The sequence below is a fragment of the Zonotrichia leucophrys genome, chromosome 1A, assembly GCF_028769735.1.
Source record: "Zonotrichia leucophrys gambelii isolate GWCS_2022_RI chromosome 1A, RI_Zleu_2.0, whole genome shotgun sequence".
Lineage (NCBI taxonomy): Eukaryota > Metazoa > Chordata > Aves > Passeriformes > Passerellidae > Zonotrichia > Zonotrichia leucophrys.
The window spans coordinates 6,107,055-6,223,679 of NC_088170.1; the positions used below are offsets into that span (position 1 = coordinate 6,107,055).

General features: G+C 44.5%; 1 protein-coding gene and 1 long non-coding RNA gene across 9 annotated transcripts; one reads left to right on the plus strand and one right to left on the minus strand.

Moving 5' to 3' along the window:
- Window positions 1-2,252: 2,252 nt before the first annotated feature.
- IQSEC3 (IQ motif and Sec7 domain ArfGEF 3) lies at window positions 2,253-99,064 on the minus strand. Of its 5 annotated transcripts, none has more exons than XM_064736444.1 (15): window positions 98,514-99,063; window positions 58,140-58,220; window positions 40,362-40,644; window positions 32,933-34,011; window positions 28,605-28,766; window positions 18,528-18,650; window positions 17,737-17,903; window positions 15,507-15,646; window positions 14,579-14,704; window positions 13,389-13,488; window positions 10,830-10,991; window positions 9,982-10,074; window positions 9,533-9,576; window positions 9,370-9,449; window positions 7,167-7,303 (listed from the first exon to the last, which is right to left on the minus strand). In XM_064736444.1, exons 1-14 carry the CDS (start codon window positions 99,011-99,013, stop codon window positions 9,375-9,377), a joined length of 3,135 nt encoding a protein of 1,044 aa, XP_064592514.1. In that variant the 5' UTR covers window positions 99,014-99,063; the 3' UTR covers window positions 7,167-7,303; window positions 9,370-9,374. The 5 variants fall into 5 exon arrangements, with proteins under 5 accessions (XP_064592498.1, XP_064592530.1, XP_064592522.1 ...); XM_064736436.1 differs by having other exon boundaries at window positions 7,187-7,320; XM_064736428.1 differs by lacking the exon at window positions 9,370-9,449 and having other exon boundaries at window positions 2,253-7,320; window positions 98,514-99,064.
- LOC135459962 (uncharacterized) lies at window positions 50,660-73,870 on the plus strand. 4 transcript variants are annotated; one of them, XR_010443130.1, is made up of 4 exons: window positions 50,660-50,716; window positions 58,659-58,816; window positions 59,644-59,763; window positions 73,308-73,870. It is a non-coding gene; the product is annotated as an uncharacterized LOC135459962 (long non-coding RNA). The 4 variants fall into 4 exon arrangements; XR_010443128.1 differs by having other exon boundaries at window positions 50,671-50,716; window positions 58,656-58,816; XR_010443131.1 differs by lacking the exon at window positions 73,308-73,870 and adding an exon at window positions 62,038-62,484 and having other exon boundaries at window positions 50,671-50,716; window positions 58,656-58,816.
- Window positions 99,065-116,625: the final 17,561 nt, after the last annotated feature.

Sequence of the window (116,625 nt, forward strand, 5' to 3'; positions counted from 1 at the left end):
TCCCAAGGCTGGAGTATGGGTGCTGTATAAAATATGATCTTGCCCTACGTACCTAAGAACATTCCCAGCTCATGGATTGTATGGTTTAAGATAGAAAACAACTCCTCATCCAGCTTTTAACCTCTGCTGCACTCATTAGCTCTTTAACCTCTTTTAACCTCTGTTGCAGAAAAGTTGCTTCAAGACCCACCAAGTGTGGCAGAGCTCCTAAACTGGTAAAATCCCAGAGCCCTGCTAACCATGCCTGATCATCCTTGAGACACCTGCTTATTTCCAGGCACCTTTCCCAGGCAGGCAGGTACATGTGCATGACTCCAGGCTGCTGAATTAAGGATCTGGGCAGTGACTTTAGAGGGGCACCTCTTCCCCAGCAGCTGGTGATGACAACAAACCCCAGTCTGACTCTGATCAGCTGTGGAGGAGACAGCAGGCTGTGAAGAGCTGAGTTCAGAGGTGAGTCTGCATTTTGCTTGGCAGGGGTGGATTGAGCCCACCTACAGCCAAGCATTTGAGGGATGTGCTTTGTAAAAGCCCATCTGAAAAGTTTCAGAGAAAAATTGCATCTCAAGATTCTCTGTGGAAAAGAGCAGTGTATTTTGATCCATTCCAACCACAGTATGTACCAGTTATTGCACATAATGGATGCTGTATAGATATAACAGGGTACAGATGCACTGTGACAATTGTGGTATTTGCTTTTTGGGTTGTAATCCTCTATACCAGCACTACCTATATATGTCTACAGAGTATCCTCCCCAGAGACACTTGCCATCTTCTGATCAATAACAGTATCTGTACATTGGAGCAAGTGAGGAGTGTTTCACATATAGACAATCTGTTTTTATTGCTTTCATCTTCACTTTACAGCCAGGTGTGTGATCTGAACATCAGCCAGGAACTTTAATAATCTTCTGTTTAAAAACATCTTAGAAAATGCCTGTTTGGGATGGGCTGATTTTTAATATATCCATGGCACACAAAAACATAAATGGAAGCCTCTGAATCCCTGGGAAATATTCTGTTTCTGGGAGGGATTTCTGTCCTCCCAAGTATTTCATGGTGGGCCTGGGGATCCAAGGGATTCTTTGAAGCCAGCAAAGAATTTGCAACCCATGGGCAGGGTTTTTTTAGCAGGTGCAATGTGAATCCAGCATCACTGGATCCAGCTGCAGAGATGGAGTTGCCTTCCCCCACTCCTTGCAGAGGAGAGCTCGCTTTGTGTGCACGTGCTTGATTCTCCCTCACAGGTCAGCTTCATTAACCTTGGGGTTATGCTTTGTGTAAATATGCACTTAGATCTGATCTGCACAGGAAATGTGATTTTCCTTACGTCTCTCCCATCCAAATGTTCCCCAAGCCTGCGTGGCTGGTGAGATGTGCTGCAATGGTGATGCTCAGCAAAGCAGTCCTGCTCAGGCAGTTCATGCTGCCTGTGCCCCCACAGTGTTGTCCAGCACGTACTGTGGATGTACCTCCATGCTCTCTGAGGTGCATTCCTGTGTGCTGTGAGCACTGCCCCACGGTGTGTGCTGCTCTCTGGGGCACAGGTTCCTGTGTGCTGTGAGCACTGCCCCAGGTGTGTGCTGCTCTCTGAGGTGCATTCCTGAGTGCTGTGAGCACTGCCCCAGGTGTGTGCTGCTCTCTGCGGTGCATTCCTGTGTGCTGTGAGCACTGCCCCAGGTGTGTGCTGCTCTCTGAGGTGCATTCCTGTGTGCTGTGAGCACTGCCCCACGGTGTGTGCTGCTCTCTGAGGTGCATTCCTGTGTGCTGTGAGCACTGCCCCACGGTGTGTGCTGCTCTCCGGGGCACAGGTTCCTGTGTGCCCACACGTCCCACAGCACACAGGCAGCAGCAAGTGCTCTGCAAGGCTGTGTGAGCCTCCCTCCCCAGAGGTGCAGCCTGCACAGCCAAGAGCATCCAGCACTGAGCTGTGGCACAGAAGGGCTCTGCCTTCCCCCTCACCGTTTTCCTCTCCACCTCCCGGCAGGGGTGAATTTCACAGTTAAGTTGCCACCTCCTGAACAAGTTTATTGCTTCCTGTTTTCCTCTGGATCTGATCCTCAGAGAGCCTGAGCACTGAGCTGGCTCCTGCTGCTTTTGACAAGAAAACAGCAGTAGCTGGGGCAGGCTGCCCCCGGGGCCAGCAGGAGGCCAGGATGCTCAGCACTCCATGGAGCACCCTTGGTGTGTGCTTGTGTGCCTGGAGCCCAGGGACACCAGGGGCTGAGGCAAAGAAGACATTGGAGCACAAGTGACATTATCTCAATATAATTTCTAAAACTCTATTGATCGAACAGATAAAATACCTCTGATCTATTTTTTGTTATTTTTGTTACAAAATATTAGCCATTTGGACTCTTTTGCTAGGTGTGACCACACCACTTTTCCCAAAGGAAGCTTTTGTTGGTGATATTTACAGCAGGAGACAGGTACAGATAGACAGGTGCTTTCAAGAGCCTACGCATAGGTAACACTTCTGTTGTTAGATTTTAAAAAGACACATTCAGATGGGGTTGTGACTAGTGTTGAAGAGCTGGGTGACTTCAAAGCTGCTGTCCCAGGCGTGGCTGCGAACGAGAGGGCAGGACAAGGACAGCTCTAGCTCACAAAACACTGCCAGCAGTCCCTGGAGCCTACACTAGCACAGTGAGGCAGCTGGTGGAGTGGGAGACGGGGGGAGTTTGCTCAGCAACTTGCGTTTCAAAGCAGAGGCTCTGGCAAGCAGCAGCATCCTTGGTTTAGGGCTCAGATTGGTTTTGGAAACCTCAGAAATATGTGCACATAGTTGCAGGTTGAGCCTTCTGAGAAACAGGTAACAAAACTCAAAGCCTTATGGCTTGGAGGCCCTCAAATGCATCCAAATCTGGTGGTACCTTTCAATATGAGTGTTGATGAAATTTGAGTTGTGGACCATACCCTCACCTTTCATTTACAGGAAAGAGAGAAAATGTGAACAGTGGGATGCTTTGAAAGCCTTGTGAAAGCACTGAGTGTTGCTAACCCAGCAGCCAAGACTGGCATTAAAAATTACTGTGGCAGCAGAAAAGCACTGCATAAAACCCAAATTGTTTGCAAGGCTCAACTCTCCTGTCACATTTTCCCATCCCTTTGCTACTGGTGCAAAGAGATTCATTTCACTGGGCCTGCACCAGCATGAGCAAGCATCAGGATGGAGCCTGATGTAACCCAGCTCAGTCTCTCCTGCTGCCCAGCAAAGACTTCTCATTTGGCCACTGACTACCCAACACTCACTGCAGAACACTTTTCACAAGGTTTCTCTTTTCTCTCTCCCCCCCACTCCTTTTTAATGCAGAAGGGCATGAATTTGGCAGCAAAAAGACACTGGTTCATTTGGGTAGAGCTAATCTCTGCAGCAGCTCCCTGCCTGACTCCTCCACCTGAAAGATTGTGCTAGGTTCATGATCAGAATCCCTGCTGTCAAGAGCTGGTGATTTTTCTTTGGGCTGGTCCCTCCAGGTGGGCTGTGGTGCACGTTTTGTCCTTCATTGGGCTGTCACTGAGGTGTCCCTGTCAGTCTGTGTGTCTGTGTGCAAGGGTGGCTGCTCACAGCTGCAGGGCTACACCGAGCCTGTGTGTCTGGCTGGCATGTGGGAGGACTGCAGGAGCAGACAAAACAATAGATCAGACGAGGTGCAGATATGTTTTAAAGTGCTTGTCATCCTTTGAACCAACCTTCAAAAAAAAAGAAACAAATCTGTATTTTGGAGTGAAGTCCGAAGGGCTCAGCTCCATGGTGGAATTTTGACCAACCTGTTCCATGACAACCTGGAACAGAGCAGTTTTGTGCCTCTCCAGCCAAACCCAACAGAAGATGTGGTAGCCAGCAGGCCAGAAGACAGCAAGAGTTATCTACATTTGCTTCTCTGTCCAAAGCTCAAGGCCAGCAGCAGCCTTTGCTAGGTCAGGGAAACAGAACCAGCTTGCCCTGAGAGAACACTTTGCCTCAGGTACCTCAGCACTTCAGTTCACTCATTTCTACCCTGCATCCAGCATGGAGAAGGGAGTCTCAAGCAGCTTCCTTCTTTCTTCTTTAGATCCTTGTAGCTCTCCCAATCAATTATTAAAGCAGCAAACATCTTGTGTAGGAACTTCGTAGGCATTATTATAAATATTTTATCTAAAAAAATTATTTCCTCAAGTATCTTAAGGTTTTTTGCTGTTGTCACTTTGTGTTAAATGTCAAGTAAAATCTAATTTATTTATTTTAACACACACACAGAGCTTCATTGGCACACTGCACTCTGGAAAAAAACCTGAACTAGTACTGCCATTCCTCTCAGACAGTGAAATAACTACTGGGAAAGGGGGACAGTGCCACTGCCTCCTGCACACCCATTCCACTGCAGCAGTGAGCAAAACCAGCAGCAGCCACACACTGCATGACCAGAAATGGCAGATGGCACACATGCTTTCTTGGGAAGTATGGGCAGCTCAGATGAGGCTGTGGCTGCTGTGAGGCAGCAGGCTGTCACCCCGGAGGGAGTCAGCAGCAGCCCAGGCCAGCTGTGCCTCACAGCTGGCTGGGGATGAGGGGCTGAGCCCTGGCCAGGGGTGAGGACCTCTCCCAGCACCCAGTTCAGGATGCAGAGCATCCCAACTGCCCTGGGGGGATGGCTAGGAGAAAGCTTCTCTGCTCTGGAGGGACACTGGGCTTCTAGTCAGGATTTTCTTACAATCTTTTCTGTCATCTGCTTCTGCAGTATTCCCTGGGGCTCTGCTTGTGGGCTCCCAGTTGGTACATTTGCTATTGCAGATAGAAGTGCAGCCTGGTGCCCAGCTGAGCAAACAGGTCAGAGCTCTTGGCACAGCTGGGTCCATGGGTCATGCTCAGACTGAGGGGCCCTGGCAGTGAGCAGGCTCCTGCCCTGCAGGGCTGGCTAAGTGCAGGAGACCTGTCACCCCAGCCCCTGTCTGCTTCCCTAACTCCAGCTGGGCTTCTGCCCACGTCAGATGTGTGAGCCCTCTCCCTGAACATTCCAGCACAGCCAGGAAGCATCCAGGGAGCACTGAGGGAGCCAAGCCCATCCCTGATGCACTGCCAGTGGCTTCTTTCACTGGCAATGGCCCCAGAGATCAGCACACTGGCACAATCCCTAAGGAAATTGCTGTGTGGCTTTTACCCCACAAGGTTAAAAAAAGTTTTCTGCATCTGTCATTGCTGTCCCCCTTGTCCTGACATTTTGCACATCCCCACCACTGGCAACAGCTCCTGCCATTCCTCACCCTACCATTGCATCATCAGCACCCAGCGCTCATGTCTCAGCCTTGCATGGGGAGGAAGAGCATTTCTGTCTTTCCCTCATAACATAAAATAAAAATAAAGGCCCTAAAAGGCATTCTGTCCTATTTTAGAATCCTAAAGTTGATCTTCTTAAACCTCGAAGGGAGATAGAATGAGTGACTGAGACCAAAGCCTTTAAGCTAATTAATACCTTCCCCTCCCTACTGCACAGATTTTTTTTTCTAAAAATACATCCACAGCCCATTTTTAAAGCTGTCTTCCTTCACATCAATGTCCCCAATAAAGCAGAGGAACTGAGCTGTCATCTCTATCTCAGGATCTGCCCCTCCTCTCACTTTGAAGCTGGGATAGAGAGGGAGAGAGAAGAGGCCTTGGAGTCTGGTATCTGAGCAGCTTTCCTATAGGAAGGGCTGATGGAAGTTAGAATATAGGGGTAAGAGATAACAGGCAAGAGATACAGATGGGACCTCACATGAGTGGTCTCCAAAAAATCCCTTCCCTCTAACACAGGTGGAAGAGCCCAAGTGAATGGAACACCCACCCCAAAAGGTGAACAGAACACTCAGCTTTGCTTTCAGAGTACAAAAATGCAGGTGGGCAGGAAACACAAAACCAGCCAGAAGAAGGAAAGCAGAGGTGGGTCTGTTTTAGAGAAGACAATCTCCTGTGTGTGTGGGGGGGTGTGTGTGTGTGTGTTGAGGTGGGAGGGCACCTCTTGGTGCTGTCTCTTTGGAAAAGCACTCATCCATTCATTCCAGGAAGATCCCTGGACTGAAGCCCTCCCTCCTGCCCCCTCAGAACTGCTTGGTGTTTCCTTAGTAAGCATGCTCATACATATGCTACCATACAGGTGTATTTACACGTGGTCAGGTCTGCTAGGTCTCAGCAGAGGTCTCTGGTACAATGCTCCAACATAACAACAGAAAAAGTTTTGGTGTTCAGTGAGGCCATCTCTGTGTACTTGTACTGCAGCTCAGGACAGTCTCTCCTCCTCTCAAGCTCTCTTCCACTCGTGCACTCCTTCTTTTGGAGCCGGTTGCTGCAAGGAGATAAAACCTGGAGAGCGATGAGGAGGAAGCGTGGCAAGTGGTGCAAGTTCTCACTCCAGCTTAGCAGGTGGCAGTGATGGTGGCAGGGAGAACTCCACCCCCAGGAATGCCCCAAGGTATGGCACAGGTGAGTCCATTTCTCTGTGAGGTTGGCGAAATTTCAGGGTGGGTACGAACCTGTGGCCAGGTAAATGCAGGACAGGGAAGGAAGCTGAGGAGTAGGAAACGGAAGACACGGTGCCTAGAAAGCAGCAGGTCATCAAGCCTCTGAGGATCAGGGCAGCAAAGTGCTACATGGGGAGCACACGAGCACAGAGGCCAGCGGGGCTGGCAGGGTGTGAGGATGTGTGAGCATGTAGGCTGGCAGTTTCTACAGATGGCTCCTCACAAATAGCATCATCTTGAGGGGACACGGGGTAAGAGTTAGGTCAGTTGGCTTTTTTTTTTCTTTTGTTCTCATTTTACTAAAAAATAAATCACAAACTAGATCTCTGTAGGCAGAAAGGGTCCCTGGGAGGTGCTGGGGAAGGGGAGCCAGGAAGTCTGTGCTGTTTGGTGCTGGTGCTATGGCTACACGAGGCTGCGTGAGCCACTGGAATACCTGCGCCTCTGAAGCAGCGAGCTGGGGGGGCAGTACTGGTGGGGGTGGTTGTAGGGAGGGGGTGGGGGTGGCAGGGGGGGCTGATGGACCAGCTTCATGGGGGTCCCAGGGAGCCCACTGCCCACACCGCGCCACGGCGTGGAGGTGCACGAGTCGGAGGTGACGTAGCGCGTCAGAGTCTGGTTGAGGGCCGGCTCCATCCGAGCGAGGCACGGCTTGTCCAGGACAATGACTTTGACAATCTGCTGGCACTGTACAAGTGTCCCCGCCGAGGCGGGGTGCGCGGGCACCAGTGCTGTCTCCAGCTGCTCCCGTGGCATGTTAAGACGCATGCTGGGCTGCATTCCACTCTCGGGCCCCAGGGCGGAGTTGTGCTGGTACGTTTGAAGCCTGTTGTGAATTGACACCTAGTTTAGAAACAGCCAAAGAAGCATTAAATGTTACAAGACTTTTCCCATCCGCTGCTACTGGCTGCCCTGAACCCCCGCCACCGGACGGCCTCACATGCATTCAACCCTCCCTCCCCCAGAAATCCAGAATAGGTACGACCCTGGCTGCACAGCCCCCCTCAACAGCCCCATTGTCCCCATCCAGCCTAAGTGTCCCTGTCCTTTCCATCAGGTCAAAGGCAGCAGAGCCGGCGTTCCCAATGCAGTGCAGCTTTGATTAGCAAACAGCACAGGGAACACAAATCGATTCCAAGAGTGGAAGTGTCTGTGAATTCTCATGGAAATGAACAGCCCTCGAGGCCATGACTTTGCCCCCAGCAGCGAAAAGGAGAGGGGCACCAGGCCACAAGGTTTCAGATAATCGAGGCTGTACGTTTCAGCAATGACAGCAGCTGAGTCTGAGATAGAGAGTGACAGAGAAACTCAAGCCTTTCCCAGCTCCCTGCCTTTCTAAGTAGGAAGGTGCACCACATGACTGGCTAATCTGTTTACAAAGGAAAAAGCAGAAACCTGACATAGTCTAGCAAATGGCAGCTCCCTCTGCTCCATTTGGTGGTTTGCCAGTGAAAGGAAATGATTTTCAAAAGAAAAAAAGAAAAAAAATGCCCATCTAGCTCATACAATGATAAAAGAAATTCATGATGAAATGGCAGCAGATTAGATAATCTCAGAGAAATGGAAATGCTCCTCTGCTGGCAGAGTAATACTTGGTCAGCTGAAAGCAGGTAGGGAAGCAGGAGGTCATCAGGGTTTCCACATCGAGGTGCTGATAATGGAATCAAATAAGGGAGCTCACTGAGACCAGTCTGAAAAGGATGAGCTGGTCTGGATGGGAAGTCCCTAGCAGGAGAAGTGCAGCAGGGAACTAATGCTTCCCAAATGATGGATGAGGTTCTAGTTCTTCCTGGCAAGGCCATGGGCTGATGGAGACCCCAAGGCAGAGCTAAGTTGCTGGCTTAAAACAGAATGTCAGTCAAGTGACCAGCCCTGGGTGGGAAACAAGTGCTCTCAGGTTGGCACCTCCAGCCAGGCAGGGGTACAGGTGGGACAGTGGGGCTGCCCTGAGGCTCTGGCAGAGGCAGCAGCTGCACCAGCAACCTGGAAGGAGAAGCTGTGAAGTGACCAAGCTGCCCACCATGCTGGAGCAAGGATGAGCTCTCTGTCCCTATCCAGACATGGAGGTTGCTCAGACTCACAACACAGCAGGACACAATATTGTGTCAATATTTATTCAGGTGTTGGAACATCCCACATGAAAAACTGGTTGCTGGGCCATGAAGTGCCAATGACATTAGGATACATGGAAGCTGTTCTACACAGGGAGACACTTCTCCTAACAGGAATAGGAAACTGGCTGGCAGAGGCATCTTTCCCAGGAAGGAAAAGGTGTCTGCAGAGAAATATGGTGCTCTCCAGGGAAAAGAAGCAGCACCTACTCCCCACAGAGAAGCTGAATTCTTTAAGTGAATATATGTTGACAAGAGGGGAAAGAACTACCCTGGAAAAGGGAAGGTTCAGGACGATGGAGATATTTCAGACAGAGAGAGAGTAGGAAGGAGTTGATAAGATTTTCAGTGTGAAGATTGCATTTTCCTGTTTCCTCACAGGCAGTGAGAGTATGGGTATACGTGAAGAAACAGGCAACCCACTGGATGCTAGACATTCCTGCAAAGATAGATGTACACAGGACAGCCAAGCTCCCTGCCTAGGAAGGTGAAGCTCTAAGGAAGGTCTGGTGTACAAAGGCCATGCTTAATCCCCTTCAGGGGGATGGAGAGACAGAGCTGCAGAGATAGTGCAGGAAAGCTGGGCTGTGGGGAATTTGCATGTGATGCTGCATGGAGTTAGCATGTCAGGGAAGTCCTTAGTGGGGCTTTCAATCTCCCCAGAAGCAGTGGGGTGGGTTAGTCTACAGCGTTTGGGAGCTTGGTCCATGAAGGATGTTACAGTTATAGAAACGGATTGAAAATGCTTTGAAGTTTAGTTTGGATTTGAAAGTTGTATTACCCGTCCTAGCAGTAACTTTTAATTGTATCTCTGGAAATTGGTAAAATTGTCAGTCTGGCTGGGGAGGCATTGATTAAAACCTGAGAAAAGAAACAACAGAGAATGTGAGAAGTGCTGAAGTGAGAGAGAATTACTTACCTCAGCTGCTCTGCACTCTACTTACCTCCACTGTGCTGTCCGAGACCTTCTCCCCCAAATCCTTCTTGCCTTTGAAATAAAACAAAATATCTCACTCGTGAGATCTGCCCCTCTAGTCAAGAGCTGGCCCTCATACTGTGGGCTGGAGAGTTAAAGGGAGACGTGCAAGGCCAATCCAGACCCTCTTGCTTAGTGGGATAAGTTTTATCAGTTCAGGGAAGAAAATTGGGCCAGGTTCTTCAGAAGTTACCCATGATCTGTCAGTAACAGCTCTTTACCATGTATTACAGCTACAGACTGGGTAATGAGACTTCAGGGGTTTTTCTAGGGCATTTGAAGAAAGTATATGCTCTATATTTCCACTATTTGGCCAAGGCTAAAGGACACAAAAGTTCTCACAGGAACCAGTGAGAACACATTTGTAAAGGCAGCACTTCTAGACCAAAAAAAAGTTGGGTGCTGGTGCCCTCTTACCTGTTGGAGAGCCTTGCTTAGACTGCAGCTCCATCTGGGCTCCATTGGTCCTTAAGGAGAGAGTCTTTGTCCCTTGCTGTTTCTCCAGTTCCCCTGCAAAACAGACATTTGGAAATGAATGAGGGGTGGGATGGAAGGAAGGTCACCAGCATACTGAAGGAACAAAATGGGAAGTCAGCAAGGAGAATTAATGCAAGGAAATCACAAGTGAGTGTCAAAAAGAGAGAGAGGAACAGCCAAGAAAAAACAGAAACTGGAAAGGATATGATATATGAAGAAACTTATATATCTCTATAGGACCTTCTACAAATGACCTACATTTATACAGGATTGGTTGGTGCTGCAGAGAGGGGACCACTGCAGCTGAGCTACTGTGGCTCATCAGTCTGTACATGGAAAGGCCATCAAAGGCTACATGGGCATCTTGTCTGTGTAAGGCCATGGAGTGACCTTGCCCTCAGGACAGTGACTGCTTGCCCTCAGGACAACTCTGTTAAAGGTACAGATCTACCCCAGCTATTTACAGGTCATATTTGCATAGTCAAAGGAGTATGGGACAGAAAAGAATCTCCTGGGTGTGACAGTCTAAGCTTCCCTATTCCAGGCTGCTGTACCACACTCCCTGCCTCACAAGCATTTTAAGGAGTTAAGTCCTTCCATTTCTCCTGCTGGCCAGTGGTCACAGAGTGCTTTTTCATCCTGTCAGTGAACCCAGGAACAGCCTGTGCAGACTTGTGCTGCTCATCCTCTTTGTCCCTGTTCCTGAAGAACACTTCCTTTCCCCTTTTTGCTTGTAGTCCCATGCAGTGTGATGGCATTGGAGTGGGAATTGTATGAGAGACCCTTACATTCAATTCGTATCTGTTCCAGTTCTGTCACTTCTGCTATTGACTCTTTGAGGTCTTCCACAAACTTCTGCATTTCCTCAGCACCCAGAGCACAGAAGTGTAGTACCTGTTTTTTCTCTGAGCCTGAAACTGGAGTCACCAGTGTAATGCCATGGGGGTAATCTGAAAAAAGATGTGCCAACAAAATAAAGAGGTGTTAGGCATTCTTGATGGAGTAGTTGGTTGTTTTGGTACATCTGAAGGACAGAGAGTTTTCAATGGAATTGCACACCCAGAGTTTGTCACACTGCCAACTGTGGGGACCTGCAGCACTGCAGCCCTCCAAGAGAACAGAAGGACCAAGCTGCAGCAGCAAGGCAAGTGTCACCAGCACCACAGCGCTGCCAAAACCAGAGAACTCCAGCTCTTAGTCACTTTTAGTGCAGCACTGGGCCTAGGAACCTGGGCACAGAGGTAAGACTGTAAAGCCTTTCTCAATCTGTGGAAGAATAAACAGTGTTTGTGAGGCCAACAACACTTTTTCTCCTGTGGGAGATGCAGCAGGAGAGATTGTCTTCTGGGGTTAGAGCCACTGCATCCACAGTGGCAGAATTTGTCCCCAGTCTCTCCTGAGAACACTGGAGGGGTGTTGGCACAGTGCAGGGGGGAGCTCATTGCACTCTGCAGAGAGAATGGTAAAGGCGTGTATTTGAGGTCTCTGCTTAGTGCTCCTCACAGGCAAAACACAGAAATGTAAATAAGGGGCCATGCCCAGAGAGTGAAAATAAACAGCATAAAGTCTTATGCTTTAAAGATCAGGTTTGTGTGCAGGGAGATGATGACTGGAGATTCAGCCAACAGAATCAGGAGAACACAACAATGCAGAGAACTTGCCACACTTTTGACTAGACTTCCTCTATCATTTGCTCAATGGCTGGTAGTTTCAATCTCTTTCCTCCTTTCCTTTCACATTCCTCTAAATTTAATTTCTGTCTTCCCCTGTCACTTCTCCTCCAATGCTCCTACATCTGCCTGCCTTCCATGGGCAGCCTTTTTTTATTAGCCTTTCCCAAACAAGCCAAGGCCTAAGCTGTTATTTTTCAGCCAGCCCTCTGCTCCCCCTGTTTGCGTGCCAAGCTCTTTTCCCACTTTGTCTCTCTCATTTGTTCAGATCACAAGATCTTTGTGACATTTGCTTTACTGTCTCTGCAGGGGATACACAACAGGGCACTTTTGCCAGAAGATTTGGGCATTCCCAGGATGGTCATGCCACCCCGAAAGCTGATTCCAGCTGTGATGGTGCCTCCTGGTTTGCTCAGGTATGAATGGCCCTTAGCTCACAGGGATGTGGGAGCCTCTGCCTGCTGCAGAGAAGGGTGTTGGGAGAGTGACTCAGGCTGCCAGTAGAGTAGAGGAGAGATAGAAAAAGCTTAGTAAAGCCACAGTGCTGCTACATTTTGCCTTCCTTGCAGCATGTTCTCCAAAAATGGAGAGCACTGTGATCCCAGGGGATTGTGCCCCTGATCCCAGGGGCATCAGCCCTGCTAGCCTGGGAGTGCTGTGCTGCCCCTGTGCCTGTGCCAGCAGGAATCCTGCCTGTTTCTGCAACTCCTGCACAGCACAACCAGCCCCAATCATGACACATCATGGCTCCATTCCCAGACCATCAAGGTCAGGCTGACTAGGGCTGGCCTCCTGCCATGCTTTGGTGGGTACTGTTCCAAGGGCTCTGCCTCTGCCTTGGGAAGCTCTCAGCACAGCATGGCACAGTGCAGGGAGGTGGCAGCAGCACCTCTGCCTCTGCCAGCATCAAAGGCAGCAGTGGGGGCTGTGACTTTGGCCATGAGGGGAGAGGGGCTTAAGCTGGCAGCAGCAGTTTTGTAAATAAGATTCTGCACCAACAACTGGCTTCTGGGAGCTCAGTGGGATGGATATGGGGATTGTTTCCCCCAGTCTTCACCACTGGTGTTGCCACCATAACAGGCCAGATCCTTCAATGAGGCCCTTCTGCAGATGCTCAGACCTAGGAGAGATACCAGGAGCTTCTTCTCATCACAGTGTACCCAAAGAGTCATCTCCTTGGCACAAGCCTCGGTTTTCTCTCCTCCACTTTTAACACTGACAGAATCTCTCTCCTAATGCAAACTCACACAGCCCCCTCCCTGTTGGGAATTTAGCTGCTAGAAAATGGAAAAGTACAAAACCATGGCTAATTCCAAGTCCTGCACCTGCACAGATAGCAGTGTCCTTGGGCCTAGCTGTGGTAGGATAACAAACAGTGAAAGAGACATGAGAAAAGAGAGATGTAACCCCTAAGGAATGAGGAAGAGTTCATGGTATAGTTTAACCAATAGATTGCTTAGCTTACAGAATATTCATAAGCTTATTACTTGCTGTATAAGTGTCTGATGCTCTCTTCAATAAACGGAATTTGCTTATCACTCATATTGAGTGTCTGAGTCTCCCCTCTCCGACAAATGGCTCGACCCCGAAAAAGGCCCACATTTTCTCTGTGACACCTCCCTCCTTCTCCTTTTCCCTGCCAAACCCCTCCAGGAAACCCAGGAGCACTGGACTTACACTCATTCTCAAAGAGATGGAACTGCATCCCTAGCAGGCCGACTGACTTGCAGAATGTGTATGTTGAGGAGCTTTTCTTCTTGGGGCAGAGCTTGAGGATCTGTTGGAGGGAGAGAAGCATCATTGGTGCTGGGGAACAGTGAGGCAGGAACGATACAAACTGCTCAGGGCAAAAAAGCTCTGGAAAGTGTACATGGGAGCAGTGTTTGCTGAGTGACTGGATCTTTGCAGGAGAGCTGCCTGGAATGCTGCACTTGTAACAGCAATTCTGGAATCCTGCAGGCATCGCCCTGGGCCCACTCAGCTCTCTCCCAGAGTGCTTGATCACCACATTTTGACTTTGAAAGGGGAATTCTCTTCACCAAGGAACAGATCAAAAGGCAAAGGGAAGCCTGTCATGAATACCTTAGAGCTGGGAACAAGAATGTATGAGAATGCTGTGCTGCCCTTGTACCTCAGCACTTATGGACTTTGTGCCTCCAGTTCTTATGGATCTGGTTTATCCCACGGAGTGGAGGGATAGCAGGGATCAGACCCTCTCCCCAAGTTCATAACTGTGCAGAGGAATAGCTGGGTAAAACTCTTAACTTCTCCTTCTACAAAAGGGTTTGGGTTTAGCCTTGCATCTGCTGCCACCACAGTTTTACTTCACCATTAAATTCAGCAAGCTTCCATTTTGTTTGGCCTCCTTCCAGTCTCAATGTAGCTCTGCTCTCCTGTACCTGCATAATTCCATTGCTGGGGCAGGACACTCTGCACATTTGGGGGTCTGAGAAGTACTATCTAGTCTGCTACAGCCTTTTCCGTGTTAGAAGGCAGTGATTTTAACGTGTCTGGCAGGAAAGATTTAAAGGGCACGAGAGGGCTCTGTGTACTGCAGTAGAAATAGACAAAGAAATGAACCTCCCTTTCATGAAATGAACCTCCCTGCTGGCAAAGGCATGAGAGAGAGCAATAACATTGCTTGGATGGCTGTGGGATGTGACAGTTTTGGGTTTTTTCTACTGAAGTTCTAGATTTAGTAGGTTTTTAACGGTGAAGGGTCCAGAACTGCGTCTTACAATGTTGCTGAACTGGGAGCTGCTCTCAGAACAGAGGGAAAATGGATATTGTGGGCTGGTTTCAGACTTCCTTAGAGAAACCAGAGCAGGTTTTATTACTGCAGTGCCTAATTGCCAAGGCACACTCACCACCAGCAGGTCATTGAAGAGGAAGACTTCCCTTTGGTGAGCTGCCTGCTTCTGCACTTTGTTGACGTCGGTCACCTCGAAGAGGCGGCTGCAGCACACCAGCCGGCGGTGGGGCACCGACAGCACCTGCAGGGAGCACACAGGGCAGGCAGGGCCTCAAGGAGGGGCCACTGAGGGTGTCCCCCACCCTGAGGCTGCACAGCCCTGCCCAGTGGCACAATTCCACCCACTCTGCCCAGATAAATCACCTCCCACCACCGCTCCTTGCCATCAATTCTCCTGCCGCTGCAGTAACAGAGAAAGCCTTTCTGATCTGGGTCAATCAGAGGGCAGACTAAATGCAACTTTCTCACTCACACATCCTATCTCTGGCTTCCAATCCTTGGGTCACTGCTCATCCTCTCTCACCCCACAGGTTTCCTGGGCTTTGAGAAATCATTCTGCTTTATTTTGGATAACAGTATGTGTGTTCTTGCACTACAGACTGATAACTGCCAAAGAAGATGTCTGTACTTTGGGCATCTCTTAACCCCAGCAATTCTTAGGGAACTCATTAGAGGCAGACAGATAAAATTGTTTTCTATCACAATCTCTATCACATCCTTAAAAGGCCTGAAAGTTTGAAACACTGCAGAGCTATCAGCTGAGCCAGGCAGGACCTGCAGTAAAATTCATGGGCAAACAATTACAGCACTAGATACTGTAAATTCTGGCCAAGGAGATCCCTCAAAATTAGGAAAGAATGAGAGAGCAGGAAATAAAGAGTTTGGAAAAAAAGGAGTAGAGACCAAAAAAAGGGAGTAGAGACAACAAAAAAATTGTAGAGACAAGCAAGGGAAGTATTACATAAGAGAAGAAAGGCATAGAGGAAAAACACAGAAAAGAGGGCAGGGAGAGAGGTGGGGGCCAGAGGGTTCTGGGTGCTCACCGTTTTCATTCCAACTATGGACTTCTCCACTTTGGTGACATAAGTGACATGGTCCTCATTAGATTTTAGCTCTTTCTGCTGGATTCTCTCATAGATCCCCACCACCAGCTCCCGAGGGATGTCAGCACCGTCGTCCACCCCTGCCAAGCACAGAAAATGTTGGGCAGGCCAGCCAGAGAGAGAAGAAAAGGGAAAAACCAGTGGTCCCTGGCAGGTCACTGCTGCCTCTGCACTGTGCAGTGCTGGGAAGTGAAGGGGAATAGCAATACTTCACTTTAGGCTGTCTCCTTTGTTCCTCTAATGCATCTAATGCACCAGCAGGAGAGACTGACATCTCTAAGGCCAATGCAGTTGATTTCATTATTCCATTGCTCTGCATGGTGGCTGCTTTCCATGTGTTCCCTAAGGTTTTATAGCCACAATTTCACATTCATTTATCTTGGGCCACTCAGCAGTAACCCCTGCATTGATTTTGTATCATCAGAAGTGCTAGATGTGGGAAAGGCCTATGATGGGATTCAGCAGCTCTTGCTGCCAATGCAAGCATCATCTCTCCTTGTCTGCTTAGTGACCTGCACCATTTTCCTTCTGTGTTGTCTCCTAGGAATAATGCTTTCCTGCTATTCTGTTTGTGGTATCTCTGCCTTGACCCTGCCCCTTTCCTCTTTTACATCTCCTTAGATAATTCTCCAGATTTTGCTGTCTGACCCTTCAGAGCCTGGCAGAAAAGGTTTTTTTCACCCTTCCCTGAGGCAAACACTGAAAACCAAGTTTCCAGTCCTTCTCCAAACTGAATTCCTCCAGTCATTTAATATTGATTTTTCTCTTCATTCCCTGCAGCTCCCTGGTCTGAGCTGTACTATCCTGAGTGATGCAGGTGAGGACCTGCTGAGAAATGGAAAGGCATTGAGATTTGTCCTGCTCCCTTACCTCCATCCTTGCAAATGTATCCCAAATAACAATTCCAACACAGGCTGCTGAAGCTGCATTGGCCTGCAGGTGAGTCTGGATTGAAGTGTGTCTGCCTGGTTGTGATGGGGTCACATTCACTTGCTCTGATGAGTTGGGGTGTGTTGCACACTGGAGATGAGTGACCCTCATGCTGATTTAATTCCTTGTGGTGTGAACTGACAGTTTTTAAGGCAACTCTAAGTGTAAGTTAACATTAAAAAACCTCCCTCTTTTGTTAGTGCTATCAATTGTAATACTAAAGGGGGTGATGGCAGGTAGCAGACCCATTCAGTATCTGTGGAATTCACTTGAAAGAGGGCCTCAGTGTCACATTATACCAGTCTGAACCAGGTGACAAATTGTGGAAGGTGTGGGAGGCTCAGATGACACTTTCTGAACAGAAATCAGGACAAAGAAACAAGTCAAAGGAACCCAGAAAAATGCAAAATCTTTAGAAAAGACAGGAATTTATGCTGGAAAAACTTTGAGGGAGCTTTATATGAATTGCAGATGTGCAGTAAGAGAAACTTGGAAAATGGCTGACCTAGGATGACCTAGGAATGAATATGGCTGGGAAATTAGACAATAATTTGTCTAGACATGATGTCAAAAAGGCCAAACAATACTGAGCTGAGTTAGTAGATCTGAAAATAAGAACAAGGCAGTAGCTCTATATATGAGTATGTTGTGACCACATCTAAAAAAGTGCTTTTAACAATATATTACCAGGATGGAAAAGACTGACCTTGAAAATAGAAGAAAATTGATTTGGGGGACTGATGTATCAGAAATTGCAAAGAAAAAATGTATGCATGAACTCTGTCACGCCTACAGTTACTATAAGTAATTGCAGGCAATTAAGAAGGGAAAGATTTAGCCTGAATAAAAGGAAAATGTGTTCATATATTCAAAACAGCAAGTAGGGCTTGTTTAGCACAACCCAGCAGGATCTAAGAAGCATGGAGCTGAACAATAGCAAAATGTAATACAATGGACTGTTTCCAAGAAATGAGGTATCTTAAAAGATGAAGCCATCTCTCAAAGGAAAATGGTTGGTTTCTGAGAAGGCTGGACATCTTTCTGCAGAAAACAAAGTTAATTAGAATTTCCCTTCCCCAGCACCCTAGAAGGCATCTCAAAGGGCCTTCTATGTCTGGCTCACAGGCAAGCAGCAGAAGACCTGGGGACAGGCAGTTCCACTAGGTTTTTCCTGCCTTCATCTAGGCATAATTTAGAAAAGCAAGAGGGCAAAAAAGAAAAATCAATGCAGGACCCTCACCTCTCAGATTGCGAATGAAGTCCTCCAGCATCATCTTCCTGTCAGGCTTGATGTTGGGGCTGTACATGTCTGTGTTGAGGAGGATGATTGCAAAGGCCAAGATGAAGATGGTGTCCGGGTTGTGGAACTGCTGGACCACATCTGGGTTGCACATGCAGTACCTCTGGCTGCAGCAGGAGGGATGCACACACTCAGCATGGAACATGGGAGCCCTCTGCTCCAGCTGGGCAATGGTTTACCACAAGCAGATCACATTCCTTTCACCCCACCTCTCACACATAAGAGAAGAAATCCACTGCTCTCTGAAGGCAAATTTCCCCACCAATGGCTGAAGTAGGCCACTGAAACTTCAGCCTTCTTGTCCTCAGGACCAAAAAAGCAAGTGAGGCTGGAGTGGACTGCTCAGAGTGTGTCATACACAAGTGGTGTGTGCTCCAGCCTGCCTTGCTCAGCACTCCTCTGGATGCACCAAAGGAGTGCCAAGCAGCCCTGCAAGCTCCTCTGCTTCTCTTCCTGTGAGTCACCAGTGAACAGGGAATCCCTTGCTGGAAGCCACGTCAGGACTGGCCTCCCTCTGGCCCCTCGTGCCCTTCATGCCCCTGAAGCTCTGACAAGGCCACAGCCGTGACGCAGCACAGAGGACTCCATCCCTCAGGAGCCCCTCCATGATCTCCCTCTTTGGAAGGGAACTCTGTGGACATTTTCTCCATAATTGCTGGATTTTTTGCCTTGTGCTGTGTTCCCTACTTGCCCTGGTTGCAGCAGTGGAGCTGCAGGGCTCCTGCTCTTACCTGAAGGCCTCGATGAGCCGCTCCACCTTCTGCGCCTCCCCCTGCACGCGGATGTGGGCCTGGAATTTCCGCAGGGCCTCGTCCAGCTCCATGCCTGAGAAATCCATCTCGTCCACCACACAGCTGTGAGAGGGGGACACACAGCCTTCATCAGAACACCCTCCTGTGGATGACACCAGGCAGGCTCCTCCACTGTGGCACTGAGGCCTGGTCCCCAAGGGAAATCCCATGGGAGAGGCCCTGAGACATCGCTGTGGCGTCCTGGATCCTGCTTACCACAGGCAGTGATTTCACTGAAGGGATTCCTGCATTCTACAGCTGGTGAGCAATTGTGCTTTACTATATATTTTTATATATATATGTATATATGTGTGTGTATGTGTGTGTGTACACCAACATATATACATATCACACTGTCAAAACCCAGGAAATTCTTCTGGTTTCCCTGGAGGACTTGAGCCCCTGCCCAGGGAGCTCAGAGACCTTGGCACAGAGCCCAAGACCCCTGTGCCTTTGATCTTGACCCATGGAGCAAATTACCACCTTTATACAAAGAATTACAAGTCAAGAGAGTTTAAGTAGAATAATAGTTTGTCATGGGGTGAAAAATAGATTTTTGAGGTTTTTAGAATGGGGGCTTGGGGTCCAAAGATGGAGGAATTTGTGCATGCCTTGTCCTTTCTCCTTCTTCTTCCTAGCTTCCATGTTCCGGGTGATGTTGGCACTTTTGGATTGGTTTAAGGCAGAAACTCACTGTCTAGCATAGGTGATAGGTATTGGGAAGTTATTGAAGTTATTGTAGATAATGTACACATAGTTTTTAGTATAAAAAATAACATTGCCCAGGGGTGGTCAGTGTGCTTCTGTCTGACCTGCTGAACAGACCTCGGCAGGTCAGAGAAAGAATTTTATAGATAAGAAACAATAAACAACCTGAGAAAGAGACCAGAAGAATCCTTCTTCAACTGCTGGGCTGGGAAAAGAGATTTTCTAACTCATCTTGGGGTCACTCTGATCAGCAGAGATTCTGAGATCACACAGTAGACAGCATATACATTCACACGTGCATATACAGAGAATGTATGTGTACATATATATGTACTCATACTTACCTGCATTTATATAGATATATAGACATCTTTATTGACATAGATATTTAGACATCTGTATCAATATTAATAAGACCAGAATCAGCTCAGAGAAAATAGGAAATGGAAGCTGTTGTACAGAAATAACATGTAACATTACCTGCTCATCTGGTGTCATTTTGCATTTTGGCGTGATTCACTGCCCACTGGAAATTCATGGCCAATTTAGATACCCCAAGAAGGGCATGACACCTCTCTTATTTCCCACTAAAGCATTCTCATCTTATAAAGGCCCTGCTGTTAGTCTCCAAAACCTATCACTGCAGTACTTGATCTCTGTATTAGTCAAATCATCTACTTGTTCTTTTTCTTACTGCATGATATTTCAGTCACTTGTAATGACAACACCTTTCTCATGTGGCCTCAGCACATTCTGTTAGCATATTCCTACCTTTTGTGCTCAGGTCATTACTGCAGCATTAATCAAAAGAAACCCCTGTTCATAATGTCCCTCAGGCCCAACTTCCCATTTCAGCAGAGTATGTAGGCACTAATGTCTGTATCAGCCAATTTGCTCCCCTGTTTATTATTCCTCTGCTAATTTCTCTCTCTTCCACTCTCAACAAAAAATTTCTCATGTCCAAAGCTTTGCTGAAGTCTAGATTTATGTTCTGCATGTCCCCTCTCTAGAAAACTAGTTATTCTAACAAACACAGACATTAAATTACTCTATTTTCCACTGACTTTGGTATGTACAATTTACCTTCCTGCTTGTCATTATTCTTACCTAAAAATAAATTTTAAAACCTGAAATTCTATCTGACAGATGAAGAAAATCACAGGTGCCAAAATCCCATTTTCTTTAAACCTTCATTAAATACAAAGTCACTAATTTGCTAATGGGACCACTTTGACATTAGAAGTGCATTAAAAATTCAAGAACTTCATATTTTCTGCTGCTTTTTACCTTGGAGGCTATTTCTATTAGCCCCTTAACCCCTTAATTTTTTGCATTGTGTTTGGGGTAAAGGATATGTCATGTGGCAAAGGATAAACTAGTCCCACATTTAAGGTTATTAAGGAGGAAATTTTCCCCAAGACAGGTTGTCTGGGACTTTATGAGGAGTGGTATAGGGGAAAAAAGAGGGGGAAGGGATTACCTCTCTTCTGAGTCCTTCTGTTTCCTAGGATTATCTGGAAATTTGGCCAAAGAAACCTCTACTAATAAAGGGATATGCTGTTATCAGTTCTTCCTTTCTGAGATAAACGAGCTGTGTCTATTGGTCATTTCTAAGTGCTGCACTTTGCTGTGGGTTATTGGAAAGTGGTTTGTGATCTAAGCTGTTGAGTGCCACATGCAGCCTTGCTAGAATAAAAATCTGTTGCACAATCCCTCAAATGGGTGAGGGACAGAGATCTGAACTCAGAAATGTCTCTGCATTCCTCCACTGCCTTATTGATTCAGGAGTTATCATCATTTAGCTGGGGTGACACCTGCAGAATAACTTACCAGGAGCTCTGACTGAACATAAAGTGCTTTGTATCTCCTGGGGTTGGACTTGTTACAACCTCAGCTAGGAATTGTGGGCTCTTTCTCTGCACAAAGTCCATATAATCGAAATTCAGAAACAAATAGGGAGCAAGGAAAGAGAATCAAAGGGACTGCTCTCATAGGAAATCTTCTATGAAATATTTTTTTATCTCTCCAAGAGGTGGACTGCAGGAACACTTGGCAATAAGAAAAACTCCCTTCACTGCATCTTTCCTTTTTTATTTTTATTTTTCTCATACTTACACTCAGTCCCTTGGGTTAACATCAAGGCATTCTGCTTCTTGGAATTTATCGTTGATAGTAAAAACAGTTTTCCTCTTGTTAGTTGTTATTGTGTTCACAGCTGCAACCACCTCTGCACTTGAGCTTTTGTTATTATTTTTTAATCCTTTCCAGTGTGCAAGTGTTTCTCAGCACTGACCCTGGTGATTTTGTTGCTATTGTCTGCTTCCAGACATGTGAACACTGAGTGCTTGCATGCCCCAGGGACACCCACTGAGGTCACCCTAGTTGCCCCAATCCACCAACATTAAATCATCTATCTTTTGCTTACTCCTTCCCTCTTTGATCAGTCTTTCCCCCTCCACACAGGCTGCCCTAAAACATCCTCCTCTTTGTGTACAAATCTTGAGTAATAAAGTCAATACCCATAATACAGAAAGCATGGAGCCTTCGTTAGGACAAGTAGGACAAGGCAGCTGTTCACTGCTCTTTTCAAATTGCTACTTGAGTTATGCTCAGATTCTCCTAGGAGGTCTTCTCTCACAGACTGACTGATGCAGGTTTCCTTTGTAAATTCCAACTCCTGGGAGTCTCTTCCATTTGTCTCTCAGCCCAAAGAACAGTGTCCCCTGTCCTGCTTACTGAGAAAAGTTGACCAGGAAGAAAGGACAGGTTGGGAAGAATGTTTGATTCAAGCAAAGTCAGCCTGTGCTTGGATTTGATTTATCTGACAAATCCTGTGCCAAAGGTCTGAAGAACAGCTCCTAGAGGAGCCATCAGGTACCAAGCTGGTATTTCTGCTGTTAGACAGGCAGAAAAAAAGATGGGTCGGACTTGTCTGTTACTTTGTGTGCAAATTTGACACAGCAAAGTCCATTCAAAGAACCAAACAGCCTTGTGTTATGAGTCTGCCATGTTCCTCCTCCTCTTCCTCTAGACAGCTGGAAGTTTTGCAGCCTTCTCTGACTTCAGATTCCTGCACAGACTCACATTAACTTTCCAAATGCACTCTGTAACTGTGTCAGACATCCCCTGAAGTGCAGCACAACTTTTCTTTGTGAAACCAGACCAAGGAGATCTTTTCCTTCCAAGCTAGAGACCATGGAAGCTGACAAAGGAGATGAGAGTGGGTGGCTCTCTGCATCCAAGCAATAAACCAAAATCTTATGTGCACATGCCAAAACCAGTGCTGAGTTCATTTTCTCACAAACACCCTGACACCTGTGAGATGACTATTCCAGAACCTCCAGGAGGCTTGAGAGATGATGATACAGGGACACAGTAATCACCTTATAAAATCTCATGTTTCACCTCCTTCCTGCCCAGGAACTTGCAACAAGCCACACAAACTGAACTCACAGTGCATCCAGAGATTCATTTAGCCCACTATCTGCAAGGATATGACTTTGGATATTTGGATCATGCTGTTGAAGTGAGCAGGAAAAGCACTGACTCCCTGCCTCATGAACAAGGGGATGGGGGTTGAGGACTCTTGGGCCACCTGTGTACATGAAGAGTTTGGTCTGCCCTAATGCACCTCACAACAACAAGCAGAGAATTCCACACCAGGTTCCAGGACCAAAGAGTGGGCTCCTAGATGGATTATTCTGCTTAGCTGTTCTCTCTGTTGTAGCCTCCTAGGCTACAGGGAAAAGATCCCCCTAAAAGTGGGTGGGCACAATGGCAGAAGAGCTGTGAGGATTTAGCACAGGGCCAAGCATGGCAAAAGAGCCTGTGGCAAAAGGGTTCAGTGAAGACAGGAAGCAGCTGTACCATGTGGGGCTGGGATCTGCTCAGCCAAGTGTAATGACCTATTTTCCAGCTTTTCCGCTCAGGTGACAATGCAGCAGGGGCTGGGATGCAGCTAAAAGCATCTGTAATGAACCTGCAGCCTCCACTCAGGGAGGGAGCAAGGGGGGAGGCAGCCAGGTGGAAAGCTTAAAATCACAAGGCACAAAGATATTTAAAAAAAGCCATCCCTTTTCTCAGCCTCCCTAATTCTACAGGATTTCTGAAGGTGAGTCAGGATTTGGGTGAATTGTAGAAGAGCTCAGCCCCCTGGAAGGAGTCTGCCCTTCATGTGCAGGCAGAAGAGAGAGAAAAGTTAACAGGACTCCCTGATTCCATGCACCAGTGGGCACAGGAGTGTGCCCTGTGTGCACTGTGTGTCCCAGTCCTGCCCTCCCCACCCTCTTGGGAAGGACAGTCTCTACAATGGAGACCATGCCCACACTATTTTCCCTTTCTGGGGAATGCTACAGGATTGTTGTATTGCCTGGTTTTGCCCTGGGCTGCCATGCCTGCTCACCCTCCCATGGTTGTTGGTAGCTCACATGCCTACTTGCTTGGGAATCTTCACCTTCCTGAGTTTCTCAGGGAACTGGGCAGGCTCAAGCTGCACATTCAGCCTGCCCAGGCCTGGCATGGGAGGGCTGTTCTTACATTTGGTGTGTGCCACAGCCCTGCTTGCAGCTGGAGGTCAGAACTGCCTAACACAATCTTCCCTCTGTCCTGTTTCCATCACATCCTTGTCTATTGCTCCTGCTCAAACCCTCCTGTGATGAAAGTGCCCTACTGACCCTCTGTAGCATCCTCAGTAAGAAGGGGAAAGAAGGCTAGTTTGGGGCTAACCTGGCAAGTCCATCTGTCTGTCCAAGAGGAGCCTCATTCTTCTCAGAGAGGCAGTGCCTTTGCTGGGCTCCCAGCTCTGCATGTTCTGAGAGCAGCTTCTCTCTCCCTGACTTTCCGTGACAGAGAGACAAGACAACACAGGCTTGGCAGACAGGAGACCTCCTCAGTCCCAGGGAGAATGTCTCCAACAGCAACTTCCACTCTTAACACCAGCCAGACCCTGAGAATGTCTCCAACAGCAACTTCCACTCTTAACACCAGCCAGACCCCAACTCAGCACAATGCTTCCTCTGCTGGAATCTCTGCCCATTTCTTCTCTGGCAACAAGTGCACCAGGACAGCCACATCTGCACTTCCAAATCCCACAAGCTGAACACAAACCATCCAGTACCAGCACAGCTGACTCCATTCATGAAATCACTCACATTATCTTGTTCATGAATGAACTATGAATGGAAGTAATTCCTGAGTCAGGAACAGGTGGAGGGGAAGAATGGACTAAAGTGAAGGAAAGTATGAAGAAAGGAGAACAAAAGCAAAAAATAAACACAAAATGAAGAAAGGATGCAAGAATGATGACGTGTCTCATATTAAAACTATGTTTTAATGCCTTGGGCCTGACTTTTTCAAAGCAACAGAATTATTTTTCTGCAGTACTTGACAAATAGATTTGATTAAAACTGCTCAGTACCACATAGGTCCTTGAATGGGCCAGGCTACCTCTCTCCAGCTGTGTTCCCTGGACTGGTAGGCACTGAAACCCTGGGGCAGGTCTCCAGTGACTCCAGGAGATTCTTGGATCTTACTGGATCTTCTTAGATTCTTCTGGATGCTGATCACAGTGAGTAGTTACTTTGTGACTTAAAACAAGTGGGATTCATGCCCTGCAACACAAAATGCCTAAAAGCAGCACATCCAGACTAAACTAGCACACTGAGAAGAACAACACTCTTGAGGGCCCCATGTCTCTCCATTGACAAAAGGAATTCATACATTTCCAGAAGACACTCAACTTGGTGGTGGCCAACAACAAGTGAGATAAATCCTAGTTTTAAATACTGAAGTCTTTTCTATACAAGAAAATTACACACTGCATCTTCCTAAAGAGACAGACCTGAGTGGTTCAGTGTTATCAATGCGTGTGTGTCAATTATAGTCAGAAACTGTTGAAAATCTCCTGCTCATTCTGCTGTTCCTCTGGCTAGCATGTAGAACTACTTGTGAATTATCCAGACTCCTTTTTTTGAGTTCCAAGAAAATCAGCTTAAGGTTGAAAGATAAGAACAGGAAGATGGAAGGGAGATTAGAATTTCAGGGCATTTAGGCGCTGGGCATGAAGGTGTGGGAAGGCAAAATAGCACAGCAAAGTGCTCAATCCTCATCAAATGCTTTCCTCACCTAAACCCCTGCCCTTTTACATAAAAGGCTTTGCAACCAGCATAGCACTTCTCTGGACTTTTACATTCACTGGTGGCAGTAAAGTGGGATCATCTTCGCAGTGCCAAACAGCACTCTGCACTCCTGAGCTCTGCTGTCTGACAGCTGGAACAGCCTTCTCTGTCAGCCAGCACAGCTTCCAAATCTGCAGAAGCCAAGAGAACTCTGCAGAGTACAGACCTGAATCTGGACATTACAGCTGAGTCTGGAGTTTGTAACCTGGGCAGCTCTGCCCTGCCTCAGAATGCACCAAGGGAGCTTGACACTTTTGCAGATGTTTTAAAAGCTGTGCTATTATTTATTCATGCAGCTGAGTTAATTCAACCTGGATGCAATTGAAACATTGCTCACAATACACAATTGCAACATAAGTTTTCACATCAAGCAAAAGCTAAACTAACACAGCAAGCAGCATCAATAATTGAACTTGCTTTTGGGAGGTAGAGGAGGCTCCAGGGTCAGGTTTGGGATGTGAAAGAGCGCAGACATCTCTGCCTGCATACAGGCTCCCTCACTGCAGGTGATCACAGCCTGTCCAAGCACTACTGCCTGCTCATGGCTACCCTGCCTGGCCATTTGACCTCAGCAGGACTAAGTGCCTGTCCTTCTTCTGCCCATTTGGGCCACAAAAATGACTGTGGTGTTGGGAAAACATGCAGAAGCTGCTGTGTGAGCTCTCCTGTCTGCTGCATGCTCTCCAGGGAAAACCATGTACCTTTACTGAGCGTGGGTGGATGTGGGGACAGCAAGACAGCCCTTGCAGAGTCTATTCTCCCAGCCTGTGCCAGTTTGATGGGAGTTGGATGGGGAATGAGAACCAGACAAGGTCTTAGACAGTTCTGAAATGCCAAAAGGTCCCTGATCTGCCTCTTGCTCCCATAGAAACAGCTATTAAGTTGTGACCAGCCCTTGAGATACAGTGCACTGAAAATGCCAGTACACTACACTACACTGCCAGCCCTCTTCTTCCTGCAGCATGGACAGGAAAAATATCCAGGATTATAATTCTGGGCCATGATTTCTCCTTTCAATGCCTTATTTCCATGCATGGCACATTGCTGGGTGTGCAGCCATTGCCCATCCAGCTCTCATGAGCAGCTGATGAAAAATTTGCTTGCAAAACCCACCAACTATGCTCAAGCATACCCCCAAGCTCAGAACTGGCACAGGAAGAAAGTACCTTCAAATGGCACAGCTACAACCAGCTGAATGTGCATGTTTTTTCCTTCCTGTTTTAGAATATTCTACATGTATTTTAAGTCTACTTTTATCTTTGCCTTCATGGAAGACGAATCAGGCATTTATTGTGAAGAGGGGATGGCAGCACAGATTGTCAGTGCAAGAAATAATCTGTTGCCTGGCAAGATCAGATGCAGGTTTGGACCCTAAACTCAGACCCAGTTGTTTGATACCTGCTCAAATACACACTGTCCCTGCCCCAGATGTATCCATGCACACACAGCCTCAGTGTCTCAGTCCCCATCTTTGAGCCCTGTTTTCTACAGATGTTAACAGGATGGGCAAGGTCACTCCTTCACTGAATATTTGGAGTGTTACCATGAAAAGGGCTGTGGGTAATGAGCAAGATGGAGTAGGGCCACCTGCTCCAATGGCCCCCATGCCTCATGCAGGAACAGGAACAGGACAGGCAACCCCAGTGTAGCAGCTCCTGGGCACTGAGGCTGGGAGGCTGACACCAGGATCTGCAATAGGCACTGCTCCCAGGAGCTGCTGACACTGAGTTTGTGGTCCCATGTGAGGCAGAGGAACATGATGCCAAATTTACAATTACAGGGAAGTGTCAGCCTGTTGTTGTTGCAATATTCCCCTGTGTGTGCAGAGGCTAGGTTTGGACCTGAGCAGATTATCTGTGAGGGGAAGCAGCCCACACAATGCTTACTGGAGAAAAAGAGGCAATTACTTTTAATTGTAGTTCTCAGTGTGAAGAGACTGGACAGCACATGTGTATTGCTACTGGACAAATCAATAGTCCTACAGTATATTAAAAAAAGAGATGGCCCAAAGGTCAGGTGGGTACCTGTAGCAATAAGAAGTAGCAATTGCAGCTGGAATTAATTTTAAAATTTAAGCCTAGATTTGGCTCTTGAACTTTGGCATCCTCCAGTTTTTCTCTGAAGTAGAAGTGGTATGTGGATGGGATTTGGAGTTTCTTTATGGTTTGATTCAAGAGAAACCACTGCAAAATTCAAGGGAAATAGAGAACATATTGGAGAATGGAGAATTTAATAAAGGACCCAGTGCAAAGGACTTCCTGCCTAATGGAAAGGCAACTCTCACTAAGAGTTGTGCTTCTGCATAATAAAGAAAGACACAGCTGAGTGCTGGTTATGCCTTGAAATGGGTCTCTGAATGAACTAGACTTGAAAGAGGAGAGATGTGCAGGCTGAGAGATGCATGGCTTGTGACCAGGAGAGGGTCACGGTGTGAGAACTGAAGGAAACAATCCAGCAAAGACAGACACTGAACAGAAGGAGGAAGGGAACCTCAGATTTTGTTCTGAAAAGGGGCAGCTCAGCTAGCTGGAGATTTTGGAGTGGGGATGTTCCTCAGTTCTCCCTGGCTGCAGTGGCAATGACAAGCCAGGGAGAACAGGCCAGACAGGCCTCCTCATCACCACAAACAGTTCCTTGTAATTATCCTCATAATGCAGTTGGACAAACTCAAAGGGTCACCAATTTCTAACCTGGACAGAACGAGAGCTGAGTAGGTAGCCAGCATTCACGTCTCCCTGCTGGTCTCACAGCAAGAAGCAGATAGTTTTCCTCCTCTACCTCTCAGTACTTCCCAGAAGGCATCAGCTGTACTTCATATGGATGGGATGAGACCTCAGCCAAAGAGTTCCCCAGCCCCCAAACCTGCCAGCAGCACTTGTTCTACCACCTGACAGTGCTGAGCTCCTGCTAGGTGACCACAGGCCTGCTGAGGAAGGACTGAAATGAAAGAAGTGATGAATGATATGAAGGGTGACACACATAGCTGGGAAATGTGTCGAGGGACACCAGATAGGTACTGGCAATGGTGGAGTTCCTGCAGAGTGGGGACAAAGGGGCATAGAGTGCTTGCCAGGGGTAAAGCAGGCAACTCCTTCAGAGTGGAGGGAGGCGGGGAGGAGATTTCCACACTTACTCCAGAACATCCCTGTTGAACTGCTTCTTGCTGTTGCCCAGGAACTCTCCGATCATCTGGCGGCTGAGGCCCTTGCGCTGCAGCAGGAAGTGTGCCACCCCAATGGGGGTGTCCGGGATGAAGCCTCGCGAGATCAGGAACTGGATCCCTTTGTCTGGGTTTCTGCAAGGCAAGGACAGAGACATGGTGAGTCTGCATGAGCTCTTGGAGGCATTGTTGCCTCTGGCTCACCCCATGGATGCATCAGTGCAGCCCTTGTGGGCTCCTATGCATTCACAGTGTGTCAGGAATGGGACTGGTTGGGGTGAGGAAAAGTGACTTGCTGTGTGCCTCCCTAGCTGCTGCTGAGGACAAAAATATGTCATAGGACCTGCTGTGTCACTTGCAGCTCCTGCTGTCACCTGGTAATCACAAGTGGCATCCCACTGCCACAACAGATCCTACTGCATTGTACCACGCCTCATAAGTGACTCTTCTGCCATCCATCTGCTCCACAGTCAGAGGCTCTTCCCTCTGTGAAGAAACTCAGGAGACATTGCTGCCGTGGTCTATGGGCAAACGAGGCTCAAGGCTCCAAGGGGAATAACCAAAAGTGGGCACTTTTTCTGTTAAACAAATAATTTTGTTTTTCATAGATTTTCAACATTCATTGTAGAGTGATACTTTTTTACCTTCCTCACCTGAGCTTGATGTTGGCTGCCTGAACAGAAATCCCATACTCAGATCTGTTTATCCCTCCTCCACTCCCCCCACCCTTAGCTGTGATTTTCTTCCCTTCTCTATTGATTCACGCCCTCAGGCAGAAATCTTTGTGTGTGAGAGAAGGCACCCAGAGAATGCTTTGTCAGAGGAAGGGAGGGAGCAGTGAGCAGCTCCCAGACAGAGGGCTTTTCTCCCTCTGTGCCTGTGAGCATCTCTCTGAGAGCAGGTCTGGTGCTGAGTGGGCCTGATTGCCTGGCTGTGGGAGTGATTTTCTGCTTCTCAATGTGCCAGTGTCTGTGCCTGCACACACAGCTCTTACAGAAGCAGAGTGGTTTGGGTTGGGAGTGACCTTTAAAGGCCATCTACTCCAACCCTCCTGCAGTGAGTGGGGGCATTTTCAACTACATAAGAGGTTTCTCAGAGAACCCTCCTACCTGATATTGTTTATCTCCAAGGATGAGGCATCCACCACCTCTCTGGGCAACCTGTGCCAGTGTTTCACCACCTTCATTGTAAAAATCTTCTTCCTTACATCTAATCTAAACCAGCCCTCCTTCAGTTTAACAGCATTACCCCTGGTTCTATTGCCAGAGGCCCTGATAAAATATCTGTCCCCATCTTTCTGTCCTGGTTTATAAGCCCCTGTGTGTGTGGGAGTGCTGTGAGCTTCTGGGGTGCCTTGTCTTGCAGGCAAGAACAAACAGTACGTGTGTATTGTGCAGGAAGTTTTCCTCCCATATTTCAGTCTGCCCCACTGAAGGGTCTCTGTCATGGTGCTCTGTGCTGAGGTAAATCACTGCAATGGCAGGAGGATTGCCACATTTCTTTGGTTCTCTGAGAGAGGCAAGAGGGTGACTTCATTATATGATGTCATGCTTCCATCATTAACCCAAATTTAGGGTTCCTTGTCAAGGCTCAAGGAATGAGTTTGCTCAGGCAGTTTCCTGGGGTGAGGGAAGAATAGAATGAGATGTCAGAGCACGTGAATGCATGATATGCACAGGCACAGACTGTGACATTGTCAGGTGGTGAAGTATGTGGGTGAGCAACATATGTCTAGCTATAAGGGGAGCTGCATCCAGCAGAATGGCCTGCTCCTCACAGGGACCTCACGGACATGGAAAAAGATGGGCTTGAAATAGTTCTGCTTACTCTGTAAGGTCAAAAGAAAATATCCTGGGCAGTGTGGCACTGCTGGGGATGGGGCTGCAAGAACAATCAGCCCATTAAATTTATAAACAGGAGAGGTGCAAGGTGTGATACTGAAAACCCCCAGCTTTCTTCAGGGAAAAGCAACAATACACCTCCTTTATTATCATACAGACCTACTGGTTCACTGCTAGAGTACAGGCAGAGCTCCCTGCTAAGTGCAAAGGTGATATGGTTGGGACACAGGTCAAACTAAGCACCAGAGATACATAAAATGCACATCCACCTGCACACTGTGGTATTTGGCAAGGGACAGTATGGTGTTCACAACACAAGGATGAACTCAGTTACACCTGTGTGACTCCAAAGTCACTGGACTGACTTTGGATCCACTCCAGAAGAGCTGAGAGTTTAATATGGCCAGAAAAAATGCACACATTAGAATGGATGTGCAGGTTTCAGTAGAGATGGTACACACAATGCCATCAAAGGATGCAGGATAAAACAATCCAGCTGTGACAGCCCTCCTGCACTGCCTGGACTATAACTCAAAAATCCTTTCACTAACAGCAGCCTTTCATCAGTTTTTCCCAGGATTCAATTTGTTCTGCACAAAATCCTGATAGCAATACAGCCTCTCCGCCACTGAACACCTGCAGATGTATCCCACGTAGTGCAGCACGAAGCTTTTACCTAGAGGTGCAGCAGACAACTCTACTCCTCTCTCTCCTGAGCCTGGTCCCTGCTATTCATTTTTGGTGCTGCAGGGGTGTTAGGCAGAGCCAGCAAATGCTGCGGGATTCCTCAGTCCTGCTGTCTTTCCCTCTGCCCACGCAGCCAGCTGCCCACACACACTGAGCTATCACAGCAGTGCTGCATAATGAAGCACTCACCATTCCAGGGATTTCACCCCCTCACGGTGCAGCAGGGATGGGGAAAGTGCCACTGCATCCATGTGTTTCCAAGGGCCTGCTCCAAGCCAGAGCACTGCCTTCCAAAAATGCAGGGCAAGGCCACAGAGACTGGAAACTAGAAACTAGAAACTGCAGGCTTTCAGCTCCTGCTCCAGGGAAAGGCAGGAAAAAGGATGCGTGCACACACAGCCTCAGCTCCATGGCCTACGGATCAGTGCCCACATCCCAAACCTCACAAGAGTAAACTTGTGGGGTGAAATTATTTCCAGGTAAATTATTTCCAGGCTTCTTCCTGTAAATAGACAGGGAAAGCCACAACCAAATAACTGCAGAAAGCTTAATGGCCCTCCCAGCCCCTTGGATAAGAAGCCACAAGGGGAGCCACATGTCCCCTAGACACTGCTCAGAGATTGAAGAAAGACATCATTCCCCAGAGCTAACAAGTTATTTTCCTCACTCCTGTCCTCCAGCCTGTACTCAGAAGTGGAGATATGTCTCTCTCAGTTCTGTAAGAGTCCCAAATCTGTCTGACCTAACATCACTTCACTTCTGGGTGTGCTTTGAGACCAACCCTAAAAACCTCTCTTCCTGGTCCCTGCCTCCTGGAGCCTCCATGGTACACATACATAAATCCTGTGCATTGCCCCTTTGTCTGTGAGAAAATTCTGCCTGGGACTGCATAATGATCAGTCCTTGCTTTGACTAAAATGCCCACGCTAATGTGTGAGAAACGTTCTCCTAGTATGGGTACATTACATCTTCATTATTAGGGGACTCAAATGGAAACAAAGACAGAGATATGAGAGTGTGATGATAAAGCAAAACCCAGTACTTCTCGTGGCTTGCTTAGATGAGAAAAATCTCATCAAAAGGCAATGAGCAAATCTAAATCTTAAGAGAGCTCAGCTCCTTTCTGCCTAATCATGTGTGACCCTGTGAGTTAACCTCTTCTCATGGTGATCTCTGCTCTGCTTTTGCTTTCACACCTACAGCCTTCTCATAGGATATGAAACTCAGATATATGAGAGACAGGTGACTAAACCTGGTTTGTCAGGTGAAAATATACCCAAGTATCTGAAGGAAAATGACAGCCAGAGATACAATTTTACCATTATGACTCATACTGGGCTAGCTAAGCTCAGCTGTACCTCTGTCTCCCTCTCTCTTTACTTGGAATTGCCCCATGTTAAGTAACCAGGGCTGGGTTTACAGTCCTACCTATGTTTGTTCCCTTACAATATAGTGGAGCAGAGTGATCCCAGGTTCAGCTGGTGGATGCCAAATGGACAGCAGCTGGAACTAAAGGTTCAGTGAATTGTGAGAGCATGGGCACTGCTCATGGGCTTGTTCCTCTGTCAGACAGAAGAGAAAGACAGTACTTGGGAGAATTTAGGGAAAGAGCTGATGGGAAGCCAGCCTGTGTTGTGCACTGCATACCCAGATGGTCATGCCCTTGAATATCAATGAACTTCCCTGGAGATGGATCTAGACCAAGAGCCTGCCATCATCTGTTCCTGTGAGGCATGGGAATAGGGGCTGGGAAATGGAGGAAGAGTCACTTACATATTAAAGAGGTTCAGCCCAATGCGGTAGAGGCGTTTCCTCATGGTGTCTGTGGACAGTGTGGGTGACTTGCAGCTGGCTGGGTTCTCGCAGTGGTATCTTGGCAGACTGAGGATCATGGCCTGCAGGGCTTCTTTTGAGGACACCTCAGAGGCTGACTTAGCTGAGGTGGAGGTGCTGCTGCTGCTCAGCTGCTCTGAGTTGTCTGCATTCTCAGACTCCAAGCCTTTGCTTTGTCCTGCCTCATTGCTTGCATCAAACTGGAGCTTCTGCACTGCCATCTGATCGGGCTCAGCGCTGCTGTCCCCTGTGCCATTGGTACTGACCTCCACCTCGGTGGAAGTGAGGCTGTTCTCAGGTAAGCTCTCTGGGGCAGACAGTAGTTCACTGGCTTCTCCCTCCCCTTCTCCTGGGCTTTCCTCAGCCTTGGTAGCTGGAGAGAGCCCAGCCTGGTCGTTGCTGCTGAGACAGTTTGCCATGGACACCGAGGTAGATGATGAGACAGAGATGTTCTTGTTGTCGATCTGCACTGTGACATCTCGAAAAGCCATCATGAGAGTGCTGCTGCTCTTGGGTAGAGTATCTGGCAGGAGACCTTCCTCCTTCTCCTGATCCTGTAGCTCAGCCTCTAAGTCTTGGTTTGGCTGCATGGAGCTAGCGCTGAAGGTCTCCCTGATCTGGTAGGAGCCCCCATCTTGCAGGGAGCACATGGTCTTGAGGCTCCAGGTGCTGAGGGCGTCATCGATGGATTTTGCCAGGGACTGAACTTGTTCAGTGAAGGAGTCCTCCAGCTCAGTTAGCGCCCCGCTGATAGTGGCTGGCAGGGACGGGGACCTCACCAGCGGGATGCCCACGAAGTTGTACCCCTCCACCAGGGCCTTCTCCGCGGAGAAGCTCTCCGAGTTCTGCACGCGGACCTTCCTCAGGGAGATGCGGCGCGGCATGCGGCTCTCCAGCAGGGAGTTGCGGATCTTCTCAAAGTTCTTGCTGAGCTGGTACTGCCGGAACGCGGTCTGGATGGTACAGGCTGCCCGGCGGGACACCAGGTGGCCGCCGTATTTGTGTTCTAGCATTTCGATCTGAAAAACAGACAGCAGATACGTTAGTTCTTGCTGATTGCCTCCCGATGGCTTCTTATTGTCCAACTTTCTACACTGATTAGTCTTCAATGACTGTCAAAGGAACTTCTGACACTGAATTAACTTTTCCCTGCAATGCCATGCCCCTGATTTCAACAGAAGGTTCCCATTTGGGCATGACTGGCTAAATCATCAGCATCATGAGCTACCTCACAGTTGTAACGGGATCCTTCTTCCCAGAGTGCCAGCCATAAAAACTGGAGCCTGCAGGTGCCCTTCCCTTGCAGACTCACTTCTGAAGGCCTTGAGGGCAAGTTCATCACTGCAAATGCAAATGTCTTCCTGCACAGCGGTGCTCTGGTAATGCTAAGCATTATCTCTTGTTTCAGAGTGTTACTAATGCTTCTCCCCTCCTTAGCAACCTTAGGAAATACTCTCAGCAAAAGGAGAAATTATTCAGAAAAAGGGAAGAAAATTTGATTTTTAAATGCAGAGAATGCTGGCTTGATCTAGCAGTTAGTAAGAAACATAAAATTCCATATAAGTTAGTGAAGGCTGGGTTTGTTCTGAGTTGTGTCTTTTAAAAAGTATTCTGAATCCCAAAGTGTATTCCTTTTTGATATCTGAATTTTTCAGGTGTCAGCCAGCAATGAAAGGAAAAATACCTTGAAAAAGAAAGACTCTCCGTTTTGAAAGGAAAAAAGTCTGAATTTTAAATGTTGAGACAAGATAATAAAAAAAGCAGAAGGAGGATTTACCTGAGCTGGTAACGACAAACACATGTAAATACATCTACACACACCATCTCAACTGGCTTCAGCAAAGCAGGTATGTATGGCTGTTCCTGTAGTCTAGAATTTAAACTTCCTGGAAATCCCCCCACCCTTCCTCTGCAGCTGGGTTTTCACTAACAAATTCTAGGAGAATGACAGATGATTTGGTTCCAATGAGTGACTGACAGAGGACAAGAGGGACAGTGTGAAGATGAAGGTGGAAGATGGGGTTTAAAAAAAAAAAAGGAGAATGAACTAAAACTACCTTCACTGAGGTTTAGGCTATAAGGTATCATTGGCACTTCACAGGGCAGAGTGTAGGGGCAGACTGTAGCGTTAATATGTGTCTGCACACATGTTGAAAAACCAAAAAAAGGTGAAAGGCAGGACTGAGAGTGCTGGTGAAGTCAGTCCTGAATTAGCAGAGGATTCACTGCATCAGTCATGTGGTGAATATGAGCTCGTTAGCAAAATCAAAGGAGGAGTTTTTCTGACTGCATCCTCATCCCCAGACACAGCACTTGTCCCTCACCATGCCTTGTTGGCCCAGTACTCACAGTTTGAAAAGCTGAGTTCCACAAGATCTGAGTTTAAGTGCAAATTGCTTTCACAGTCCAAGTGAGACTGAGGCATGAGCCTCAGCTCACAGAGTCATGTCATGTCACCTGCTTCCTTCTTTTTCATAGCATGACGTAAGTTAGAGATAAAACCACCAGTGAGTGATGTAGGTACACGTAAAGACCTGGTCTGACAGCTATGAGAAGTGTAAATGACCTCTGAAATCTTTCCAATACTGACTCCTCTAGAAGTAGAGGAAGATAATGTGACCTTGGGAGATGAGAGGCAGAGAGGAACAAGCTAAGCCCAGCCATTTTGTGCCTGCACTGGTATCCTGGCTGTGGAGCAAGCACTGGGAGGCTGACATTTATGGAAGAGAGTGGGATGGGGAGCACATCCTTTCATATTTCCCTCTCTGGACATGAAGCAAGGACCCTTGCCTTGTGCTCAAACAGCAGATAGGCTTCTGTTTTCTGTCTGCCTGCCCTTGAGCTCATGGTCTGTCCAAGGTGAACATCAAAGCCCAGCATTAAAAAATACCAGCAATTTTCTTAGTGATGGGGTTGGCCACTGCAGCTGCAGAGGTAGCTGGCTCAGAGCTCTGTTTACCCCTGATTTAAAGAACATTTGCCTAATGCTTTCACTGCTGCTCTTCCAGAAATGGTCTGCATAAATGTTGCTAAAAATCACCCCACTCCCCCAATAATCATGGGTACAGTGTCATTTACCACAAGACCTGGCAGCAGGCCTTTTGGATAAACAAGGACATCTTAAATCCCACCATAAAACCAACACTCCTGACACATCTTTAAAGCTGGCCTGCCTGGAAAGAGACTGAACTATCCCTTGGCCCATTTCTTCAGGATGAAGGCTCATGCAAATAAATGTAAATTACATCAGTAACCTGCAAAGGCCCAACCCAGACAGTTATTACTGACAACTGACCATTGAAATAATGATCTGGTTAATGAAATAATAATGATCTGGTTAATGAAAATGTAGAGCTAATTGTGTTAGGAGAAAAAGAGGAACAAATGAGAGGGACAGAATAACAGTAAAATGCAAAATAAAGCAGAAGCAAGAGCCTTACAATTATCTGAGGTTTCCAAGGAGGTGACAGCCATTCTGAAAACAAGAAATTCATATGCTCTGATCTTATTAGAGGCCAAGACAAGATGTCATTTCTGATCTAAAGTAAAAGGCCAGTTTATCTCATGCAAGGACAGTGCCAAAATTGGCAGACTTTAATAGCTAGTGAGGAGAGATCCTTCTAAAAGTCCAAAGGAACAGAGCAAGCTGTCAGTACCTCGATAAAAAACATCACCAGCTTTTTGCAGTCCATAATCTCAGTCCTCCCAAAGGACTAAGGCATTAAAGAGCAGAACAAGATAGAAAGTGAGAGGACTCCTAGATCTGAAGTGAGAGGACTCCTCATCAACTAGTCTGTTTTCTAGTTCATACCAGGGGTGCAAGGCTGGGTTCTGCATATGATCCACTGCCCACTGGCACTGTCCAAAGCAAGGGGAATCCTACAGTATCTTTCAGCAGGCATAACAGGGACAGGGAGTGTTCCAAGGGATGCTTGAGAAGGCTGGCAGACCTATATGCAGAATCCCCATGGAGAGAAGTGCCCTCCCCACCCTTGTTTGCTAGCAGTGGGTCTCTGTCTCTTTTTCTTTGCTGTAGCCCAGATATTTGCTGCTTATGGATATCTGAGACATGCTCATTTGCTGTCAGATCGAGCCAACTGACAGTCCAAAGGAATTAAGGATCTCACACAGCTGTAGCCTGTGTTCCTCCCCTCCAGAGGAGGGAAGGGCGTCTGTTAGCACCACAGCAGTCATGGGTAATGGAGATATAAGTCTGGATGGCTGGAGGAACCTTCTGTTCTCATCTGAGAGCTGAGAAAGGCCAGACATGATTGGCCTTCTCTTGCTCCTAATAAACCCCATGAATTACAAGTAATTGCCTGCTTAAAGCTACTCCTCTCTGGGGAATGATCCGACAGCCGGCGCCAAAGGAGGGGAAGAGCAGGAGGGGGATCAGGGGGGGATTTCAAAGAATAATTAGCTTAATACATTTCTGGGCCTCAGTATGAACACTCATTCTGAGCAATTGTGGCTGAATTAGAAATGGCTGTGAAATATCCACTGCCGTGAGGGATTGCGTATGAAGGGAGATTTAACAAGGTCAAGGCAAGCCAAAAGGCAAGCCAAACTGCAGGCCTGGAGATGGCCAAACATTTGTGGTCCACACCCCATGGCTTTGGTGCCCATAGGCATAAGTTTATAAATCTGCCAGGAGAGACCATGGCCTGATCCTTTTCTTAGTTAGCACTGGTTTTCTACCCAGGTTACCACTGAGCACAGTGATGTGCCACCATATTATGACCAGAAAAGAGTCAGGCTCAGGGACAGAATCTGAGTCAATCAAGGCAAAATAATTAGAAAAAAAATACTTAAGAGCATACATGTCACTCATTCTTAATGCTTGTCCCTCCCTCCAGCCTCTCACAATGGAGGACATTGCTATAAGGGATATTTATTAATGGAGTGTTTCCCTTCATCCGTGGGACATGTGCTGCCCTTCAGCACAACCCAAGTGTTTGTATGACTGAAAGCATTTTCCCTACATTTACAATAGAGTCTAAGCACAGAGAAACTTTAGTACTTGAGTCTCTGTTCCAGCCTCCCAGCACAGAGTACTTCTGCTCTGTGCGCTGTCAGAATTCTCTGCTTCATGGGGTAGTGTAGGGGAATAGAATATAAGTAAATAAAGGTAGTATAGAATGTAATCTTATCCCCTAAAGAGTTGCAGCTGAGCCAATTACTAAAGATTAGAAGCAGGCCTGACTTAAACAGGCCACAGCTGTAGCCAATAAGAAGAATGTTATAAAAGAGTGGATTGGGTGGCTGAGGGGAGCTGGAGCCAGTTGGCTGCTGAGGAAGGAAGGGGACAAGGAAGAGTCAGTGCCTGGAGGAGCTGCCTACAAGAAACATCAAGGAGGTGTGAAACTCTGGCAATATGGAACCTTTGCAATGTAATGACAATAGAACTGTTGCACTATAATGACAACAGGGTAGGGAGCAAGGAGAGCCATGAAGCCACTCACCAACTCTCTAGGATGATGCTGAGGGGCTATGACTGGTCCAAGTCTTGCAGAGGAGGCTGCACTTTACCCTTCTTCCTTACTAGCACTCAGTCCTCTCTCTAAAGGTAAATGTGACTTCAATTGTGCAATGAAACTAAAAATGTCTCCTTGCACCTTTTTCTTTTACTGTGAGTTCTATTCCTGTATTACAAGTTCTGCTATGAGTAGTGTTCTACTGGGACAGCACTGTGTGGGTCCTATCATTGTTATTCCCATTTAAGAAAACTACCTGATGAGTAAATTGATAGGAATATCTATACAAGCACATTCTACAGTGGAAGAATTAGTACTCTTCACTGCCTGAAAATCCCCCCCATCCAGAGCTGCAGGCAATTCACTGAAGACACCCACGAGTCTGGAGAGGCACACAAATTGTAAGGCCCCTTTGGTGTGAGAAAAGTGGTTTCACCAAGGAGATAGGCTCAGTCCCTGCATGGTCAGTTCTGTGAGGCACCAGACATTCATGAACAATCAGCTGAATGTGTCTCTCTTGTTCACATTAATCCAGGGCAGATCTGGCCTCTGCTGCAAGAGCAATGATACGGCAACATGACCTTAAAGTTAAAATAACAGAGGACAGACCGTCCCCAGGACAAACCAGAGCAGCTGTAGGCTAAGAACAAGCAGTCAAGATGTGACCCACCCTGAACATATTCACATTAGCTTGTGAAGCCAGTTAATTAGTCTCTCTTATTTTTTCCCTGGTGTGAAGCAAGAATTCTGTCTGAGTATGCAGTATTTTGAGAAAGACAGAGCTAGAGAGCAAAGGTGTCTCTTTTGCTCAGAAACCTATTGGTCATTGATCTGACATGTATGTTTAGGGTCAGCATCTGTGCCTTGAGGGAAGTGGTAGAGAGATGTCCCAGAAGTAGCAGCTTCTTCTGTGGAAACCTCATTAGCTGAGACCCCCCAGCTGCAATAGCACAGCTTCCACTGAACTCTCCCCCTGTCACTTGTCCTCCTCACCTCACAGACTGCAGGGTCTGCCTATCCTACAGCCTCTGACTGAGCTGCCTTCACAGGGAAAAGGCACAAATTGTGCTTTAGGTTCTGTTTTGCACAACAGCTCTCCTGGACTGGAATCTGCAGAGGTGAGGAGGGAGGGGGTGCTTTCCACCTGTAAGGAGGAGGCCAGCTGCCATTAGCCCATGTCCCACTGTCTCCTGCTGGGAGTCCACTGGGACACAGAGCTGGAGATGGGCATGCTTGTGCTCTGGAGCTAGGCTGTAGCCCCAGGCACAGAATGCAACTCCTAGGACTGAATCATTTTCTCTTAGCCTGGTAAACTTGCCTATCTCTTCAGGATCCTTCTCTGGACTGAGGGCAGTGGTGGCAGCAGTGCACAAACATCGTGGTAGATGCTGTGCAGGACACTCAGTGAATAAAACCCACTTCCTCTTGAAAGCTCATGCTAAGTAGTGTGCTTGGGGCCTGCCCTGCATGATCCAAGATGGCAAGATGGTTCTTGGAGACTTATCCATGAGGGAGGTAATTTGGAACAACCAGTTTCTGGAAGCCCTATTGACACTCTACACTTGAGAGCCAGGCACTACCCTTGGATGCTGCTGCTCTTGGCTGCCTGCAACCCACCTCTAAGCCTACACTGACAGATGGGTTTCTAGGTCCATTTTGGACCACTGAATCCAGGCAACAAGAAGCAGATGCCAGCAGGTTTGGGTGAAAGAGTGTCTCAGTCACAGGTGGGGAATCTATTTTCTCCATCAGGCTCACATAGAGGCTAGGCAGGGCAGAAGCCCCAGGTGAACAAAAGGCTAATGTATTTGCTGAAAGTCATTCCACCACAGTGCAAATACAGTCCCACCCTCCCCGTCCCCTTCTCCCACAGCCTGAGGAGGAAGCCTTGGTACCTGTTTATTCTTTAGGTCAAGGGAGAGCTCATAATCGGAGGCAGCCGCATGGGAACACGAGGCCGTCCCTTTGCTGCGCTGCACTCTCACTGGGGAGCCCGTGTGGTGGAGGCTCGCCTTCTGCACCAGAGGGGAACACCCCGCTGCCTGCTCTTCTTGGAGCTCCTCATGCTGCGCTCTTAGCGGCTCGGACCTGCCTTCCTGGCCACTCTGTCTGCCGGCCTCCTTCGGATCCTCCGTTTCACACCCGGCTTTCTTGCTTGTGGAACCGCTGGGATCGTCACTGTGAACAAAACGCAATGTTTTGCTTTTTTATTTGTTTATATTATATTGGATTTATGACCATGTTTGTTGCTGTTCGCTATACTCGTTCCCTGAGCTGTTTTTTAAATGTCTAAGGAGCCTGGGCTGTCAGGGGTCTCCTCCAGTGATGGATCAGGATTGGAGATTGATCTGGCCAAAGCTCTGATCCCTCCTTCTCTAAGGGCAGGCATCCCTGTATGAACCAATCCTGTGACTCCTCAAACTGCCTGGTTGCTTCTGGTCCAGGTGCTGCAGTTGGAGGAGGCAGAGAGACAAGGAGGGTGTCATGGCCTGTGGGCACCTCTCCTCACCCCTGTGCACTTGCCACCAACTGCTCAGCACCTCTGCACATCTGAGTCCCATCTGGCATGGAGCCTGGATCCCAAGGAACCAGTTTCCCCTTGGAGCTCCTAAGGGCATGTGGGAAATGAATGTTGCTGAGTTTCCAGAGAAACTCTTGGAGAGCTGAGAATATAAAGGGGCAACAGAGCCAGCCAGCCCTGAGAATCCTGACCCTTTAAAGGGTGCCTCCAATACAGCCATAGCAGCCTGCAGAGCTTCCATGAAAGAAGCTGCCTCTTCCTCACCCACAAATTGCTGTGCCACTGAGATCTTGTGGGGAAAGGAAAGTTCTCTTTTCTCCTGTCAGCCACAGCAGCAGCTGTGTGAAACCAGGGCCTGACACAGTGCACCCTAAGAGATGGAGGCATCTTGCTCCAGGCAGGATGGGATTAGCACGTCTGATCCATTGAAGTGATGAGGAAGTCTGTACTTAACCCCTCTTGCAAAGTATGTTCCAAAATCATCCAATTTCAAACAAGATTTTGTTGTCCTGGGGTTCTGTTTGAACAATGAGAGTGTTTGTTCATTGTTACCTTAGCCTCCTTCTTGTAGCTACAGAGGAATAATTTATGATTTCCAAAAGTGTGCAAGCCTACATGGACTCTGGCTGCTACTGCACCAAGTCCATCAGACACTGTTCCAAGGGATGAGCATTCAGCTGAGAACAACATCCAGTTTGGATATAATTACTACAGAACCAATGCATTTAATTTCACTGAAACCAAGGATGTGTATTGCCTCCTGTACTTAAACGCTATTAAATGATTTAATTCTTCTGAAACATATCTCTTTCTCTTGGATTTGCTCCACAGAAAACCAGTTGTGCAATCAACTAGATAATAAATCATTTTATGATTGGTGTTGATGTCAGAGCAAAAAGAGGGAAATTAAATATGATTTTATGTAGTGCCCAAATTACTTAGAAGCATTTAAGTCTCATTTTCAAAAGTGCTGTATGCCCTTTAGAGTCCAAATCTTCTAGCTGTAAATAGACTTTGCCTCCTAAGCCTCTGAGCATTTTTGCACATTTACTAGTACTTTAAAAGGAAGTTTATTCTCTCCAATGGCAGCTTTTCTGTTTAATAGATTAACAATCAAATTTAGAAACATTCCCAAGTTTCTAAGAAGGCTCCAAATCTGATGAGCCAGACACTACCACAACTTCAGAATTAAGAAAGATGAAGGATATAAATTTAGAAAGTTTCTTCTTTTATACACATGCTTATAGTCACCAGTTAGACTTAAAAAATAAATTCACAGAAGAAATCAGTCTCTTACGTAAATGCTCATACATACATGCTATATAACCAACTTTGTCAAAGAGTATTAAAATGACATCTTTGCATAATCATCAGTCAGGAAATACATTAAAATGAAGCTTAAAACTGTTCTTTTAGGTTGAACACCTTATCAAAGTTTGCATTGTTCTATTCCTGATGCTACAATTTTTCCTACACCTAAAGATATTTTTAACTCTTTATTTTTAATTCTTTCTCTTATATGTCTATCTACATAGCAGAAGGTCTTACTAAAGGATTTTTCCTTTACATATCTCACTGTAACATTTTTATTGGCAGCCCCTGTACTGTCCAGTCTTATTTTAACCAGCAGAGCATCAGTTTTTATCCTCAGCCCAAGGGAAAATCAGGTGACATAGATTTGATCACATTTTCTTTGAAGTGCATGGCAAAAGCTTCCCGAGCATTTCAGTGGGATTTGGACTATGCCCTATAAAGCACTTTCAGCTAGGTGCATGAGCTCTCATTCAGCAAGACACACGCTCCAAATTGCTCAGCTGAGTCAAGGCCACAGCGCCCAGTGTGACCTTCTTTAGGGCAGGTCAGCCCTGAGGCAGTCAGATGGAGAGCTCCCCTTCCCCTGACTCCCCTTGGAGCCTCAATGGACTCTAAATGCCATCAAATATTCCCTGACACCATGGTCCTCTGAGCACTGGCACATGTGCTTAGCTCTGTTTTCCTGAGGACTCCACTGGCTGGTCTGGGTGGAACACGGAGTGTGTGTAAGAGTTTGCAGCACTCGGTCCTGCTGCTCTGTAAGGAGGATGTCACCTCTCATGGGTGCAACTCTGCTTGGTCTTCTGTCACACACAGTGCAGAGCCTGAGTGAGTAACATTGACAGGATATCCTGCATCCACTGGCAAGATAAGAGTAAAATCAGCAGGCTTTGTAGAATCAGACTAACCTAGACTGGGAGAGAAGGCTGGAGGTGTCTCCTCCAACTCCCTGCTCAAAGAAGGGCCATTTTCAGAGACAGATAAAGTTAATCTGGGCCTTTTCCAGGCAGCTCTCAAGTATTTCCAGACATTAAGGTTCCCCAGGCTCTCTTCCCAGCAGCACTGTAAGAGTGCTTGTCTCCATCCTGCCACAGCTTTCCCCTTTATATGGCCATGGACATACAAGATCTGGACCCCAAAGACTGACTCCTTAACTTGACCTTGGACTTGCCACAACACCACGGACTTGCTGATAATGGGCTCCGTCTGACCCTAGGTACCCTCTCCACACCCAATTCCGACCCTGGCCAATGAGGCACAAGGTGTTGGACCAACCCAAACTGCTCAAGAAGCCTCCTTTAACCTCATTAGGCATTTAGGTTATTCTTCAAGACACAGGAGGGCCCTAAGATTGGAAAGAGTATTCAGCCACAGATGTGTGAGAAGCACCATCCCCCAGGGCATTTCTGAGGTCCCTAAAGACTGTGCTGGGATAAGGACACCAGCTAAGCACACATACACATTAACCTTGCCTTCCTCCTCCGTGCACGCTCTGAGCCCAGTGGACACAGCCATACAGAAGGAATTGTGCTTATGCATGGAATTTCCTCAGGGTCAAAATCTGGTCAAGTCAAACTCAGATTCCATTGGAGCACTCAAAGGCATTTTTCAGCTAGATGTTTTTATGCTAAATATAAAATTTTAACCCCATGATGGTTTGGCTGTGGTGCTATCCAGGACACGATACCAAACACTCCTGCTAAAGTGGGAGTTTCTACATGTTCTGTTGTGGGGGAAAAAAATCGTAAAATGGCTGAACCATTGGACTATTTTTAAGTTCTTTTAGTGTGAAAAAAAATCTGTGAACAAACTAACAAACGAAAAAGCAGACTTATTTCACCTTTGAACAAACTTGGGAAATTTCAGCTTCAGCAGTAAACTTCAGTGACTATTAAGCAGTGGAAAAAAGGGATAAAGTCTGGCTTTGATTAGCAGTCTGAATATTACCATTACAGCCCTATGGTTCCACTTGCCAAACCGGTATTTCTCCCAGCTTTACTCTCATCTTGAACCTGTTTCTGAGGAAGTGTTTTGGGAAGACCTATTCTTGGTTTTCCAATAGCAATGACTGATGAAGCCACAAATAGGAAATAAAATACATTGCTAAAGAAATAAAATACATTGCTACAGTGAAATAAATAAAAACTTAACAAGCCTGACAGTTTTCCTCTGTCCTGAGTGACACAGTTGATTTGCATTGGTAGGACACAGGGTTTTTAACAAAAGAAGGTTCACGAGCTGTTATGGTCACAGTAACAAAAAAGCCAAACAGAGGGAAAAGTAAGGAGGGGAAGGATAGAAAGTATATGAAAGATCTCTGGGGAAAAAAATGTTATTAAGCAAATTAGGGGGATTCACTTGCTTTCCCTTGGCCAGTAAGCAATCAGACTCCCTGGCTGTGGGATGAAGGAGAATGGAGCTATTGCACGTTCTGTTTCTTGAATGAAAAAATTGCTCTAACCACCTGTAATAATTAAGAGTCCCATGCAAAGTCTAAGATGTGAATCCCAAAGTCCCAGCCAAACTCCAACTAGGTCAATTAGTTTGATTTCCAGCATCACCCCTGCAGTTTCAGCTGTAGTAAGTGTTCTTTACTTGTCCTCAAGTATCACATCCCACCATTATGCACAGCTTTTACAGTCATACAATCAGGTAGAGAATTGGAATTTCTTTAAATTCTGTTTGATTCAAAGTTGCAATATTAATGTAAATCACTTGCAATCAAAGGAAAACTACAAATTCAGCTGTTCTCTTCTTCCTAGATGTTCCCACATGACTTTTATGACCCACAACAAGCCTAGTCACTGTTACAAACAGATTCCATCTGCTGTGGAAAACATCTCTCATATTTCAGGTATGTCCTGCTCATTTGCACAGTTCACTTGTATATGCCTGCTGCAGACAGCTTTGTTAACAGAAATGGTTACTACAGACAATCTGACTCAGGGCTTATATAAAGTACTATCCCCAGTCCAGCATTTCAAAACAGGGATATCGGGGTTATGAGCTGAATCCCAGTGCTTGTTTCAAGAAGGCAGGATGGTGACAAAGCTCTCACTGAGACAATTCAGCTGGCACCCATAAATACTTTTATTTAGCACAAGTAAATCAGACTTCTGATACTTAGCTTTTATGTGCAGGTTTCTTGGGAAGGTTTTATATAAGGATTAGAGTAAGGGAAGGATGAAGGGAGAAGATGGAGGAGAAATGTTATAATAGTGAGGTTTTTTTATTACTCTCTTTTTTCTCCCTCCCTGCTCTTATGGAAGCATAAAGACCAAACCAGTGACACTAAATTACCAAGCCAGAGAAGCCATATACCCATTTCTAGCTGTATCAACTCTGCACAGAGCTGTTGTGTCACTGTCTGTCCTGGGAGAGATACGACTGCTTTGCACCTGCTGGAGCATCAGGATGTTGCACTTCCTTGCACTCTCCTCACCACCTCTTTGCTGCTGGAAATACATGTTTCCAGCTGGGAAAGGAGAAGTGCAATTCTAATTGACAACTGTGGAGATGAACCATGGTTATCTATTGGATCTTGACTGTCAGGCTTAGACATTCCCATACTTAATTACTTGAGAAACAACACGCAGCCCCTTCCCCTCAAACATCTCAAGGCCATTTCAAGGCAGGCCTGCTCCGCACATTCCATTGCACCACTGTCAAATACCAGAATCAGTTCACGGTCTGAGAGGAATTTTCAGAGCTCTCAGAAAAGTGTTTGCAGGGTGGCTGAGTGACTAAACAGGGCTCAAGGACCAGAAGAGCCACTCTTCTCAAGGACAATAATGTTAGTCCTGTAAGAAATTAAAACTGAGCTTTGTCACTGATCACTCCAGAGCTCCCATGTGGTCACCACACAAAACTTATCTCTTTGTGCCTTCTCTCCTTTTCCAAGAAGAACAAAATTTGCACATAAATAAGAGCAATAACAGAATAACAACAAATAGCAGTGTTTCCACTGGATTTGGTGGGTGGTTTAAGAAACCAGTCACTGAAGAAGAGAATGTTCTTGTTGCCAGGTACAATGGTTATGCAAAAAGGTCTAGCTAATCATACAGAAGGAAGCTAGGGCTGTGAGGTGTTACAAAAGTACTGCAGAGGCTGATTTTAGCTCTTCTTTGTATCTCTGTGTCACTCCAGAAGAAGACCATATTTCTGTTTCCCATATATAACTTACCCAATGCCTCCTTCATAGTATTCAAAGTCAGAGAGCAGGATTGTGACCTCTAACTGAGGCAAAGACTACCTGGACTAGTTGTGAAAGACCACAAATTTTATGCATCCATTTCTCAGTGCTCCTTATGAGGATTGGTTGGTTATAGTACATATACTGTTCTTAAATTGCTGTAAGTGATTAATAGCCTGATTCATTGCCTCTCATGGCCTTAGACTTATATGAGACTTCAAAGCTTCAGAGATGTCAGAATAAAAAAAAACCTACAAAACACCATACAGAGAATTAGAAAAAGAGTTCACTGCTAATGCCAGTAGAATGGAGTCCAGACCCCAAGTCTGTAAAAACCTCTTTCTCTGTCTTTCCTAAGCTTCCATGCTCAGGGAAAAAAAAAAAAAAAACCCACAAACCCTAAAAAATCCCAACAACAAAAAAACAACTGCTGACTTAGCAGGGTCCAAAGTGCCTTTTCAGTTTATTTCACTTCAGTGTTCCCTGAGGATACCCATGACATGTGGTGAATGGGTTCATCAGAATTCAATGGGAAAAAAAAATGGCTGAGACAGGCTTGGTAATATATTATGGGATCTTTTCAAGGTTCAGAGATTTCTGACATGCAGGGGGCCTGAGTGCAAAAGAATTGCTTCTGATTTGCTTAGAAGTTGAAGTTTTAGGGTGATTTGGAGGCAATGCTCTCTGGGAGCCTGCTGAAACTGATGGAAGGAAAAAGTCCTCCCTGCCAGAAAGGCAGGGAACTTGGAACTTGATCTTGGCAAATCATCCCCTGCCAGCCAAGCTGCAGCTTTCTCAGACAGTCTCCCCCAACAAAGACAAATGCAGGAACAAGATTCTGATTTTGTCTACATTCATTTAACACCTTGCAAAGCAGTGGCATCAAGCCATCTTCTCACACTAGTTTTACCCAGGAGGAATTAATGGTAATTAGCCAAGTTCATTACCCATCCCAGAATATATTACTTATTTCATAAAAGGTCTGGCACACACACACCTGTAAAATAGATTTGACAGTATGGTACAGTAAATATATTGGAAGTCAGTTAAATTTAACATCCTTTAGCATGGACTGAACCAGGCAACATCTTTTCAGCACCACTTGAAGTTTTTTTGGTGAGATGTGCATTAAGCAGAGAATGCAATAATACTAGCAAGACCCTCCTGTTCCACAAGGCCCAACATGCTAAAGTCAGTGCCTTCATTGCAGATTTAGTCTTTAAACTTGATGCCCATGTGCTGTGTAATTCCCACAGTGTTGTGTTGTGCCTTTTGCTACAGAGCAGCACTACAGGAACTGAAAGTTTCTGAAGCACCCCATGCCATCCTGGTGCAAAGATGATTGTCCAGGGGTCAGATGGGCTGGCCTCCAGTATGAGGGCCTGGGTCTGCATGACAAATTTCATTTACCAGAGGAGTAATGCTTTTCCAAGAGGACAGACAGGCTCCTCCAGAGGGTGGCTTGGAATAGCTAAGGCAGCTCTCACTCTGTGAGAAGTGGTGTTCATGGTGCAAGGCTGGGTGCTGTGGGTGGCTGTCAGAGTTTTTTCTTGTAGTTCTTACATATGTCTGGATGACATCTCAGAATGGTCCTTGGGCCACCTCTCTGGCACTCCCCTCTTTCCTCTTCCCATCCATGTTTCACCAGCTGCCAGCACAAGGCTCAGCTTAGGAAGTGGAGCCCCTTTCTGAGCTGCCTGTGACACCTTGGGGCTTGGCACCCCGGGCTGGCTGCTGTGCTGTCTCTGCAGGTTAGACACAAGTCCCACAGCCTGGCACTGCAGACAAGGTTACTTGTGACTGCTTTGAACAGGGCTCTTGCGCTTCACTGAGGTGTGAAGAGCACCAAGTGGACACTGAAGGCACAGGAGGTCCTCCTCTGCAGGGTTTAATTACTTTTATTTTAACCCCAGACCTCTCTTGCTTCTGCAATGTTTGGTAAACACGACCTTTTAGAGAAAGAAAGAACAGATGGCACCCTGCATTAGTGTTACTGCCTGCTCAGCACCCCGGGAAAGAGAAACTTGGCTTCTCAGCAGCAGTCTTTCTGCCACTTTGAGTCAGATCTCTTGGCTCCTCATCCCTGAGGCAGGTTTGAACATCACCAAATTCGCTGACAAAAGCCTGCCGGTGCAATCATGCAGAAGATAGAATTTCACTGCTAAAATGAGATGAATTCAGGGCTGGGAGGCAGCAGAGCCTCTACAAGGCAAGCAAAGCTTGCATATCCCTCAGCCCATTGCTCTCCCAGTCCAGCAATGAGCTGGGTGAGGGACATGGCTCTTGGCATTTATAGACCTGGGCAAGGGCTTCCCTAGTCTTCTTTTTCTACTTGCTGTGGTGGACTCTAGGTTGGGCTGCACCCCTGGGCTCCTTCCTAAGGGATCAGGGTAATGGATTTGTCAAGGCAGAGAGGAGCCACTTCACAGGTAGGTCTTGGTGTAACTCAGATAAATTTTGTTTCTATTCTCAAGTATCTCAGCTATTTCATCTCTTGTGTGTACTGCAGCCCAGTAGAAGGTCACTGCTTGTGTCAAACCAAACAGAAAGAAGCCTTCTTCTCCTCAACATAAAGAGGAACACAGCCATAAATCACCATCCCCCTCAATACAGACAATGCAAACAGCATTCACCAGCTTCATCCAGATTTTAGCTTTGCCACTGTGTTCAGATCTAGAGGCTTGCATTGCCCTTTGGCTGCAGACCAAGATAGAAACAGCATGGTTAGCATTCCCTCCTCCTTTCCCCAGTGCAGTGACCACCCCCACAGCCTTATGCAGTAGGCACAAAGCTCTACTTTTCCAGTTTTTAACCTATTTTTCCTCTGCTGCTTCCTTACACTCTGATCCACTTCATGTCACATTTCTTCCCTGAGGCCCCATTTCTTTTTCTGTCTTTTTAAAATTCCCATTTGGAAAACAGGATGACTTAGCAACTTACACATTTGGCCACACAAGCTCATGTTTCCCCATGGCACCTCAACTCTTCTTACCTATGAGGAATGGAAATTTTTTCCTACCCCTATTCTCTGTACTCAGACAGAACTTTTGGGGCAAAATCATAAAAAAACCATAAAGTTTTCCTAGACTCAACCAATCCTACTGTGTTGTTGAGCAGTATCCTGGCTGGTGCTAAAAATGCCTTTATTCCAGTGGAGGATCTAGCCCAATATGTTCTATTTTAGCACATTCTGTATAATCCTTATCAGATTCAGTTGTGCTGTAACAGCGCAGCAATATTTTTCACAACACCATTCTGAACCATTCTGGTTTGTGCATCTCCACTTACCCTCTCACATCAGTGCATTCTGGGAAATGACAAGAATTGGTTATATTTTGGTTATATATTGCTTATATTTTGCCAATGACCTCTGGAGGCACGTGGAAAAATGCACTAGCAGTGTATACACAGGGTTGCCTATCTCCATCTTCCCTCTTTCTGAAATAGAGGGAATTGAGAGAGATTGCAGTCAACCCAGACACACAGACAGCAATAACAGCATCATAACCTGCTTACAGGGAAGCAGCACCATACCAGTGTGGGACACAACAAAGGTGACACACAGCTCTAATCACCAGGCAGTTCATTTCCAGGGGGATGATGCTACAATCTAAAGGTGTGTGTCTAGAGAATCGATGTGCCAAGCAGAAGTTGTTAAAACTTAGTGGAACACACTTCCAAGTGATGTGGCCAGAATTAGGTTTCACAGTCTCACAAGAAAAATCTCACTGAACTCAGATCTTGTTTATGACGCTTTTATTTAGGATGATGTTTTCTCACAGAAAATGGAGTAGTCTCCAGCTGTTCTGCAGTTTTTGATCAGGTGAGATGGCAGTCCAAAATACCTCCCAACTTGTTTACAAGCACTCCCTCAGCTATCTACTTCTCCTTGCAGAACTACTCAAAGTGGCCTGAGCAGCTGTACAGTGTGCTCCTCTTCAGCATTTCAGACTCTTCAGTTCTTCCTGAAGTGTAGAGGGATACAATATAAGAAAATAAAGGTAGTACAGAAAGTAATCTTACTCTATCAAGGAGGTGCAGCTGAGCCAATTATTAGAGATTGGGAATGGGCCTGACTTCAACAGGCTGCAGCTGTAGCCAGTAAGAAGAGTGTTATAAAAGAATGGATTGGTTGGTTGAGAGGGAATTGGAGTCAGTTGGCTGCTGTGAGGACAAGGGAGAGTCAGTGCCTAGAGGAGCTGCCTACAAGAAACGTCAAGGAGGTATGGAACTCTAGCAATACAGAACTTTTGTAACATAATGACAACACTGAAGCATGTTAAAATCTGCCAGGGTCACATGCAGGAGAAGGAACTCTAGTGCACAGAGATGTTTTTCCAAAGGGAGAGCTTAGTGTATCCAAGCACAAAGCCTGTTCCATAGGGGTGATCAGGAGATGAACCTTCATAGGAGTGAGTTAGTGTTGCAGAGCACCAAAAAGATAAAGGCCTTTGGATTGGCATCACACTATAAGCAAATGTGTAATAAAAGGCCACAGTCTCATGGTGTCACAGCCAATGAATGCTGGCATGAACAGGATTATTCCAGACAAGGGCCCTGCTCATTTATCTTCTGCTCATATTTTCTTGTTCCCTGCAGTTCCTTCTTTCATTTACACTATTTTTTTATCTTCCTGCTTTTCCTACTCCTTTTCTCCCATTACTCTTCTCTGTATAATATGTTTGCCATCCATTTTTCTTACGGTAGCACTGTTACATTTGTTGGGATGAGTCTCTCTCCCCTTTTCCATCTCTTTCCTCTATGTGTCTCTGTCTTGAAAGCCACTAACAAGCATGTGGACAGAGGGTCCACAGAAAACACCTGTCAAGTTCAACAGAGCACACCTTGGTGTACAAAAGGTCTGGAATGGCTCCATTTTGGGGGTGGGTGCATCTTGACTGATGCAGATCAGGTCAGATGATATTAGCAGCAGATTAGGGTGAATGGTGTGAGCTCCACCATCGTCCATCTGCCGTCATTTTACAAAGCATCTGTGCCCATTTTCTAGTGTTAGATACAGGGTGATTTCCAAGGCTGGCACAGCTTCTTCCCATGCATGTCTGTAGCAGTATCACACAGAAAACACAGGACAGAGCAGGTGTTTATATTGCATTCCCCTGGTACCAAAAAGTTGCCATGGCACGGACAAGAAATTCTTTGCAGTATAGGAGAGAGAACGTGTGGATTATCTGCAAGCCAGAGTGAATTGCCTGGTGTTAATGCCACTACCTGATCTCAACAGCTGAGGAATGTGGCTCCCACAGATGTAAAATTGGCTATAATTTAACCCCTTGCACACATGTCACCATGGCCCAAAACCAGCAAGTACTGGCACATGTGGGAGAGAAGTACTTGAATCCAGGTTGGAATTCTTCAAGGGCAGGACCCACATAAGCAACAGGGGAAAATAATGAGCTAGAAGAACATGTGGCCAGGCAATAACTGGATACAGCTTCAAGTTCTCAGAAAATGTGTCTGATGGGCATCTTTGCAGTTTCAAAATAGGATACTTCAAGAGTGTTTTCTTCAGCCTGTCTCTCCTAGCATCTTCCACTTTCCTAAAGAAAGGTGTTGATAGCAGCAAGGAAAGCAACTACTGTGACAGGGAGACTCCTCCAGATTCCACCAGAAGTATTTTTTTTTCCTGTTGAAGAACCAGTCTATTCCTCACTTTACTTCTCCACACTTGCCTGAAAGTAGCTGCACCAGCTGTTGGAGAGGAGTAGGGAAATACCTGTGTGGGAGAGAGTGCCAAAATGTCCTGGTGGAGCTGCTTTACATGACTGGGACAATGCATCTGAAATTTGCCTCCTGTTTCTTTGGATGCTTCTAGAAAGAGCCATTCCTCCCAGGTCATAGTACCAGAAAATTTCCCAACTATACCTCCCTGCAAGAGATTCCCAAGGTTGTTGGTAACTATGATGTTAGGGATGTTTTCTAAAATATTTTTTTGCATATAATTCTAAGTGTTTCCATATTTGCCCTAAATCTACATTCACTAAACATCTTTGTGATTCTGGACTTAGGCTCCTGCAAAGCAACTGAACCTGCTAGTCTTCACTGTACAAAACACCCATAAAAAGTGAGGAGTCTGCTCACTCCCAAGCTTTTTCTGAGTTCAAATCTGGGTCTAGACATTACTCTTGGCTCACATCTTTGTGTCAGACTGAAATCAAAACTCTGAAAGCTGTGAGCTGGGGGAATATTTATGTGAACTTTGTCGACCCATGTCTGCCTGTTTGCAGCTTCCTGCAATCTCCAATGGTGCTATCTGGAACAGGGTTATTAAGTCTATGGGGATGGAAGAATAAGTGATGAGCTGTTAAGAAGCAATAAAAAAAATCTTCTCTTTGTGCCCATGACCTCAATAAGAAAAAGAAATGAGAAGCACAAACAGGATGTGCTAGCAAAGCAGAAATGTTGCTCCAACTTGTGTGTTTTCAAAAGCAGTGCTCTGGAGGACTTTGGGGGAGTGGAAGAAGCCAGACTGTGAGCTTTGTGTATGTCATTTGTCCTTAGAGTACACAAGACCTTGAATGTAGAGGCTTGCTTTGCTCTGGCATGTCCACATCCTGTTCAGATTGAATTGGAGTCTTCCTCATTGAGAATCAGAGAAGAATTCAGCCTCCATGGTGCACTAATTCTAGGAATATGCACTTGACACTGCCAGCTGGGGGCCAATTAGGCAGAGTTGTTAGGCTTATTTAAGTGGAAGATTATAGATCTGATTTGATACAGACTAAAATCATCATCATGCTTCACACCTGAGCCAAAGCCATGGAAGAGCTCTGAGCTGAGATGAAGCACTGACCTCCAGGTTCTATATACAATATCCTGCCAGCAATCCTAAATCAGAAATTATAATTTCCTATTTCATTAATTGGATTTGCATTTGTCCTCTCAGGCAAGGTCAATCTTTCACAAGTTCAGATAAAATGTTGAGTAGTTCAGTTGTTTAACTGCAATGCTTAAAGAGCCACCATCCATCCACCTGTTTATCAAGGTGCTTCAGTAATGTCCAGAGTAAGCATCCAGTTGGTGAGTGGTTCAGTTCTCAACAGCTTCATGGGCCTCAGCCTTAAGAGACATAGCCATGACAACCCAGACAAGGTCTTGGGAATTTCTCAGGAGGATCTAACTGTTAGAGAACCTAAAGTGACCCAAGGGCAAAGGGAGAGCTGTAGCAGAAGGAAGATGCTCCTGGGCTGCAACAGTGAGGAGTCAAAGAGGGATGTGATGCTGTGACTGTGCAGTGGATAAAATTCATGGCCCTTTGTGCCAGCATCTTCCAACATGACTTCACAGGACAAAGAACAAGTGCATGTTCAGTGGAAACAGAGTTCAGGTAAAGAGACATGAAGAGTCAGAGACAGAGTTGTCCAGAAGTAAATGAAATCAAATTTTGGGCTTAAGCATGTGCTGCTGAGGGTGCAGCGTACTCATGTAGCTCAGAGAGCTATCAAGAAAGATGTTTGAACAAACTGTCCAAAATCTGTCCATCTACTTATCAGCTTCCCACATATAAAAATGGATCAACCAACTTCCTCCAGCAAGAATGGTGGAATTCACATTTCCATTTCAGAACTTTGGCAAGTGACAAGTGGGGCAAGAAGGAATTTCTCCAGAAATACAAGGAAAGATGGCTTGGAGAAGTAGCCAATGGTTTACATGTCTCCTTACCACTAACTGGTGCCAGGAAGCAGCCAATGGTGACAAATCCAGCAGGCACTTCAGAAATTAGTCCACAGGGGTTAAAAGTTTAAACTAAATTAAATTATAATTTCATTGGTCCATGATCATGAAGTAAACATTTTGTAAATTAGTGGGAAGGAATCTTGTTTTAACCCTGATCTAAGCAGCATCTCCCTATTGGAAAGTGTGGAAAATATGAACAGAGCCAGCTTTTCCAAAGATGTTTCAGATCCTAGCCCTTCTTCCAAGTACACACCCAAGGCCTTCTGGAAGATTGCTCTTTCTTCCTGAGAGAACTGTCTTTGCCTTAAAAGCAGGTCAGGTCTCATCTGCAATTCTTCCACAATGCTTCAGCACTCTAGTGCTATTCCCAAGTCCATTGTCAAAGCAGACCTGCCCCTGATGCTTAAAGTTTTCTGCAGAACTTTTCCCATCACAGGAGGAGAGGTGATTTTCTGCTGATTTCCTATTCAGCACCACAGAGGCAGACTCCGAAAAGCGTATGAAAGGCAACTGAATGAATATACTGTTCCCTCCAATTGTGACTCCATAATTTCCTCTCATTACTCTAATAGAAACAAATCTTTCTAATCTCAGCCCTATTACCTCACACAAAGGAAAATGGCCTGTAATCCCGTTAGAACTGGGCTGCTGCTGGACACATTTTAAGGTCATTGTTCTGGGATGCCAGCCTTCACTCTATGTGACTGGGAGAAGTGGGAAATGCAATTACCAGGCTATTCAAGTCCCTAGAATGAAACCCTGCCATTAATAGGCAAAAGCCAGTGAGAAAAAGAGCCGTTGCTTTATGAAATTACAGGGTTTGGCTAAATTAGAGTCTAATCAGCACCTCAGTAAAGGAGCAGGGTTAGGTCCTGCTGCCATCCCTGGAGTTTCTTCATGTCACTCAACCAGATATTTGGCATCCCCTATGGAAACCCAACATGCAACATGGCTTATGGTCATGAAGCTGGTGGTGTACAAGTCCAGTGGAGACAATGGTGAAGGATTTATCCTGTCCTTTGCTATGGGAAAGCCCTTAGAGTTCAGGAAGAGAAATCTGCCTGCTGCTGCTGCCACCATCACCTCATCCAACACTTTGGCTTTGAGCTTTTTGGCAGAATCTGGGATCAAATCTGTCTCTTAATATTCATGGCCTACAGCACCAGTTTTGCTAATTGCTGGTGCAACCCAGCTAAGCAGCCAGGTGGGAAATTTGCATTGCTAAATTCATGGAGATGCAACTTCCCCACAAGGAATCCACACTTGGGAGGAGAGAAGGGGGCTCACTCTGCTTGTGGCAGTCAGTGAAGCAAAGCAGAACAAGATGAGTGGGAATAATCTGAACCACCTCATTGAGCTGGCTTCTGTTGAGTGGTTAGACACTGACATGTTCCTAATCACTCCCATCCATGTGAAGCCAAGGCAGTTTTATCTGGCAGTAAAGAAAGAGAGAGAAATCCTGCAGATAAATGTTAGGGAAGACTACACAAGAACAACAATGACCATCACAAACCACAAGCAGAGACAAACTTTTGTCCCAGATTGTTCCTGGCATTCAACCTCCAACTGTTATTCTCTGTGGAGGGATAGAATGTAAGAAAATATAGTGCAGAAGGTAATCTCACCTCTGAGGAGCTGCAGCTGTGCTAATTACCAAAGATTAGGAACAGGCCTGCCCTTAACAGGCCACAGCTGTGTCCAAAGAGTGGGTGAGTTGGAGTTTGTTGCTTGTGCTGTGAAGAGAGTTGCAGTTGTTGGCTGTGCAGAAGAAGGAGTCAGTGCTGTGAGGAGATGCCTATGAGAAATCACCGAGAAGGTATGGAACTTTTGAAATAAGATGACAACAATTCTCTGCATTTACTTCTCTTCCTGTCCCTCTCTTGAGCTGTATGGGTGCTGCTGCTGGTATCTCCTGCAGTCATGCAGCCACTCATGTCACTGTTTTGATGCCCCTTTATTCTCCTTCTCTGCTGTGTTTTTCCTCAGTCTCCCAAAGGACTCCTGTCCCACAAGATGAGTCTGGGCTTCTGCTGAAAACAGAACCATTCTTGCAGGTCCCAGACAGAAGGGATGTGGGCTGAGGTACAGCTCCTGCTAGGGGAGGAGGAGGCAGCTGATCACCACTGGAATCGCCAAGTCCCTTGAAGAGCTGAGAGTCACTTCCCTGTTTATGCTCTTTATTAGTCCCTATTCTCCTTAATCGGCTTAGACTGATGAGCCAAGGCAGCGGTAGGGATCAGCCAGGCTGTTTAATTAAAGGATTGCAGCTCAGCCTTGCAGTTTGGGGGTTTGTGTAAATGAGCTGCAAGTACATTATTTAATCTGCTGTGCTGAGAGGAGTTGGGGCATTAATGAAGCAAACTCTAATTAAAACTAGATGGCTGATGGTTATTAGTGGCATCAGTTCTGACAGGATTTATCTCATTTAGGGAAATCATCAGAAGGGGAAAAGAGAGAATAAACCCAAGCTGGTTTATCAGAATTCGCAGCAGCACCACTTGTGACTAGCTGTCCGTTCAGTGGGACACAGAAGAGCTGCACAGGGAGCCCCTGTGTACCAGGCTCTCCCACCAGGAGCCCTGATGAGCTTATTTAGGGATATGCTTGGCTTACCCAGGAAGTGATTGCCTATTCAGGCTGTCTGACCCACATATTTCAGTCTTGACTGACTTTTGTTCTGCCTTGGTTTAATGGGGAACCTGTTCATGATTTAAGCAGGGTGACAGACTCTGTAAATGATAGGATGTGCTTCTCCTAGAAGCCTACTGAGCCATTCCAGAACACCATATGGATATCAGCTCCATGCTGACTCTGTGTTTTTCCATCTCTAAAATTCTTTTGCCTTCCTCACTGCATTGTATGTGTAACTTTGGACATGAAGGAGGCCCATGGCTGACTGCAAGACCTGGCAGAGACTAGGAGGTGTTTTATGGCTATCATAAAGCTAAACAGTGAGTTTAATAACTCTCTGCCTGTTTCTCACCTTCAAATAGCCACAGTGGCTTCAACCATCTTTATCTCTGCATAGAGTACTGTGTCACACATTATAAAAATGCAGTAGCCTCACTACTGCAATTCAGCTACCCAGTTCTGTTCAGAGTAACTCAGGACCTTTACACAGGTGCCAAAGGTCAGAGGTAAAAGTCTAGCAGTGTAATGAGAGACATCTTTAAAGAGAAACCTCTTTGCTGTTGTCAGATGGGTGATGAGGCCTGGGAAAACAGGTCTGTAAGAGGTAAGGGTGGGAAGTCATGAGAGGGGAAGGAGATGGCAAGAACAGAGGGACAAGGCCAAGTGTGGAATCTAAATGCTGTATATGCATCTCAAGTACCTCTGAAGCTCTTTGGACCCCTGGTCTTGGCACTGACATCTTTCCCTGATGAGGAAGAGCTGAGAACTGCTGTGTCCCCACACCTGGCTGCACTGGATACAAGCTGGTGAAAGTTAATAGTACCTGTCTGTAGCTGTTCTTTGTGCCCAGCTCACACAAGTAAAAATGCTCCCCCCACCCCATCTCAGGGTGTGTGACAGAACCCTGAGGTTTTTGGGTGACTTTTGCTGTACTTAAAATGTTATAATGTGTGTGTCCAGGAACCTCATAGCATGAGATAAATAATTTGTAGGAGAAGAGAGAAGCATGTGTGTGTCAGTGTCACATACAGTACGAAGAGGTACAAGCATGAATGTGGGTCAACAGAAGTGGATGTTTGAAGAGAGGCTGAAAAAACATTTTGTGTGAGTGGGGATTGACAGAGTTTGCAGGCAATTACACCACAGTACAAACAAGAATCTCTGGGAGGGAAAAGACAGGGACAGCAATGCTGGGAACATGGGATGGAGGGGAGGATGGAGGAGGACTGGCATGTGTAATAGGTGAGTTTTGTCTGGGGCAGGAAGATCAGTGATGGATGATAAAGAGGTAGAAAAAATAAAGGTCTTGCAATTTCCCACCTTGGTGAGGAGTCTGGAGATGAAGGCTTCTGCTCTGTGTCAGCTGCTGGGCAACAGAACTGGTGTAAAACAGTTTCATTCCTGTAAGAGAAAACAAACCACAGTGGGTCAGGGCTCCCTTCACTCAGCAGAAGGCTCAAGGGACAATGCTATTTTTAGAGCTGTTCCAAGGGGACAGTGACTCCCAGTGATGCTGAAAGAGTAGTCTAATTATTATTACATGAACATTTTTTACTCCAAGGTGGAGGGGAGCAGAGAGAAGGGGGCTGACAGTTCTATTCCCTTACCTTACCTGCTCTGCTGCTGATGTCAACCTGTGGAGAATGGGGCAAAAGTGCACAAACCAAAAGTTTTCCTTCTCACAGCATTTGTTTCACAATCCCATACATGTCATGAAAAACAGTTTTGTCTGTCTACAATTCTATTTCTTTTGGGACAGAAACATGTCCTTAAATGTGTTTTCTTGTGCATGTTTCTTATTGCAAAGTAGTTGATTTTTTTTTTTAATTACCTCAGCAGATATCTTGTAAAGCTCCCTAGAGCACAGAAACGTCCTTAGCATGTCACTACTGGGGATTATCAGGAATAGCAGTTGAGAACTGACAGGATGACCACAAGTAGGAGAACTGAGACCATGACAAGAGAAAGACACCATAGAAGAGAAAAGCAAAAAAAAGGTAAAATCTACTTGAGCAAAACAGGAAAACAAAACACTAAAAATGTGTTTATTAGATAAGAAAGACAAAAGATTTCATCCAAAGTTAGAAATCCTAGTGTTACAGAAATTTCAGACACTGGGCTCTCACTTCCATTAGATCAGTTTATTGCAAGAAATCAGTTATGGCGCTTAGTGCCTCAAAAGAGGGACCCCAAAAAAAGAAATCCCTGGACAATTATATCCTATTGACCTAAGCTTCCCATACTTCATGTGACAGATCAACAGCATTATTGGGGTCTGGGGTCTCCTTGCTCTTCATTGGTTTGGTGCTTTGTTACCAAGTGGTTGCCACTTTTTATTCTCCATATCTATCACCAGCCGGGGGCTCTGTACAAATCATGAATGGGACAGGATGCTAGGAACGAGCCTTGAGCTGTTTTATTTTCCAGCATCAGTCTCATTCCATGGTTTTGTCAATGGGAAGATGCCAGCAGCTCACATCCCAGGCATCAGACCAAGAACTTAATGTTACAACTCACTTTAAAAGTTTTGTGACCAATCACACAAAGCAAAAGCACATTAGCAGTAGTTCTATCCAATTGCTATAAAAGCTTCTCTTTCTCTTTTGCAATCCCCAGGCATACACCACTGGGTTCCGCCTTGGAGACTACTTCTGTTCATTTTCCTCTTTCTTGCCATCTCTTGATCCTGCTCATATCTGACATTTTTCTAATCCAAGCCCTCACTTTTGCATCATAGCACCCAGACAGGAGCAGGGAGAGGGTTAACCTGTGGGAAAAGTTGACCCATTCCCACCTTAAGAGGTTGTGTGTTAATTGTTACCAGGAGAAAGCAGCTCTCATCTGGGTGGAAAAGGCAAGTGTCCTAGAGCCTCACTGCCACCTCTAAGCCCCAAGGAAGTGCTTCAGGAAAGCAACTGTGTTCCTAATGCTGTGAAGTCTTCAGGTAAGATGTTATTTTTGTTGCTGTGATTCAAGAGGCCCTGCCAGGGTTGTAGTGTCTGGTGGCTACCTGGATTTTATCACCCTGTGGTGTTGTCAGCTTTTGCACGTCTGATGTTTGAAGTGAGCCTTGAGATGTTTAGTGTCTGTCATAAGTCAAGGTAATACTTTTGATGATGGTTTGTTGTTTTGTTTTTTCTTTTCCTTTCTATGCTGTCTTTTTGTAGTGTTTTAAAACAAGTCTTACTTCATAAGCCAGGCTACATAACTTGAACATGTGGCCTCTGAGGAGATGAAACCTAGAAAGCATGAGTCTTGTTTTTGCCTTTGAAAAATAGAAAGAGGCAATGTAACTTCACTCACTACTTTGGAGTGTGGATCTGTAATTTTGTTTCTTTTTAAGTACTTCTGGTAGGTGGCAATGGTCAACCAATTAAGAGGGTGGGTTCAGCGGAGGATGTACTGAAAAATGTTGCCCACATCTTTCTGTACATTCTCTGCTTTGCCTTCCTCAAACCACTGCAAAGACTGAAATTAAACACACACTGTTGTAGGCTGATCAGGCAGGTGATTGTGGAGATAATTCCTCCCCATCAACCAGGATACTGTTGAACTGTTCTTTTCCAATTTATTGCTTTAAAAATAAACAAATTATTATCTCTTGGGCTGCATCCTGATGAAAGCTTAGAAGGGAAAACCAGAGAGAAGAAAATATGTTCTGGGTGAGTTGGGTGGCACAAAAGAGGAAAGGGCTCAGGAAGAGGAGAAGCAGGCATGCTGGGGTAATTGCTGCCAGCACTGAGGCCAGTGTGGAGGAGCAGCAGAGGATAAGGGTGAGCACAGATGCAAAGGGAGGACTGAGAACAGCCTGAGCCTGTCAGTGCCTTGCTCCATCTAGCTGGGATGCAAGCTCCGGAGGCAAGGATTTGACAGTCCAGACCTATCTCAAATGCAGAGATAGCTTGGCTAAGAAGTTACCCATGCTGTCAATTGAAACATTAGCCCTCTCTCCTCTGAGAGAAAACAGCTGACTGAATTTTATTCAGTTGTCTTTAACATTGCTCCTGACAAGAGGTGTCATGCAGCCAGCTGCCTGCAGCCTCGATAGGGGTATCTGTGAATGAACTGTCCAGCCACAGCAATTCCTGCTCTGTGATGAACTTTAGGGAGGCTTGTGCCAAACCTCCTGGCTAACACAAGCTGTCTAGTGAGCTCAGGAGTTAGCTCTACCTTTCTGGCTTCTCAGAAAGTTGGACTGTGCAGAAAAGGGGCTCCATGACTGATGCTGCCTTGGTCTTTCATCCGTGGATCCCAAGGAGATAAGCTTTTTTTCCTCTTTCTTAAAAACTGGCACTGTAGAGGGAACAACAACTGAGATCTAAAAATGTAAAGTTTCTGTAGCTTGCACATCACAGGGCTAAATGGAGAAAACTTTCCTAAAATTCCCTTAATCCTGTATCCTCCCTTTGGACATGTAAGTGCCTGGGGCTTTCTGCTCAGTCAGAATAGAGTCCTGAACAATCCTGAACTGTTGGTTTCTCAGCTTACTTTAGCCCATATAAGTTGCCCCCTAAACATCAGTGCCCACTAGTTTAGCTCTGATCAGAGCTGTCTTGAAATAGAGATGCCCATCTGCTGAGAGCTGTATTATGGTAAACAAACCTACCTAACTTATTTTTGTTCTCCTGCACCCCACAAGAGCAAACCTCCAGAGAGCATATGGAAAATGGTTGTGCTCCCTGCTCTCCAGCAGTCAGCTTGAATTAAACATATATCCTGTGTGGCCTGTTCCCAAAGATAAAGAGAAGCTCTGTGTTTTTCTGCATGAATGATTTTAGACTACAAGAAATGCCAAAACAAGACAGAATGAAAATTCTTCCCACTATGAGTACACAGAGTGTACTTCTCTCTACCATGGTGCAGCCCCCCTGCATCCATCCCACTGCTCTGGCAAGTTTTGTAGGACCTCTGGGTTACCCCACTGCCTGAACCTACCAGCCTCTGGATTCTGACCCTTGAGCCCTACTGCATATCCAGCAGCCTTGCCCTTGGCCCAAGCACACAGCAGTTCTTAGAAATCTGACAATGCTGAATCAAGCAATGCTCTGTCAGTAAATAACTCATCCAGCTCATGCAGCCTTTCTTATTTCTCTTTAAAACTCCACATTTTGAAGAAAAGCAAGAGACTTTGACCAAAAGTCACTGGTTTTAGTGCTGGAAATCTCAGCTTTCCTGGAGTCTTTTGCCACTTGTCTCTATCTTGCCTTTTTTGAGATAGCTGCCAAGAGAACAGATGGAGTCTCAGAAAATCATGGCCTAGGAGAGGAAGATTAAAGGCAGGAAGAGTCAAAGGAGAATTGAAGTCATCTCAGATAAGTTTTACTGGCTGTTATCTTAAGATGAGCGCTGGAAAACCATAAACAGCAACTGTTTAGCATTGGTAAGTTAATGACAGGCCAGTTGCAGTCCTCTGACTCTCCCAATGCTGCTTCTACCAATGGAGCTGTGACAAAACCTAGCTAAGGTTAGCTGCAGACCTTACTCCTTCTATCACCTGCCTCCTGTGACAGATCTATTTTTGACTCCAGTCAACCTAATACTGAGAGCTGAAATGAGATCTCAAAAGACACTGTTTCCAAAAGTACTGTCTAACAGCTAGCTGCTTCTTCCCATTTCTTCACTCTTCACTGCAGAATATCACAAAATTTTTTAGCTATCATCTCAGTTGTAGGGCATTAGACCAGCGTTTTGGAGGCAGCTGAGTATGGGCAGGGTTCGTACTGAAAGGAAACATACATGATTAAAAAGAAATTCAAAGTAATTTCTGGAATTTAAGTTCATTGCGTTCCTGTAAATCTGATGGCCTTCTCATTCTTATGGGATACTGTTGACAGCAAGAATTTGATAAGATTCAGACAGGAACTGGACACTTCAAAGATTATCCTATTAAAGTACTTAATGCAGATCCTTCCCAAAGCAAATGTGTAGGACTCAAACTTATCAGCATTAGAAAGCCCATAGCTCATTTTTATTCTTTCCTCTTGAACATTTGATGTTGGCTATCTCAGAAAAACAAACCAGAACCACAAAAGTGATTGACTGAGAAAATTCTGTGTTAAGGGGCATGGGCCTTAGTAACCAAGATATTGAAGTGTAGCAGTGCAACAAGCCTGAAGCTATTGTTGCCTGGAAATAGAACAAACCTTCCCAAACAATGTTAGAATGATAATATGAAAGCAAACCTTTACTTGAAAGCCTTCAGGTACACAATATGGCAAAACCTGCACGTGGTACAGTAATTCTACCATTTTTATAAGGTTAGTTTATTAGTATACCTATATATATTGTCCAATTAGGAGAGTAGTTGGTTAGGTAATATTTCCTTGGGTATTTCCCCTTTGGAATTGGTCCAGGGGCTTCTTTTCCCCACTTTGTTTTGTTTTTCCAGATTCTGGTTGGAAAACAGAACGTCCTTGTCGTTGGGCCTCTTCTTGGAATTAGGCTACATAGTATTTCAGGAATGTAGTTAGGTTAGCTTACTGTTCCAAAATGTAAAGGAAAAGGGAAAATGTAAGGTAAAAGTAATAGGAGCTACAACCATGTATTGTAAAGTAATAGGAGCTACAACAAAGCTACAAATATATGAAAAATATAAAAAGCTTTAGGCATCACTATAATTTTATTTTACGTTCCCAGCAACTACTACAATCCCAACCTGAGTGTCACTGGGATTCAGGGATCAACATTTTCATAACTTATTTCAGACCAATGCCTGTCTAGTTCTGCCTATAACCCTCCAGAGGCTTCCATATCTAGTTAATTGCATGGCAAAAATGAAGATGTGTCTTGAGGCTGTGTAAATTCCAGAACACAGTCCTGCCTAACAAAAGCAAACTGATGAAGGAACCTCACTGCAAAATGGCAGCACAATGGAAAAATGTACAACACACAGAGACATGCCCAGCCTAGCCAGGATGATCAGTAGCCCCTCTTTCAGTCCACCTGAGTGCCTGTCATTCTACAGCTCTTCAGAATTCTCAAAGCTGTTCTTCCTTCTCTTCACCACTCAAAGTCATGGTAGGAGGGAGGAAGAGTGGGGGGAACTTGCCAGGAGCATCTATTCTCTCTGCTTGCCTGCCAAAAATGAAAAATCAAATATGTTTTGTAGTCTGGAACTTGGCTTGCTTTGATCATCTCATGAGTGTTGGAGAAAATGTCTTCTTCCATTATGTTTCTCTATAAATTTGATTATTGAAAGATCAGCACTCATCCTCTAAAACTTACCTAGCACCTGCTTAATCATCTTCTTTTTTTGGTACAAAAATTGATTTTAAGTCATACATCCTTTGCACAGCATTACTATAAATTTCTTTTTTTAGTGCTTGGGGATGGGATGAAGATGGCATTCCCATTGCTAGAGTATTTACAGTTTCTCACTAGAATATGTCTATTTTAGAGACCCTATAGAATATCTTAAAAGAACTTGCCCTTGCCAGTATAAAACACCATATGCAGACAGTCCTGTTGGGAAAGTGACAATCCAGCGTGACACTGTGACGCAAATGTGTGTCTCTGAGCTATTGTGGGGCTTTCAGAACAGCACAGCTTGCAAGGATAAGCACAGAGCACCGTGCTGGGGACATGGAATTTCCTGTGTTGGAGGAAGAGGGGCTGAGCCAATGCTGCTGTGAACTGATCTCTTTTTGGTTAACTCATTGGGTGACTACAACTGATATGTCACATGTGCCATTCATTTATCACCATCTGCTTCTAGGGATGGGGAGATTAATGCCATATCTTCCTGAACAGTTGGTTTCTCAGCTTACTTTAGCCCATATAAGTGGCAGGGATTTCTCCTGTTCGTCTTCACTTTTACCTTGAAGATATTCTTAGGGAAAAATGTGGCATGACTGGCAGATGGGTGCATGGATTTCAGAGAGAAATTGTGGTGTTTTGCACCAGTTTCAGTGCAAAGAACATGACCAATAGACAGGTGGGTGTGTACAAAGAGGGTCTGAGCACAAAGTGATAGACCCTCTTTAATGTAAGGTTGCACTGTTGGGATCAAAGCCAGCAATGTGCCTGGTAAATGGTGAAAATGAACTCAGATTATGGCTCAGCAGGGTCTGCTCCTCTGCCATGGACCTAAACACACAGTTCTCTCTTTGTGACAGGCTACTTGACATAAAGATGCCACTTGTCACTGTATTCCATGAAAATTGCTGCTCCTAAGTCCATTTTGTTACCCAGAAACACTTGAAGGAAATCTCATCCATTTGCTAAGTCCACCAGGTCTGGTTGGGTTAACTGCCAGGTTTTCCTACATGCTGGAAATGGCCAAGAGTGTGAAAAGGAATGGGATGTGCTCAGGAATCAACTGCAGAGAGAGTCCAGACTGGCTTCTGGTTCCTCTCTGACTGATATCTCCTTGTGACAGCCAGAAGCAAAGTCTGGGGCCAGGTTTTGGGCCCACTTTCAGCATTTCTCATGCTAGTTAGGGCATTAATTTTGCAGTTTTGTGGCTCTTGATGCTTCAGCTATGATGGGATTAAATACCAAGGTGAACTAAGGAGGATCAACTCACTCTCAATTTATCTGTGGACCAATTCTGTTATAACCAGAGACAGATGAGAGAAATCATCCATAGGAGGAAACTTAAGATCAAATATCTACTGTATAAAGTTAGATCCCTAAAGTAATTAAATGTAATGTATTGCATGCACATGCAGTGCCTTCATAAAAGATAGCAGCTTGAAGGGATTTGGAAATAGTACTTAAATTGGGTGGGACAAAACATTCCAATATGTGACATTTGGATGGCCTGGGAAAAGCTAGAGGGGTACTCATATCTCTGATGCTGCTGTGTTGGTGTCTCTTACAGAATTACTTGTTGATGAAATACTCTTTGGGTTTATGGGGAATGCTTCTCAGGTTTCCTCTCCTATGTGCCCAGTGGAAGTGATTCACTCAGAAGTTTATTTTCTTGCTATTCTTTCCTGAGAGACAGTAGGAATAGGAATGAGGAAGATGATAGTACTTGATAATCAATTTTCGGGAAAAACCTTCCTGGGGAGAAGAGAGTTTGTCATTAGCTGCTAGAGGGATTGGGGGCCTGCATCTCCTGAAATATTGTTGAATCAGATGTCAATTGGGAGTCCATTCACTCCATTTAAATTGGCATGGCTGTCTGCTAATTGGATTGGTACCTGTAAGCACAAACAGGAAGAGGCCAAAGTGGCCATGGGAGGAGAAAGCACTGTATGTAGGGCTGTGCAGTGCAATGTGCACCTTCAGCCTCTTCAGATCCTCTCAGTGGTGGAAACCATTGATGGCTTTTGGTGCTAGACAAGCCACAACATCCTTTTCTTTGGCTTGCTCACAGGCTGAGGGGTGGCACTGAGGAAAAGCAGCTCCTGTATAAAGAGCAGTCTGATATTTTGTGTGTGTGTGCATCTGATCCTGTGCAGGATCCTCTGGTGACACACGCAGCACTCACTGCAGTGAGCAGGGGTTTCATAAGTTGTAGCCAAAACTATACTTCAGATATCACAACTAGGAAGCTGCTAAAAATCCAAAGCATGTGTGAGGGGGAGTTTGTGTAAGTTCCTGAAATAATTTCAGCTAAATAATTACCATAAACAGAAACTGTGTCAAATAATTCCTTAATCGAAAGCTATTTTTCCAAGATAACATGTAACCTTTTCCAAGAAAACATCCCTCACTTCCAACTACAATATCATCATTTTTAAAGGTTATATATGTAATGGAATAATTACATGTCAGCAAATGCATGCTGATAGAGATCTTCTGCAGTTTGAAACATCTTTTCATACCTCTTCTATTTTGTACTATGCAGAGGCCCTTTGTTCAAATAATAGATTTATAACTACATAAAATGGAAATAGCTGGCAAAAGCTCACTTTTAATTACACTGATAAGCATGCTCCAAATCCCCTCCAGTACTTCATATAATAATTATAGTTTGTCAGCCTCATACCAATGAGTTTGTGGTCCTTCTGAAGAGATCCAGAACCAGCACTCTGCCTGAATGCTCTGCTAGCAGAGCAAACACCTTTTTTCTTCTCTCCTATTTTGGGCCAATATGTATGAACACTAAAAAAAAAGCAAAAGGCTTGTGTTTGTGGAATTGGCAACCCCTTTCATAATTACTAGGACTGTGAGATATAAACGGAATTTAGGTCTCTTCCTCAGTAAGAGTAAATTATTTTTACTCTTTGAATGTGTCAGAATTGGACTCGGTAAAAGGATTTTTATTATAACTGAGTATTTGATCTGTTTTTAATCAAGCTTACACTTTTTACTGGCTCCTCACTCCTGCTTAACCCCTTAGTACGGGAAGAAAGCCCTGGAATTTTCCAGAGGCTCAAATCAAAGTGTCCCTAGCATGAGAGAATGACACAAAAGTAAATGAAGGAGTGCTGTTCAGTAATGCAGAATCTCATAAACATGCAAATTAGCTCCATGCACAGCTCACCTTTGAGCTCTCTGTCTGCTGCAGAGCTGTCCCCTGGCTGGCACTGCATGGCCAGGTGTGCTGCTGGCACCCCTGCAGCTCTGAGCCCCCTCAGGCAGCTCTGTGCTCCACCCTTGATACCAGCACAGCAGGACAGTGAATTGCAACTAACGACAAGCTGAAAAGCTCGTTCCTACCACGTTGGGCTGATGCACTAAATGTCAGTGGTGATATTATTCTGCTCACTCACCAAGGATTCTCAGGATTGTTCTATGCTGGCAAAGGCTGAGGTGCCCCAGCTCTGCTGTTGAGGCTTGACACAAAACTCTAACACAATCCTACAATTGATTGTAGAGAGGAAGGTCAGGGCTTGGCTTGCAGAGGGCTTTAGAGCTCTGGTTTGGGATCTTGGCTCTGGAAACCCAATTACTACCACACCTACAGGTAGCTGGGGCTGCTGCATCAGTGACCTCAAAACTGAAAGTGATTTCCTAATGGGGAACGACCACAAGGAGAATTCCTAATTCCTGAACTGGACACAGGTTGCCTGCTGGCATACCCAAGCTAAATGTTGCTGTTCCCTAATGATGGAGAGCTGAGTTGCTTGTGCTGTGGTAAAGAGAAGAACAGAGGAAAAGTGCAGGCCCACTTGCAGAGCTGACTCCAGTGCCTCAGGGGACAGATAGCAATAGTCACCAGTGCTTCAGAGGAAATTCAATTTGCCCATTTTCCTTCCACACACACCCACATGCTTCCACCAGGGCCTTGGCATATGGAAAGCAGGCAGGGTTTGAGGCTGGCTGTGGACACAGCAGCTGGCTGACACCAAGAGCAGCTGTATTTGCATAAGTAGCTGCCCTGGAAAGAAAGTACCATTTGGCACCAAGGCAAACAGGGAGAGGACACAACTTGAATGCTCAGCACATTGCCATCACAGATACTTGGGTTTTAGATAAGAGGAGATTTCACAGCTTTATAAAATCGTGACCTTGCTAGGGTTGCAGAAGAACAGATGGAATTAATGAGGTGTTCTAAGATTTGGAAAATGTATGAAAGTTGTTCCCTTTGCTCATCTTAACTGTTCAATAATTCCTGAGATTTATAACTAGTAGGACATACAGTGTTCTGTCAAGTCAATTTATCAAGACAATGACAGTTTAGGTTGGTCTTAGTTGTAGGAGTTGGATTATTTTATACTCTTTCTGGTGCAGCAAAAGTGGGGGAAAATTGCCACAAAAATGGAGAAGGCAGCTCTTCTTAGCCTTGTATACAGTAATTGTTCATCCATGCCCTGTCTCAGAGCAGGATACCAATGTTGGTTAAGACTCATTTATAGATATACATCTGGCCAAAGGAGCAGTGCTTCAGTCAGTGATGAGTATGGGAACCTGTACAGCTTGTACCTGCAACCACATGTACAGATCACCTGGAATTAAGTGGGCTACTGTACTGCACTGCACTCCTGGATATCTCTGTAGTGCCTTATTCCAGCTGACTTGTGCCTTGTGGGGACTCTGAACTTGCTCAGCATTTCACATCAAAACCCATGACTGTTCTCTACTTAATGAAGCTTGGAACTTCACACTGTGTGCTGAAGCCCTTTGTATTTGGAGGAAAAAAATACCTCTAAGGTGTGGTTCTGGAAACATAAACATAAGAGATTTTCCTCTATTGCAAGAGCCTGATTTCTGCAAAGATAGTTCAGGTAAGTTTCATAAACAATTACTAGAATTCAGAGTGAGAAGCTGTGGGATTAATTATGCTTCTGCTCCTGAAACAAGATGGCTGATGCAGACTTTTTGAACTTTGCAGTACTCACAGCTGGGCAATCTCCTCTAACAACTGAGATTTAACAAGTTTGCTTCAGTACCCTGGTGCCAGCAGGGCTGTAGCATAAGCTGACACCATGAGGCTCAGCAGAATCTGGCAGTGCTATTTGTGCTTTCACACTTCAGCTGTGAAGCCACATCAGTGATGGTTCCAGACCCTGCACGCTGGGATGTGATGGTATTTCCCATCTTGGGAAAAGGCAGCAGCAGTGGCTGTATCTGCATCTGTGGTTGCTTTGGCACTTGGAGCTGTTGAACTCTTGATTCTTGTGGTGAGCACATTCTGCCTAGACTCAGGTTTAGCCTTGGAACCTGTGTGATGGGGGAAATTCCAGTTTTGGCAGCAGCTGTGTGGTATAAAAGGTGTGTGGTGCATGAAGAGATCCCAGAGCTGGGCAAAAGAGACAGTGAAGCTTCTCCCATGAAAAAGAACATCATCGAAATAAGTTTTTAATAAAAAATAACTTCTTGGCCACCTGGGAGCACACTGGCTCACGTTCAACAGCTGGTGCAGCACCCCCAGGACCTTTTCCAATGGGCAGCTTTCCAGCCTCTCCTACCCTGGCTTGTAGCACTGCAGAGGTTGCTGTTACCCAAGGAGGGGACCCAGCCTTGTTGAACCTCACACCATTGGTCTTGGCCATTGATCCAGCCTGTCCAGATCCCTCTACAGAGCCCTCCTGCCCTCCAGAAGATCAACGCTCCCACCCAACCTGGGGTCATCTGGCTTTATGCTTTTGAGCAAAACAATTGAATTTTCTGACCCTTTTAGGCTTTTTGAAGACCACCATCTTTTTTTTTTTTTTTTCCCAAAGTAATTTGCCAGAATAACTGGAATACATAAGACATTTCAGACCCTGTTCCTATGCTCTCATAACTAGCTACTTTAATTCCTTTATCTCTAGGAACAACCACTGCCATAACAATTTTATTCTAGTGTCTCTACTCTAATACAGTACTAAGGCAGTGAAGATCATATTGCCACTTTTGATCCAGTACAGACAAGGCTCAGTGAAAGAGCACGTTGTGATGTTCTAGCAGGATGTTATTTTGGAACCTGCAAGATCTTAGAATAGCAATTATTTTTCCTTGCCAAAGTTATGCTCTTGAAATAACTTAAGTACAAGGCTCTATCTCATTAGGTCTTATGATAGCAGGACTTGGATTCTATTCCCATGCTCACTTCCAAACAGTGACCCACTCTCAGTTGGATGGAGACAGAATTTCCCATCTTGTTGAACAGGTTGCATTACAGATTGGATTCTTGTGGTTAGACCTCACTTGAATGGACCACACTGTTTTAGCATTTATTGAGATCACATAGTTATTATTGCCATAGGACAGCTCAACTCTCTCGGCAAAGCAGTGCTGAATTGTATAAAAGGCATCAGTAGAAGAAAAAACAGGGATTTTTTGCTGCATCAGCCATGGGGTGTATCTGTTGGCCATGACTCCACTGCATGTTTCAGTACCACTGTTAAGGTGCTGCACGGAGCTGTTGGCTTTTCACAGGATCAGAGATTCCAGCAAAGGTTAACCATATTAGATGTTATCCCATAAATAAAATATAAGGAGAACATATATGTACTGAGAGATTCCCCATTACCAAACAAATCTGTAAGGATTCCAGAGGATTGAAAATTTTCCCATGACACACAGCAAGACCTCAACGTCGAGTCCAAGGTACAGAATCCAAGGGAGGAGTTTAGAGGCCTCTGTGGAATTCTTACTCTTTCCAGAGGAAACATATAATAACTGCTGTCAATATGCCAGCTGAAGAAGGGTAAATAAAGCTTGCAGTGTCTTTGACCACCTACTTGCTTGTGTAGGCATCGATTCTACATCTAATCATCCTTTGTCCTTTAAGTTTTTCCAAGGCAGAGAGGGTTTGATTGAAACAGAATGTACCCTGGCTGCCTATACACAATCCTTTAACATCACACTCCTGAATGCCAAAGCTTGGCCTCACTAAACTGCCAGCACCTCTGTGCAGTGAGAAGGACAGAGAACGCCCCAGAACTGTGATGAGGCACCATATGGATACTGTTTCCAAACTTTTTAATCTTTCCCAGCACATACAAAAGAAGCAGCTGTCCAAGAGCAAGGGTTGAAAGGGAATCTGATTGTTATTCATCTGGGATCTCCTCCAGCTCCCACTAAAACAGTATTTCCACTGAGTTTGTATATAATCTGATTTCAAGTCTCATGCAGTGAATCCTAGCCAATTCAGCTCTTAAGGGTTGTCCTGACTCAAATGCTAACTATCTGCATGCAAATGAAGGCTCTTCTTACTTTTGAACAGATCTTATTCTTCTGACTGTAGCATGAGAAATGTCATTTATTGCCATTGCAAGTGGGAGAATCAATAAACAATATGGTTTCTCACACAGTAACCTCTCATAGCAGTGCCTATGTTGTCCTCCCTGTCTTCAATCTTTTTACATTTGTAACAAAACACTTTCAAATGGAAATATTTTACTCAGGCAGAGTTGACAGCCTGATCTTAAGTGCTGGTAATGATTTTATCCTGAATATTTCTAGAGCATGGGTTTAGAGACAGATTTTGTGTGAAAGGCATACAGTTCTGAAAAATGCATGGCTCACATACAATGCACAATACATAATATTTATTTCTAGATGATAGAACACTGAGTTGGAAGGGACCCACAAGGATCATCGAGTCCAACTCTTAAGTGAATGGCCCATGTGGGAGTTGGTGTTACAAACACCATGCTCCAACCAACTGAGCCAATCTCATCCAGTATGAGCCTCAAAAGGACTGAAACACAACCAAGAGAGGTGTCATCTGTCCCACTTAATGTCTCTTCAGTCTGTGTGCTAGTGTTACCATGTCCTACCTGACTTTCTGTGTCCCACTAAGTTGATGCTGAGAGCAGGCACAGTTGGCAGTGGCAGGTGGTGGGTGAGTACATCACTTTCAGGGGAAAAAATAAGTGCTTGCCCCACTTCCTCACTGAGATCAGTGAACCTCTTGTGGGTGGCAGGAACATGATTTAGGAGTGTCTGGAAAGACCTTCGATTCTTGGGCAGAAGTCACTTTGAAAGAGGGAAGGGATGGTGGATGCAGGAGCACAGCCCCGTGCTCCTGTGGTGCATCCCTTTGAGTGAGAGGTGATGATGATTTGCTGAGGCACTCCATGGAAGCCTGAGCCACCACAGCCTGTGCTGTGCTTGTTTTCTGAGGTAAACAGGAAATCTCAGACCACAGTGATGTCAGCTCTGAACTTCTCAGCAGGGCTAAATTCCATTTGAAAGGAAAAGAGCACTAGGGATGATCTCTGTGTTTAGTTATCTCGTATCTTGTCTTACATCACCCTCTCAGGAGTGTGCAGAAGGCCAAAAGGAGACCTCTGATGGTTGTATAAATGACCTGCATAACAGGCTTTTCCAATCTTTGATATGGCATGTGGAAGACTGAGTGACCTGTGTTCCTCTTCTGCCTAATTCTGAGTGACTGGAGAGGAAAATCTTTGCTCTGAATCAGTGGGAACTTGAACCTGTGCCTCTCTCCCTTCCCAAATGAGCTCTAAATAAACAAAATCTTAACTGCAAAAAGTGCTAAGCTGGATCTGAATTTAAGCCTCCACATCTTTTTCTTAGTATTCCCACTGGCAAATTGTACCATTGCATTTGGAGTGTCATACATCTCTACAGATCTAATCATCAAAACATAGAAAACACCAAAAATAATATCAGTCTTTGTCAGAGACAAGAAAAATGCTCTTTCTGCTTTTGTTTTCCTTGGCCTTTCTCTTACAAGCCTTGCCTCTTTTCAGGCTCCATCTTCCACCTGTTGGGAGAGAAAGTTGTTTTGTCACCCATATTTGCTGCTTTGAGCTGCTGGAAAAACAGGAATTATGTGTAAGCAATTTAAAACTGCCCTCCTGAGAGTTCTCTCACCAAACAGTGCTTGTAAGTCAAACTGCTCCACCTAAACTGCCTCAAAGAGAAAATGGGATTGCTAAGCACAGTATGTGATTCTCTCCATCTGAGGCTCTCAGTTCCACATCTCAGTGCTGGCTTTGGGACAGCACTGGGAATGTTCCAGTACATCTGCCTGATTCAGCCCCTACTCTCACTTCCGAAGTTGTGGCACCTTGTGTTGTGTCTAAATTAAAATCTATTACAATTATGTATAGAAATTGGCTTCAAAAGCTGTCTCAGAGACTGTCTTCCCTTTGTTACAAAGCACAGTCCCACTCATTCATTTTTTTTGCCCCACAGAGTGCTGTCCAACGTGCCCAGCCATCCAGCAGCCACAATGTTCATCCTTCAAAGGCAGCATTCTCAAACCCCACTGGCAGAACCTCAGGTACCCCTGCAAGGGGAATGAGTGACCCTCATCTGTGCACACAGGGGATGCTGAAGTGAAACCAGGACATGCAATTTGTCCTGTGCCACACGGCAAGCCTGGCAGTGGCATGAGGTTCCTACTTTCTAACAACTCAGTCCTGGTTTCTAAGCAATAACCCAAGCTTCCCCTCTATTCAGCAACTTAAACTACTGCAAAGGATTAAGTAGGCACTTAACACCATATTGAACAGGAGCCAAAAGAATTCATTTCACAGGAGAGAAAGAAACAGGCACAAAGAATTAAACAAGTCAGGGAGTGAAAAAGCTGTGTGCTGATTAAAAGACAGAAACGACCTACACTAAACTGCTAAAGCTTGTCGTTGTCAAATCTAGCCTTCCCGTGCTCCTTCCTCTGCCCTGATTTGTGATACTTTGCAGACCAAAAAGACTCTTTAAATAAGGAAAAAACTTCCCATAGTACAGAGTGCAAATCACTTCTGCCCAGCAGCTCCCCTAACGTTTCCCTAAAGTTACTTTACTGGGTAGTCAGCACAGGGAACAGAACTGAGCACCTCTCTGTGACAACAATGGCATCTGAGTCCTGGTGCTGTACTACATAACCTAAACTGGGGTTGAAGCAGAGTATGAATGTCTCAAAAGCTTTATGCTGTGTCTGTGGATTAGGTGTTATTCTTGCTCTGCTAGGGCTGCAGATGCTGTGTAACCTGCTCACATTGAAAAGCCTTGAACCTGAGCAGTGTAAACCTGGGCTTACAGGCTGAGCAAAGCAAGCCATTCATTGCAAATAGCAAAGGCAACACAAAATGAACTGGAATGAAAGGGTTCACCTCACTAATAAACCACAAGGACAGGAATGAAGCTGACCCGTGCTGCTCACTTGTTGCTAACAGCAGCTTCACTGACTTTAAACTAGCCTCCTCCTTTCCAGAAGATAACAAAGAACCTCAATAATGCAGTGAGAACCTCCAGTGATTCCTCAGCACACAAAGCAAGCAAAACCTTTCTGTTGGAATCACCCTTAAAGCTCATGGAAGGCTAAATGTCTGCTTGTAGGTTGAGAGTAGAGAAGTGGAGGCCCTAATGTCTTCCTATGGAGAAAAACCCTTTTCCTGATTGAGATAAAAGAGGATCTCTTTGAGAATGTGTAGGTGTCATTAGGATTAGCTCTTCCAGTTTCCAGTTTACTTAAACCAAACATTCTCCATCAATTCTACCATACTGCAAAAAAGCAGATGGCACATGTGCTCAAAGAAAACCAGAGATAAAGGGTTTGTCTAGAACTTGAGTCCATTTCATGGTATCTTAAAAAATGTTACCTTTCCCAAGGCACACATTAACGTGCTTTGAGTCTCACACCTTGCCTGCTTCCATTCAGGCAAAAAGTACCTCAGGAGGAAGGAGGTACAGCATAAGTAATATACTTAATTTGGGTTGATAGAATAAAATGATCAAACTGAAAAGTTGCAGCATGCCCTAATAGGCAACACCAAATCTCTTTTACTAACTTACCTTCCCTAAAAGCTACTGCAAGCAAAGGGAAAAATAAAATGGAGAGCCAGCAACATGGAAATTTCAGCCAGCCAACAGGAGCAAATACCAACAAATTTCCACATAAGCATTTGAGACATTTTCTCCTTGTAAAGCAATTCATACAAACAAAATACAGCCCTGAAATAATGAAGTTTATCCTCTTCTGTGCTTGATGAGGAAGGAAGATGAAAGCAAGAGGCTGTACCATGTGCATAGAATGGAAAGGAGCTTTTTGCTCTCCTTCCATGTTGTTCTAGCATTTTGCCTTGTCTTTGGTTTTAGGTTCGAGGAAATTGCCAGTTTTGCAGATGGGAATTCTTCTTCTGAGCCTGCCAGTAGGAATTGCTGTAACTGTGCTTGCTCGCATGGAGTCACTCTGAGTTTTCACCCCATTTCAACTTATGTCACCCATGCTGAACACCACACATCAGGCTGGGCAGGCTCCCTCCTCCTGCAGACTAATCTGGCTGCTTGGCATCAGTGGAGGAGCTTTCAGATTGAGCAGTACTGGCACACTTGAACACTCTGCTAATCCTCTTTCAAAAGGCATTGTTGCTATTCTTGGAATAATGAGTAGGAAGTTTCCTTGCTCTGTTAAGGGGTCCAATTAGAGGCAAAATTGTTGAGTTGCTTTCTGACAGCTTGCTCCAAGGATGCCATGACCCATTATCACTTCTGGGTGAAGCAAAAGGAGTCAAAGTATTCAGGGTTTTGTCTAAATGACGATTCATTAAGCAACAACTAGTCAAAAATTGCTAGAATCCAAACAGCCTCCTGACAAGAAGTGTTTGTTTGGCTCAGAAGGAGCACTAAAAGACTTTTAAGTGTTGGGTTTTTTTAATGACCTTCCAATGAACAATCTAGGAACAAAAACCAGTTTGCTAATTCTAAAGCATTGCGTTTTATTGAAAGATACAGGTTCTCATGAGAGCTTATCATACACTGAAAATGTGTGGGTGGTTTCTTAGCCAGTTTTAGTGCCCATAAATATTCTCAAATGTTGCCAGAGGGAGATTACAAAAACTTATGCTTGTGCTCAGTAGAAAGGGATTCTGAATTCTAACTTATCTTCCTGGAGACTAGCCACTAGATGCTGTTATTCCAGTAGCACAATCCCATCATCCCAGACTGAGTGCAGTGTTTTCTCCCTCATTTAGCAGCATGATCCAGCTGGGCTTAGGGTGGCTGAGCCTCACCTGAGAAATGGAAGTGTACTTTCCTGTAAAAGGGTGTTAGTACAGTTCAGAACTGCCTGTGAAGACACTCACCTTCTCTCCCACACCCATCCCATCTGCTGGCATTCTGATGTCTGTTCCCATGCCATAGATATGGGAAAGACATTGGAAAATGATTCACTGACCCAGGGTGTAACATGGTCTTCCTGGTTCAGCAGTGGTGACCATGGATACAAATATGACTGCATTGGTATTGAGGAGGGGGAGGTATTAGAAACCCTGTTGCTGGAGAAGATGTGAAAGAGATAAAAATTAATGCCTGGATGCCAAACTTGAGTGTCTTAAGTCTCCAGACAGTGTGAGAGACATAGCTGGTCAAAGAAAGCAGTGAAACCACCTTTTCCTCTGTGGCACTACTAACATATTTCATAAAATTCAGGTAGAGCAGCTGTTTGGAATAAGAAATAAAGACAACTTTTAAAATACTCCCAGCAATCCCCTAAGTGCTTTATGAGGTAGTTAGTGGGGAGAGAAAAACAGAGGGAATGCCACTGAATGCCCACCCATTTCTTCGGTGTGATCTGGCAGTCAGGATGCTGCAGAGCCCTATGAGGAGGAGCTTTGAGCCAGGAATATCTAAACACTTTCTTTTGCAAAATATACTGGAAGATTATTTAAGGATTTAAGTCATTCTGGGAAGATCTAACTGCTCTTTTTGCATGAGTGTTAATGAAAACTGAGCACCTGAAATGTCCTGGTGACTTTGGAAGAGTGAGCATTTTAAAGCCAGTCAGAGCAGATGGGAACACTGCTGTTCAGACTCCAAATCTGAGATGTGCTGCTCCACTGTGAGCCCCTGAGAAGACAGTTTCTTTGCCTTTGAACAGAACTCTCTTTGCAAATAAATGCTCAGATCAGTAAGCCATTTTGGATAGGAACTAAGAGCTGCCCTGCTTCACTGTACATTGCAGGTAAGCTAAAGATACCACACATGACTGCAGCAAATCCTCAGAAACCAATGCTCCTTGAAAGATGTCTGGTTTCCTTAAAATTATTTCACTGTCCTAAAGCAAGTGTACGGACTGGATTTTGTGAGCTCCCACAGGAGTATGCCATTGTACTGCTTTCAGACCTCCATAAGCTTCTCTGTGATTCTTCATCACTTTGCACTAGTCTTTGTGCACTTCTGACTATGTTGTTGCAGCTGACTGGACTAGAAAAGGGAAATTATGCTTTTATTTGTGTTTGATAGCTTTGTTTCCTTTCACGAGTGGAAACTGCAGCATGAGGAGCCTTTATATAAGAAAAAAATGTGGAAACAGGCACAGACTGAGGCTCAGCTAGTTTATGACTGGCACTTAGAAATGTTTTAGGGATAAGACTGGGCATTACTTGTGTTGTATCCTTGCCATGTTCAAAGGCATGCTTCTCTCCTTTGGAAAGAACTGGAGTAAGATCCTTGTGTTTAGAATGACAAAATTCACAGCAGGGTCATATTCAGAGTCCAAAGCAGAAAGACTGTGTCAAGTGTTACTGTCATATTTTCTGGAAAATCCCTTTGCCCAGAAGTCTTCTCCTGGGAAGCTGAGAAGCCTCAGAGGAAAATGAAAACAACAATTATCTGATTTGCTTCTCCTGTGTTTTGCTGCTTTGGAATGTGGTTTGGACATTGTTTACCAACTGGTCATTGTTTGATTGGTTTCATGTGAATTGTTTTAACTTAATGACCAATCACTGTCAAGCTATGTCAGACTCTGAGGAGAAAGTCACAAGTTTTTCATTAGTATCTTGTTCAGCCTTCTGTAATATCCTTTCTCTATTCTTTAGTATAATTTTAGTATAGTATTCTTTTATACAACATAGTAACATAAAATAGTAAATTAGCTTTCTAAGAACAGGGAGTCAGATTCATTCTTTCCTTCCTGCCATGGGGCCCCTGAAAATACCACAGTCAAGTTTGTACTGCAGCTGTTAGACCTCCTTCATCGGGTTGGAAAGATCTGTTTAGCTGTTGAAGAAACAGGTTAAGAAACTCCCTTGGCTGTTATAAATGAGTCATTCTGAGCAGGCAGCTGGATTGAAGACTTCCAACAAAAACTGAAGGGGGTGCTGCAATGAGTGATACCTTTCCTTCTGGGGCACCCTGCACCTGAGCCATGGCATGGTGCTGAAAGGCTCAGTGCCCCCAGCAACAAGGAATGCTGAAGCCACTTGAACTCCTGGTAAGACTAAATGGATTTTTGTTGTTGTTATTGTTGTTCCATGCTTGTGTGTCTAAACATGGAGTCTTCTGTCAAACTCCATTTGGTTAACAAAAATCACCAGGGCACCAGTAACAGCCTGGTCCCAGCTCACAAGCCCAACACCTGTACAACAGATTTTGTGGAGTAAATGGCAATTCTGATTACAGGGAGCTGCTGCCTTCATGTCTCAGTGGCAAATAATGGTCAGTCTGAGTGCTCAGAAAGAAAAAGGATTCTGTAAATGGAAATTCATATTCTTCTGTGTTGGAAAAAAAAAGTACTATGTCCCTCAGGGCAAGAGGGGAATTCCAGTCCACAGCCATTATTTGATGGAACTGTTTCCAATTACATATGCTCTGAACTCCTTAATTCACAAACTCTTTTTTCTAAGGGGAATAGTGCTTCTGAAAAACCTTGTTAAGGTTATAGAGGGAGAGAATTTCTTAACTGTTTCAGTGCAAGCTAGGAATGCTAAGAATCACCCTGATACAGTTCACACAACTATTGGAAACACATGGAAATTTAATTGCACTACTGTGTAGGAGCCCCTGTTAAGAGCAACCCAAAGCCTCTAGCAGACCATGGATCTGGGATCATAGAGGAAGAGAAGTAGAATCCATTGGAGTGGTCATGGTCACCTTGAGAGCATGCTTGCAGTAGATGGTGTTGTCTGGTTGTATCAAAGGGATGCTCTGGGGATGACCTGTGGGGCTGGGGACTGCTGAGGGCCATGAAGAAAGGAAATGCATGTCTGATTATCCTTAGGAATATTAAATGGCAAAGAGACTAAGGGTGAATTGAACTTTCATATCTGTGTACAGCTCCATACTACACTGATTCTGGAAATCTAACAGTGGCTAGCTAGAATGGATAAGATATTAGAGGTTGGAAGGATATTCTTTGATGTTCTTCACTCAACAGTTCAGTGTCATAGCCTGAAATTTTCTGTCATGATCCTTAAAATGGGAAAGACAATTATTTGTGACTTTTCCTATCACTCTCTTCTCCATAATCCACAGCTGAACTCTTACACCTCTGAAGGTGTCTGCAACTAGACTGACTCAGCTTTTAGAAGCTAAACCGCAGCTGAGGCCAGGAGGTGCCCATGAGATGTTAGCAAGCAGAGAAGGAGTAATGGTGTTTTGAATCTTTATGGGGTTGTTTTTTTTTCTTTTATATACTAGTCAATATTTAATAATCTCTATGTAGATATGAAATATGCAGACCATCCAAGTCCAACTCAATAGGTTGATCTTTTCAAGTGCAAAGTGCCCTGAACAAAATTCTGTGGATGCCTAGGAATACGCAGGTTCCTGTGGGCTGCTCGGGTGTTATGGCTGGGGAGGGATTACTTTGATTGTGCATATGTAAGTCTGTGCCTTTCTTCCATTTGTTTTCTGGGAGATTCTAAACCAAAACATTTGCTGCATTCTTTATCAGTGCTCCTCAGCTGATCTGTCTTTTTTAATCCTCACTCTCTCCCGCAGACAGCTTGGCTTGCTTTCCAGGGTCATTGAGTTTGAGCTTTCACACTTTATTTTTACAGTAATTAAGACTTGTGTAATATTCTTTCTTTCCTTTGCTCTCTTTCTGTGACATTTTCTAGTTCTGGCTTCTCTTCTTTTGCTCTTTTGCTGGAGGCTCCAAGTTTGTTGGAAAGGCTTTTGCTGCCTGCAGTGCACACAGAATAAAAGTGCTGTGGATTTTTGCCACTAGACATCTACAGCACAGCTGCTTTTGTCTGCAAGGAACTAGAGCCAGGGACTTTTTTACAGCTGGTACTGAGAGCTCCAAGTGTCAGGATGAAATTAGGAGATGCCAGCATTTCCTTCACCTTCCTCAGCCTTTCTCTTGCTTCTAATGGTTCAGAAAGATTCTGGTAGCCTCTGCTTCTCAAAAAGATCAAGGGAATGACACTTACATTTACTGTTTGACCTCAGATGAAATCAAATTCCTCTGTCTTTCTAGCTCTGTGATGGTTTTGACCAATGGAAGATTTATAGGAAGAAAAACCTTCAGGGAGCAAGACAAAAAAAGGAAACAGTGTGATGGAAGTACCAGAGGTGGATGGGGAGTGTTAAAATGGGGTTTGGGCATCCCAATTCTGCCTTGGCAACTAATAAAATTAGGGCTTTTATATCAATCCAAGGAGTACTCATATGAAAGGTAAGATGAAGAATTGTTATTAATGGAAGGAAATGGAGAATACAGTCAAGAAGAAATAAAAAAATGAAATTGTACAATATTACCAAACTGAAATTCAAATGCATCTGGAGGTTGGTCCTCAAAGACAAATCCAGAGGCTCCTCCACTAATATGTTCCATTTGAAATTCCACAAGTTGTGAGGTAATTGTGAACCTCTGTGATCGAGCAATACTCGCACATTTGAGAATGGGAAACTCAGCAGTTCACCTGTAGCTCTCCTCAAAACAGCAGTGCTGGATCTGAGCATGGGCTGCTCAACATGCACAGCAGAAAGTCTGTCTGATGCAGGAGCAGAAACTTTGGCTGACTAAGTGTCATGGTGCACAACGTGCTGCAGCTCTGTGCCTCTGAAATGCAGCAGTTGATAGCATTAGCTACTGCCTCATCTCCTTCCAGCTGTTTGATGTTTTGCTTTGCTTTGTTTAATTAGGCCAGCCTTCTGAAGGACAGGGCCATGCAGCACTGATTCTGGTGTTTAATTCCTTCATAAAAACCACTCTTGTCAGGCAGCATTGGGGCTGGGGTGATTACCAGATCCTGTACATAAATCACTCTCCTGAAACTAATTTTTCCTAATAAGTTCTTGTATCAGTGTTGTCTTTATTATCTCTCCCTGGGAAGGCTTGCTGTCTGTCTCAAGACCCTCAGTCTGTTAAAGGAGGAGGCTAAACAGAGGCAACTCATTAAGTATGCATGTATTACAACAGACTGGCTGGTGCTCTCCTGTGTCCCTCTAAATAATTGGCAATGAAATGCAAGGTACAATAGAGTGTTTTGTTTTTTGCTTCTTTAGCATTTATAAAGGATGCCTTCATATGACACTGTCTTTTTATTTCATATCTCCTTTCCTCTCACAGTTTTTATTCAGATTTACCTTCTTCTTTTGTGTCAGATCCTTACTGAAAGGAACCTGGGGCTCTCCTCAACCATGTGTGTCAGGGAAGAAGTAGGGGAAGAGGGATAAAGGCAGAGTAGCTTACATTCCATTCCATTCTTTGAGGGTCTTGGTGATGATGAGTTTCTTTGAGGTTTTTCTATTTAAATACTGGAGTGTGGAAGGAAAGGAGTGTGTTGACATTCCTATGTGTGATTCTCCAGTATCCTTGACTGAATTAAACAATAGGAAATAGGGTAACAAAGGCTTCATACTCATAATGTTTAGAAAATAGAAATCTGCTTGGGCCAAAAGTTAAAACACAAGTCAAAAGAAAAAAAATATTTACCCATGCATCTTTGTCTCACTTGTGCTAGACCCAGGATGGGCATGAACCTTGAAATATGCAGCAGTGCACTGAAATCTGCTGTGGCACTGGGACACATGACATGTCCATTCCTACAGCTAATTGTTCTCACACAGACCACAGACTTTTCTGGGACAGTGCTGCCCTTCTTGTTTGCTTATTCAAGATCTGTTTTTCAGTTAGCAATGCAGCCTGTGCTTCTACCAAGGCTAAATTAACTTGTGCTATTAACTGCTCAGTCCAGCTACTAAAAGTTTGATTAAATCAGAATCTGTTGCCTGCACATCCACTAGAACATCAAGGGCCCCTACTCTCTCCTCATTTCTGCCTGTTCATGGCTGGGGACTTCCACTGGATTGGCTTCACTGCCTTCCATGGTTACTCTCCACTTGTGCCAAGGTATCACAACAGGAATGTCACACTAAGCATCTGGAAGACACTGGAAACAGACAAAATATATGAGTAATTTTCTTTTTAAGTCCATAGTTTATTTTGTCGAAAATCTTTATTTTGGAGACTGGTTTGAATGCTGTTTGGGAGATAGCTTCATCTATCTTTTTTAAAAAACCTATTCTTATGTAATTAATAATTAAAACAACAACATCAAAAGACTGATGGAGAAAATTGGTTTAGATTCTTCATAGTCAAATCCCCAAACAGTCATACACACACACAGAGAAATCCTGTGCATGGGAATTCAGCAAGGCTTTCTACCCAGGAGATTTTCAGCCAGCTATGGAATTGTCATGCTCTTTCCACCATTTTAAATACAGCTTGGTGAGCATCATGGGACATCCCAAGTTCTCAGGGGTGACACAGATGGGTGCAAGCATCCCCCCATGTATGCCAGCATTGTGCCTTTGGAACAGCATTCCTGTCTTGCAAAGCAGCCCAGGAATATCCTCAGTGCATGGATTTGCTATTATTAACTAGAATACCCATCAGCAAATGAGGTGATTTCTGGCTTGGTACTAGCAGAGATCACAAGGCTGTAAGGACAAAGAGCAACCTGAACTTTTCAGAGAAAAGGAGCCCCTGAGAAACAGAACTTTACAGAGGACAAGGGAAAGGGAGGGGTCAGTGGCAAGTAATCAGCCAAGGCTTGCACTCATCATTGTGACAGGCAGGATAAAATTGAGATGTCACTTTTCCAGATCCCTATCAAGTTCTCTTTTATCTAAGTCCATAAATATGAAGCTACAGAGCCTTTCCCTCTTCATTTGAGGAACTTCTCTTTTTCCTCCATAATTTATATAAATATCAGCACTTGGGGAAGCAAAAGATTAATAGCAAATGTCTGTGGCAAGCAGAGTGCAGGCAGGTTTCCCTTGTGCAGCTCTGCAGCTCTTCCCACCTGCAGCACCTGCTTTAGCTTAGTCCTGAGCACCCAGATTGCTGCCAGTGCCCAAACCCTGCTAGCCCAGCCCTGCTCATCCACAGAGCCCTGCTGCTCATGCAGAGAGGTGTGTAAGTTACTGCTTGTTCTTCCAGTGTGGATTAGGTGCATTAGAACCCCGTCCTGCTCTTTCTTATGCTATTCCAGTCCTTCTCCTTCACCCATCTTGCCAATGCAGCATCTGCCAGTCCTTTGCACAACTCAGTCTTCATCTGAGTCCTGCAGCTTCACCACTTCCTCCAGTTCCCCACATCTCTTCCTTAAAATGCAGGCCTCTTGCATTCACCTCAATCCTGCCCAGCAACCCCAAACTCACAAATGGAGTTCTGGATTTTCACAGCATCTTTGCTGAGCAAACTTGGATTTGTCACCCACAGAAATATCATCATAAAGAGTACACAAACACCACTAAGATCATTTTAGTTTATCTTAATTCAAACACATGGTAGCCTGTAAGAGCCTAAATGAGAGATGCAGGACTCTAAAATGCAGTTTATTCCATCCAAGATGTTACAGCAGTCCAGGGCTGTGAGTGACAGAGCCTGTGCCCACAGCTGTCATCTCCAGCTGCAGGCAGGCTTGGAGACCCTTTGGGGTTTTGGTTACATTGCATTATCTACTTTGCTGAGCATCTTAATACAGTAGAACCAATCCATACCTTAACTTTTATCTATAGCCTATCATAACTACTATAATTACCATATTCATGTTACTGTTCTCCAATCACTAAAAGTACATTACAGTTTAAGCTAGAAGTTGTTATCCAGTTTTCTTGCAGTGGAAAATTCTGAGACCTTTTTTCTACTTGCATCATCTGCTGACTTGTTTGCATGTGCTATCTTCCTGCTTGGTAAAAACATCTTCTTGTTTGAGGTGGGTTTATCCTTTGCTCTAAGTCATAAAAACCCCTTCTAACTAACACACCCTTTGCTTCATTGGTTAGCCAGTAAGACTGGCTCAGCAATTCTTTTCTTCTACATCAAAACTTGCTTCCATCTCTATTCTTTCATCAGAATCTACATTTAAAAATCTTTCTCCTAAGCATACATGAGACTTTCTTGTCAAACTTTCATCCTTCCCAACAGTAGCCTACTGGGATGGTAGCCACTCCATGGTCTGCCACAGGAGATCTCCCCAGCTAGCAGAGGGTAGTAGTAGTAGACAAAACCTATTTTAGCTTAAACAGGAGAATCCTCCATTGCAGCATTAGTATTGATAAATAAATCTCTGAAGTTTGTCCCAAAGCAAGGCCATGGCTGCTGCTCACCCCACAGCACCTGCCACAACAGCTCAGGAATGGAGGGGCAAAAGAGGATGTCTGAAAGAGTGACAGAGAGAGACTCCTCCTAAAAGAGGAATCTTTTAGCCCCACAGACTGTGGTCAGAAGGTTGATACTGAGGAAGGCCATGCTTGATTTGAGTTGCACATCTAACTGTGGCTCTCTGTTTCAGTGTAGGGCACGAACTCATGACAGGTAGCATTTTGCTTGCTTCCATCTGCATTTTGCTTTCCTACTGAGAGCTCCCACCTCTGGTTTTTCATGCTCTGTCAGAAGTTCCCCAACCTTGGCTCCTCTTGCTTAGTTTTTCATTTTTGTAGCATGACGTCTTTTTTGCTTTCTCCTAAGCTGTCTCTGTGGCATTTTTAGTCCCAGGTTCAGAATGTGCTCGTTTACCCTTTGATGCAGAAAAAACAGGCCACAAGAGCTGACTTTTTTCTGTATTCATCACTGCACCACTAAATAAAACAATTAAATGTGAAGTTCTTTTAAAAAAACATTGGGCAAATATTCCCTTACATCTCTCCTTACTGATGATTTTGTTAATTCAGTGGGTTTCTGAAACCCATGTAAATCACCAGCTATAAAAACTGAGTAGAGGTGACATAAAGCACATCTCACTTAGACAATTCATAGACAATAGTGAGTGACTATACATGGCTATATATATTCTAATCAGGATATTCTAATATATTCTGATATTCTAATCAGGATACAGGTGTATCATCCTACCTATCCTACTGTTCAGTTCATGCTGGCATGCCATGCTCCCTGTCCTCCCAAGAGCTGCCTGGGAACTGAGCAGCAGAAACTTTCCTCACAGCCTTGTTCTCAGCACTGCTGGATTCAAACAAAGCTACTAAACTGTAGCTCTCACCCTCTGCTCTCAAAGCAGAGCTGTAGAATGGAGGTTTGGGGCAAAAAGAGGTTAAAATAGCAAGTGAGGAAGAGGAATAAAGGTGAACTCAGTAAGAACAAACTGGAGGTGCTGTCTGGAAGAAGCCAGTGAAGTTTGGAGAGGAGCTCTAAGGTCTTTTCTTGAAAGACTGTATCATTATTGCTATCTTTGCAAAAGCCACTGTACTACAAAAAGTCACTTTGTGACTTTAACAGAAGGATTAGCAATAGAGAAATGTCATTAAATTGGTCATATTTTAACTATTTTTTGTGAAATATCTCCAACTAATGCCAAACTGGATCCCCAGAGAACAGTTACTAATTTTGCCGCTGGTTAGTGCTCATCTCAGGGAATTCAACAGCAGGAAATAACACCAGAATGGAGAATTAAAAAATAGAGCTGGAAGATAATGGCAAGAGAGTGAGATTGTGGTACTCCAAGATCCTACAGTACAAGCTGAGAGGAGAAAGTAACCAACACAAATAACCCCTCCTGGTAAGAGAAGGAAACTCCATAAACATCCAAGGCACATTCACATCCTGAAGGCATGCTTGCCCTCTCCCTTGCCACTCTGCTGCTAACAAATGCAGCCTAGGCTACACTGAATACACCACTGAGTGTGGTGCCAGGTCTGTAAGAATTCCCTGGGTGTTCCTGCTCTCATCCAAGTCCAAAGTGTGCACAGAGCACCTGGGTCTGTGAACCACTGGGTGTGCCCCAGCATAGAATGGGAAACCAGGCAGGATGGAGGATCCATTTCAGAATGATGTCCCTCGCTAAAAGCTAATCAGGATGAGATAATGAAACTTGTTACCATCAAAGCCTGTGCCACAACCAGGAGGGATGAGCAAACACAAATGCTCTTCTTATTACTGGACATTAAAATTCAGCCCAGAATCCAATTAAGCCAGACATATCCATCATATAAAAGCTTTTCTTGGGTGAGGCAGGGAAGATGTCACAGCACAAGGCTTTGCATGACTTGGTGATTGCATGTACTGCTGTGATAGTGCAAGGTGATGAGGGGACAAGGCTGCAGACCCCTCTATGGCTCTGTACTGAACAGGAGAACAGGGGGAGGAGAAATACAGCAGTGGGAAGAAGAAAGTGTGTCTTGCTAGGCAGGGTTTTTTGAAGAGGGTTCTCTGTCAACTTACTGACGCGCACTTCTGTGTGTGATAATTACTTTTTGCTCCCCTGGCTGCATGCAGTGCCTGCCTCTGTAAGAGGCTTTTCCTTTGGCCTCCATGAGAGGAATATTTCTGATGTCTTCCACGTGCTAGTGAGATTTTCTGCCATCCAAGCAGACTGAAATAGACAATAGATTCTTAACCTTCCTTTTCTCTTTACCCCTCATTGTTCTGTGCAACTCATAAACAGTTCATTGCTGCAAGAAACCTTGCTGGACTTGCATGTAATGCACATTCACAGCCCTGCCAACCTGAAACCACATGTCTCAGTTCCTCCTCAAATTCACGATTCAGTTTTGTTTCCAGCCTCCACTGCTCATTCTTTTTAGTGTACATAACTGACACCGATCATGAATGTCTGCTAAGGACTTTTGACCAAATTACAGATCTTTAATTGGCCAAAATTTTTTCTGTAATCAAGCTGTCCAGGGAGCAAATCAAATTTCATGATTTAGAGGAACATTATTTGTGCCACAGAAGTGACCTGATAACATTTAACGCTTCCTGTCCCGTTTGTCTCTTCCTTTCAAGGCCCTGTGCCTGCTTGACAGATCAGAGCCCTGGGACACAGGTTTTACTCTCAGCTTTGACTGGTTGGGTGAACTCTAGCAAAACATTTTCTATGTCTTCATTCCCTCCTGTCAAATGAGAACTGCCTTTGTAAGGACTGAAGGGTTTACTGCTAGACAGTAATGCAGAAGAAACATTATTATTATTGTTATTATTATTACTTACATTTGCATGGTATTTCTATTATTCATCCTGCCACAAGACCTTGCCATGGTTAGAGGTATACTAGAGCTTACCTGCTTGCTACTTGGTGCACTTTTAGATATTGGTAGGGACATTTACTAGCAATATTCCACATGTGAGTAAGTGCATTACTTCCTAAAGCACTTTAAAGTGTAACATTAATGTGTATTTGTGCTCATCTCTTAAATGCAAGTGTTTCTAGCAGCAGACTGCAATTTCTTTCATAGCAGTCTGCAATGAAGCCTTGTAAAGAACTGCAGCAAAAACATGGGCTTTGATTCCTTTTATTTTGTATTACTATTTGTGCTTGAGGTAGCAGGATGTAAATTGCTTAGTGAGGATTTGTCAGCATCTCAAACCTACATCACACAAAAGAAAACAAGTTCACAAGATGAAGACAATGAAGAAGGAGGCCTGTAGTCAATGAGACAAAACAGTGAGAGGTGTGTGAGGATGAATTTACTCTGGCATGTGAACAGGGAAAACACTTTTGTTCTGTGTGTGAGGGGGCCCCCAACATTTAACCTGAAAAACAGAGGTATTAATGGCGGGCAGAGACATGCCAAAAACTGTGCTACCTGCAAACATACTCCACTGTCCTTTCTTAGCACTCTGGGTATTTCTTGGAGATCTCCCAAGCATTGTCCAGCCAGATTAAACTGCATTGCTTTATGAGATCTGATAAACCTCTCACCCCACAGTGATGGGAGCTAGTCACATAAACTCTGGGCATGCAGCAGTGGGCTCCTTCCTTATGCCTAAAAGTTGCCTACTGGGCTTCAGCCAGTTGGTACCTGTTAAGGATAAATGTTTAGTGTTTGCTGTTTATTATTAATTTCTTCTGTGTGAGAGGCTTCATAAAAATAGAACATAAACCCCTGTCATTACAGTTGCACATGTAAATGAACCACACATTCAAAAACTTCACAGGAGCCTCTGCTGGGGCTCCTGGCCCTTCTGCATTCTGCAGTTTCACTGGGTCTTCTCCCCTTAGCCTTGTAACTCCTCTCTACTGCTGCCCACTCTTCCATCACCTCATAGCCTCCTGCACAGATAACCTCTGCTGAAGCCCAAATTATGGCATAATTTTGGAGATATGGAGATATCCCACCTCTGAGTGCTGCAGAGGCTGCAGGGAGCAGGCAGATGTGCACTCTGCTGGGATGCACTCCTGAGGCAATGCTCTTGCCATGCTGCCAGGCTTGGGATTTGAACACTGAGTTAATATAGACTCAAAGCCAGCCTGAGGGTTGCCCTTAGCAGAAAGCAGAGACACACTGTAGATGCCTCTCATCCTCTTCTCCTCCTCTTCCCCTGCCACAGAACTTCCTTTCTTCTGCCTGCCTGTAAAATAACTTGCTGAAAGCAAACAGTTTGGCAGAAGTCTGATCCCTGCCTTAAAAACTAGTAGATTCTTTCTTCCATTTCAGGGATAAATACCTTTAAATAAAACCTTTAAATGTCTGAGACTCAAACTTTTTGCCAACACTTTTCTTCCAACGAGGATATAATCTGGTATTCCCTATCAGCTTGTACACATGGCTGTAGGAGCCATGGTAAATGAGGTGATAAAGGTGGTGTAATAGTTCCAGTCAGAGCATGTCTAGTGAGGAAAATATTTCTGTATTCAGTTCAACAAAATGGAGAAACTCACCCCTTCCTCAGCAGAAACCAGCAAACAGCGCTGGATGTTCCTGAAGCTAACAGGGGGATCACAGTCCCCACAGGAGTAATAAAGAATTCTTGGGGGAAGCTTTCCAGCTGTGCCATGCCAAATGGATGTCATGGCAAGTATGCAGAGAATCTGACAGTATGCAGAGCTAACTCTCACCAGTTCCAGTGGTGGGATGGAAGTCAGCTCAAGAACATCTGTAACATCAGATGGGTATGATGTTATCTCATGTCTCTTCCAATTCAAAGCCACCTAGTTAAGTGAATTCAGCCAAGCAGATTTGCATTTACAAGGTGACAGAATCTGGATCTTAGACCTACCTAGATTGTGAAATAGCATGAATTACTGAGCCATGCAGTCTATCTACTTCAGAAGTTTGACTGGACATAGATTTATTAGCACAGAAGATTATGGAAGAAAATAACTTGCAGAGAGATCTTTGGCATGGGAATCAGTGAATCCTCAGAGCAAAGGTAGGAGATTCCCCAGATTCCCTGCTAGTTCAGATGAAGGGCAGTTGTCCAGTGTCCCTGGACATCAGGACAAATCCAGATACTCAGCCACTATGGTGAAGGGGGCCATGTGAGTACCTAGGCAGACACAGGCAATTTACTGGTGCCCTACAGGGAATGGATTTGCAAATTAAAAAACAGCAAATTAAAGACAAGGACATCTGTGAGAATTCTGAACTGACTGTAGAGCTGAACTGCCCATAAGAGGCAGAATCAGGATTCCTCACAGTGGGGGAAAAATCAAGAAAAGAGGGCTGAGCTTGGTTTCTTAACTAAGGTAAAAAGAAAGGAAATAATCTCAATAAATATGGAGAGATACCTTCCATTTTCAAAAATGCTATCACTTAAAAAGTGTGTGAAGAACCTTAAGGCCAAACAACACTGCTCCAGGAGGCAGATGGAAGGATGCTCCGTGGAGGCAGGGTCCACACAGGCACTGCAATACTAAGGTGCTGGATGTTGAGGTTGAAGAAGAAACAGTGTAAGAGTAATTCTCCCACCGGAGCAGGATAATGTGAACCACTTCAGAGTGCCTAGAAACCAATGTGCCAAACAGACTGACAGCAATGTCCTGAATTTTAATAGAAAGGTCAGAATTTGAAGAAACATCCAAAGTTCAGCAAAACCTGAAGGATATCCCAAGCCTCCTTAAGATCTATATTCATTTCAGTGTCAATTTTCTACTTCTCTTGAGAATGACATAGATGCTTTAGTGAACAAATATAAACTCTCTAGCAGTAACTTCCTCAGCAGCAACCCATGCCTATGCAAATGTTGGCAGGTGGAACAAGATAATCCACCAACTTCATATGGAAAGCCAGGAGGAGCAACAGATCCCATTTGCCAGTGGTAAACCTCTGCCTGTGTGTCCCCTGAATTCCTACAGTAATTCCCCAATTCTTCATTACCTTTAATATTCCAAGAGTTTTAAGCAGCTATTAAAACAGAATACCTGCTCCAAGACAGGGTCACAGATTTGGAGTGGACTGTTCAGCCATCTGATGCACATTGCCTCATTGATCTAGGACTTGGTCTTTATTCCCTGGGTTCCTAAGCAAAATGTGAGTTCTGTGACCATATAATATTTTCCTTTTTTCCTCCTATGCCTGTGTGTCTCTCTTTCTCTCTGTGTGTATGTGTCTGTGTTGGTTTCTGCTTTGTAACTGCAAATCCCACAGAGAGTTTCAACCAAGTTTGAGTCAGTTACAGTGATTTCAGAGATACTAACCTCTAGCAAGTTCCATAAAAGTAGCTGGCAGGGTGTAATAGAGAGAACTTTGTAGGCTCTCCTATGAGGAAAAGGCTGCTGCTGAGTGAACTGAAGCCATTTCTCCACAGAGGAGTCTCCATGTTGGAGTGAGATGTTATAAAAGCCTCAGCACCAGGAGAAGCTCAGATCAGAACTCACATCTTGTTATGCATCAGAAAATGTAACTGTGACACAAATCTTCTGGAAAGCAAGCTTCATTAGCTCTGCAGATCACAGATCCCCTTGTTTTCAGCTAGAAGAGGGCAGGAAGGATAAGATTTAATTTTGTATTTAAAATCACTTCAATTTCATCAAAATGGTCTCTCTTAGATGTGATTAATCGTGGAAGATATTGATCCACTTCTATTTCTCTGAGAAAGTGCAACTTTAGACCACATGAAAATAAGGGCTGAGCAATGAGCATAATACAAGAATACCTGTGTGAGGAGAAGGCTGTGCAAACACAGCACAGAGAAAATAAAAAAAAAAATCATTATCTAAAGAGCAAATATGTCTTTATAACCCTGAAGCAACAAAGCTCCTACCACCTTGTATTAAAATACTGTAAGAGAACATCACAAACCTATTACAGGGAGAATGAGAATGCTGCTTAATGGTTTTCTCATTGTTCACCATTATCTCTGTGCATTGCTATCCATTGCTATTATCAGCACTCATTCACACCAGTGGAGGGATGTGCATTTCTGTGTGAGGAAAGATACAAAAAAATCTGGTTCAGATCCTCAGGTGATGCAAATTGTCAGGGCTGTACTGACATCACTGAAGATGCTCTGATTTCCTCCAGCAAGTGATTTGCTTTTTTATATGTAAAAAGCACAGAAACTAGGTGCTGTTTCAGCTTGGCTCTGAGACACTGCTGTGGACAAATGCTCATGCAAATACATTCTTTTTATGTGCAAATATACATATTGCCTTGCAGTACACATTGCAAGAAACAGCAGCTTTAGGCTGCTTCCTATGCTGGAATTTAGAAAAGGATTGTTCCTGATCTACCTGCCTACTCCTGTCTATAACAATAGATCTCCAACTGCTTTGTCACAGATCTTAAAATACATAGAGATGAAAGGGTCAGTCCAGCATCACAAGTCTGTTAAAAATAAATTTAGGAGGCATTAAAGTTTGATTTTAGGACTGCTAGTCTAATGCTTGAACTGAGATCTTAAATAGAGCCATTGGGCAGAACAAATCCAACAGTCAAGACTATCATATTCTCACCAAGGGCTTAACTAAATGAAATTACATATTCCAGAATAGATGAACACAAGAATAATATCAGTTTGTTTCAAGGTACATCTCTTTGAGGGGAAAAAAAGGGGAATATACATACATATATATATATATATATATATATATATACACACACATATACATATATATATATACATATATATATACACATATATATGTGTGTGTGTGTATATATATATATAATGTTTAAAAAATAGGAAAAAAAGAGAAAATTTTCAGACTCTGTCTTTATGAATGACTTTTATTTTTTTCTTATTTTCTTTAATGTGGTTCCATGGAATGTGGACCAAGTAACAAGCACAGGCTACAAATAATTCTAAAGCAAATAAAATATATTCCTTCTCTTAAACAGAGAATTATTTCTGGCTTTCTATAACGTTTTCCTAAGGGAGAAAAACAAAAGGTTTCATAACTGAGAATGGAAAAGGGAAATAAACCACTGCTGAACTAGGAAAGAAAGAAGAAAACAAGCAATCTAAAATGGCATTTATAGGGAAAATAACAGAGAAAGCAGAAGATGAATAAACCCTATATACAGAAAGATTATGAAAGACAGGCAGTAGCTCTTTTTTCCCATTTCAACCTGATTTCCAAGGCAAAAGGAAAAAACTACAGCTGAGAAATTTCTACAGTCTAATTTATATATTTGTGTAGAGGTATTTTTGCTTGCAGAAGTGCACATCATTTTATCATGTGAACTTTTTTTAAAGAGTAAGTAGATGCCATAATTACTAGAAGACCCAAATTCCAGTTGACAGGCTCTGTTCTGGCACTATCTAAGGAGTATATGAGCATCCTGAAGTGAGATTTCTCTGATTTGTTCTGACTAAAAGTGTAAATAATTTTAAATATGTTGTTTGTGGGAATGTGTGCAGTCTCTCTGATAAAAGTAGATAAGCAGATCTCACCTGCTGTATGCATAAACTGTCTGAACCATGCCTAAACTTTATGTTCCCGTGCACATCATTTAATGAGGGATGTGGAAGTTGCTGCCAAGAGTGGGACAGGCAGCCCAAGAGCCACCTGGCACTGAGGCCCTGGCAGAAATTCTCAAGGACATTGTTAACACAAACTCAGCTGGGACATTTTCCCCTTTAATACTCTCCCAACCAGCCCTGTGTATATTATTTGGAATGCTAACAGTGTTTCCATGTAAGTCCACTGGTCCTGAAATCTTCTCACAGAGCTTTAACTTGGATCTGCCTGGGAAGTGACAGCAAATGGGGTGATACAAAGCATAATGGAAGAAAGGTTGAGTGACATAAAAATATCACCATCTTACTAAAAAAAAGCCCCAAAAAACCAAGAAAATAATGCATTTGCGTCCCTTCTTGTTCAGGTATTTTAAATTTCAGCTTTTTGATGTTGTTTTCAGCCCCCAGCTCCTCTTGCTAAATTATGAGTACAAGTCTTTGCTATTCCAAAGCCTGCTAGACATTGTTTCACAAGAATTCCTTCCTTGATTTCCCACAATAGAAATTTCAGCCTTGATATTGTATTGCTCTGGCTGGGACTTTATACAGCATCCTACAGAAGTCTCATCCCTGTGGAACTCCTTGTGCTGTCCTTACTCAGCAATTTTATAGCTAAAGCTTCATCCTGAACCCTTCCTAAGCTAAATCCTTTTCCATCTCTCACTTCATCTATTACTTCTTAAATATTCTCATGAATCACTAACTCCATACTCCTCTGCCCAGGATTTTACAGGCCCTGCTGTAGGTAAAATGCAAGTTATAAAGTATATGTTATAAAGTATGTCTTAGCTTATTGAGATGGAAGTTATAAAGTGTGTCTTAGCTGATTGTGAGTATATGTTATATGTTATAAAGTATGTCTTAGCTGACTGCAGTGGAAGCAGCATGGATATATCTTTAAATTAGATGTAGTCAAGGAGAGTCTGCTTTCTGTTTTCCTCTCGGTGTGCTCTTTATGCCAAAATCATCTAAGCAGGACTTGAGCATCTGTGAAGCTGTGCCAATGCAGACCTCTGTCATTTGAAACCTGCTTACAGCACTCCACTCCAAATAACTTCTGATGCTGAGACAGAACATTGCTAGCAGGGATTTGCAGAAGCCAGGGCAGCACCAATGCAACTATTTCTGGTGTGTGAAAGCTCAGGGGAGTTAAACCCCGAAATATGCTGGAGGAAATCTGAGGCACTGAAAGAAGAGGGCAAAAGTAGCATTCCTTTTGTGCCCAAAGTGAAAAAATAATGGATATCTGGGGTACACGAGCCATTTGGAATTGTTCTGATCTTCTTTTTTAATTGCTGCAGGTTTTTTTGTGCTGGTGCAATGCGCAAATATAGCAAAATATGTTAATGGTAAACCATAATATTTACAGTTGTTGTTAGCTCCCATTGAAATCAGTAGGATTTTTTTCTAATGTCTTTACCCTGGAGATAATCCATAGAATAGAACATCAACACATAGTTAAAAAGAAAAATTATGGAAAACAGCACCTCTGCATATGCAATATCTTTATTTTAAAGTTACATAATTGAGCTTTTGAAATTAACAAAAAACCCCAGCAGCCTCAGAACACAAGAGGAATAAGTGACTTCAACACCATCTTTTAAAACTTGCCTCTTTACTGAGATAAAAAATTCTATCCTAATTCAGTACAAAATAAAATAATACAGATTTCAGTCCAGGGCAAATAAAAAATGAGCTTTAAGACCTCTGGGAAAACGTGACTTTAGAAAAATTCTTCTAAGAGTTCATGGAGTTTGTTTTACATGAGGAGTTATCTTGTAGACCAAACACAGGCTAATAATTTACAGACAATACTCAGATCCATTATGTCATGCTAGACAAAGACTGTTTCTATGTCTTCTTTTCACTGCTGATGACATGGTTAAAAGAAGACTTTAATGCCACTTTAACACAGAATGTTTGTGAATTGCAGCCATGTCTTTTGATGGAAGGAACTACAAAGGATTATTAGCTATTATTCTAATTGTATTTATCAGAGTGAGTTTTCCTGCTAATTCCTGGGCTCAGAACAGGAGTCCTTCGTAGACAGCTCCTACTGAGAGTTTCTCTGATAAAAACCAGCAGGATTTGGGTCATTTAGACTTAATCTGCTAAATTCAACCCTGTGGCATTTCCCTGATATTCAGTGAGGGGTACTGGGGATTGGCAAGGGAGGTTGTGTTCTGATAAAAAGGGATGGAAAATTTATATTCACAGAATTTGCCGACACTTTGGGAAGGTCCCTTTAGACAAGAGGCTGCCTGGCAAGGGTGATCTGAGCTATGCTAATTTGGCAACCTGTATCTTTTTGAAGTAAAACATTCCATGACGAATGACCTTATTTTTTTGTTTTTAAAACTGTGAGGTGCTTATGCAATAGCCTCCTAAGGTAGAAAGAGACAGATGCCGTGGAATAATAATCAGCCTAATTCTTGCTGAAAATCTCTGCAAAAATCTTTCTTCTTTTCCTCTTCTTTCACAGGAAAGCTGAGTACCACCTTTCCCACACAAAGACATGCAGCAACAATTAGGGGTCTCTGCATAGGTCAGGAATGCTTCCATTTACAGAGATAATCTTGGTTTTGTTCCCTTTTAAAATGTAGGTTTTGGTTGGGTTTGTTTTTTTTAAGCTTTAAAGAAAAAAAAGTTGTCAGTTTTTACAAAAACTAACAGCAAAAATAAGACTGAAGTTTTCTTTAAAATAAGAGAGATGCTTCTTTTGCAGAAGACATCCCTTGCAGAAGGCTGTTCCAGCTGACATGTGTCCAAAAGCTCAGGTCTTCTCTTCTATCCAGAGCCTGAGGTAAGCTGGGCTGCAAAAAACCCTCAAACCCGACTCAAAATGAGCAAAATCCGTGGGCTGTGTCTGAGATGAGAAGGACCAGCACAAGTCCACCCTTAAACACATTGCCAGAACCTCCTGTTTTGTGAAGGCAGAGGAAATTCCATTACTGGGCAGAGGCAGCAGGGCACTGCCTGGGTGCTGCTTTAACCCCTGCTTTCAGCCCCTGTATCCCAACATGCTAAAATATCCTTTTTGTTCTGTTTAGAGTGGCCATTTTCTGTCGTGAGCAGTCAGTCCTCTACTCATGGCTAAGAGAAAAAAAAATAGATAACATTGAATTTCAGAGTTTATAACAGGGAAAAACATGTTTGGACATGGGGGGAGGAAGGAAGAGAGAGCAGATACCTGGTCTGTGCAGGTATTAACATGTATGTCCCCTGCTGTCACACAAAAGCAAAAATAGAACTCACAGGTTTGGAGCTGAATGATAAGGTATATTGGGCATCCTGTCAATTGGTGGTGAAAGATTCATCACCCTCCATCCAAGCTGCCTTAAAGTTAGATTTGCAGTCTCTCTGATTTCCCTCTAACAGTCAGAGACGAGAGAGTACAAAACTCAGTGTACACAATCAGTGGGGGGAAAAGAAGAACCTGCAGACATGAGAAATGTGGACTGTTTGGCATCTCTCTTATTTCCTTTTCTATACAAAGATTTTGGTTTGCCTAAGCTATAGAAGGAAACAGAAGCAGTCTATTTTAATCTTCCTGAGCGAAGAACGCTGCAGGGATTGCTCTGTTATCCCCAGCAGCAGCAGCCCTGACTTTCCACAAAAAAGGCTCCATCCAACCTTCTATCTACCTCTCTGAAACAGAAAGATCATCATATGATATACCAGCAATCAGCTGGGTTCTTAATGCTCTTCTCTTTGTGCATGAAAAAACCCTACAATTCTTCCCCCAGTCAAACCCACTGCAAAAAGAGCTCAGATAAGGAGGAAGTCTTTAGTCCTATGCAGAGAAATTGATTCCTCAGTCTGTGAAATGACGTATGTTAGAAACTCTGTGCAGAAGCAAGGAAAGCCCTTGCCGAGATGATGCTTCTTACAGAGCCTTCACTGCAGGGAGTCACTCCTTAAAAACAATGAGGTTGATTATGCATTTTTATTTGGGTTTCTTAGTGGTTTGACTTGAGGGATTCAAACGATGCTGTTCTGGATTTACACCAATTGGCATGAGTTCAGGATCTGGCCCCACTTCTTTTTTTAAACTCCAGCTATTTCATGATGAATAAGAGCCAGATCCTGCAAAGGCTTACTACCTGCATTAATACTCTGAGGAGCCCACTCACTTCCTCTAAGTTGTGATTGAAAAATTGAGTCTTACGGTGCAGTGTTTTAGAAGCAAGCAGATGCTTTTTGGGATTCAAGCATGCCTTGACCGTACCTATTCCTTTAACAGCCTTTCTTTCAATAGCAATACCTTCACTGATTTTCACAGAATCACATGATAGATGCTGAGCTGTTATGAAGTGGTGTAACTCCACTTACACCAATGGAAAATCCAACTAGATGTTGTAGTTCTGCTTGTGTATTCAAAACAAACACAAGAGAGAAGGGTCCCTTTATTTAAATTGTCAAAAGGCTTGTGTACTTCATTTGTGTGCTTCATATGCACTTATGTGTTGTGCATTTCAATTGTTTTGACATCACTATGACAAAGACAATTCTAGGAAAGACATTTGATCTAGTTTAACTACTTATGTTAGTTTCTTTCTTATCTAAAAGAAGCCACAGCAGAAACTATGTTCCTTCTCCTTCTAACTTTACTAACTCTGGCTTTCAACCAGAAAATATCCCCCTGCTTTCCAAGTGCCTAAACAAAGGAAATTACAATACTGACTGCAGCTGTAATTACCAGCTGGTGAACTGATGGCATATCCTGAATACATAATCCAAGAGAGTGTTGCTCTCCAATAGTAGCCCTTTCCACCTATAGTGCTGGAATGCTCATCCTTGTTTACTATACATTCATGCACACCCAATACATTTCAGTACCCAGTACTAGTAGTCAAGCTTTCTTCACTGAAGACGAGACACCAGCAAAAAATACTTTGTCCTTTTCGAGTGCTGGATCAGTGTCAGATGCCACGCACCAAAAAAACCCCAAACCCAACAAACCACCAAAAAAAAAAAAAAAAGACAACCCACACGCGAGGGCGATAAGCACCCTAAATGTCAAACCTAACACTGCATCTGTATCCATCACGTGCAATGAAATGCACCCCTTACATCAGCGAGGGCAGGAAAACCCCAGCTCACTCCAGGGAGGATGGGGGTTTTACACAGATATCAGCAACTTAAGGCAAGCAGAAGCGCCCACAGCGCTGCTGTGCTTTGCGAGGCTGAGCCGCACTCACGGTCGATCACGGAGTTATTTATTTCTGTCAGACAATGAGGGCACGCTGCCGTGTGTGAGCACCGCGGGTGCGCTGCCCAAGGGGTACAGACACTTCTCCACGGGGATGAGCGCAGCGGAGCGGGAGGCTGCTGCCTCTTGGAAGCAGCATCCTCGCTCCTCTTTGCACCGCTCTCCCCGAGAACGCATCGAGGGAGGGATTCCCCACCCACCCACACACTGCCTGTCCCTCCCTGCGAGGCTGCAGGGGGTATAACCCAGTTCCCGGCTGGATGCGGGCCCGGGGGAGCCGCCACCGCTGCCCGCCCCCTCTCCCCCGTGCACTTACTCCGCTCTCCGGCTCAGGACGCCTTTGCCGATGGCCTGGGGGGTCTTGTGCTGGAGCAGCGCGGCACAGCAGCCCTTGTCCCTGCCGTCCTTCTCGCCGGGGTGCTGGTGGGGCTGCGCCGCGGGGTGCTGGTGGCCGGCAGCCCTGCCGCCGCCGCCGGGCCCCGCCGGTGCCGCTTTGCCCGCGGGCTGAGCCGGGAGCTGTTGGTGGTGCTGAAGCGGCTCGGGCTGGCCCGCGGGCGGCGGCGGGGGTTGCTCGGCCGGGGGAGCCGCGGGCGGCTCGGCGGGGGCCGCGGGCGGCTCGGCGGGGGCCGCCGGCTGCTGCTGCTGCTGCTGCCCGCGGAGGCTGCGGTTCTCGGTGCTCAGCTCGTCCAGCCGCCGCTCCAGCTCGTCGATGCGCTGCCGCTGGGTATGGATGAGGCTCTGCTGGTTCTGCACGATGGCGGTGAGCTCCTTCAGGTAGAGCACGGCGCGCACCGGGTTCTCCAGCAGGCTCTCCATGCCCCGGCCGCCGGCGCGGGCCCCGCCGCCCGCACGCCCGCCCGCCCGCCCGCCGGCGCTCCGGCGGCGGCAGCGGCGGCGCGGGATGCGGGCACGAGCACGGGCACGGACACGCGTACCCGCGCCGCCGCGCGCTCCCGCGGCCGGGCGGGAACGGGAGCGGGAGCGGGCGGGAGGGGCCCCCGCGCGAGCCCGCCCCCGGCCGCGCCGCGCACGCGCGGGTGTCGAGAACCGGGAATTGGGAACCGGGTCCTGTCCGACCCTCGGTCCTGTCCGTCCCTCGGTCCCGTTCCGTCCCTCGGCAGCCCCGCCCGCCGCCGTCCCCCGCCCACCCGGCCGCGCCCCGGTGCCGGTGCCGAGCGGAGCGGCCGGTGCGGGGCGAGCGCCCTGCGGAGCCCTTCGCAACCCCTCCAGTACCCGGTCTCCGTCTCTCTGAGTGGCGTTCCTGAGTCTTGCTCTGCTTTCCTTATCCAGGATGCCTTTGCGATTTCTTTAGTTTTTGGGGTTTTTTTGGTTTTTTTTTGGTTTTTTTCCAAAGTGATTTAAGTCATTGTGTCTAGTTTAGGCTGCCGTGTTGATAACGTCCCTGGTTTTAGCTCACCTGATTAGAAACAGAATCATTGAGGTTGGAAATGTTCTCCAAGATCATGAATCCAACCTTTGGCTGAAAAGCATTATGCCTCCTAAAGCATTGCACTAAGAGCCATGGTCTGAGTCTGCTTCTATTTGGGACTTCCACACTTCCCTGGGCAGCCTGTGCTTTAAGCCAATGCTTAACTACTCTTGCAATGAAGAAATATTTTGTAATACCCAACCTAAAGCTCCTCTGGAGCAACTTGAGGTCATTTTCCCTCGCGGTGTCGCTGGTTTCCTGGGAGAAGGTCCTGATCCCCCCCCCACTACAGCCTCCTTTCAGGGAGTTGTAGGGACTGACAAGGTCTCCCCTGAGCCTCCTCCTCTCCAGGCTGAACTCTCCCAGCTCCCTCAGCCATTCCTCACACAACTTTAGCTCCAGACCCTTCTCCAGCTTCACTGCCCTTCTCTGGACTTGCTCCAGCGCCTCAATGTCCTTCGTGTAACCTGAATGCAGGGTTAAATGTCTCAGAAGCAGTTTCTGAGGAAAATGGATGTTAAAGGAACTTGCTTGGAAGTTTTGGTGTCCTTTAGGTATTTTGGAAGAAGCTAGGGTTTATTGTGGAGTTTTGCTAGGGGTGAAGGTGCTGTAGATGTGAGAGCAGACAGGCAGGGCCTTTGCTGTCAGACTCCATGCAGGTTTTCTTCGTTTCTCAAGAAATACCTTCTGTAGCCCTTCTTTATCCACAGCCATAAGTATTTGCAAACTTACAGCCTTGAGTCTGAGAGACTATCCGTGTGCTTTCCATTACATTCATCAGTAAATAACCTGATTAAAGGTAATAAAATCACTGTCAGTAACCTCTGTGTAGGTCCATAAGGTTATTCCTGTAATGGGTAAAATCCTATCCAGTCATTGTGAGTGCAGAAGGTCCAGGAGGCATCACGAGCAGTCAGGTTTTGGACAAGCATGCCAGTAGGTTTGACTCATAGTACAAGCACTGTACAAGGAGTGTAAAGCTACTCTCATTTTGCCTTTTCAGATCAGCCAGACCTGCTCTGTAGCAAGGATTTCATGAAGTGAGGAAAGAAGAAATGTGAAAGAGAATCTCTGTTTCAGATGAGCTGGAAGGTGTATTTCCAGTCCCTTCTGTTCACAGACAGCCTTAGGAATGGAAACGGGTGCAAACAGAATCACCAGGATTAGAAACTGTTCACAGACTTCTCCTGAACCAGAGCTGCTATTCACAGCTCTCTTGCAGGCACTTAGAGGTGGCTTTGCAGTATCATTCAACATTGCCACATTTCCCCTGTGTGTTGGGGGAAGACCTCAGAGTGAACTCTAAGGATGTGAGCATTCAAATCTGACACATTTATAATTTTATTGGAAAACTGAATGGGAAAAGTTCCTCCATCTTATTGCCTAGTGTGTGTCAATAACGTTTTATGACAGGAGATTGACTTAGCAGAAACTGGCATTATTCAACAAGGGGAGGGATGGTTGCAGGGGAATATGGAAAAAGGCACACACAGGAAGACAGGAGGTGAAAACACCTAAGCTATATTTGGGGCAGAGTGGTGCTGATGGTTTGAGAAATTGTGCTGGCATGCTGTCTGCTTTCAAAGGCAGGACTGAACAGCAGAATTTGAGTCTTGCCTTACAGGAACAGAGTCCAGGGACAGCAGTGAAATAACACTGGAAATAACATGCTTTAGGCATTAGCAGATTCTGGGATACAAACAGGGGTGGCTATGTGCACACTCATAATTGTATGTGCACACACACACAGAGAGCATTGTTAGGAGAGACTTCAGGCACAGATTGCTTACTTGGTAGAACAGAGGAGGCTCTTTTAAAGCTTAAGGCAAGCCCTGTGCAGAGTTCTGGTTTTGCAGTGGACAGACATCATGTTCCTTTGCAAGTCAGCTGGATAAAAGAGATGAAGAAATAAGGGTCATAGACATCACACTGGCCTATCCAGGTAAAGCCAGCCAGGTCATGGCATGTATTCTTAAGGAAATACTAAAGAAAAAGAAAAAATAATCCTGATTTGGATGATTTGGGCTGGAGCAAAACAGCCTGGAAGTCTTGTGTCGTGGTGCTTCAATGCTTATCAGATGTGACTTTCACTGCACAGAGTGAACCTGATGTATTCACTCCCTCCTTCTGCACCTTTAATTTGCTTGAGCAACCTTATTAGCCTAATTTGTACTGATAAATCTTTGTCATAAATTAAACAGAGACCTACAGCCATGTATTGGTAAGCTAAAACCAAGCAGATTAGTAGGAAAGTAAGAAACAAACCTATTTTCTGTGCAGATGTTGTAACTGGTGAACAAAAAGGCTACAACCAGCCCTGACCTTCCAGGTTTCTAAAGAGAGCACGTGCCAAAGGAAATGCAGCAGAATGCTTTTGTGCCTAACATGAGGGACTCTGCAAGGATTTCCTTACAAAACTTCAAGAGTTAATAGAGTTGCATAATCCTCTGTAATAAGAAAATTCAGTAAAGATGGAGTGTTCATGCAGGAGGAATCTGCAAGCACATCACCACAAAGTGAATGTCTCCTTTCTGTCTGTGAGGAAGATCCTGCATGGCTGGAAAACGCCTCCCCTTTTATCCAGCCATCACTGAGGCCGTGTGATTGTGCTGCCACAGTACCTGCACACAGCATTTGCACAGCTCTGCAGGCTGGTGAACACTGAATGGTAGGAGTGTAGCCATCAGAAAAAGGGAAATGCAGACACACAGTGGGTAAATGATTTGTCCAAGGCCATGCAGGAAGCTGGGGAGAGAGGATGCAGCAGGAGGGATGAGGGGGGAGAGACCTGTGATAACAACCACACACACACACAACACAACAGATCTCTGATTTCAAACATCTTTGGCATTTAGCACAAACTTCAGGTCATTAAATGCTGCTGCTTCTCTCTCTAGGAGAGATAGTATCTGGAAGGAAGCAATGGTGAAGATAAGGAAAGCCTGAATTCTGTTAAAATTATTTTTGCCACAGATAATTTGTTGGTATTGTATTTTTCAAAGTACTGATTATTTTCAGTCGATTCCAGGAAAAATAATAATGAATAATAATGGATTAATTATGTTCTTATGGAATAAAGTGGCTTCCTTATCCACTTAGCAAGGTGCTTGGGCATTGCACAGACAATTACAAATAAAGTGCAGCAGTAGTAATTAAAATAAGCATGCATTATAAATCCACAACAAAATGCAAATGAGTCAAGCCCCAGGATTTAATGGAAAGGTCTAATACGACATGATTTAATTTTATATTTCTTTAGCTATTTAACTCAGAGTAAAATTAAGTAAAACTAAGAAGCATACATGATAGGGAAGGTAGTAAGTGTTTCAACTGCAGAAAAACTTTCACTGCAGAATGTTCTTGTAACATTTTCTGAGAGGTCCTAATCTCACTGTAATTTTCAACAGCTCACTGAAACCTGATGCAAGCAAATCACTCCAGCCTTTTTGACAGGTAGAGACTTCCCGTGTTTTTCCATTTGAAATTCTGTTTGAGGCATTCCCTTCTCAGTTACACTCTATCTCCTCTTGGACAGGAGGTCATCACAGCAAACCCAGGCAGTCTTTTCCTCATTTCTTGCATTTGATCCCAATTTCCCCCACCTTCCATGCCTTAGCCTTGCAAGGTTAACAACTTCCCCCTGGTAATTCAGTATCCAAAGTGCTTCCAGTTGGAGAAGCAGGGCATATTGCTTATCCCAGCTATGATTCTGTGCACTTATTATCATAAGCTTATGATAAGGTTTTTATACTTCTATAAGACCTGCATTTCTACTGTCTTTGTTTGAGGAGAAAGAGAATTTAGGAAGGTATGTACAAGGACATGGAATACAACAAAGATTATTGGTGTTTAAGACCAAGTCCTTGATACCTAAGGAAGGGCACATTTAATGTTGGCCAATTCACCTTAATTGATCTAACATTTTCTACCCTTCTTCCTGTCAGAAAGGCAAGTGAAATCCCCACAGCTGATACCCCATCAGATCTAAGTTCTTAAGGAGAACACACAAGGAAGCATAGCACAAACCATATAAAAACAGAACTAGAGTAAAAGATGGGAGGTAAAGGATGCAAGAATCATGGTCCTGTATTTCCATCTTTCATTCCCATTTCTGGGGGAAGATGGGGGCATTTTCACTCTCACCTGGAAGTTAGCAGCTGCTCAAGTAAAGATTCTCATAACTGCTTCCAAACAGGCTGCAGACCAAAAAGAATTCTGCAGGAATTCGATTAATAATCTCAAAATAGAGGAGAGAATCAAGACAATAATAATGTTCTCATGCATAATTTATAGCAGAGGAAAAAAACCCAAAAAGCTTCTTCTGAATGCTTCTTTCACTCAGGCTTTTTTCACTTGAGGCTGCATCCAAAACTGTTCAGATCAATGAGATGTTTCACCAGCCTGAGTCCGAGCCAAGTCGCTCTCTGCTGACACCCATTAAACAGATGGATAAAATGAAGCTAACACAAGAGAAGAGTGCTGCCCACAGTCACACAGGACACTGCTCAGTGCCTGTAATTAGAAAACATTGGAACCAACAGCAGTGTTTCCTCTGCTTCCAGTGAACACTGGAAAAGTGTTCTTTGGGCTCTCTGGCACCCTCTAGTCCAGCACCCAAAAGCCAGGTGTTGTGCTCTGCAGTCCTGGCACCTGCAACAAGGTGAAATCTCTCCGTCTCTCGTGTTGTGCCCGTTGAATTGTTAATTCATGTTGATACCATAAAACCAGAAGCAGTGGGAAACATCTCAATTTATGAATTAAGCATAAAGAGCTGAGATGTAGTAAGGGCAAATACTTCGGTTTCTTTCAGTTTTGGTTGAGTATTTTTCCTCTTCAGTTGAGTGCAGCTAAACTGCAATGTAAGTATTTAAAACAGCTGCTCATCAGGAGAAGGTACAAATTCTGGATTGTAGCCTTAGTTGAGATGTGTGGTTTTGACACATTTTAAAATCTTGACTGTGTTTGAACTGTGCTACTGCAGCCCTCTGTTATTTACTTCAAATTCAAAGGAATCAAGGTCTCTCTTCAGACTGCACTTCCCCTTTTCATGTTGTTAAATGTTACATTATCTTCTGCCTTTTTCATGAAATTAAGCTTTGACCACTTAATTGATTAATTCTAGAGAGCAAAAGCTACTCAGAGACATTTCCTTCAGAGTCAGGTTTTTGTTTGAGCTGACAATTGTTCAGTCTTTTGTAAATACTGCAGTAAAATGAAAAAAAAAAAAAAACTGAATATGAGCTAGATTCTCCCAATATTATCTGACTGACTCCTCCAGATTTCAGAGGGGACAAGTTCATGTGATCCGATCTTGTGTAAGATCACAGGGGAAAGAAAAAGATAAAAAATAAAAAGAAATTGAATAATCTTAAGTGTAATTCCTACTCCAAGTAGAAGTTTTTTCTGTAATGGTAGATATCAAATACTGTCAAGAGAACAACAACCATTCATGAACAGGATGCATTTCAGCTCAGGCTACAATACAGCATTTTTGTGATGAGCAGCTGTTTAAAATATTTATTTCAGCTTAGCTCTTAACTGGAGAGGAAAAAAAAACTTAACAGAAGAAGCAGCATTTGTCCCTATCACATTTCAACTCTTTATGTTGGTATATAGAAGACATTTTGCCTTTGCTTCTAATTTTGTGCTATCAGTATGACTTAATTCAACAGCCTCAACACAAGGAAGTTCACCTTGTTGCAGAATTCAGCTTAAAGCAGGTAAGACTGCAGATTGTAACACCTGGCTTTAGCTGCAGGGCTAAAGAAGAAGACACCAGAGGACTCTTCCTGGCTTTTCTCAGTCCTCATGCGGAGCACAAAGAGCCTTTTGTGATCACAGACCCTCAGTGCAGTCCTGCTCACCTTGACAGGGTGACTTGTTTGGTCTGGGCTCAGGTTGCATAACAGGGGGAAGCAGATGCTGAATTCTCAGGGAAATTAGGGCCAGGACAAATCAATAAAGCATCTGGCCTGATGTGCTGCATGCTGTATAACCTCATGCAGCTTGGAATATGAGTTTAAGAAAAATATGTCTCTAGAAATGCTTCTAGTACTACTGGAAAGATAGAGAAAGGTAGAGAATTTGTCTCATTCCATGATGTTTTGTCACTGTGGTTGATCTCTGTCATGGTTGACAAGTTGGAATATTTTTCTTATATTAAGTTATCCTTTTTATTTTCCACATATGAGTAATTATGCCATTCTCTACCAGGGTAAAGAGCTCCTTAGTTCTAAAGTTTGTTCTTTTCTTGAAGGTGACTGATCAAATCACCTGATGATATTATTTTTAGCAAGATTAATGGACTGATCTCTTTAAATGATGTCATTTTATGAAAACTTGAGTCTTTGGGGTTTTTTGGCTTTTGAGGTAATCTCTCAGCCTTCCTGCTCTGCAGCATGGACCAACCAGAGGCAGCCCAAATGTTTGCTGAAGGGGTCGCTGCTGAGATGTGCTGCTGTCTCTTGTTGCTCATTATTTATGGGGTCAGGCTTTTGCTCAGGTCAGCTTTTGTCTTCAAATCTGCTTGTAGACAGCATCCCTTCTGCTCAGACAGGCTGTCTTGTGACAAGTATTTCTGTGTTCTATTTTGGTGTCTGAAAGAATTTCAAGGAGCATATGAACGGGCAAAACTCAAAACTGAAAGAACTTGCTCCAGACTTTTCTTTGAGGAACTCTGCAGAATTGTTTCAGAGATTCATTCCACAGGGTAGAATCTCTGCCTCATGCAGAGGACACAAAAGGCCCCTCTGTTTTGGGAGACCCATAAAGAGCAGGAGGTAGCTCAAATGGTGGCAGCTCACAGGTCCAGCTTTTGTGTTGCATGAATTAGCTTAAAGTGAGGTTAAGCTCTGGTGCAAACCATTCAATCTTGTGAATTTCTTCACAACTGATGGGATTTGGGCAGTGGTTAAAGTCAATTTTGTGATAAGGCAAGCAGCTGAAAACTCACAATATTTACCTTGTCCAGAGAGAAATTCCCCACTGATTTTCTGGCTACCTTATTTGTACACCTCTCAAGTAAGAGCAGCCTAGCAGATCTTTTCAGATAGTGAGCAGAAGTATCTTCTAAAAACAACACTACACTCATTTTTTAAAAGATGAAATAAGGAAAACAATCCCCACAGCTCACAGCAGCACTGCTTTGTGGTTCCATCCATTGCAGAGATAACAGTTCAGGTACTCATTCCCTCTGCAGTGCTCACCTTGGGAAGCAAAGAAATGGCAAAGGACAAAGGGTTTTGTCCCTAGAGGGAGGGAGGGCTGAGGAGCCACAAAAACTGATGAGAATTGGGCAGCATGGCACACAGGGAGACTGGTGGAAGTGATAGAAGAAGGGACTGAGGATGCACAGGCTGGGCAAAACTGAGGCAGGGGGGAGGCTGGTGTTGGGTCTGCAGGCAAAACTGCTGTGGAAGTGTGGAAGAAAAGTGAATGTGCAAAAAGAGGCAGAAAGGTACCTAAAGGGCTCTCAGTAAGCTGAAGAGAATGGCTGAATATTTGTTATAAAGACATGCTGAGTACAGTTAAAAGGAAGAGTCAAAACTTGGAAGTTGGGTTGAAGTCCATTTTGTAAGAGTGTATGGGTCTGGATCCTAAAGGAGTCACAGCTATTTGCTGATGACTTAAGTTATGATTTGTTTAAAAGCTTCCCATCTGTTCAGGTTTGTGCTCTGTTTGACATTGAAATTACTGCTGGATGGATGTCATAGAGTTGTGATTTTGGACACATTCTCATTGGGTTTTAACTTTATGTGATATTCTGGGCTTTTTTTACAGAGATCAGCACAAAAAGGCAAAACACAACCAACTGTGACAGAATATATAAAACAGAATGAGCTGCCTACAGATAAATGAAAACAGTCCAAAATAATAGAGACCAATGTGAATCATGACCAAGAAGCTTATTTGTAATAATAAACATGTCATCTGTGTCAGATAAACAAATCACAAATATTTATTAAGATAACAAATGGATTATAAATAGAGAGACATCACAAATTCAGATCATGTCTCTCAGTGATAGTAGATATGAATTAGCAGCCATATCTGCCAAAATAAATCTGGCATTCTCACAGAGTCATCATTTAAAAAAAACCAAACAATAGTAACAATAATAATAAATAAAAAGAAAGAGAGTGCAGAGGAGAGGGCAGACAAGCATTGTTTTTTTCTTCCACTAGTATGACATAGTTTAGAGAGATCAGGCTGCATTAGCTCTGCTAAACATGATATAAGCATGACAATGATAAGAAAGAACTGGAGGCAGGGTTGAGGGAGAGGCTTCCCTGGTAGCTGCAGTTCTGACCCCAATCCCATAAGCTGCTCCAGGCAAGCAGGTGCATGAGGCCTCATTTTGAAATCAGTGAGTTCAAGCCAAGCACAAAAGTCTGTCTGGCCAAAGCATCAGCTGCCAACTTCCATTTACCTCCTTCTGCCACTCTTTTAGATGCAGCTAACACTTTATTGATATGGCCTGAGTTTTGATATCATGCAAAAAATATGATATTTATTCTTTAATTCTGCTTGTGAAATGAAGCCAGTCAGTTATAAAAATCAAAATTTATTTTCTGGAGAACCTAAATAAAACCAGTTGTTCTTAATGCAAGCCTGGCATTATTAGTTTTTCATGTTGTCCTGAGCTCCTGGAAATGCAGAGGCTGAGATTCTGCAGCAGGGGAATTCTTCCATAACATACATTCCTGTGTTTCAGACCATAGATTTCAGGACATAAACAGTACTGTACCAGACTGAACAAATCAGGCTATAAAATACCAAATGTGACTGAAACAATATTGGGCTTGGCATTAATTTTTTTGTATTTCCTTCCCTTCTGTGAAGTTAATGATGTGTCCTGCTGCCTATATTCAAAGGAATGGAGGGACAGTGATAGTCTGCCTGTCCTGGTTGGATTTCCAGAGAGGAAAAGGAGCAAAACTATTGCTAGTGCTGCTCCAGATGGAGTGCTCTGCAATGAAAAGGACAAGGTGAAATGCTGTGCCACCATTTGCATGTCTGTCAGGAATACAGGCAGGAGGATGGGGCCAGACTCTCCTCAGGGGGGCTCAGCAATGGGATAAGAGGCACAGGGCACAAACAGAAACACAGGGAGTTCTACCTGAATATGAGGAAAAACTGATTTACTTTGAGAGTGACAGAGCACTGGTACAGGATGCCCAGAGAGGCTGTGGAGTCTCCTCTGGAGATCACAGAATCACTGGGTTGGAAGAGACCTTCAAGATCATTGAGTCCAACCCATTCGCTGACATCTCAACTAAACCCTGGCACCCAGTGCCACATCCAGACTGTTTTAAACACATCCAGGGGTGGTGACTCCACCACCTCCCCAGACAGGCCATTCCAGTATTTTATCACTTTTTCTGTGAAAAACTTTTTCCTAATATCCAACCAGTATTTCCCTTGATGCAGACTGACACTGTGTCCTCTGGTTCTGTCAGTGCTGCCTGGAGAAAGAGCCCAACCCCACCTGATTATAGACACACTTCAGGGAGTTGTGGAGAGTGATAAGGGCACCCCTGAGTCTCCTTTTCTCCAGGCTGAGCACCCCCAGCTCCCTCAATGGTTCCTCACAGGGTTTGTGTTCCCAGCCCCTCTCCAGCCTCACTGCCCCCTCTGAATGTGCTCAAGCATCTCAACGTCCTTCCCAAACTGAGGCCCAGAACTGGACACCAGTTTCAAAACCCAGCTTGATGTGATCGTGTGCAACCTGCTTTAGCAGGGAAGTTGGGCTAGATGATCTCCAGAGGTCCTATCAACCCAGGCCATTTTGTGATTCTATGAATTAAACCCAATATAAAGTCAGGACCTCTCAAGTGTAAATCTCAGTCAGCACAACAAGAGGTAGGTGCTGCCCCAGCTGTCCTCTGGATATAGTGCCACCACCACTAGACCAATCTGAAATTTAAGGGATATTCTTGTGGCTGGTTTTTATTTTTATTTTCCTTCTGATAAATAGGGTACACTCAAAAATCCTTCTCTTCCTTATGTTTATATGATTAGATCCTTTCAGATATTCCTTCTACCCTGCAGCAGTTGTTCAGTGAAGGTCCTGAGCCCTTTGGCTCTTCCTTACAAGCCAGATTCTTGCTCCTAATGCTGTTGCACTGGCCTGTCCTGGCCCTCTCTGTGCTTCCCTATTTCCCTGCATGTTTATTTGTCAAACTGAACAATGAAAAATTATTTGTGAATTTGGGATGCACTCACTGAATATTTTTGATTTTTAAAACAATGAGGATTACATTTTGTTGGGTTTTTTTCCCTAAGCCCTTTGTCTTTTCCCAGGAGCAGGAAAAAATTAAAGCCTAGAGTAATCTATAGATGCTTAGCTCTACTAGTTTTTTTTTTTTAAATGAGCTATGCTGTTTTACTGGCATGTAGAAATACTAATAGAAGTACTTACTAAACAAATGCACTGGTTTTATTATGAAACAATGAGAAAATGCTGTTAAAATATATGTTGTGTTGCACACTATTATTTTGGCCTCTTTACATCACTCTAAAAGGGAAGGGGAATTAAATGCTGAAGGGGGAGATATGTATCCTACTGCTTTGTAAATGAAAAGAAAAATTACATCTGTAGGTCTTAGAATTAAGTAGAGATCTGATGTTATAACACAAATGCAAAAAACCCACCATGTTTCTAGTGAAAAATCCTGTGGAATTAACATGGCAGCTTGGCATACAGCTATTACAGAGCATTTATATGGAATAATTTTAATGGCCACCAGGACATTTGGCCTGCAGCACAGAGGAATTATAATAGCCTCAAACAGTAAGCTTTGATGTGAAATATTATAATAGCCTCATATAAGGTAAGCTTGATGTGAATACTGAAGAGCAATACAAAGAATCTGAAAGATTGAAATGCAAAACTAATAATTTCATTGGAAATGTTTAACATGTGTTTCACTTCTCATTCAGAAAGCCAATATTTCAGGTAGGAATTCTGGGTTTTCACTAAATTTCCATTTGAGTAGAAACTCGGAAAAAATCTCTGAATGTAATGCCTAGGATCTTCTATGAATCTAGTCCCTTGCTTTTATTGCGCATATCTGGACAGAACTAATGTTGGTTCCAACCAAAAAATAGCAAATAACTTACCCTGAAACTATGGACATTTTATTATTTACCAAATACACTGAAAACAATGTTTGGGCATGTCTTTGGAAAAAAAACAGAGTTTAATTTTTTGGTTCAACAACTAAATCAAATAATCAATTATTTGCACAAACCAACCAATTTGAACATCCCCTTAAATCCTAAAACAGGAGCTAGCTATTGACAGCAAGGAGTTTGGATGACTTCTCACAGGTGAGTTTTATTCCCAGGGAATATTGATTTCTGTTATTTAGTTTTTATTTTTGAAAATATGAAAAATTGTTTCCAGCTTGAAACTAAGTCTGCAGGAACAACCTTTTATTAAAGTGCAAATTTCATTTAAGTACACATTTTTCTTAATCACATATTACTTAATTTTCTGAAATATGTTTTTAGGAGGCAATGTCAAAAGTACAATTAAATGGTGCAGGACTGAGTCCTAATTGATGGTGACAATAATGAAAATGAATTATTTGCCAAAGGCTTTTTTTTGCTTTTTTTTTTCCCCCTTGCTTTTACCTCTCATTATTCTGCTTGGAAACAGACTGTCCTAAAATGATTTGAGTGTCCTGCTGTCAGTATTCAGACAAGCATTTGTCAGAATGCCTTAATACACACTAATATTTTCAGTAGGCTTTTAATAGAGCACCTTTCTCTCCAGTCCTTTTAGTCCTAATCTTTAATGTAGGGTCTTGCATCTCTTTTCATTCTTGCTTCTCTTTTTATTACCTTTCCAAATGTATTCAGAAATCCCCTAATTTGTATCCAGCAATGACTTCTGTATTGAAGCATTAAAATGTACATTTAAAAACATTGAAGCTAGTGTTGGAGACTGATAAAATACTATTAAAGTTCCTAGTTTAAATAGATGTGATTTAAAAAATACAAAATTTTAAAAGACCTGTTTTTATAAAAAGGAAGAAATGTTTTTGAGAATTCCATCTTTTTTCTTCTCCTTTTAGGAATTAAAAGTCCAGAAGAATTAAGAACAAAATAAAACAAAAAGCAATGTCCAAAGCTGGGGGAGGGAGTGCAGTGAATTTTCATCAGAGTGCTGATTTTTATTTGAGACTTACAAGATGATAAAAAAAAATCAATCTTCAATTTTTTTGGAAGCAACATCTAATATTTAGCACCCACACTGTTCTAAATAAACTTAATGGATGTCAGAATCAAAAGAAGAGTGATCTCCACAATGACTCACTCACATTCTAGCTGGGAGTTGTAGCTGGCTCCTTCCTGCTTGGGTTCACCCTCTGCAGAGGGCAATCAGTGAATTCATGACAACTCCTGGCTTTGTTATGGCAACAGAAGCACAGCCAGCAGTGGGCTCATGGCTGCAGCAAAGGGGAGAAGCTTTGAGTAGCTGGCTTCTGGCTTGAAAATTAAATGGTAGCCTGTCAGAATTCAGGACAGCCAGAGGGATGTCCTGGGGTGCCCGGACCCCTGCCAGGGGGCTCAGAGAGCCCAAGGCACCTGTGGTTTTGATTATGACCCATGGAGCAAATTACCACCCTTAAATGAGGATCTGCAAGCCACGAAAGTGTAAGTAGAATAGTAATTAGTTTGTCACGGGGTGAAAAAATAGATTTTTGGGGTTTTTAGAATGGGGGTTCGGGGGCAAGATGGAGGAATCTGGGCACGTCCAGCCTTTCTCCTTCTTCTTCTTGGCCTCCATGTTCTGGGTGATGCTGGCACTTTTGGATTGGTTTAGAGAAGAGACAAATGTCTAACATAGGTGATAGGTATTGGAAAGTAACTGTAAATATTGTACATGTGGTAACACTGCCTCAGGGACAGGCAGAGTGCCTCTGTCTGTCCTTCTGAACAGACCTCAGCAGGTCAGGAGAAAGGGTTTTATGGATAAGGAACAACAAACCACCTTAAGACTGAGAAATTCAGAGTTCTGACTCCCTCTTTGAGCACCAGGCTGGGAAAGGAGACTTTCTAAACTATCTCAGGGTCACTCTGACCAGCAAAAGCCCTGAGAGTAGCCAGGACTGCATGGCAAATAGCTGTGTGTTACAAAACGTGAGGATAAGACTGCATGGTTGTCATACAATATATGAAATAGAATGTTGCAGGTTCTGTGAGTCTTGTATGTGTTGACTTTAATGGTAAACAAGTAATTTAGGAGCAGGGCTAAATGGATGACCTTAGAATACCTGTTGCTTTTCTCTTAGCCACGACTGTTCTTAGTATTTCTCCCTTTCATTTATTTTTTTATAAGGGCCTGGTATGGGAGGTTTGATCTCTTGCCAGGTAGCCCAGTGGGAATGGTGAGTTCAGTTATGCAAGAAGAATGGATTTGATCCCTACCTCCTGTGAGCAGGCTCTGAGGAATGCACGCTGCAGAAATAAAAGCATTAGCCTGCAGCCACGCTGCTGTGCCGTGCTCCCACACATCTCCCAGGGCAGCAAGGGCAGCCCCACTCAGCTCTCTCAGGGCTGGGGGTGCTCTGGCAGAGTGAAAGGAGCCAGAGAGTAAAGGAATGTGCATGGAACACTGTCCTCCTCTGTGCTCCTCTCCAGAGACTTTCTACTCTTTGTGGTCTACTTTGTTTCACTGATATACCTTTATTTCAGAAACATGCTTTTCTTTAGGTCAAAAAAAGTTATTACTGTGAGCATGCAAAATCGTGTGGATCCAATGTGAAGACTGGCACTTTGAAGTTCACAGCTAAGACAGAGAGAACTTGGCCACCCAGCTTTTCCTTACCAATCAGTTCAAGGTGTGTCAGAGACCCTGGCTCAGTGCAGTCATACAAAGAGGTACCATCCTTACCTGTGCCAGGAATACAAGGGTCAACTTATACTCATGTGTGCACTGAAGAAGTTGCATTTTTATGGTTTATTGGGGGGTGGTTCCCAGCATTGCCTGAGTGCTTCAGCCTGAGCCCTGTGGGAAACACTGACACGTTGTGCCCTGCAGAACTGACAGTGTGATGGGCAGTGCAGGCACAGGGCACCAGAAGGGCTCTGGCACTCATAAGGAATAATAATGTGATGCTGGTGAGTGATGTTTAAAGACTCCAGGGCTGAGCTGTAGGCTTGGATGGTAGTGGAGAAAGTGTAGACAGTGTAGAAAGTGTAGAAGCAGAAAGAGATGAGGAGAAGGAGAAACAAGAGTGGTTGAGAAGGGGTACAGGTATGGTACTTCTATCAACTTCAGGCTCTAGCTTGTTCCATTCCACTGCATTTTACCCCAAAGCCCCACTTCTAGGGGGAGAAAGGAAAGGCTTCTAGGAAAGCCACATGTTTGTGGAAGTGTGTGGAAAAAGTGTCTCCAGAGAAGAAAGCTTGAGCAAAAGGAAAAGGGGCTGCACTTGGCCCTTGTTTTATCCCCCTGCAGAGGACAAAAAGAATTCCTCAGAGCTAATGCAGATATTCATGTTATAGTTAGAGCCTCTCTATGCCATGGGGAAATAAAGACACTTTGCCTTTTTCTTTTCACTTCCAAATGACAAAACGCTGTTTAGTTTTGTTGTGTTTCAGCATCTTGTGAGCATGCACTGATTGTTGGTGTGCACTCAGACGAGGTGCTAATTGTCACCAGACACAGAGGAGGCACAGAGTTCCTTCCTGCCTGTTCTTCTAAAGAAACGCCACAAGCAAAGCTTTAGAGTCAGACCTGAAGCAAAATCTGAGCTCCAAACAGTTCTAAAGGTTAGGTGAGTTCGACCCTACATCCAACTGCAATAGCAAAATATCCCTCAGATCTGAAAACCCCCAAAACAAGAGGGATGTCTGGAGCAAGAGCTGATTTGTGTTCTGACCTTGAGCAAAAGTGACTCAGACAGTTCTGCCTGAATGTTTGACAAATGCTGTTCAACAGAGTACAAGAATTTCCAGCACCTTCAAAACACGGCCACAGCAGCGTTCTGTAATCTCCTCACCTTTGCTTTTTACATTTTGCCTTCAGGTTCTGAGTTTTATATAATTAAATTTTGGTATAAAATATAATAATGATAAATATTAGGCAGCAACATTTTCTCTCCTAAAAATATTAAAGATGAAAAAATAGTATCCCTTCGTCTAGCAAGAAAAGTGAGACACTAATTACCTGCCCAAGGTGACTTTGCTCAGCAAAAGATAACAAAAGAAAGAGCAAGTTAATTTAATGTTTTGAAGGTTGAGTGTTTTGGTTTGCCCTTTATTTTTTATTACTTCAGAAAAAACATTTTCTGTTGGGAAAATGCAGCTTCAGAAATGTGAAAATGACTTCAAATACAATGTGAATCTAAAAGGGTTGGCTGCTGCTCATGAATTTGTGCCTGTGACACAACAATAGATGGGTGATCAGTTTGTGTATAGATAATTGCAATGGGTCTAGCCTGCAGGAAAAAAATGCTTTTATGCAAGAGTTCTGGACAGGGTGGAAACATTTGAATATTGTAGTGGTGGAAAAGCTATCAGACAGAAGAAGACTCTAGACAGTAGTGCTCCTTTTGTTGGAGGAGGAAGATACTGTGTGTGACTTTTTGTTGGCTGAAATTGCCAATGCAAGGCAGTGCAGCGTGAGCTTGGTGGTCACAGGTGCCGGTCAGATCCCTCAGAGAGGTCCTTGGTGAGCTAAAGGGGTCCTGTCCTCAGGACCACCAAAAACAGCCAGTGAAAGTTATGAAATGTATCCAGCAAACATTTCTCTGGAGAGAGAAGAAACTGTGTGCAGTATTCCAGTGGCTGGGAATGAGCCAAGCCATGCAGCTGGATGGAGACTGGTGCCTTGCCCTTGAACTGAGCAGTGTGTCAAGCAGCTGCTCTCCTGATTTGCCTCCAGACTCCTCCTGTGCAGTTGTCCACACCTGCTTGTGCCTGGTTAGACACATCTTGTCTGCACAGGAAAGAAGTTTGGTATGTGACAACATCACCCAGGAGTTCACAACCATTTACAGCCCCTCACCCAGCACCAGGGTCTTCCTAGGGCTTTATCCAGTCCAGTGCTGCCCTGCTATTGCTGCTCACCCAGGACTTGCTGTACCCCTGAGATCCAGTCTTCCTTTTCTCTCTCTCTCTGTTAGCTAGCTCTCTATTTGTCTTTCAATGATGGATTTTGCAAACCTGCTGGCTCCTCTTCCTCAGGCTGGCAGGAGGGCATGGGAAGGGACTGTGTCAGCCTGCCATCACCTCTTGCCTTCTCTTGAACTTTGTAAATGCTTTGAAGTGGATTTCACCAAGCAGCAAGAAGCATTTGGCGGGCTTTCTGTCAGCAGTACAGAAATAAAAATGGATAAGAATAGATTGGATTGTTGCTCCTTACATCCGCTTCCCCATTTTATTTTTGACAGGTCCTGACACCCACACACACGCGTTCCTTGCTCAGACTCAGATAGATCTGATTTTTTATCTGCTTTGAGCTTTTGGCAGCATTTTCCATTTCTATAGAGAGTTTCAATAGCTCCTATGCTGGTCCTTAGTGCTTAGGCCTTTTGCCCTTCTGCTTTCCACACTTATGGGTCTTACCAGGCCCATCATTAAAACATCACAAAGGGAAGGACTGTGCCTCCTGCAGGCTCTGAAACATAGGAGCTGCTGCTGGCCACTGATCTCCTTTGCAACTCCTCTGGGTCCAACATCACTGCCCCCCTTCACTCTGCACTTCCCACTGCAAACAATCTGCAACAGGTAATTTATGTAATGAATTTACCCTTTTCCCTGAGCTAATATGCATGAGTGGGTGCTGATGTCTTCAAGTGCATTCCCTGTTTGAAGAGGCTTGCCTTATTTTTCTCCCCTGTGCACTGCTTTTAATGCTACATATCAATCACGAGTGTTCCCTGGTGCATCCAAAATCCAGTGTTTGCTATTCAAATGGCGTGAAGTTGCAACTGTTTACATAAGTTTGGAGAAATTGTTTCTGATCCTGAAGTGGAAAAGCATT

What these genes read in the sequence shown, in the direction of transcription:
- IQSEC3 (XM_064736428.1), bottom strand. Translation starts at nt 99,013, where the DNA reads ATGGAGAGCCTGCTGGAGAACCCGGTGCGCGCCGTGCTCTACCTGAAG. An exon ending in CCATCTCTTTGAGAATGAGT is followed by an intron (nt 10,992 to 13,388) that starts GTAAGTCCAGTG and finishes ATCTTTTTTCAG; the next exon opens with ATTACCCCCATGGCATTACA. An exon ending in GGAACAGATACGAATTGAAT is followed by an intron (nt 10,075 to 10,829) that starts GTAAGGGTCTCT and finishes TCTGTTTTGCAG; the next exon opens with GGGAACTGGAGAAACAGCAA.